Source organism: Staurois parvus, unplaced genomic scaffold, assembly GCF_062004578.1.
Source record: "Staurois parvus isolate SC_StPar_1 unplaced genomic scaffold, SC_StPar_1.0 ptg000426l, whole genome shotgun sequence".
Classification (NCBI taxonomy): domain Eukaryota; kingdom Metazoa; phylum Chordata; class Amphibia; order Anura; family Ranidae; genus Staurois; species Staurois parvus.
Window position 1 is genome coordinate 4,006,175 of NW_028318222.1, and position 144,179 is coordinate 4,150,353.

Genomic DNA, 144,179 nt, shown 5'->3' on the forward strand with positions numbered 1-144,179 from the left:
TTGCAAAGATTAGTTGCACTGTTGTTGGCCAGTTTAATTAGACATCAAATCTCCCATTTCACCAAAGGTATTCTATTGGATTGAGACCTGATGACTGTGGAGGCCATCGGAGTCCAGTGAGCTCATTGTCATGTTCAAGAAAACAATTTGAGATGAATTGAGCTTTGTGACATGGTGAATTATCCTGCTGGAATTAGCCATCAGAAGATGGGTACACTGGCACCCGATGTGGTCTGCTGCTGCTGTAGCCTATCTGCTTCAAGGTTCGACGTGTTGTGTATTCAGAGATGGCATTCTGCATACCTTAGTTGTAATGAGTGGTTATTTGAGTTACTGATGCCTTTCTATCATCTCGAACTAGTGTGCCCATTCTCCTCTGACATCAACAAGGCATTTTCATTCACACAACTGCCACTCACTGGATGTTCTTTCTTTTTTGGACCATTCTCTGTAAACCCTACAGGTGGTTGTGTGTGAAAATCCCAGTAGATCTGCATTTTTTGAAATACTCAGACCAGATCTGGCATCAACAACCATGCCACGTTCAAAGTCACTTAAATCCCCTTTCTTCCCGATTCTGATGCTCGGTTTAAACTTCAGCATGTCATCTTCACCGCATCTACATGCCTAAATGAATTGAGTTTCTGCCATGTGATTGGCTGATTAGCAATTTGTGTTACCAAGCAATTGAACAAGTAGTTCAGTTGTTAATTGGAGGCATGATAGGATATTCTGAAAAGATGAGTTTTCAGGGATTGCCTAAAGGTGGCCAGAGTGGGAGATAGCCAGATAGATTGAGGTAGAGCATTCCAGAGGATGGGAGAGGCTCTGGAGAAGTTTGGAGATGAGCATGGGAAAGCTTGAGAGCCAGAGGAGTGAAGAGGACTGTTTGGGTGATATTTAGAGACAAGGTTGATGATGCAGCTCAGGGCAGCTGGCTTTGTATGTTGTTGTACATATTTTAATTGTATATTTAAGCATTTGTATGGAATTTGACATTAATGAGCAACTAAACTTGAACTTTAAATAATAGTAAATAGGTGGAATTTTATGGTAAAAGAGGCTACATTGGTATATTCTGCCAAAAATATTTTTTTTTCTTCCTGCTAATAATCATTGTAAAATTTGTACGATGACTTCAGCATATGTGCAGTACACCGGTCAATCCCAGCCTATTCCTGGCTTTTGTGACACCTGGATGCCAGGATGATATTATTTTCATGCACATGCATGGGAGTTTTGTGATCCATGGCCAACCAACAATGGAAGACAAAAGACTTCAGTTCCTATAGGAAGACAGGGAGAATAAGACTGCGATGGGGAGGGTGGACTGTGAATCGCTGGAGATCATGCTAGGAGGTAAGTATGCCAAAATGTGAAAGCCTGCTGTGCAATTCCTGCCATTATAGCATATGCTCTGGGAGCCAGCATTGGACACAGTTATCATTTAAGTATTTGAATTGCAAATCTCTGCAATCTGTAATTGTGTATTTTGCAAAAAAAAAATAAATGGAAATTGCACTATTGCTCATGTGGTGATGCTGTGTGTTGCTGTAAGAAAACATTTACTGACAAAAATCTGTGCTCATGAAACTGTAGAACCCCTCATGCTCCTTCATCTTTTATTAATTTTAAGCCTGCTGTTGATCACTTTCTATTTTATCTTTCAGAATGAGACCTCTAGTTTTTACGCAACCATCTAAGAAGGCAGCAATGGAACAGGTAACTGTCAGATTGCATTTTACTACCAGAAAGGTCAATGTAACTTGCAGCTTCATGATAAAAGACAGTCATGACTCGTTTGTGAAATCTTCTCGGACGTCTGTTTACAGGTATCGGGGCACAGATTGTATCAAAATGCTATCTGTACAAATCAATCTACAACTTTTATTAAGGAATTAGGGCATTCTCTGAGGATGGCTGCATTTCCATATATATCCATACTGGTGGGAGACAGGCATATAACCCCCCGTGGTGGGGGATTTCACATATGGATACACAGATGCCAGTCTCAGGTCAGTTATGAAGAATACCTGCTGTTTGATTAGTCTGGCAGCACTGAAAGAACCCATAACTGCTTGTCCTAGTGACAGATGCTTACAGCAAGATATGACATTCAGGATTTAATTCATGCACAGCGCAGAATCATGCACCTTTGTTGGTTGTATAAAAAATGTTTGTATGTATGTATATATATATATGTGTATATATATATATATATGTGTATATATATATATGTGTGTGTGTGTGTGTGTGTATATATATATATATATATATATATGTGTGTATATACACACACATACATACATACATACATACGTATATATGTATGTATATGTAAAGCCGTCAAGGATCTCAGAATGCAACTGTACTTCTAGTTTTATTTAAATTGATGTTTCAGTGGAATGCAGCCCACGATCGGTGACACACTGAAATATTGGTCTAAGTAAAGCAGTAATCATTTCTTATGCAATTCCAATGAGTGCCTCTTACCTTCGCTTATATTTTCATTATGCAAGTGCTCTGAGGCCCCTACTCTTCAGCCTGAGTGTCCACATCCCCTTTAACATGACTGAGTCCTTTAATTGGGCTCTCATAATCTCGTTTAGGGTTGAATATATTTTTATTAAGATCTACAGGATTTACAAAAAGAAAACGGCACATACAGCCATGTGTTGTACCATAAACGTAAAAATATGTTCAAATGGCAAAAGACAATAGACATGATGAAAAAAAGCAAAAAAGTCAATGACTGGTCAACAACGAACAATAGTCAAATAAGACACATTAATAGGAAATAAATGCAATAATTGTTATCATACCTAGTGTAAGGCATAAGTATGATGGGTACTCATAATCTGGTTTTAGAACCTATGTGAAAAAAGATCATATTGGTCATATTTAGGCACAAATTCTGAAAATTCCAAAGGGTTAAAAGAAAAAAATTAAAGCACCCATGTATAACACCCAATCCTCTGCAGTCTCCAGAAATGATTGTTTTTCTAAAAAGTGCCTTCAAATTGTTTGCCATTTAAAAATTTATTTTTTTTAAATCAAGAGGACCAGAGGTAAAACTTGTACAGAAATGCAGATGGATTTAATTTGAATTTTTCTGCAGAGTGTTTAAGCAGTGGCACAGTTAAACTAATAGGAGGCATGGCCTTATTTCCTTCCATAGGACGGCATATACAGAATGTATAAAGTGAATGTGATGGGTATACATTTATGATCAAATATGTTTTCCTTCATTTTCTGTTCTCTGTGTACCTCACAGTAGCTATATTCTTCCCTTTTATAGCAATAATTCTATGAGAGCAGAATCTGAATACTTAGGGCAACTTAGACACCTTGGGCATCTATCATTTGTTCAGTGCTGACCCACAGTTACCAACTACAAACCTTCTCAAGAAAATGACAATGGAAGAACAAGAACTGGTGGCTGTGGGCAGCTCAGAACTAGCAATCATTTCAGTGCATTTTAGAAATTTATTGGAGATGGGAGTCACGGACTGCAGTTCCTAAAGTAGAAAATGCAGCGTCCGCTTCAGAGCACCAATGCCAAACATTGCATTAAAATATCGAAAAAATAACAAAGTAGAAAAAAAATTAGGAAATGTATTTGCCTTCTGCCTGCAGTAGCACAGCAGGGATGAGATCACAATCCTTCTGACCAGATCCTGGTCACATGGGAGATCCCCTGTGCCAAACAATCTTCTTACAAGATCTGGGATTTTCATACAGTTAGGTCCATATATATTTGGACACAGGCACAAGTTTAGTTTTTTTCAGGTATTTACCAAAACATATTCAAGCGATAGTTATATGATGGATATGGGACCAAAAGTAATTGGACAATTGAATATAATCATAAATAAAATGTTCATTTTAAATATTTTGTGGAGAATCCTTTACTGGCAATGACTGCCTGAAGTCTGGAACCCATGGACATTCCCAAAGACTGGGTTTCCTCCTTTCTGATGCTTTGCCAGGCTCTAACTGCAGCTGTCTTCAGTTTTTCTTTGTTTGTGGGGTTTTGCTTTCAGCAAGTGAAATGCATGCTCAATAGGGTTGAGATCAGGTGACTGACTCGGCCATTGCAGAATATTACATTTATTTTCCTTCAAAAGCTCCTGGGTTGCTTTTGCAGTGTGTTTTGGATCATTGTCCATCTGTACTATGAAGTGCTGTCCAATCAACTTTGCTGCATTTGGCTGAATCTGGGCTGACAATATATCTCTAAACACTGCAGAATTCATCCAGCTGCTTCTGTCTTTTGTCACATCATCAATAAATACCAATGACCCAGTGCCATTGGAAGCCATGCATGCCCATGCCATCTTACTGCCTCCATCATGTTTTACAGATGGCGTGTGTGCTTTGGATCATGAGCTGTTCCAAGCCTTCTCCACACTTTTTTCTTCCCATCATTCTGGTACAGATTAATCTTAGTTTCATCCATCCAAAGAATGCTTTTCCAGAACTGGTCTGGCGCTTTTAGATGTTTTTTGGCAAAGTATAATCTGACTTTTCTATTCTTCATTCTTATGAATGGTTTGCACCTTGTGGTGAACCCTTTCTATTTGCTCTCGTGAAGTCTTCTCTTGATTGTAGACGTTGACAATGATACGTCCACCTCCTGGAGAGTGTCCTTTACTTGTCTGGATGTTGTGAATGGGTTTTTCTTTACCATAGAGAGGATCCTGTGATCATCCACCACTGTTGCCTTCCGTGGACGTCCATGCCTTTTTATGTTTCTGAGCTCACAAGTGCATTCTTCTTTCCTCAGAATATACCAAACTGTTGATTTGGCCACTCTTAATGTAGCTGTGATCTCTCTGATGGATTTGTTTCGTTTTTGAAGGCTTTCACTTCCATGGACAGCTCCTTTGAACGCATGATGTAGGTTCACAGCAATAGGTTCCAAATGCAAATACCAAACTTAGAATCAACTCCAGACCTTTTACCTGTTTAATTGATGAAGAAATAACGAAGGAGTAGCCCACACCTGGCCATGAAACAGCTTTTTATTCAACTGTCCAATTACTTTTGGTCCCTTGAAAAGGGGGGATGGCTACTCTTAAGAGCTGTAATTCCTAAATCCTTCCTCCAATTTGGATGTACATACCCTCAACTTAGACCTGAGCATTTGCACTTTGAGCCCATATCCATTATAGAACTATAGCTTGAATATGTTTTGGTAAATACCTGAAAAAATCTAAAATTGTGCCTGTGTCCAAATATACAGTATATGGACCTAACTGTAGTTCTTAGGATCTCATTGGAAGGATCGTGACATGACACTGTGCAATCTGAAGGTATGATCAATATGTTTTTTTTCTAATTATTTATTATTATTATTACAGGTACTTATATAGCACTGTCAATTTTTATGGTGCTTTTACATATATATTGTACATTAACCTCAGTCCCTGTCCTCAAGGAGCTCTAACTCGCATTCATACATACACATACTATTATTATACAGTATTTATAAAGCGCCAACAGTTCGCTCTGCGCTGTACATTACAAAGGGAGACAGAACATGCAACAGTACAATAACAATACAATGTGATACACGAGGGGTTCGAGGGCCCTGCTCCTTGGATTTTACAATCTAGGAGGGAGGGGATAGTGGTACAGGAGGATATAGCTGTGGGGGATGGAGTGGTAGGAAGAGTGGAGGAGGTTGGCAATTAGCAGGGGGTGGGGTAGGCTTCCCTGAAGAGGTGGGTTTTCAGGGTGCGCCTAAAGGAGAGGAGAGTAGGTGATAGTCTGATGGGTTGGGGATAGGGAGTTCCAGAGGATGGGTGACACCCTGGAGAAATCCTGGAGGCGGGCATGGGAAGAGGAGACCAGGGAACTAGAGAGAAGGAGGTCTTGTGAGGAGCGGAATGTGCGTGTTGTGTGGCTTGGATATTGGGGCAGTATGGTGGACAGCTTTGTACATCAGTGTTAGGATTTTGAATTTGATAAAGCATAAAATATACTGTAATTTTAAGGTGAGGGTAGGATATCAGTTGGAGGATCATTGGTTAACAGTCTGTTTTGAAACCACTGAATATATTGAAAACATTGTACTATTGATTGTTGGGTATTTGTAGGCATTGCATTAATTTCAAGAATGGAATTCCGTCCCATCGAGAGTATGAATTTTTGAGCCAGGCAAGAAGGTCTTCCTTAACTGTACACAGCATGGACAGAAAGTTAACTGCAAAGATCTGATAGATTGTCAGTGTAATTTTTACTCCCAGGTACGTTAAGTGAGAGGATTCCCATGGAAATGACAACCAGAGAGATTGGGCTCTTTTGTTGGGTAGAGTAATGTTAAGCATCTCAGACTTGTGCAGATTGATCTTAGCGCTACACTCTATCTGTTTTTCTACTTTACATTGTTCATTTTGTCCGTCACTAACATCTGAGGCTTCTTCATGTGCTGTATAAACTGTATGTAGCGGAGGCAACATACAGTATACAGTACTGTGTTCTGGCTCGAGCCGAGACATTCCTGTCTCAGACCCGGAATACAATAGAGTCTGCCGGAGCGGCACTCAGCCATTCAGAGAAAGCGATGTCTTCTATCAATGAATAAAAAGCTTCCTTTGATTGGCTAAGTCAGAGAGGCAGGCTGATGTCACAACCTATGACTCACCCAATTAGAGGAAGCTTTGTACTCATTGATATAACACACCGCTTTCTTTGAAGGCGTGAGTGCCGCTCCAGCAGACTCTATTGTCTGCCGGGTCTGAGACAGGAAGTTCTCGGCTTGGACCAGAACACAGTGCTGTATACTGTATGTAGCCTCCTCTACATACAGTTTATACAGTATATGCAGTGGCCTCCGATGTTAGTGAGGGACATAGTTTGTAAAGTAGAATAAAAGATGGAGTTCAGCTTTAAAATATGACAAGGCACTATCATCTACAGGACTCACTAAGAAGGTTAGGAAGAGTAACCTCTGAGATCTGCTACAACTCTTCAATTAATTATTGACTCCTGAGAAATTTCGGGTAGATTTGTGAACTGAAGTTCCTTCCTACAGGAAGAAAAATGTATAGTCCATAGCAGCCAATCAGATGCCTCTGCTCATTCTACACTGTATTGTAAGATAGCCAATAATCTAACTGGGTGCTGTAAGCGGAATGTTTCCCTTTTGGACATGTTTTTATTCATGAGGTTCAATGTTAGCAGTTACAGCGAATGTGTACCACACCTTCTGTACAGATCTACTTTGGAATTTCCGTATATTCTGAGACAACAGACTCGAAAGTACACAATTTGAACTTGGTAACTAGTGCCGCTAGGAAACAAATCCTTTAAAATGTGAAATGAAGTAAAAAAATCCAAGTAATCATCATCTTCTGATCTCAGGAAGGACAGTGTTTGGCACCCATAGGGGTTAAGTATTCAAAGTCTTCCTACAGAACCAATCCAAAAAAATGGGATTAAGTGCCACTGATGGAAACTTTGTTCCTTGGGACGCTTCATGCTGAGAATTTCCATCCAGCATGTGAGTGGTGTGGAACCAAGTATAAGCTGCTCATTGACTCGTGCAGACTGCAGAAGTAAAGAAATCACCTAATTAAAATATGACCTCTTCCTAATTATCTTGCCCATCTCCATCCTGCTGCACATCTAAAACTGTGCCATTTTTGTAATGAGCAAGAATAAAAGTCATAATGCTTGTCCCTAGGCAGCGTATTGAGCAGTTTGACAAGTTTAATACTTTTCATATCATTGTCATTCTGTTCAAAATGCAAAATACTGGAGTTATATAATCATCCTCTAGCTCTGGCAGAAATAAGGCAATTTATCAATCTGCTGCAGAAGTGTGGAAAGGACAGTAAATTAAAGTTCCCTGGGGTGGATAAGCAAATGTGTTATCAGTGCTGGCTAAAGATTTGACACAAGATTGGTCTTTTATTGTTTGCACTTAAAAGCAAGGTCCACTTATTTAATTAGGACCTTCACTACTATGCAAAAAGAAACAGGCAACTAATGCAGGCCACAGACGGGTCGTTTATTGGCCGAATTTTCGTCCGACCGAAAAATTGGCCAATATTCACACCGTTAGTGGGGCAATGCCGTCGGCCGTTTTTTACAGATCTTCTCGTTTCTTTTTATCGGTCATGCTGGAAAATCTACAAAAAACGGACGTTTTTCGTAAGCATTGGTGGCAGCATCCATGGCGGCAACGACCGATTTTTTGTTTATCGGACGATAAACGGCCGTCTATGGCCTGCATTAGTGGCTAAATGTTTATCACTTCCGCCTAGCAGCACTAGGGTTGTCAGTTCAAATCCCAACCACGGTACACCCTGCACAGAGTTTGCATGTTCTCCCTGTGCCTGCGTGGGTTTCCTCCAAATACTACAGTTTCCTCCTACACTCCAAAGACATGCTGGTAGGTTAATTAGCATTGCCTAAACTGGCCTTCATCATATCACGACTCAATTACTGCAACTCCCTCCTTACTGGCCTGCCTCGGCACAGGCTATCCCCGCTTCAGTCGATCCTGAATACGGCAGCCAGACTCATTCACCTTACCAACCGCTCCATTTCCGCCACCCCCCTCTGCCAATCCCTTTACTGGCTTCCGATTGCACAAATTTTACTGGTATGTGACCAGCCTTTGTTGGGGATGCAAAAAGGAGAGGAGGGTACCATCCTTCATATCTTCTGGACTTGTAAAAAACTAGATATTTTCTGGTCCCAAGTCTAGGAAACCATTAAAAATCTGCCTGATTTCAACTCGGGTAGAAACCCAGCCAAATACCTATTGCATCTATTTCCCACAACACCAGTATAAATGCTCTACGTCAATCTACTAAACACCACAAAGGCCTGTATCCCATCCCTCTGGGAAGAAGAAAATTTCATAAGTGGTTTACTTGGAGGCTCTTCACATGTACACGTGAAAATGGCACAGTCCCTGATGCAGAGGGGTGAGAGAGAAACTTTATTACCTCTTTTCCCCAGACTCTGCCTAGTCCCCCCCCTTTCTTTTTTTTCCTTCTATTTCTTCTTTCTGGAACCTCTTACGTGGCCCCACAATTTGGGGAACACATTTTTTTTTTTGGTTTAGTATTTTTATACATTATGGGTTCAGATGGGTATCTTCCGTATATACCAGGTGAGGCCCAATATGGTCTCTTATATTGTTATCCTGCATTATCTGACAGATTTGTAATCCTATTGGGTGTATCTGCCATTCACAACACTGTATCCTTCCTGCATTCCTGTCTGTTTGAAAAAACTGTAAACATTGTTAAAAAAAGAAAGTAAAGTTGTGGCAGGGACTGGAACATGTTCATCTAAAATGTCTTTGGTCCTAGGGTGCAAATAGTTTCATACAAATATTCAGAGCTACATGTTGAGTTGAGCTGAGCTTGTTTGGTTGCTGTCTTGCATGTGACCTCATCCAGTATGGTGGCACATGACCTGTTTAGTTTTGACTTGGCAGTAAATCTTCATTAGCTGAATGTTCAGGTATGCCTGCAGAGGTTATAGTAACCCTGTATCTGTTGTGTTAACTGATTTTTTTTTCCAGCAACCTACCCGAATCACTGAGAGTCAGCCTAATGTGGTGGTGGAGACTGGACCTGTCTCATACAACCATGAGGATGAAGAGGAGGAGGAGGAAGAAGAGGAGGAGCACTGCGTAAGCGCACTTCAGTTATTGGGAGGGAACGGTAAGTACCGGTTTAGAAATTTCTTATCCAGCTTCATGATAACATTTTTTAGTGCCCATAAGTGGGCAGAGCGGTGGGACCTCTGTCCTTCCTCAGACATCTTGTGCTTTGGTAATACAGCAAATTTCTTCCTGATTTGACCCACTGATGAAAGCAAATCGTGCACAATGACTCTTAGCTTAGTTCTCTCAATGGAAAGGGTAATGATGGAATTATTTTGTTCTGTATCTGTTTATTGAGGGCTCACATAACCACTCAATCCCTACATGGCTTGTTTGGATCGGTCATACAGGTTGTTTTCACTAAATTGCATGTGGCTAGCCTCTTGGATTTATATGACCTTCACTTTTATTTTAGCATTTACACACTGTTTGTAACTTGCACAAAACATAGGGCCTGCTTTTTTGTTTTTATGAAGTGATCAACTGTAGTTGATCTCTGATCATGTTCAGTCTATGTGGGAATAACCACTGATCCTTGAGGTTGAGAGATATCGTATCTTAAAATATGGCTGTAAAGAAGTCCCTTTGCCAGGTTTATGCAGATCTTGTACAACTTCTTCAACTGATCCCAGATGATATGGACATTCAATGCCCATATCAAATATATATATATCTGTCTATATATATATATATATATATATATGTGGCCTTCTTAGATCAGACCCAAAATATAATAGAAATGTAAGTTGACCTGAGCCTTAGAAAAAACTTCCAAAAACACCAATAAGGATGGAGTGTATTCCTTAGGTACACCATATGGGTTAAAGTGGTACTGCAAGAACTCCTGACTGGTCATGGATAAACAACATGGATAAAGTAAGTTGCTAGCACACAGTTTGTTTCAAGTGCAATGCTTTTTAGTCTTATATGATCACATAGAAATCCCCAGGCGTGTACACACATGCCAGAAGAAGGGTCTCTGCATGGACCCGAAACACTGCTTTTTTATGTGATTATACAAGAATGAAGAGCTTTGCACTTTAAAACACGCTTATTGGTGTGCTGGTGACTAATAATACTCTACAACATAATGTTACATTCATGGAAGGAGTGTTTGAGCCAACGTCTTACTGTTTTGTGGCAGGCACCTTTTATTATGCATTGTTGGAAAAAACAATTGCTTTTATCTATTTTTCTCTTATAATTTCTTGAAGGCAATTTGTAATTTTTACACGTTTTTCCAAGGAGGGTTATATTATTTTGCAATAAACTACGGTACATCTTGTAAAGAGCTGGCTGGGTAATTCAATTTGTCTATTTGCTGTGGATGTACATGAAATAAAAAAAGCAACTTCGCTTAAAATTCACAGAAATCCAGCACGGCCTTGCAATAATTTCAATTTATTAAACTGAAGGGCACAGGCACACTTGGGATTGGACTGTGTTTTGGAAGTGTTTTGTTTACCTTGTCTGTGAAAGTTCTCATTTATCCAAGTCATGGCATATCAAGTAGCAGTTAGTCACAATCAACTGGACTTGTTCTAGAAATTTGAAGACATTTTGTATCTTCTCCAATTCACCTTTCACCCAGATGTTTTCCGACAATGACACTTGCAGTGCACCCTTCCACACGGCCGTATACATTTGTTTTCCTCCCTTATGGAACTAAAAGATAACTCAATGAAAACATAACCATCTATAAGTGTTATTACAACCTCACATACAGTGTTCAAAAACAACACCCGTTATGCAAAGACCCATTTATAGAAACCAAGCAACAGATCTCTTTCAGTATGTTATGTTTTAGCACCAGGAGCATGATGATGTCATTTTTGGCAATGAAAACAGGTTACAAAGCCAATATTTTCATATTTGATACAAACTTAGAAAATGTCCCCAACAAAATAAAGGAAAGTACATAAAGCCTAAAGCCAGTTATTTTTTTTAGTGGGGGGGGGGGATACTTATTGCCTGGCTGTCATGCTGCTCCAATTTATTTGGTTGAGTGACTGGCCTTGAGAAAGTTAAGAAAGTCTAACTTTCCTGATCTGTATGCTTGTTTTAGATCAGTGTCTTAAACTATCACAACCAAGCATTCTTGAATTTATGGTGGACAATATGCCTGTTTTAAGAAACCACTGCTGTACTTTTCTAACCTGCGCTACAAAAATAAAAAAGAGAATTTGGTTGCTCAAGTTGACATGGCTACTATCCTATTAGTCCCTTTTCATCAATGAGAAGCTGTGTCTCCCAGTTTATTAACAGCTAAATGTATTTTCCATCTCCTAATTTTGCTACTCAAAATGCAATAAGATAAAAAAAAATGCAGAAAATTTATGGCACTTCATAAACCATCGCTAGCTGCAGGTCTTAATATTGGCTGGTCGTTCTGACTGTGTCTGTTTACTGCATCGTAAGAATTAATCAGAGCATAAATTCTTGCATTAACATGGCAACACAATTATTTTTTTTTTCTTTCCCATCATCTTGGAATTGCAGTATATTAAACTCAACATTTTGATTCATTTCAGATTATGGCTGCGACCTGGATGACGATGACGGCTATTGACCGTTGCGACATGACAAATTACGGTGCTTGTTCCCCAATGATCTTGTAATATATGGACTTGTATCAATGCTGTTCTGTGATCAGCGTAATTATACATAGTAGCTGGCATTTTGTAATGAAATGGACATTACAAAATGTTACTTTTGGTCAGTTGTCAATGGCCTTTGACTCATAACTGCTATTTATTGGGTTTATAGTACTTGAAACTTTTGTTACTTTTTTTTCCTTTAATGTTATTATTCTGTAATGTTCTGTATGTTTTGATACATTTGTTCTTAGAATTAAACCCAGTGAGCATGGAGTAAAACAAAATTGTATTGTTACACTTCTGCTTCCCTCAAGTAGACGTCCAGTCAAAAGCAAAATATGCTCAAAACTGCTCCTAGCCCCATTCTAAGCCCTATGCTAACTACCCTGTAGAGGAAAGATGTGGAAACGTACCTAATCTAAGGGCTCAAAGTCAGTCATGTAAACAGCTCCCAGCACCAGCTTCAGTGTACAGGAGTGCACTTAGATCAAGAGCACGTTCGGTCAAAAGTGAAATATGCTTAAACCTGCTCCCACCCTATTCTCAACCCCGTGTGAACCACCCTGTAAAGGAAATATGTGTACACTTACCTAATCTAAGTACTCTTCAGTCCACTCTTGTGATCTCCCCAGCGGCTGGCTTAAAAATTGACGAGGGTACTTAGCATAGTGCTTAGAATGGAGTGGAAGCAGGTTTAGGCTTCGATAGCTTTTGACTGGACTTCTACATCTCATTACTAACACCCATAATACATACTTACTAGACTCTTCTACCTGGCAAACATATCACAATGCACAATGAAACGAGGAGCACGAGATTAGCACACCAAAAGGTATCTAAACCTAAACATAATTGTAATATACAGTTGCAAGAAAAAGTATGTGAACCCCTTGGGATTACGTGGAGTTTTGCAGGAATTGGGCATAAAATGTGCTCTGAACGTCATCTAAGTCACAACAATAGAAGAACACAGTCTGCTGAACATAATACTACACAAACATTAGATGTTGCCATGGTTTAATTGCACATAACATGTAAACATTCAAAGCGCAGGGAGGAAAAAGTATGTGAGGCCCTAGCTTAATGACTTCTCCCAGAGCTAATTGGAGCCAAGAGTGAGCCAACCTTGACTCCAATCAGTGTGATGATATTGGATGTGTTGTTGACAGCGGTCCTGCCCTTAAAAAACACACACCTGTTTTGGTTTACTGGTTTCAAGAAGCACTGTCTGATGTGAACCATGGCTCGCAGAAAAGAAAAGAGCTCTCAGAAGACCTACGATCAAGAATTGTTGACTTGCATGAAGCTGGAAAGGGTTACAAAAGTATCTCCAAAAGCCTTGATGTTCATGTGTCCACGGTAAGACAGACTGTCTACAAATGGAGAAAGTTTAGCACTGTTGCTACTCTCCCTAGGTCGTCCTGTAAAAATGACTGCAAGAGCACAGCGCAGAATGCTGCATGAGGTAAAGAAGAATCCCAGAGTGTCCGCTAAAGACCTACAGAAATCTCTAGCACATGCTAACATTTTTGTTGACACATCTACAATAAGGAAAACATTAAACAAGAATGGAGTACATGGGAGGACATCACGGAGGAAGCCATTGCTGTCCAAAAAGAATATTGCAGCACGTTTAAAGTTTGCAAAGAGCACCTGGATGTTCCACAACACTACTGGCAAAATATACTGTGGACAGATGAAACCAAGATTGAGTTGTTTGGGAAGAACACACAACACTATGTGTGGAGAAAAAAAGGCACAGCACACCAACATCAAAACCTCATCCCCACTGTAAAACATGGCGAAGGGAGCATCATGGTTTGGGGCTGTGTTGCTGCCTCAGGTCCTGGACGGATTGTTGTCATTGATGGGAAAATGAATTCCAGAGTTTATCAAGACATTTTGCAGGAAAACGTGCGACCATCTGTCCGCCAACTGAAGCTCCGCAGAGGATGGGTGATGCAACAGGACAATGAGCCAAAGCATACAAGTAATTCAACAAAACAATGGCTGCAACAGCACAGAATACGCCTTCTGGAGTGGCCCAGTCAGAGTCCTGACCTCAACCCGATTGAAATGCTGTGGCATGACCTTAAGAGAACGATTCACACCAGACATCCCAAGAATATTGCTACACTGAAACAGTTTTGTGAAGAGGAGTGGTCCAAAATTACTCCAGATCGTTGTGCAGGTCTGATCTGCAACTACAGGAAACGTTTGGTTGAGGTTATTGCTGCCAAAGGAGGGTCAACCAGTTATTAAGTCCAAAGGTTCACATACTTTTTCCTCCCTGCACTGTGAATGTTTACATGTTATGTGCCCAATTCATGCAAAACTCCACATAATCCCAAGGGGTTCACATACTTTTTCTTGCAACTGTATTTCAGCTTACCAGTCCTTAAATGCCTTCCTTTACAGTATTTTAGGCTTTTTTTCCCTTTTATTTTCACCTGGTGATCCTGCTTTTTACACATATGTCTTGTTCCTTTGTGTCTACACTCATTTTTCCATTGTATCTATGAAGAGAGCCATTCATGTCACCCAGTTACAGCAAACATTTGTGCCTTTGTTCATCTCTATTACAAGGGGGGTGGTGGCATTTGTGGTTTACACAAATAAGGTCGCATTGTTTTATGCTCACAGGATGCAACAAGGTTTCTGGCAAGATCAACAGGTATTTTCTGTATTTTGCTGAAATCCTCTTAGAAGTAGCACATCGCACCGTCTTTTGCGGACCGCTTTCGGGGGGTTGCTAACTTAACATACACACCCACAGCGGTTCGCATGAACGGGGTGTGATTCTGATGTGGTGCGGAATTCGCACAGAAAATGGTGCGAATTCCACACCGCATCAGTGTGAACCCAGCCTAAAAGTAACTAAAAATGTTTATGCCTGGAGTTCAGTTTTAAAATAAACACCATAGGAATAATGCAAAAAAAAAAATGCTCATAGAAAAATTTCTTGGTGCCCATATCAACCAATCAGCTTTCAAAATATTTGAAAATAAAATAAGAATTCTGATTGGTTGTTATGTGAAAGAAGAAATGTTCTTATTCCAGCATACTCTTCACACATTAGCCCCATTTGTGTATAGTGGTGTTTATTTGATTGATTGTGCTGGTTGAGCCAAAAAAAAAAGGGTTACAACCAGGAATTCAGCCTGCAACGGATTTCCCATGTGATGTACTAACCATTCAGTCTAGACAATTGCATATTCCTGATGACATTAATTCCCACACAGCTGCTGGAAGCTCACTGTTAACCTTTTGTATGTCATGTGAACAAAGTACCCATCACTTAACCAACATAACTATACAGGTGATTATTACCCTGCTTGGAGTTCTCCTTTAATATGGCTGCAGCAATGATGAACACAAGCAGAACAAACACTCTGGATCTGCAGAAGCCTTCACTTTAATTGCATTGTGTCATGCAAAGCTTTCTGTGACCTGTCACATTTAATAAACATCTTTCAATATAAATGTACTTTATAGGCATATTTTTAGCAGATCCTGCTTCTCACAGCAACAAAACGATAAAAAGATGAACGATATTGGTTCAAGGTGTACAAAAAAAGAGAAATCAAAAGTCAAATGACCGGAGAAGGGGTGCCAACAATAAAACATTTATGTAATAAGCTGAAACGCATTGTATAAAATGCAGTAACCTGTAGTAATTCATCTGATCTCCTTTATTACCAGGCCACAGAATCTAATTGGTTTACATATTATGTATGTAATTACATATGTAATTCAAAAGCATTGGCCTTTGCACTAATAAAGATAGCTAAGTCCCACTGATTATGCAATGGGGAATCATAGCTATTAAAACAAGCTCTCCAGCCTGTGCAGTTACTCATTCCCCCCCCCAACCTGCAGGGATTGGGGGCAATCCATAAACATGAGATAATCACCCGTCTGACCCAGATCAGATGACTGTCATCTCCTGTGTGCCCTGATCACACAGGTGGACTGCAATATGCTGTGTTTTATTAAACTTCTGCTTTTCACAGCTGGATGTGTTTTTCTGTGATAATACATAGCAGAACTTAGCTGTTTTGGACATATTGTTTCTGCTACATCACAAAAAAACTTTCTTAAAAACATACGAATCTGCTAAATTACAAGAAAACACATACCGTATTTGCCGGAGTATAAGACGACTTTTTATACTTAAAAATATACCCCAAAAATCAGGGGTCTTCTTATACGCGGGGCATATAATGTGAGCCTTCAGTTCGTTTGGGCCAAGCTGGCTCAAAACGAATGTCCCTAATCTGTCAGCCCTCTGGATGTGCGGTAATACTGTATGTAAGGTAGCTCCAGCTACATACAGTATACTTCGCGAGCCAATCATGGTGAGTGATGTATTCTGTTAATGAATACAAAGCCTGCTTGGATTGGCAGAGGTTGTGACATCATCAGCCCGCCTCTCTGACTCCAAATCATTAATAGAATACATCACTCGCAGTGATTGGCTCAGTGCGGTGTACTGTATGTAGCTGAAGCTACCTTACATACAGTATTACTGCACATCCAGCCGGCTGACAGATGAGTGGGTGCATTTAAACAAAATGGCTGGTAGACAAGACCCCATCATGGCTCCAGCAAGAAGAAGGAGATATGAAGCCAGGTTCAAACTGAAAGTTGTAAAGTTTGCCAAGGAACATAATAAATGGTGTTGCCTCGGAAAGGAGGTAGTCTTATATGGCGAGCATAGCCCAAATTCTTTGTTTTAACTGGAAAATTAGGGGGTCGTCTTATACACCCAGTCACCTTATACGCCGGCAAATCCAGGACTTACTTACAGTAAACAGAGCCAGGTACAGAAGCTGGAACAATAACAACCGCTTAACCACAACCCTCCTCAAAAAAGCCCAAAGCCACGTAACTCCTAAAAATGTTTATACCCAAGATAGAACTTTGATTCTATATGTAAGATGTTTGCCTAAAACCATTATATTTTACATTATCCTACATTCAAATCTGAAATTCCTAATACACAATCAACGTTTAAGATTTAAGAGTCAAAAACAAGGCCCGCGGGCCAAATCTGCCCCTCCAGGCCATTTCATCGCACCTCTCCTGCAGCTGTGGCACCGTTCTCATCTCCACCCCCACCTTGTCTCAGCACTTGAGGACGGAACTCCTCCACCAGATCCTGCACTTGTCTATGAAGCCACTGAGAGATTTGTCTCTGTCCTGTCATCTCAGCAGTCGACCACAGAACTCCTCCTACAGATCCTGTGCCTCTCTGTTCAACTGCAGAACCCCCTTGTCTCTGCCTCCCCTGGTCTCGTCATTCAGCAGACTCCAGCAGCTGACTCCAGCTTTCATCTGGTCCTCCTCCAGATCCTGCACTTTCTGCTTCCCAAATCTGCCCCAGCTTATTCCCAGCAGCAGTACAAAGTAAGGGGGTGCTCTGTGATGTAAGGGAGGATGGGGGGACTCTTTACTTCTGATGGCGGGAGGGGAGGCTCTTGACTTCTGATGGTGGGAGGGGGAGACTCTTGACTTCTGATGGTGGGAGGGTGGGGGGCTCTTGACTTCTGATGGTGGAAGGGGGAGACTCTTGACTTCTGATGGTGGAAGGGGGAGACTCTTGACTTCTGATGGTGGAAGGGGGAGACTCTTAACTTCTGATGGTGGAAGGGGGAGACTCTTGACTTCTGATGGTGGAAGGGGGAGACTCTTAACTTCTGATGGTGGAAGGGGGAGACTCTTGACTTCTGATGGTGGAAGGGGGAGACTCTTAACTTCTGGTGGTGGAAGGGGGAGACTCTTAACTTCTGATGGTGGAAGGGGGAGACTCTTGACTTCTGATGGTGGGAGGGGGGCTCTTGACATCTGATGTAAGCGGGAGTGGGATGCAATAGTTGTACACTTGAATATCTGCTTGTTATTTTTCCTAGACTTCCACTCTCAGAGCTAGTTTTCACTATAACCAGTAGTAATCGAATGCAGAGGCAATTATTTAATAGGATAAAGAGTAGATACATTTATATGTCTTACAGATACATCCCATGCTTTGAGGGCAACCATAATGCAGATGCGCCCCGCAATGAAATTGAGTTTGACACCCTGATCTAGAGGAATGCATTTGTAAAGTTGTTCACCTTCTTTTGAGAATACTTCCTTTCTTTTCTGGCTCCTTCTGGGGTCATAGATGTACAAAAACATAGCAGGTCCTGAATCCGTGTTCTGGCATTATTCCGTACCGGAGAGAATTGTAACCGTTGTTCTGAGCAAGCAGATGCAGGTGAGAAAAGTATTAAATACCGCACTGAGGACACAGCAGTAAGCCATTAGCTGAACAGCCAGCAAATAACAGACTTCACACCAAGACAAGAGAGCTGGTCTAAATGATTGTAAGGTCAATGCCAGGAGAGTACATTAGGAGCTGTCGAGTGTCACTGTGTGTGTTTCTCTTTTATTCAAGGAAATCTCATTGTTTCAATGGAAAACTTCAGGCTGGGTTCACACTTCTGCGGTGCGATATATCGCATGTGATTTGCACCGAACTGCACCACATTCTTGCACAAACCACATGCAATTTGTGTGCGGTGCAATTGGAGCCATACATTTTGTATGGCTCAAAACGCACCGCATCCACACCAAAAAGGTGCAGGACCCTTTTTTGGTCCGCACTAGAATCGGATCGCATGGTCATCCACAACCACGCGATGTAATTCTGCACGTAGCGCCGAGTTTTGCAGACCGATTTCAGGGTGTTGTTGTTTTGTTGTTAACCGCAGCGGTTCACATGAACGGGGTGCGATTGTGATGCGGTGTGGAATTTGCACAGAAAATGCAAATTCCGCACCGCATCAGTGTGAACCCAGGCTGATTGACCGATAATACTGACCAGGATAAACATCCCTAAAATCCTTACGTTTCAGGCGAACGAGTGGCCCACACCTTGCAGAAGAACAATATTGCTTGTGCCTGTCCAAGTTAACATTTAGTCTAGGCTCACACCTAATGTTTTGCAGAAACGCACAGCAGTCCATTTAACATGATTTCCTATGGGACACGTTCACATCTCCGCGTCTTGACCCGGGTGCATTTTTTGGAAAGGGTCAGGGACTCTTTTTAAATGCAAAATATTGCTTTTTGGGTCTGTAGACTTCAATGGAAACGCTGCAGAAAAGCATGTAGTGCATTTTTGACACGTTTTGCATTTTAATCTGCCTAGCAACAAGAATTAAAAAAAAAAAAACGCACTGCAGAAATGGATCAAACATAGGTATGAACCTCCCCTAAACAAGCTGTCTTGTGCTTTATAACCCCATCACACATTCTTATGTAATCCTAAAGGGATGAAACAATGAGGAATATTTTTTTTTTTTTATTTGAACAAGATGTAAAAAAAAAAACCTGAGCATGCGTTTGTGTTTGCTAGCCGAAAATTCACAGAGGAGCCCATAGGTCTGTTTACATGAAGTCTTTCTGGACTTGAGTTCTTGGTGTGCCAAGTCTGGGACGACCATCTCATTCTGGACACTATGATATTAAGCTTTGGAACAAAAACCAGCATATTTCTGCAGCTGTGTGTAGATCTAATGCAGGCCATAGATGGGGAGAAAACCGGCCAATTTTTCTTTAAAAAAAACGAAAAATCGGTCGTTCAAGCGGCCGACGTTACCAGGAATGGTAAAAAAAAAATCGGCCGATTTTCATCCCGTCTACAGCCAGCAAAAAGTGTCCCTGCAGAGAGCTCCGCTATTTCTTTGACAGTTCTTTGACATTTATAGCGGCTGCAACATTGTATCTATTTGTATCCATTTTGGATACAGATGTTTTTATTCAGAAACAAATAGATACATTGTTGTAACCGCTATAAATGTCAAGGAACTGTCAAAGAAATAGCGGAGCTCTCTGCAGGGACACTTTTTGCCGGACTGGAATTCTTCTTCATCCTCTTCTTCTTCTTCATCCTCTTCTTCTTCTTCATCCTCTTCTTCTTCCTCCTCTTCTTCTTCCTCCTCTTCCTCTTTTTCTCCTTTTTTTCTTCCTCTTGCAGGTCACTGCTCATGCGCAGATTTTTTTATTGGTAAAAAGTTCGGCCGATTTGCCCATAATTGCCGCAAAAATGGGCCGATTTTTTTCCAACTTTACCGATAAAAAAAAATCTGCCAAAATGCCGAACAATTAGCCCACTAACGATCCGAAAATCGGCCGATTTTATTTTTGGCCGAAAAATCGGCCGATTTTCGACCCATCTATGGCCTGCATAAGTCTATGGATGAGCCGCATGTGTAGTATTAAATGGGATCTGTGAGGTCATGGGAGCCACCATACCTGGCTTGGTTTTTAAAGGTGACAGTTCTGAAGCTTTCACTGTTTATCTATTTAGTCACTTGCTAGAACAAGCTTGCAGGATGAGATTCAGACTTAAACGGTAAGTTCACAAAAATGAAAAGATGAACAATACTCCTCACTCTCCCCGTCTACGCTGCACTTAGGTGCTGCAAAGGTCTGCACTAGCCAGTATAAAGTTCCGTACTCTACACGTTGCTGGAGGCTGTGCAGCGTCATTTATTTCTTTATTTCAGGTACTTCTATAGCACCATCCATTTATGCAGCGCTTTACATATATATTGTACATTCACATCAGTCCCTGCCCGTAAGGGGTGTACAATCATTCATACATACACATACTAGGGCCAATTTAGACAGGATCCAATTAACCTACCAGCATGTCTTTGAAGTGTGGGAGGAAACCAGAGAACACTCACGCAGGCACAGGGAGAACATGCAAACTCCAGGTAGGTGGTGCCATGGTTGGGATTTGAACCAACGACCCTACTACTGCCAGGCCAAACTGCTAACCATTTAGCTACTAATGTTTGCAATGCCTAGCAGTCATTGGTCAGCACTGTTATGTGACCTCACTAATTAATCTCTTCTGAGCCTTCTTTTTTCCATCTTTCTTTCCATCCCAGAAAAGGAAGAGATTATGATGAGCACGCACTGCCTTGTGACAACACTGACAAATGACTGCTAGCCATTCCAAGCATGGGCTGTGTAGTGTACGGGTCATTATTCCAGCTAGCACAGACCTACATGCAGCAGGAACAGGGGGCTGGGAAGGGTGTTGGTTCACCTTTTTAAATTTTTGTGAAATAACTTACTCTTTAACTATCCTTAAAGTGTTACTAAACCCACAACAGTAAAATCAGTCTGTATATGCAGTAAAACATGCTTGTTATACTCACTGTGGAACCTAAGGGGTTAATCCTCTGCATTGTATAAAAAAGAATGTTTGATCCTGTCTTCTCTGATCCTCCCCTTCTTTCACAGTCCCAAATCCATCTCCTGATAGAACAGAGCCTTGGGGGCAAGCTGCACATGCTCAGTTTAGTGTGTATTGCTAGAGAGGTTTTTTTTTTTTCTCTTGAGAGGGTGCATGTGAATAGCGCAAGCCCAATCAGTGCTGTCCATACAGAGGGTCAGGGGTTATGCAGCCTCATAGGACAATTGAGAGAAAGAAAACTCCTACAAGCTTTGACCACTGCCCAGTTGGATATTGCTAGAAGTCATGTGACTAGTATATACTGCTGATGAGGAAAAGTATTTAGCAGTTTATATTTACTAAAATAATTTCATTTCCATATTCTGCATAATGTGGGAGAACAGATATAGTGGTCCTGGGTTTAGGAACACTGCAAACAATGGACTTGAAACAAGTGGTGAACCAGTAATGTTAATGATTACATCAGAGGATCTAGGCCAATTTCAAATGAGAGAAAATAATACAAGGCATTCTGTGAATTGGGGGGTGGGCAAGGAAGCAGCAAATCCCTTCGGTCATTGCGCAGTAGGGCAGTTGTTTGGCACAGGACCTGGAAGATCACAGCTATCACTGTAGTAATGATGACTATTACAGCGATTGTCAATGTCTAAAGGAAGGGCTCTGGTTTAAGATATGTATCCTTACATTGTGCCAAGCTGGAGGTATGCAATTAAATTATACCTGGAGTTCAGCTTTAAGTAACTCAGAGGGGGAGGAAGATTTGTTAATGCTTCAGTTCAGCTTTCATTTATCCAAGGTAAATTGTGATAATGGCCTGGTACCCATCTTTGGCCTAAAATAGAGTGGGTAAGGGTTGGAACCTCTGAGTTACCAACAAGGACCCAGGCTGAAGTAAAACTGGCAGGACTTCTAACCCTTCCATAGTCTATATAGTACAAAAAAAGAAAATAAATGGAATAATGAAATTCACATATATTATTATTATTATTATTATACAGGATTTATATAGCGCCAACAGTTTGCTCAGCACTTTACAAAATAACGGGAGACAATACAGCAACAATACAGTTCAATACAAGAGGGTTAGGAGGGCCTGATCCTTGGAGCTTACAATCTAGGATATATATCAATTTAAGGTTCATGTTCAGTCTCAATGGTCACACTGAGATGGGGCATATTGTTGACACATATTGGTCTGGCTCCCAAAATGTCTGGTTTCAGTAAGTCTAAGGCTTGGTCATACGTGAAAAATATAAATAAACAGCGCAAAATTAGACTTCTAAATCCACTCATAAGAAATATTATTATATAAAGTGTAAAAATGAATAGTGCATATCCTTAATTATATTGTTATCAGACACCAAAAAGTCCATGTGTGATCAGAAAATTCCAAATAAACTTCCACCTTCCACCCATGCAGAAACCAACATCAAATGCACTCACCAGAACTTGGTGAGTGAAAAGCCTTTAAGGACTTTTACAGGGATCCTAAACCCTCTTTCGCATTTCACTCTATAGAGATCTTCAACATCCACGTGGGCTCCACCCTTTAACCAGGAAAAAAAATCTCACATAGTGTGATATTGCCACATAATATTAGAAATTTCAAAGTATAGATTAAGGCCACTCACATATCATTGACTTGTAAAAGGCACATTTATTTATATATAGTAGACTCCAGGTAAGACATGAACATTTCCACAGCCTTTCTTATTCCAGGGATCTCACATCAGCCATAGAACAGAGCAGAGACTCCAGACAGACCAAACAGGTTCCCAAAGATGGCCGCTGGAACGCACCGCTCAGCGTGCGCTCCACTCACCGGAAGTGACGTCAGACGTACGGGTTATGGACCGGAAATGCGTAAACGCGTTTCGCCCCTCCCATCAGGCATTCTCAAGACCTTGTCTGTGGAAATGTTCATGTCTTACCTGGAGTCTACTATATATAAATAAATGTGCCTTTTACAAGTCGATGAAATGTGAGTGGCCTTAACCACTTGCCTACCAGGCACTTATACCCCCTTCCTTACAGGCCAATTTTCAGCTTTCAGCGCTGCCGCATTTTGATTGACAATTGCGCGGTCATGCAACATTGTACCCATATGAAATTTTGATCATTTTTTTCTCACAAATAGAGCTTTCTTTTGGTGGTATTTAATCGCCACTGGGCGCTTTACTTTTTGCGCTATAAATAAAAAAGTGCAAAAAATATGAAAAAAAAAAAAAGTTTCTTTGTTTCTATTATAAAATTTTTCAAACAGGCATTTTTTCTCCTTCACTGATGTGCGTTGATGAGGCAGCACTGATGGGCACTGATTGGCGGCACTGATGGGCACTGATAGGCAGCACTAAAGGGCACTGATAGGCAGTACTAATGAGGTGGCACGGATAGGCGGCACTGATAGACAGCACTAATGAGGTGGCACGGATAGGCGGCACTAATATGCAGCACTGATAGGCGGCACTGATGATGGGTACTGATAGACGGCACTGACTGGCATCACTGCTGGGCACTGACTGGCGGCACTGACTGGCACAACCCCTGGGCACTGACTGGCACAACCCCTGGGCACTGACTGGCGGCACTGCTGGGCTGCACTGGTGGGTGGGCACAGGTGGGTGGCACTGGTGGGCACAGGTGGGTGGCACTGCTGGGCACATGTAGGTGGCACTTCTGGGCACAGGTAGGTGGCACTGCAGAGTGGCACAGGTGGGTGCACTGCTGGGCACAGGTGGGTTATCTGCTGGGCACAGGTGGGCGGAGCTAGTGGGCGCACTGCTGGGCACAGGTGGGCGGAACTTGCGGGTGGCACTGCTGGGCACCGATCATCAGGGCACTGATCATCAGTGCCCTGATGATCGGTGCCGATCCCCGCTCTGACAACTGCCGGTTCTCGGCAGTACTTTCCTCATGATCTGACAGCGTGAGGAAAGTGCAGCCGAGAACCGGCACTTGCATTTCCCTCTGATCAGCGTGTCATTGGACACCGCTGATCAGGTGGTAAAAGGCCGCTGTGATTGGCCTTTTACCACCTCACGTGATCAGCTGTGTCCGTAGGACACAGCGATCACGGAGATCGCCGGGTGTGCGCCATGACGTCCACCCAGAACTGGCCGGCCGCAGTGAAGCCGTCATTCGGCTATCTGCAGTCGGCAGGTAGTTAATCTATACTTTGAAATTTCTTATATTATGTGGATTTTTTTCCTGGTTAAACGGTGGAGCCCACGTGGATGTTGAAGATCTCTATAGAGTGAAATGCGAAAGAGGGTTTAGGATCCCTGTAAAAGTCCTTAAAGGCTTTTCACTCACCAAGTTCTGGTGAGTGCATTTGATGTTGGTTTCTGCATGGGTGGAAGGTGGAAGTTTATTTGGAATTTTCTGATCACACATGGACTTTTTGGTGTCTGATAACAATATAATTAAGGATATGCACTATTCATTTTTACACTTTATATAATAATATTTCTTATGAGTGGATTTAGAAGTCTAATTTTGTGCTGTTTATTTATATTTTTATGGTTTGTGTTTTCACAATGTGCACAGCAGCAGTTTAGATTTAGATTGAGATTGTGCAGTTTTTGGCGCAGGACTAAGTTTTATTATATTTATTGGTCATACATGGTTCAGGTTTTTCGTTCAGCCGGTGGGCTGAACAAAAAAAACAACCAATTTCTCCATTAACACATTTGAGATTAATGGGGGGAATCATCCCCGCTTTACCATTGTATTCTGAAAGTGGAGTGACTCCCTAAGCTGTCAGAATACAGAGATCAGCATTGCAGCCATTGGCTGCATGCACTGACTGAGTGGCTAAAAGCTGATCGATAGAACAACTTCTGTTCAACTGCAGTGGCCACACATGGGTCAGAATTTGTCCAGTCCCTACTGAACCGGCTAAATTTCAATCTATGGCCAGCTTAAAAGTTGGGTATACTTTAGTTTCAGAAAAAAAACGATCACTTTGTTTTACTCCTATGTACTTGCCTCCCTCCTTAACTGACAGGCCTTGTTTGCTTCTTTGATCTCTGCTCGGTACATGTCAGGCCTGAAACTATCCATTAACCAAAATCGCGTGTCGTGCATATTCAATCACGTTTGATTGTTCCTTTCCATTGCTCCGGGTTGTCAAGCCCGCTTGTCACAAAACCATTATACAGATCGCTATTTATAAAACAACTGTCAGGGATGGCCATGCAGGCAGTAAATGGCTGTTTACAAAATTGTTGAAACAGCAACATACAAAAAGAATCTGGATTCGGCTGCCAAGCTTTATGTTTTGAAGTTGGAGGTGAACAAAATTACTGTACTATTTCAAAGGGAGGGCAAAGGCTAAAATAAAAATCACAGAACAAAATGTACACATTGGTGGCAGGCTATTGGTACATACAGTGGTTGTAAGATATTGGCTATAGACTGTGAAGTAGCGCTTGTTTTTCATACATTAGAGATAAAAGTTCTTGTGAAAGTTCCTGATAAAGAAAGGTTGTTTGTTTGACCTAATGTATAGATTGATTAGGTACCTGGATTTTCCTACCTCATTATTACATGGTCAGATGTTGCTTTGGATGAGATGGTATAAAAGAGGAAAAATCACTGCTTTTCTCCCTTGAACAATCCAAAAGTTCACTGCAACTTACAGAATGTGGACAGAACTGGTATGGCTTAGCCATATCACTGTTCAAGACTTGGCCCCATCACAGACAGTCTAAGGCAGGGGTGGGCAAACTTTTTGACTTGAGTGCCGCAATGGGTTCATATATTGGACCCGGGGGCCGGACCAACAGTAGATGAATGATGTGTATGTGTCATCCATAGTAAGTATAGTAATATTCCCCCATAGTAAGCATAGTAATTCATCCCCCATATAGTAATTCATCCCCCATATAGTAATTCATCCCCCATATAGTAATTCATCCCCCATAGTAATTCATCCCCCATATAGTAATTCATCCCCCATAGTAATTCATCCCCCATATAGTAATTCATCCCCCATAGTAATTCATCCCCCCTATAGTAATTCATCCCCCATAGTAATTCATCCCCCATATAGTAATTAATTCCCCATATTAATTCATCCCCCATATTAAGTCCCCCCTGTGTCAAGTCACTTACCTTTGCTCCGCGCGTTCCTCTCGCCGTGTTCCCGCGCCGTTCCGGTGTAGCATGAAAATCTGTCTCCTATGAGGATCTGTCCCCCTCGACGTATCTGCGCATGTGCCAGTTTCAGGCATTAGCAGCCGATCGGCGATCTCCGGCACATGCGCAGATACGTCGAGGGGGACAGATCCTCATAGGAGACAGATTTTCATGCTACACCGGTCTTCAGGGCGGACTGTGAGAGGAGCCTAGCTCGTGGGCCGGATTAAAAGGTCCGCTGGGCCGTATACGGCCCGTGGGCCGTAGTTTGCCCATTGCTGGTCTAAGGTCTGTGTATGGCCAACTAAAGTGTACATTGGAACAGAAGAAGATTAAGTACATTTCTACAATATATGCACATTCCCCATGTTTGATCCCTTTAAATTGGAAGGCCAGCCTTGATCTAACTAAGCTGAAAACTGCTCATGCACTAACTACCCTGTAGAACAGCCTGTCTCAACTTTTTCAACATAGAGGAACCCTTGAAATAACTCTCCATTCTCAGGGAACCCTGCTAAAAATTACTATAGCTACGACTCATGATATATTTGATGGTCAGTGAGAAGAATGCTCCTTACACATGTGGTCATTGGGAAGAATTACCCCCTTTTAGATAGTTGAAAAGATTGATGGTGTTTCTGGGAACTTATCAGAGAGGCAGAAATTGCTCATTGCTCAAAGAATCCCTGGTAACCTCTGGAGGATCGCTAGGGTTCCATGGAACCCTGGTTGAGAAACCCTGCTGTAGAAGGAAGATTCTTATACTTACCTATTATGAGAGCGCTCTGGTCCGGTCCCATGCTCTACCCAGTGGTCAGCTTCAGGGAGAGGAAAAAGCACTGACAATGGATGGAATGCCTGGGCGGTGACATCACCTATAGGGGCATCCATTGTCATCTGTCCCTCCTCCTTCTGAAGCCAATCACTGGGAGCTGATCACGTGACCGGACAGGAGCAGAGAACAAGTATATGCATCTTCCTTCTACAGGGTAGTTAGAATAGGAGTTAGGAGGTGGTGGGAGCCGTTGTAAGCTTAGCTAGATCTAGTCTGGTCTTCCAGTTTAAAAATGCTGCAAGTACAAAACAAAATCCGGTGGTAATTGAGTGTGCTCCTAGTTTCTTGCCTGGACTAATAACACACTGCCTTTGCTGTACCAAAATTTCAACTCATTGCTAGCTCTACAGAACCCTACCTCCTTCTCAACTGCTTCCATCCCTCTTCATATGTATACATTGATTTTTCTCTTTGGAAAATAATTGTCAGGGACTCCGTTGCCGTGCAGCGGTGCGACGGCGACAGATCCCATTGAGCCACGGTGGTGCGAGGGCGCGGTAGCATGCCGCCGTGCATGCTCGGTAGCGCGGAAGGCTCACGCATGCACAGTAGCGTACATGTTACGTCTGGCGGGCTATTTAAACCTGCTGTAAATGGAAATCATTGCCTTCTGGTCTAAACACGTTCCTGCACATATTTCCTGATTTGATCCTGATACCTGCATTCTGTATACCTGCCTGTGAACGAACTCCACCTGCACCGACCCCGGTTGTCCCTGACCATTCTCCTGCCTGCTCCTTGTGTACTCTGCCTGCTTGTTACCGACCCGGCTTGCCTGACTCTGCTGTATTGCTCTGCCTGCACCTGCACCTGACCTGCATCTTGTCAGCCACCAGATCCACTTACCGCTGCACTCACGGCTCTGCATCTGGCCTGCATCCAGACCACCGCTATACCCGTCAGCCACCGCATCCACGCACTGGTGCTCGGTCCCGAGACCTGCACCCTGACTGCCGCTACTATTGCTTGCTGCTGCACCTACGCCCCTGCATCCGCACCTGGCTTGTGTCCGGGCCTCCTGGGTCCCCAGCTACCTTCTGACTGCCGCAAGATCCACACGGCACTCCTGCCCCTCCTGGCTCTGCGCCCATTTCCCCTTTCAGGAGCTCCAAGCGGGAGTTGTAAGAGGACGCTCTCCACTTCAGGCTCCCCAATCCGGTACGTGATAGTCACATTGTACCCTGTTTCCGCTAGCGGTCTCCTCTACCTCAGCTGGGTGTACCTAGGGGCTGTGACCTGGTCCCAGCCTGCTCCAAGTCCATCCCAACCATCAGGGGCTCTAGTGAACAAGCAGACTGGGGCTTAGACTCACCACCCTGGGGAGCCCCAAGCTGCGGATCTGTAGAGCTATCCGCCATAGTCGTGACAATAATGTTGTTGCTTTGACTCCCAAGAGACTTCCCACACACTTTATGTAGGGAAAGAGCTCTTAGAAGATGTAGTTCTGGGGACTTGTTTACATCAATAGGAACTGACCACCCAGCTGTTTCCCCTGCAAGAAGTTTAAATACGTGGTCATAATCTCTCTGAGAGTAAACAAAATAAAGAGCTGTTTCTTGCCATAGAAACAAGGTAAAAGAACATATTGCTGGGACATGCTCTAGATGGGGACAAGGGAGGTTTGTAGGGTATACTCTGGTAATGCCTGGACATAAACTTTATAGTAAACGTAGTCAATTTGGCCTTAATAAACTGGCATCAGATTGCAATAGCAAGGGCTTCAGAAATATGGCTTCAGGTGAAGTTTGGGAGGTACGTTTTGAAGGTAAGCCCCCTTGAATCCCCACTGGACAATTTCCGCTCACCCCCTGCTCAGTAGCATATTACATTTCCTTTTGCTTTCTGTCCTAGGGACTAGTCAGCAGGACCAACAGAAAGGGTGAATCTCTATAGTGGGGACATGGACAGCAATAAACACTTGACAGGAATGCTAACCATCCATACAAAACATGGGAGCTGGCTTCAAGGACTGATGTCAGTTAGCTTCTGGCTTTCCCATTGTGATGAAGGGAATTACCATTATTTTCTATGCCCAGACACTATCCTAAGGATGATTATATATATATGTAGGGAGGGAAAGAAAGAAGGAAGGAGGGAAAGAGAGAGAGAGAAATAAAGGGACGTATAGAAGGAGGGAAAGAAAGAAAAGGAGGGAGGGAAACAGGAGAGAGAAAGAGACGTATAGAAGAAGGGAAAGAAAGGAAGGAGAGAAAGAAGGAAGGAAGGAGGGAAACGGGAGAGAGAGAGGAGTAAAGAGACATATAGAAGGAGGGAAAGAAAGGAGAGAAACAGGAGACAGAGAGAGGAGGGAAAGAAAAAAGTAGGGAGGGAAATAGGAGACAGAGAGAGAAATAGAGAGACCTATAGAAGAAGGGAAAGAAAAAGGAAGGAGGGAAAAAAAAGAAGGAAGGAGGGAAACAGGAGAGAAAGAGAGAGAGAAATAGAGACGTATAGAAGGAGGGAAAGAAAGGAGAGAAACAGGAGACATAGAGAGAGAAAGAGACAGAGAAAGAAGGAAGGAGGGGAAAAAAAGAAAGGAAAGAGGCAAAAAAGGAAGGAGGGGAAGAAATGGGGAAGGAAAGAGAGAAGGAAAAGAGGAGAAAGAGAAAGAAAGGAGAGAAACGGGAGACAGAAAAAAAGGAGAGAAACAAGAGACAGAGAGAGAAAAAGAAAGAGAAGTATAAAAAAGAAAGCGCGAAAGAAAAAAAATGAGAGCAACGGGAGACAGAGAGAAGTAAAGAAAGAAAGGAGAGAAAGAAAGAAGGGGGAAAGAAGACACAAGGCTGGCGGGGAGTGTGGGCGGGGCAGACATAGGAGGAGGAGGGGCAGCTTTCTCTCTCCTCTCCCATCTGTAGTGCTCCTGGGGATGAGGGAGGGCTGGCCGCAGGGAGGCATACAGGAGCCCAGGGCATGCAGCCTGCTGGAGATGGATAGGAGAGGCGACCGGGCGGAACATAGAGGAACCAAGAAATGCATGGTCCTCTACGTTCCGCCCGGTCGCCTGTCCTGTCCAGGCGGCCCCGGCCCACCGGGCAAGTGCCGGGGGTGCCCTATGGCCAGCCCAGGCCTGTATGTATATTATATATGTGTGTGTGTGTGTATATATAGATATATAGATATACACATACACACTGTACTGTGCAAAAGTTTTAGGCAGGTGTGAAAAACATGCTATAAAAAAAAATACTTTCAGAAATAGAAGTGTTAATAGTTTATTTTTTACAAGATGGAAAGTAAAGGAACAGAAGAGAAATCCAAATCAAATCAAAACAATATTTTGCCTTCAAATCAGCATCAATTCTTCTAGGTACACACGGGGATTGTGCACACAGTTTTTGAAGGAACTCAGCAGGTAGCTTGTTCCAAACATCTTAAGAGAACTAAACAGATTTCTGTGGATGTAAGCAGCTTCAAATACTTCTGTCTCCATGTAATCCCAGGCAGACTCGATAAGGTTACAGGCAGATACTTATCCTTCATACCATCAGGGAGGTGTGTGACTGGCCCCAACTGTATTCTGCAGCAGGACAATGACCCCAAACATACAGCCAATGTCATTAAGAACTATCTTCATTGTAAAGAAGAACAAGGAATCCTGGAAGTGATGGTTTGGCCCCCACAGAGCCCTGACTTCAACATCATGGAGAACATCCACAGAATATCTGTGGTTAGTTCTCCAAGCTGTTTGGAACAACCTACCTGCGGCGTGCACAAGCTCTGTGTCTACCTAGAAGAATTGATACTGGTTTGAAGCCAAAGGGTAGTCACACCAAATACTGATTAGATTTAGATTTTCTTCTGTTCGCTCACTATGCATTTTGTAAATTGAAAAACAAACAATAAAAATATATATTTTTTGAAAGCATTTTTATTTTGCAGCATTTCTTCACACCTTCCTAAAATTTTTGCACAGTACTGTGAAAATATGTGCAAGGGCTAACGACACCGTTGGCAAAAGTCAGGTACGCAACCAATTGAGTCCACGGAGACCACCAAAAAAAAAGTGGGATTGCAGCACATAAGAGCGCAGTTTGTTGCTCAAACAAAAATAAAATCACCTTTCTCAAGCCTTTCTCTTCCTTTAAACATGTGAATAGCCCCCTGGATTTTTTACATGTGGCACTGATGTAACAAACAGTGCAGTGTTTTCATATAGAGCTCAGCAATGATCGATGAGCAGCTCGGGTACCAATAAACATGGGGGCTTCACATTACTGGGCTAGGAAGTCGTCATACAATCTGTCCTCTCTGGTGGTGAAGCATTGTCTCTTGGGCTGGAACTTGCTATCTTTGACAAGCTAAACACTTACAGCTGTTACGTAGTTCTGAACTGCCAAGATGCCTTCTCACATCCTCCGCATCCCTGCAAGTAAGACATGAGGGATGATATGTCAAAAAAGGAGGAGAAAGAAAGAAAAAAAAAAGCTGTGTTCACCGTGATCAATGGCTTCTGGAGATGCAAACTGCATCTCAGGATAAAATTCTGCATTGCCTTTATTGCTCAGTTAGTTCAGTAAGCATACCGGTGGGCATCGTAACGTAATGGCTATTCCTTCACCAGGCGGTATGAGAAGTCTCTGATCTGTTGGTGAACATCCTACACAGGTACAGTAATGGCCAGTCCATGTCTGAGACAGTTTATGAGAAGGCGCAGGATAATAAGGCATGGAAGCCATGGACTTTTTTTAGCCATTAACCACTTACCCTCCAGAGGATTTACCCCCCTTCCTGACCAGGCCATTTTTTGTGTTACAGCGCTGTGTTACTTTACCTGACATCTGACTGGCGGTCATGCAATGCTGAACCCAAATTAAATGTACGTCCTTTTATTTCCGCACAAATAGATCTTTCTTTTGGTGGTATTTGATTGCTGGTGCGGTTTTTATGTTTTGCGCTATAAAAAAAAAAAAGAAAATTTTGAGAAAAAAAAAACTATGTTTTTGACTTTCTGCTATTAAACATGTCCAATAAAAAAAAATCAAATTTAGGCCAAAATGTATTCTGCTACATGTCTTTGCTTAAAAAAATCCCAATACGTGTAAATTAATTGGTTTACATGAAAGTTTTAGCGTATACATATGGCGGTGTAGTTCCTTAGCTTTTTTTTTTTACTAGTAATGGTGGAGATCAACGACTTATAGTGGGACTGCGGTGGGCATTCTGACACTGGGGGGAAATGACTTTGTGTCACTGACATCTCCAGTGACACCAATACATTGAATAGTGCTATAAAAAGTACTAACACTGTACTAATAGCACTGGGCATGAAGGGGTTAACATCGGGGGCAATCAAAGGGTTAACTGTGTGCCGTTTTACAGTATGTTCTGTGTGTGCTTCACTGTAAGCACGATGTTTGGGATGGCTGTGCTGTGCACAGCCATCCAAAACAATGTGCAGAAGCTGACAGGGAGGATAACTGTTTTGTTTCCCCCCCCCCCCCATCGGAGATCCTTGGCAATCACTGGGCACCAGCGAGTAATCACTGGCCGGGCCCAGTGATTGACAGCCGTGAACAGTGGCGCGGGTAGGGCGTGCGTGCCTATTTTTTGCACTTACAATATAAGGAAATGATACAGCACCAGTGAATATTACAAGAAAAAAAAATACCAAAAACAAGTAAATGGTGTTCAATGTGCCAAAGGTAAAGTCACTCTTAAATCATATATATTCAGTGAGGAACAGAAGTATTTGAACACCCTGCAATTTTGCAAGTTCTCCCACTTAGAAATCATGGAGGGGTCTGAAATTCACATTGTAGGTGCATTCCCACTCTGAGAGACAGAATTAAAAAAAAAATTCAGGAAATCACATTGTATGATTTTTAAAGAATTTATTTGTCTTGCACTGCTGAACATAAGTATTTGAACACCTGAGAAAATCAGTGTTAATATTTGGTACAGAAGCCTTTGTTTGCAATTACAGAAGTCAAATGTTTCCTGTAGTTCTTGACCAGGTTTGCACACACTGCAACAGGGATTTTGGCCCACTCCTCCACACAGATCTTCTCTAGATCTGTCAGGTTTCGGGGCTGTCGCTGAGCAACACGGAGTTTCAGCTCCCTTCTAAGATGTTCTATTGTATTTAGGTCTGTAGACTGGCTAGGCCACTCCAGAACCTTGATATGCTTCTTACGGAGACACTCCTTGGTTATCCTGGCTGTGTGCTTTGGGTCGTTGTCATGTTGGAAGACCCAGCCACGACCCATCTTCAATGCTCTGACTGAGGGACGTAGGTTGTTGCTCAAAATCTCACAATAAATGGCCTCATTCATCCTCTCCTTAATACAGTGCAGTCATCCTGTCCCCTTCGCAGAAAAGAACCCCCACAGCATGATGTTACCACCCCCATGCTTCACAGTAGGGATGGTGTTCTTGGGATGCAACTCATCCTTCTTTTTCCTCCAAACACGACGAGTGAAGTTTAGACCAAAAAGTTCTACTTTGGTCTCATCTGACCACATGACTTTCTCCCATGCCTCCTCTGGATCATCCAGATGGTCATTGGCAAACTTCAGATGGGCCTGGACATGTGATGACTTGAGCAGAGGAACCTTCCGTGCAATACATGATTTGAAACCATGACGGCGTAGTGTTCTACCGACAGTGACCTTTGAAACTGTGGTCCCAGCTCTCTTCATGTCATTGACCAGCTCCTACCTTGTAGTTCTCGGCTGATTCCTCACCTTTCTTATCATCAGTGATACCCCGAGGTGAGATCTTGCATGAAGCCCCAGTCTGAGGGAGACTGACTGTCGTCTTTAGCCTCTTCCATTTTCTCACAATTGCTCCAACAGTTGATCTAGTTTCACCAAGCTGCTTGGCAATTGCCCCGTAGCCCTTTCCAGCCTTGTGGAGGTCCACAATTTTGTCTCTGGTGTCTTTTGACATCTCTTTGGTCTTGCCCATGGTAGTAGTTAACGTCTAACTGACTGTGGGGTGGACAGGTGTCTTTAAAGAGCTCAGACAGGTGCTACTAAGTTAGATTAATGAGTGGAGTAGAGGTGGACTTTTTAAAGGCACAGTAACGGGTCTTTGAGAGCCACAATTCTTGCTGTCTCTTAGGTGTTCAAATACTTATGTTCAGCAGTGCAAGACAAATAAATTCTTTAAAAATCATACAATGTGATTTCCTGAATTTTTTTTTTTAATTCCTGTCTCTCAGAGTGGGAATGCACCTACAACGTGAATTTCAGACCCCTCCATGATTTCTAAGTGGGAGAACTTGCAAAATCGAAGGGCGTTCAAATACTTCTGTTCCTCACTGTATATACACACACACATCCATATACAGTATATATTCAGATATTTTTATCTTTTTTTTTCGTATGTTTTTGTTATATTCACCAGTGCTGCATCATTTCACAATATTGTACAGGGGATATAAAAAGTCTACATACCCCTGTTAAAATGTCAAGTTTCTGTGATGTGCAAAAATGAGACAAAGATAAATCATTTGATAACTTTTTCCACCTTTAAAGTGACCTATAAACTGTACAACTCAATTGAAAAACAAACTGAAATCTTTTTTTTTGGGGGGGGGGGAGTAAACATAAAAAAATAAAATAATGTGGTTGCCTAAGTGTACACACCCTCTTATAACTGGAGATGTAGCTGTGTTCAGAGTGAAGCAATCACATTCACAATCATGTTAAATAGGAGTCAGTACACACCTGCCATCATTTAACGCGCCTCTGATTAACCCCAAATAAAGTTCAGCTGTTCTAGTAGGTCTTTCCTGACATTTTCTTAGTCATATCCTACAGCAAAAGCCATGGTCCACAGAGAGCTTCCAAAGCATCAGAGGGATCTCATTGTTAAAAGGTATCAGTAAGGAGAAGGGTACAAATGAATTTCCATTAGATATACCATGGAACAAAATGAAGACAGTCATCATCAAGTGGAGAAAATATGGCGCAACAGTGACATTACTAAGAACTGGACGTCACTCCAAAATTGATGAAAAGGCGAGAAGAAAACTGGTCTGGGAGGCTGCCAAGAGGCCTACAGCAGGAATATCTGGCAAGTACAAGCTGTGTGGTACATGTGACAACAATCTGGGCTATGGGGTAGAGTATCAAGATGGAAGCCTTTTCTTACAAAGAAAATATCCAAGCCTGGCTACATTTTGCAAAATCACAACTAAAGTCTTCCAAAAGCATGTGGGAAAGTGTGTTCTGGTCTGATTAAACCAAGGTTGAACTTTGGCGCAAAAACAACACTGCACATCACTAAAAGAACACCATACCCACAGTGAAGCATGGTGGTGGCAGCATCATGCTTTGGAGCTGTTTTTCTTCAGCTGGAAATGGGGCCTTAGTCAAGGTAGAGGGAATTATGAACAGTTCCAAATACCAGTCAATATTGGCACAAAACCTTCAGGCTTCTTCTAGAAAGCTGAACATGAAGAGGAACTTCATCTTTCAGCATGACAACAATCCAAAGCATACATCCAAATCAACAAAGCAATGGCTTCACCAGAAGAAGATTACAGTTTTGGAATATCCCAGACAGAGCCCAGACCTGAATATGATCAAAAATCTGTGGGGTGATCTGCAGAGGGTTATGCACAGGAGATGTCCTCGCAATCTGACAGATTTGAAGTGTTTTTGCAAGGAAGAGTGGGCAAATATTGCCAAGTCAAGATGTGCCATGCTGATAGACTCCTACCCAAAAAGACTGAGTGCTGAAATAAAATCAAAAAGGTGCTTCAACAAAGTGTTAGTTGCCACTGGATTCCTCTTCCACTCCTCCATGATGACATCATGGAGCTGGTGGATGTTAGAGACCTTGCGCTCTTCCACCTTCCATTGGAGGATGCCCCACAGATACTCAGTAGGGTTTAGGTCTGGAGACATGTTTGGCCAGCCCATCACCTTTACCCGCAGCATCTTTCGCAAGGCAGTGGTTGTCTTGGAGCTGTGTTTGGGGTTGTTATCATGTTGGAATATTGCCTTGCAGCCCAGTCTCCGAAGGGAGGGGATTGTGCCCTGCTTCAGTATGTCACAGTACATGTTGGCATTAATGGTTCCCTCAATGAACTGTAGCTCCCCAGTGCCGGCACCCATTCACACCCAAGAAACACCATTTACACCATTCACACTAACGAGTCACATGACATCGGGGAGGGAAAATGTCTAATTGGGCCCAATTTGGACATTTTCACTTAGAGGTGTACTCACTTGTATGGCAATCGGTTTAGACATTAAATGGCTGTATGTTGAGTTATTTTGAGAGGACAGAAAATTTATACAAGCTGTACACTTACTACTTTACATTGTAGCAAAGTGTAATTTCTTCAGTATTGTCACATGAAAAGATAGAATCAAATATTTACAAAAATGTGAGGGGTATACTCACTTCTGTTCGCAAACTGAAGCATAGTAAACACAGTTTGCTATGAGTGATCTTTCTCCATGAATGATCGATTCACTGTGTTTATTCAGGAAAGGGAGGGGCAAGTAAATTACATATTTACCTGCCCCTTCTGCTGTTCTCAATTCTGAAGCATTCCCCACAGCAGCTGGCGGGAGAGGAGAGGAGGGGAAGCCGGTAGTGCTGTTGGGGATGCAGCAGGATGGAGAACGGTGGAAGAGGACCAGGGAGCAGAAAAAAAGAGGAAGAGGGACAGGAGGGGCAATGGGGGTGGCATATACTGCTACCAATCCCATGTATTTTCTTCTTGTGGCAGCTGAATGCCTGTGAGAGGGATAGGAGAAGCAGGCTTTCAGCTACTGCATGAGGAAAATACAGATTGGTTCCCCCAGATTAGGGTGTGTCCAAGCACACCCCATGTACATGCCTATGGTTTACATAAATTTAAATATGAATCAGCCAAGCTTGATAGGTAGGCAGGAATGCCAATGCACCAGTTCTGCATCCGGGTCTGTGCACCCATCCCTGCAAATCTGTCAAACACAACTGTATGAGCGAATTTATATAGCCAATGTATAACGTTAACATTGTATCTCTCTCCTTGCAGTGAGGAAAAAAAAACAACTGTGGAAAAAATAAGATAAATATTAAGAAATAAAATAAGAAGAAAAATACCTAGATCAAGGTTTGATCTAGTTCAGTGCCAGGGTAAGCGTTTAAGTCAAGGTAAGGGTCAAAGGCCAAGGTCAAATGTCAGGTGTTTGGGTTTTTTTTTATTGGTATCAGTGTCAGTATCAGTGTGTTTTAGGTAAAAATACAATTTGCACTGTCGTTTCTGGGCTTTACTACAGCTACAAACAAGAAATAACATTATTATTATTATACAGGATTTATATAGCGCCAACAGTTTGCTCAGCACTTTACAATATAAAGGGAGACAATACAGCAACAATACAGTTCAATACAAGAGGGTTAGGAGGGCCCTGCTCCTTGGGGCTTACACATACTGTATATGGTATCGCTGCGATCGACAAGCATTGTTCTTTGGTGATAGGTTATAGTAGTAATAAGAAAAACACAGCTAAATTTTAAAAAATATATTGTTTTACTATTTTAGGGCAATTTTCCTTGGATAATAACAAAAAAATCAAGGGATATACATTACCATTTACCACCAAATAAAAGCACAGTTTGTCCTAAAAAAAAAACAAGGTATAATTCACATGGATGTACAAAGTAGGTATGATGATATGTACGGTTTTACTAACACATGTCAAAGTTGTAAAATTTTACTTAGGCTTTAAGTTTTGTTTTACCCTTAGGTGTGAAAGGGTTAAGTAAAAAAAAAAGCAGCAATTATAGTTTCCCTTTAACTGCCGAACCACCTTTCACATGATGCTATGGGGAAGTTGTAGGCCCAAAACCCATATCAAGTGCTACTGGTGACACCATGAGCCAGGCAAAATGTTTCTGCAGAATAATGACGTCACCCAGAAAATGGACTCTTTTGGCCAATAATGTACATAAGAATATTCCACAACCTGTCTTAGACTGAAGAACGAGATGTCTCCAAAGTGACAGATCCTTGTCAACTCAATGTTTCTAAAATGAAATGTAACTTTTTTTTTTTTTAATTGAGCTATAGGAATTCTTTAAGGTGTCATTTTGTAAAATCTGCTCCCACACACTTAAACGTTTGTGAAATTTACACTGGAGACTTGCCAGGAACAATGTATATTACAACACTCTACTTTGTAGCATTGTAATACTGCATTTCTCCAGAAATGAATAATAAAACTTTTTTCTTCATCAGAGAATTTGCTGGAAATATTCTAAGCTAAATGAAATTCCTGTGACCAATTTTCTCTCGTCTGTGAGCTGCGCATCACGCTGGAACCCATATAGGCTCCGTTCTGGCCATGTACTGGCTGCTAAAAGGTTTGCGGAATAACTGCTGGCAATGAACAGTTTAATGCGGCATGACAGACTTGATAGAAGGGAAGCTTTACTTTCTCACCCACAAGCAACAACTTCTTATCAGTGTTAGTCACAGTTTAAATGACCTACATTCTGAAAGTGGGTTTACCAGAACATCTAGAGGGAACAAAAACAGTTACTTTTTTGCGCTCCATTAACCATTGTTTGTATCTAAAAAGGCCTTGTAACTATCCATTTAATTGTGGGAAACCCCAATCCCTTCCGGGAACACGGTAACATTTTTATGGCATCCTTACACTTGTAACTTTCTGACTCATGAGCACAAATGCAAAATGTAGCTTTTAGTTCAAACCTTTACTTTCCCAATATACAAATAAATAAATAAATAATAAAGAAAGTGCTTTTATTGCTTATTTTGTCCCCATTAGTGAGATTCTGCTCAGTTCTTGCCTTGGCAACCATGGGCATTGAGAGAATATCCTTGCACTGGTGGCCCAGACAGCAACAGTTGACAGAGGTTCTTACTTTATAAAACACGCACAAAAAAAAGAGAAAACAGTTCTGCCTGGTTTTAAAGGGCAACTTTACTTTTAGTGAAGTTGATCTTTGAATCTTCCCTTGCACCCCTTATAAAAGCCATTACAAAAATATTTAGCTTAGTCCTCACTCCCGAAACCTTCAATGACACCACAGCAAATGTAAATAAAAAGTCCCAACCACATTCACCTCTTACTGCACAAGGGCCCCACTCATTCAAATCACTATTCATATTATTATTATTATTATACAGTATTTATAAAGCGCCAATAGTTCGCTCAGCTCTGTACATTACAATGGGGGACAGAACAATAACAATACAATACAATGCAAAACATGAGGGAATCGAGGGCCCTGCTCTTTCAAGCTTACAATCTAGGAGGGAGGGGATAGTGGCACAGGAGGAGATAGCTGTGGGGGATGGAGTGGTAGGAAGAGTGGAGGAGGTCGGCAAGTTAGCAGGGGGTGGGGTAGGCTTCCCTGAAGAGATGGGTTTTCAGGGTGCGCCTAAAGGAGAGGAGAGTAGGTGATAATCTGATGGGTTGGGGCAGGGAGTTCCAGAGGATGGGTGACACCCTGGAGAAGTCCTGGAGGCGAGCATGGGAGGAGGAGACCAGGGAACTAGAGAGAAGGAGGTCTTGTGAGGAGCGGAGTGTGCGTGTTGGGTGGTACTTGGATATTAGGTCAGTGATGTAGTTCGGGGCAGTATGGTGGACGGCTTTGTACGTGAGTGTTAGGATTTTGAATTTGATCCATTGCGCAATCGGAAGCCAGTGGAGGGATTGGCAGAGGGGGGTGTCGTAAACGAAGCAATTGGAAAGGTGAATGAGTCTGGCAGCCGTATTCAGGATGGACTGAAGCGGGGATAGCCAGCGGCAAAGCAGGCCAGTAAGTAGGGAGTTGCAGTAATCGAGTCGTGATATGATGAGGGAGTGGATGAGCTGTTTAGTGGTTTCTGGGGTTAGGAACGTGCATATTTTGGCGATGTTGCAGAGGTGGAGTCTGCACGAGTTTGTTAAAGATTGGAGTTGGGGCTGGAAGGATAGGTTGGAGTCCAGAATGACACCAAGTAGCCGTGCACTTGGCACCCTTAACTATCTATAGAAGCACGGCCCCAGCTATAGGAATGACTGCAGCAAGTGGCGCTCATGTGCTGTGTAGCACACAGACCCCTTGCTGGGCCCGCTGTTTGTCCCAAAATCTATTCCCGAGTGGGAGCCAGCAGCCAGGCATTTCACAACTTCCCAGTTTTTTTAAGCCAAAGCCAGACAAGAAGTGTCTTTTTAGGATATATTGCTTGGAGAATGGAATGGGGTATAGGGTGAGCCTTGGGGTACTCCAAATCTAGTGCAAGCTTTAAGAGAGGACACTCTCTGATAGTAGATAACCTCTTCTGGGTAGGACTCTTGTACAAGAGAACATGGACATACAGCTCAAGGGACTCCCACCCTGGAAGCAGCCCTGTGCCAACAACTCTGGAACAGTTTCTCAAAAAGAGGTTAAGCAGCCTTTGTACATGGATGCCTCCTTCCAGCATCAGCCATACCCTGTACTGTGAGCCTCCAAGCCAGATTCTCAGCAGACCTTCTCCCAACTGTTCTCAGCAGCTTTAGCAATACCCCCCCCCCCCCCAGCTTTCCCTGAGTTTGGACCTCGATGAACCTCCTGCAGTTTTCAAATAATCTGCCCAGGTTGACAGACAGCCCCTCCAGGCTGGGTTTCTTTCCACCAGGACAAAGACCCTGCTGTTCTAGGCCCCAGACTATTTATGAACACCTCACCCCCCTGCTGGTCAGCCTCTTCACCAGGGATTGGCTGAGGCTATATGAATATTAAGCCCAAGGTCTGCCTCTTCCAACCCACTATAAACTAGAATGTACCAGAATACAGGGGGAAGTATTTGAGCCCACAGCTAGCACAACCCAGAACAGCCAATAATTAAATCCTGCTCCACTGGCTACAGTGGAGCCCAAAACTAAAATTTGCCTAATCCTATTAGCAGCCTAACTAGGAGGGTGCTACAGACAGAAGAGTCGAACATGGCCAGGACTTTTTTGTGCACAAGCTGTGTTGCAGCAGGCAGGGCCACACCATGAAGATCTCAGAAGTGAAGCTGATGGCATTTAATTTTGTGGCTTCCACACAGGAATGTAGGGGGCTCTAAAGGACACCTTTAAAAACTTTACAAGATAAACTTTACTACAAGTCAAGTTGCCCTTTAAGAAATGGGACTCTCTTACCCTAGGTTCACACCTAAGTGTTTTCTGCAGCATTTTTCAGAAACGCAGTACAGTCCATTTAACATGATTTCCTATGGGACAGGTTCACATCTCAACATTTTCACCCGGTGCATTTTTTGGAAGGGGTCAGGAACTTTTTTGAATGCAAAACGTTGTGTTTCTGGTTCTATAGACTTCGATGGGAACGCTGCAGAAAAGCATGTATTGCGTTTTTCATGTGTTTTACGTTTAAAATCTGCCTAGCAACAAGAAACATTTTAAAAATGAAAAATGAAAAAAAAAGTCCAAGAAAGCAAAATACAATGCAAAAATGCATCAAACTCAACCTGCTTAGGTGTGAACCTAGGGATAATCCTTTTTCTCAATAAGCTGTCACCATTAAATAATAGGAGATGAGAACTGGGGAGTTGCACGTCTGCATATTAGCTGATTTCCCTCAGCTAAGAAAGAAAATATAATTATTAACCTGGACGTTTCAAAAGTTTGCCTTTAAATGCAATTACTTACATATTAGTCAGACTCAATTTCTATACAGGGCCCTCCTAACCAGGGGCGGACTGACAACTCATGGGGCCCCCGGACAATAGGGGATCATGGGGCCCCTATGTCCTTGCCCACACTCAAACCATACCCAAAAAAGCCTTTGAAAGGTACCAGGAGCATCTCAGGGGGCCCCCTACTGACCCTGGGCCCTCGGGCAGTGCCCAAGTGCCTGAATGGTCGGTTCGCCCCTGCTCCTAACCCTCTTGTATTGAACTGTATTGTTGCTGTATTGTCTCCCTTTATATTGTAAAGCGCTGAGCAAACTGTTGGCGCTATATAAGTCCTGTATAATAATAATATAATACATGGATGGAAACAAAATTGAAAAAAAAAGCAAGAAAAAGTAAAAGAAAATATTGCCAAGTGATTTCCTGCAAAAAAAGCTGCCATTGCTGATCGGCTTCTGAAAATGCCAGTTTCCTAGTTATTATTCTGATCCTCTTCTTGACTCACAGACGCATAATAAGCATGCAGATCAGGAACTGTCAAATATGAACTGTTCAGCTTCTAAACAAGTCACTGGTGCATATTCAGTGAACAAAACCTCTGCTGCAGCCTGACCCTCGAATCCCTGTTATTCTATGACTGAGTGCATCCATCTTGCACAGTATAGAGAAGGTGAAGTCTGGCTGTCAATCACAACCCTCATGTCGGAGACATCTCTGTTCATCCTGTCCAAGTCATGTATCACTGCTCTCTATGTATGTCATCAGCAGCCAGGGTTGTGGTTAGAGATGGAAGGAAAAGCTTTGTGCTAAGAGTACTGATCAACCCACTTAGAGAATAAAATGACTGCATTTATTCACTTTAATGTGCAATATGCCTCCATGGCTTATGGATGGCGAATACATTTTTAAAGAGCAACTTCACCCAAAACTGAAATTGGAAGCATCATGCTGCATCATTCACCTTTTAAATCTCTAGGGATGAAATTGCTACTATACATTTCTAAGGCCCACCTAGCTGCCATAACTATTAGAAGTGGGATGACGCCCACTGCTTGACTCACCGTATTGCTTTCTCCACCTTATAAAATGAATAGGGTAGTAGAGTCATGATCACTTATGGGGAGATCTCACGAATAGTAGACTGAACAAACTTACTGAAATGTCATACTGACCTTTGATAGCATAAGGCTGACAGTTGTGGGCAGCAAAGGGTAGCATGCTGCTTGATGCTCATAAACAATGCCAGGACATAGAGACGTGCAGGAAACACCTGACTCTCAGCCTTTGTCTGGAAATTGGCCAGCTAATGACTCTGAAGCACAACATCACGGGTTATTTACCAAACTGCAGCTTATATGATTTGTGCACAAATAGGATCCAGCCAGGAACTTCCTCCTCATGCAGCTGTTCTTTGTATTACAGCAGTGCAGTGTACTCTGCAATAATAATGTCTAGAGCTGACCACACACTTTAGATCAGGGTTTCTCAACTAGGGTTCCTCCAGCAACGATCAATATCCGCCTCTCAGGTTCTCGTTGACACCATTGATATTTTTAGCTATCTATAAGGGGGGTAATTCTTCTCAATGACCACAAGTGTAAGGAACATTCTTCCCACTGACCATCACACAAATGTATCATGAGCTGTAGATGCAGGGGTTCCCCAAGACCAAAAAGTCATTTCAAGGGTTCCTCTGTGTTGAAAAGGTTGAGTAAAGCTGCTTTAGATCAGTGTTTCTCGACCTTTTTTCAGTCAAGGCACCCTTTAAAATTTTGGACAGCCCTGAGGCACCCTTTAAAATTCTAAATTCTAAAATGAGGTGCCTCAAGACTGTCCATAATTTTAAAAGGGCACCCCATTCTAAAATGTAAAAAACTATTCTAACAGCAACATCCACACATGTAGGGTACTCAATATTAGAGGTGATTTATTCTTCTAAAGCAAATACACTTTTGCACACTGGTACTGACTATTATTCCAAATATTTCTCTTCCTCCTCTGTTTTTCTCCATCACTGAACTAATGTGACCCCATTACTGATGGATAGGGGCAGGGGAGGGTCAAACTAGGATACTGTGCAGGCAGCTGACATCCTTCTTATCAACTGATGACATCATTGGTTGTCAGGACGGTGGCTGCTAGAAGGACGTAATGGTGCACAATGAAAACCTTTGGCTTTGTGTAACTAAAAGGCAGGCTTGCTCCACCCGCTGGCTTGTATACATGTTTTGGGCAATTTTTAGACATTTTGCCAACACACCCCTGAAAAAACCTCAAGGCACCCTGGTTGAGAAAGGCTGCTTTAGATGGTGGGATTGTGTAGATAGGCAAATACAGTGTGCCTTCAGGTTTTTCCATTTTTGAGTCTTAAGATGCTTCAGAGTTCCTTCAGAGGTTCTCCAGATCTACAACTGACCTCTTTATATCCTGCACCTGACCCCCCCATAAGCTGTATCAAGCTTCTTCAAGTTGAATTCCTATTGACTGATAGAGAGAGAGAGAGAAGCGGTCATGAGTAGAAGAAAAGCCGTGTAGGTGGGTACTTAGACTTCATGAGCCTGATAAGCCGAAATGATAAAACATATCTGACTGCAATTTTTCCCAAGACTAGTTGGTCTACAGTAGGGTTTCTCAACTAGGGTTCCTCCAGAGGTTGTTGGGGTATTCTTTGTGCAAAAAGACACTTCTGTCTCTTAGATGAGTAAACACTGACATCATTGATCTTTTTAGCGATCTGTAAGAGGGGGATTCGTCCCAATAAATACAAATTTAAGGAGCATTCTTCCCACTGACCATTTCCCTAATGTACTGTGAGCTGTAAATATAATAAGTATCAGCAGGAGTTCCCTCAAACCAAATTGTAAAAAATTTCAAGGGTTCCTCCGTTAAAAAGGTTGAGAAAGGCTGGTCTACAGAGTTGGGTCGCAGACATGAATCATGAGTATTGCCACCTAACTATAGCAAGGTCTGCCCTGTTGGGTTACAAACATCAAATGTCTATGGCCACATTAATTGTAGGCCAAGATAAGGTAATTAAAGCCATACAGGAAGCTAAATTTAGAGTGCTCGCTATATTAGTTGATGGTTAAGCTACACCTTCCACTCCTTGACCTCAGCAAGTAATGGTTCACTAGGAAAAATGCTCAGAAATAAATTAAAATAAAGTTGTTATTGTTGGGACAACATTTTCCAGTACATTAAAGACTTCCTGTTCAAGAATCCTACTAACAGAGGAGTCAACCTCTCCCTGGCCTAAAATAGTTGATGATATAATACAAAATAATAAGTTCACAGTTGTAAAAGCCTTAAAGAAAATCCGAAAACAGAGATAGATTGGAGACTAGATAGATCAGGGTCCACACACTACTAAGGTTATTAAAAGTACTGCAAAAAGCAATATTGTGCAAAAAGTGCAAAAGGCAGTACCAAATACTAGTTTTCATTTGATATATGTAGCACTACCCTCTCGAGGGCCGCAAGGGTCCCCCCTAAGCTATGCACAGCCAGGCAACACACATTTTCTACACTTTCATTCAAAGTCAGTAAAACAGTTCTTGATCTTAGTTTTTATTGTTTTATGAGGGGATTTAACTTGGATGGGGTATACGGGATGCCCAATGGAACTGTACAATTTTGGAAGACAAACTTCTTAGCAAAAAGGACAAAAATCAGCACAGTCTTCACAAGGAGCACTTGGTCCCCTTAGTGAACCTCCTCAGACCCCAGATGAAAATCTCATCCACCTAGCTGTCTTGAGAGTGTTCCTTACTAAGGGATTCTGAGACACACAAATTAGGTAGTCCCAGGGAGAACTAGTTGGGTATTGCACTTGACCATCCTCTCCCTTCTTTGTCCCATGGGGTGTAGAAGTACTCACACTGTCCTGTTCCTGTAGCTTAATGGGTTGCAGCTGCTTTAGGACTTTTGCTGGGCTGGCTCCTTCCCTGCTGACAGGCTGTCTTTCCTAGGTAGACTATGGGACAATGGAGGTCCTTCTGTCCAGCTTCAGCCTTTAGGCAGGGCACCTTCCCAGGCTCCACACCAGCAGCACCTTCCTCACTCCATCTTCTACTTGACTCCAACTCTCATGCTGATTAGGCTCTCTCATATTTAAGGGTTGTCCAACCCACCATGCCAGGCCTCCTGTTTGGGGATTGGCCAGGTTCCCTCAAACATGCAAATCCAGGCATCCTCCCCTCCACCTCTTCTAGAAAGTGCCAGTAGTTCCTAGAAGGGTGGAAGAGCTCTAGAAGCCCTGACCTGTAGAGCCTGCCAGCCTTACCTGAAGTGACCTCACTAACTCACTCCCAGGCTGACCTATACCCAGGCTTCTAGCAAACCTCTACCTAATTACAAAAATCCTACCTAAACTAGAGGGTGCTACATCTAGATGTCAGGGAAATCCTGTAAGATGGTTGACACTTAGGTATGCACATGCGCGCGGCATTTCCTGCAGAATGACGACCAGGTGTGCGCATGTGCACAAGTGCGCCCACAGTGCCTTTTGGCACCAGACTGCCTCTTTAACCACTTCCAGTCCAGACACTTTTACCCCCTTCCTGACCAGGGCAATTTTCAGCTTGCAGTGCTATCACACTTTGCATGACAATTGCGCGGTCATGCAACACTGCACCCATATGAATTTTTTACCATTTTTTTGAGACAGATAAAACTTTATTTTGGTGGTATTTATTCACCGCTGGGATTTTTATTTGGTTTGCTATGTAAATGAAAATGTCCAAAAATTTTGAAAAAAAGTGTTTTTCTTATAAAATTTTGCAGATAAATAATATTTCATCATAAATCTTGGCCAAAATTTATTCCGTTACCTTTTTAGTGAAAAAAAAATAAAATAAGTTAAATTAGTTCATAACCAAAAATTATAATTTTTAAACATTTTTTTTACATTTTAATTTTTTTCTATATTATATTTTATTTTATTTTTTTTTACATACTGTCACCCTAGCAGTACAGTGTCACCATGGTGACACTGTACTACTTTTGGGGGGGTGATGAAGATTTTTTTTTTTTTACACACTGATTGCTTTTACACCCATATAGGATGTAAAAGCAATCATTTCTCTTTCTCTCTGTCTGCATTCTTGCAGCCATTGAGAAATACTGTGAGAGCTGTGATTGGTCACAGCTTGTCACATGGTACAAGGCCACTGACCCTGCAGTGCCACCGTCCGGCCGTGTATATACAACGGCCAGTCGGGAAGTGGTTAAGGATGCTACTGTCTGTGTTCAGGTGCTGACTGGTCTTTCAGCTGTGCCCTTTGCAGGGGCGGACTGACCATTTGGAAACTTGGGCACTGCCCGAGGGCCCGGGGTCAGTAGGGGGCCCCATGAGATGCAATAGATAAAGGCAGTTTTTTGGAGGTTGCAAAATAAATTACCGTATCACCCAATGGATGGCTTCCATTCAGTAGCCAAAAAACATGCAGAAAGAAAGAAGTTTGTGAAAAGAGATTCACAGAAAAGCGGCTACATTATGAACAGAATGTGATACTCAGAAAAATTTCCAAAAAATATGCTTTATTAAACATGAATATTTGACATATGGGCAATCGCCCTGGTTTACCATCACCTCAGTATGAGACAATACACACAGACCTAAAACCATATAAAATCACACCAAGACCGGTCTGGATAAATGTGCTACAAAGACTATGACTGCTATAGTCTAAAAGTCCTTGCAGCACTGGCACATAGGTAACACTTCCTAAAGGAGGTGTATACAAAAATTATACTATAGGTATACAATGTCACATGCTATATATATATAGACATATGTCATAACCATATAGGTTATACCCCATATAGGGGGGATTTCCAAATATTATACCGAGGGTATATCATATCACATGCATGCAGTACAGCGAGCACAGTAATCGTCAAAAGAGAGGCATGACCATAAGCCTATGATAGGCAATGGATGAGTATAACATAAATAATGCAGTACAACCCTATACCGGCACAAGTGGTTGGGGCCCATTAATCTGTGATAAACGTGACTGATTGAGAGGATTCTTATAATGAAAAGAGTCCCTGTTGTTGCCTTGATGGAAAGATAGATGCCAGTAGCAGAAATCTGCTTTAAATGGTCCCATGAGATGCCCCTGGTACCTTTTTCATAGGCTTTTTTGAGTTTGGGCAAGGACAGAGGGGCCCCATGATCCCCTATTGCCCGGGGGCAGCATGAGTTGTCAGTCTGCCCCTGGCCCTGTGCCTTGCTCTTATCCTGAAAGTTCACTTGTTGCTGACCTGGCTTTATTCTGACCTGAACTTGGATCCTGCTTCTGCCTTGTCGCCAGTTCCTGACCCCGGCTCTGTTCCTCACTACATCTCTGCCTACAACTGTACCTAGCTGCCTGTCCACTGCTGACCTCAGCTATTCCTGTGACCACCCTTCTGCTCCTGATTCTGTTCTCACGTCCTGTTCAAGTGCCTACCTGGCTGTCTTCCATACCAGCTCTGCTCACTGCAGTGTGTATCTGCCTCATGTCTGCTGGGAGCTCCTACAAGCCACACACCCAGGACCTGCAGCGTACATGGAGTGCCCCTTTAACCATGGCTATATCATTGTGTACGACTACCGTTCCTGAGCCAAAGTTCTGCCAGCCTGCCTGGGATTGCATCTCCCGCTGCAAGTTCTCCTATCAACACCTGCTGCCACTCATGTTCCTCTTGTCCATCAGTATCCTCTGTACCACCTTCTGTGGGGCCTGGGCTGGAGATACAAGAGAGGCCAGCCTTGTAATTTCAGTCTATTATCAGGTATGTTACAATAGATCAGTGAAATATGAATTCTGGTTGCTGTGTGCTGCTAAACTTCCCCATCCTAATGTGAACCTGTGTTTGAGAAACTGTACAAGACACAATACTGTACAATAGCAGCAGTGAAGAACTGGAAACCTTCGACCTGGGTTTAAACACAACCAACTAGCCATTTTCTGGTACAGAAAGACTTCTGTGAGCTAAGGAAAACATACCATGCAAAGTGCGTCATGGGGCCTTTTTGAATGATGAATATGTTGAAAGGCGGAGTGTTCATAAAGAACATGGTTTATCATGGTACACCTTTTCACACCTGCAAGCACCAACTTTCTTTGCAGCTCTCTTTACAGTTCCATGACATCCTAGTATCACATAGACATTCTATACTAGAAGGCCCCCCTTGGCTGTGAAGGCAAGTTTTAACAGGGAGTAGGTAGCCATATAAAACCCAGCATGTGTCACTCACTGTGGGTCTCACTCTGATCAATGCCTGAAAGATAAAGTATCTCAGGCCACCAACCTACCTGCCTAACACATAATAGCCTGGGAGCAAGGAGTAGATGGCCCCCAGTTCGGTCCTCAGTCATTAGGAGTCAGCTTGTCTAAAGTCAACTCCAGTGTACCCCAAGTGGTATGCAAATGATGACTTTGCTGTAAGTCATGACACCCTCCTTCTGCTTCCTGCATATAGACCCCTTTGATAAGTCTGTGAGCTGCTTGCCTTGTGTCGTGGGATGCAAAGACTGCTATACTGTTTCCTGCTTGCATCCTCCAGGTGTACGTTAGAGCTGAATTTAGACGGACTACGTATTGACACCTAAAATTTGCTATGAAGATCAGTTCATCATTTTCTCATGGCAGGTTTTACTTTAAATAAGCCCAATCATTTCTAATTATTTTTGTTATTACATTCTGAGCCACAAAAATGTTTTATTTCAGTATGTGTGTAAATGGTGTAATTGCAATACATTTACTTAGTGTTTAAGTGTAATTCTAAGTGGCAGGCCTGCATGCAAAGGCACTAAAAACAACATGGAAACAAAACATCATTTTAATTGTCTACTTAGAAAGACAGATCTACCTTAAAGCTACAATTTTTGTTAACTGGAGTCTGTGAAAATTACATCCACTTGTCTTTTAGATGCCAACTTAATACCATTATTCTTGTCGAATTTGTGCCATAAGGCACCCAAGTGACAGCATGAGCTCTGTAAACATTTATTCTTTAGAAACTGCGTATTTTATTATAACTCAGAGTAATCCCCCAATGGATTGTGTGTACGGGTTTTGTGCCTACAAAAGGCACTTTTGTCACCACTTGACAAGAGCCATTCCGATTTGTAAGCCTTAATACAAGCTAGTTACTAATTATAATTCAGGCTATGATCATCTCGGTCATGGAGAGATTAGCTGATAATTCATCTTGGAGTTTGTCAAACCAAGAACAGACCAGTGTAATTATTCTAATCAAGATATATTTTCCACTTCTGGGGCACTGCTCCCTCAAAGTTTCTAGGCCTGAAAGGATTTTAACATATTGCCCTCTTTCTATCTTAAAGACAAACAGCGTTGATGGCAAGAAAATTACATTATTGTAGAGCTGGCAGCTGAGTGCTGCCAAATAATGGTATTGAGAAGCGGCTTCCTACAAAAAAGAAAATGCTAATAAATAATGTTTTCTTGTAGCACTGGAGAAATGGCAAACAGCTTCTACTTGATTCTGCCTGTCTCTCGAGCTCCGCGCCTGTGTGGTTTTATCAAATGTTTCTGACAAAGAGAGATATATTAAGACTGGGGGTTGTGTATCAATGTAAAGTTTGCAGAGATCAAGGAGCGATGTGTTTAAAAGGGGTAAAAAGTTGAGCAGTTTGTGTCAGTATGCTTTTACATTTTGCTTTAATCCCCAATTACACAAGGATTCCATGTATGGATATTTTATACATAGTTACATTGGTCCAGCTTGGAACAATGTAACTATGTATATACCATACCTAGCCGATGTCCCTGGAAACTGGAAATCATTGAAGTAGACAGCAGTGATCTCCACTTGCTTCCAGGTCCGCTGCCGAGTGGCTGGCCTGTTGCATTCTGAACACAGGAGATAACTCGAATGCAAATGATCTCTGATTGGATGAGGTTGAGAGGTGGGGTGGTGACTGTATGGTATGGTATGGACCATATGAGCCTGGTATGGTATATAAACAGTTGCATTGGTCCATGCTGGACCAATGTAACGATGTATAAAAATTATCCATACCTGAAATTCTTCTTTAAAGTTTCAACTTAAATGGGCTAAATTATTATTATTATTATACAGGATTTATATAGCGCCAACAGTTTCCACAGCACTTTACAAAATGAAGGTAGTCATTACAGTTACAATACAATTTGATATAAGAGGAAACAGAGGGCCCTGCTCATTAGAGCTTACAATCTAGGAGGAAGGGTTGAGTGATACAAAAGGTAATAGCTGTGGGGGGGATGAGCTGATGGAGGAAATAAATGGTGGTTTACAAGGTAGAAGCAGGATAGGCTTATTTAAAAATAAAGGTTTTCAGGGATTGTCTAAAGGTGGATAGATTAGGAGACAGCCGGACAGATTGGGGTAGGGAGTTCCATAGGTTGGGAGAAGCTCAGGAGAAGTCCTGGAGGTGAGCATGGGAGGAGGTGACATAGGAACTAGAGAGCAGAAGGTCTTGGGAGGATCGAAGAGAGTGATTTGGTTGTTATTTTGAGATCAGGTTGGTGAATTAGCTGGGGTCAGAGTTGTGGATGGCTTTGTAAATTGTTAGTGTTTTGAATTTTATTCGTTGAGCAAGTGGAAGGATTGGCAGAGAGGGGTAACAGACACTGGTAAGGTGGATGAGCCTGGCAGCAGCATTCAAGTATTCATTCAAGATAAAAAAAAAAAATTTCCGGCATTGGCATGTAAAACAATAAACATATACAGTATGTATTTCAGCTATGTATTTGGTGGTTTTCCCGAAGTTCTTTTTTAAAGGGTAAGTGCATTTTCAAGCTCCTCCTTGCCCCCTAAGCAGAAAATGAAATAGCAATTCAGACTTTATATTTTGGGACTGGCTCCACCTACTTTCTTGCTGCCACTGTCTATCTGCTACCCAGCAGCGTATTCAGCCTCTCCTGAAGCAAGCTCCACGTGCTACTCTGATTGTACAACAACAACCCAATAGGAATCGGTGAAATTCTCAATTACAGTAAGTGAAGGGTTATCTGAATGTATTCAAACATTATCTAGGGAGCAGAGGAATCAACTTTGCAAAGTGAAGATTTTTCACGTAGTGGCAAAGGCCTCCAGCAACAAAACGGTATGCCTCCCAATTTTCTAGGATAAGAAAAGGGGTTCCGATAAGCACAAAGAAGGTAGGCACTCCCCCAGTTATGTGGATCACGAATCTTCAAAAAAGGGTTGCTTAAATGCACACTCGGTTTATTTCATTATTACTTTTTCTTAAAGCCCAACTCCAGAACAATAAAAATTGTCCCTTGTAGTGGGGCTGCACCTGCACTGCAATGGTCAACTGCTTTTTAGTCAAGGGAAGAGGAGAAACCATTTTACCTACCTGTTCCCCTTCACCTGGTAGATGGCCCTCTCCCATGCTCCAGTGGTGGACTGCCCCTTGGCATCATCACATCCAATGCAGGGCTTTGACATCTGGACATTGGACCACTGGAGCATGGGGCAGAAGATGCTGTGGGGAGCGGTCTAGTAAGGTGGTGGAGCAGGTAAGTAGATCTTCTTTTCTATGTACCCTAGACCTAAAAAGCAATGAAACCTTGTAGCGTAGCCCCATTGCATGGGATAATTTTTATGTTTCCCAGAGTTCAGCTCCAGTAGCAGTTTTTCAACAAACCAAATGCAGTAAAAGGAGGTTAGATGAACGTTTAGCATAGTATAGCACATTTAATGCATTCATTGAGATGTAGACATTGGTTTGAAGACAGTCTTTTCTAATGAAGGATAGCTGGGAGTTATGGCATAGCCTTACTTACACATCGATCGTTACATAGAAACATATATGCTGTACATATTAATACTGCGAAGGGGAATACACAATTACAGTGGGCTCTATGGTCAGAGTTCACTAAAAGCAATTTCATTGTCTCTCACAACATTGGCATGAAAGCAGTTCTTCGGAAAAAAAAGGTATTTCTAAAAATGGGGTTGTAGGTTTTATAATGGTGATAATTTTTTCATTACTATTTTTGTGTGCTCTGAATAACAGGCTAACAAATACTGCAAAGTAACAGCTGCTGTGTTATATTTAGGAGCAAGATACCTAGATCCTAAATATAACAGGGAACGGGAAATGTATTTCATTTCTTGCATGCAAAAATAAATCTGAGTGATCTGCATATTTTATTTATGAATCAGTATTTCTGAAAAATGACACAAGCACGTTTATTCTGAGCGCTTACAAAAGTGTAGCCATAAGTCATCACAAGGCCAGGATAGTGATAAGGAAGACAATGCTCCAAGCCAGGGTTGAGCTGACAGGTCTAAGCCATAGGAGCAGTTTATAGTAACAGTGCAATCTAAAAGAGCCATGAGTGATTATGGAAACTGATGATGAAAGAAGGTGTTATGGAAGAAGTTTAAGGCAGGCCATAGAATATGCGATATTCTTTCCTGGAATCACAGGTTGCAGGAAAGAAAATTGCTCAATTCCCCCATCAATACAGCCAGTGTTGATGGGAGAAGCCCTCCTGCAGAGCCATTGTGGTCTCCTGGATGGGAGCCATCCCTGGTGGGAGAACACAATGATTACTGCTAGTGGCTATAGCCTCAGGCAATATTCATATGCTAAAAATCCGACATGGAGGCTGTACCCAAGTGGATCGATGGGTCAACTTGGGTATAATCAGCCTGCCCATAGATTGATTGAATCTAGGCTGGTCCCTGCTGAACCAGCTGAAATTCGATTGATCTATGGGCGGATTTAGCCTAAGGGTTGGGGGGGGGGGTCACTTTATGTTTCTACTTGTTTTTATCACTGAAAGCACTGCGCCAAGATCCAAAGTGCCAAACCTTAAACTGGGCTTACATTTCCATTTGAGGGCCAATTCACACTTATGTGGTACAACACATGACAATACATATGTTGAGGCTCCCCAGTGATCCAAGTGATCCCCTCCAGCACTGCCCCATAAGAATATTTGCCGGTCGCAGCGCTGCCATCTTTTCCTTCCCATGCAATACACCACCACTCAAAAAACAGTATCAGGGAAAAGGTTCATTGCGCAGCTTCCTGAAGACATCCAATTACAGACGAAACTAGTTGGAGCATTGTTCCCCAACCGATACATCGCACCCCATTCCTGGAGCGCAAGACAGATTCTGGTCTCGGCGTGGCGGCAGCCATCTTAACCACAAGTGCTGTATGTACCTGGTGCCGGTCCTTCAGCACATATACACGTGAGTGCGATGTTATTGTTAGGTTTTATATGATTGAATAAGAACCTTTTCCCTGATACTGGGTTTTTGAGTGGCGGTGTATTGCATAGGAGGGAATCGCATTCCTGGTACATATGAATGGTCAAGTTGGTGACAAGACACATGGAGAGTCCAACAAAAAAAGTGCAGTGAGACCTATCTAGTAATAGAAGGTCTATCCATTGTGGTGAGTGTAAATCCGTGTGTGGTTACCTGGAGCACATGGAAGTGGTCACCTGATTGTTCTGTTACTAATGGCACCAGCACCTGTTCACCGATCTTTTGCTTTTCAAGCGGCTATCATTTGAATGGAACTTACTGATACATTGGACATTATTTGTATTTTCTGGTGTTGTTTATTTTATTTATTTTTTGCATTTTCACATGTAATTTCAATTCACAATTTTTGCCAGTGAAGTCTATATTCACTTTTATAGGACTCACTTTTATGTGGACGTTAGACACATTTTGAAGACTGCAGCAGCCATAATCACATTCATCTTGCATCCTTATTTTTATTTTTTCCTGTGGCGCAGCATTTTCATTGTTATTCATCTTTTCTCGGTTTTCCTTCCAGGTTCCGATTCTTTGGCCGCTTGGTTGGTCAGGCAGTGATAATGTCACTCCCGTGCATGTGTGCAGGAGTGACATCCATCATTGCAGCAAAGGGCAAAGCCAAACATGTACACTGAGCTGTGCATACATGGTTCAATCTACATAAGCACGGATAGGCAGGAAGGAGAGTTTTAGGGTCAGCAATTTTGTTGTTTTTTTTTTTTTAAAGTTTAATTCAACTTTAAAGAGACTCTGCAGAATTTGGAAAGCTAGAATGAATTAGCAAAATCACTCCAAAACAAATCATCTCAACATTTTTCACTTGGTGCATTGATGTCAGTGCTTCAAGTCATATGATCGATGATGAAAATTTCTTCACTCACCTTGATCTAAGCAAGACAGAAAGAATTACAACAGCTAATGGGCAGTATATGGGCTCAGAAGGTACAGGAGAGAGGTCAACTACATTGCCCTCTATCTCCACAGTCACCAGAAGATACTCATCAATGATGTACTGTATGTTCCTACTCATAAACGGAAACTTCAGTCAGTGAAGAAACTCACCAAGCAAAGAAATGTAGTAACATTCAGGGGTAACAATTGTATTTTTAGAAAAGGAAGTCACATATTTGTAACAAAGTGGTTAACACTGTCTAAGAGGAAAAATATTCCATCTTCATATTTCAATTGTCATCTTAGACACAGGAATCCTGGAACTATAAAGAAACTAGCAGAAGATCCGCATGCCAGTGGCATAACAATTGACCCATGCAGTCAAACAATGAAGTGTTCCAGTTGCACAAAGGAAAAATAACTAGGAACTATACTAAGAAAAGTAGAAACAGCAGAGACCAACAGCCCCTGAACTTCATTCACTCAGATCTATATGTTCCTATGAACAGTCAGACCTTGGGAAACAAAAACATACTTTCTGCCATTCATTCAAAACTTCTCAAGGTATATTATGTTCTACCGGTTACACAACAAAGATAAACTTGAACAATATCTGCCCCAAGTAAGCAACAAATTTGGAAATTCGGATTTATCTGCAACAGTAACAAATGTAATCAAATCCGAAATAAACAATAACAAAATAATGAAAATTATTAGTTTTGTTTGTATGTTGGAGGCATCTGAATGAAAAGAATGATTCCAATTCATTCAATAATAGCTGGTTGTTAAGGAGCAGGGTGGCCTGAACAGCCATGACACATCTGCTGTCAGCAGGATCCCCAGCTAACAGCAGAATATAAACAAACTAGTACCAACATTAAATTTAACCTCTTTCCTGCTGCCCTATAGCACAAAGACTGCTACAAGGTGTCAGGGCTGCACAAAGTCATATATATATATATATATATATATATATATATATATATTCGTGATTTGCATTTGCAGTTAGGGTCGTCAATCATCGGGTCCCAGCCAGGGGTGGACTGACACCTCATGGGGACCCTGGGCAATAGGGGATCATGGGGCCCCTCTGTCCATGCCCAAACTCAAAAAAGCCTATGAAAAAGGTACCAGGGGCATCTCAAGGGGCCCCCTACTGACCCCGGGCTCTCGGGCAGTGCCCGAGTTTCCAAATGGTCAGTCCGCCTCTGGTCCCAGCTGGAGATTCCCTGCTGGCACCCAGCAATCGTTGGGGAAAGCTGACAGGGGAGAGACCTGTGTGTAAACAATACAGGTCTCTTTCCTGCCAGCAAGAACATGCTGCTTTGTATTTCTCTGCACAGCAGAGAGATACAAAGCAGCATGTTGCCGTAGTAATCTTTCCCTGCTCTGAGACTTTTGGAGGAGGGCCTTGGAGGCAGTGGGTATATAAATATGCTTGATTTGCATTTGCGGCTAGGGTTGTCAATCATTGGGTCCCGGCTGGAGATTCCCTGCCGGCACCCGGCGATCGTCAGGGGAGAGACCTGTGTGTAAACAACACAGGTCTTTCTCCTGCCAGCAAGGACATGCTGATTTGTATTTCTTTGCACAGCAGAGAGATACAAAGTAGCATGTCTCCGTAGTAATTTCCCCCTGTTCTGAGGCTTTTGGACGAGGGCCTTGGAGACAGTGGGTGGATCTGAGTGGCTGGCTGCACTTTTGTGGTACCTCAGTCAATCTCCAACAGAAGGATTGGCAAGGGGCTGGGACACCCTTAAAAGTGTTGGAGCCTGCTCAGGTGGAAGAAGGAGTAGGAAGATGTGAGGCTGGAGGAGGAAGGCTGCCAGGAGGCCTAGTGGGATGGGGCCTGCCTGTAAGATTGGAGCTGGAGAGGCGGAAAACTTGGAGCTCACTGGCCCTCTGAGTGAGGACCACCTGTATGGCAGGGATGGAGCAGCCCAGCTGCTAGGCCTGGTAGCAGTAGCCAACCTGCAAGCGGTACAGAAGAGGATCTGAGTGAGCACATGCACCCCCTGGGTAAATAGGGGAAGGAGTACCCTGGAGGGAAACCAGATTAGCCCCCTACTAGTAACTGTTCACTTCATTTAAAGGGACAGGAGCAAGATCCCCTGTTCAGAAAAAGTCTCCAGATTGCTGGGTGAAGAGGAGTTCATCTAGGGCCTGGGGTGGTACAACAAGGAGATTCTGGCTGGCTTTCCAACAGAAGAGAGGCTTGTGATTAGTCGCTGAAGAGAGGCCTGTGATTAGTTCCAGGAAGTTGTCCTCAGTTATCGGTTCCCTTGGGCATCCTATACCCCCCTTACAGTAGCCCAGTTCCAAATACCCTCAATAAAATACAAACGCTCAAGGACTGATTCCTGACTTGGAATGCAAGCTTGTGTGGAAAATGCTGATTGCCTGGCTGTGCAGGACTATAAGGGGACCCAGATCAACTGCAACCCCTAAGGGGGTAGTACTACACTACAAAAAGTGTACAAAATGAGAACCTTGTGCTAAGCAATGTATATTTGTCAGATACAGCGAGTCTCAACACAGTTACAGAGATCATCATCTGGACACCAATAAGGTGATAATCAGCAAATGTGTAATTATTGATAAAACACCTATGTGTGGAAAGCCTCAGGAAATGATACAGTCAGCACTCTGAACATCCTGAGCAAGAAGCTGCACCAGTACTGCAGATGGAGGAATAGAAAATCACTGAAATTGAAATTGGCGTGAGTGATTTATCCTCTGAAAAGGAAGACGGTGAACCACCTGCAATCTTGGTCGGAAATGTGCAAAACCCAATAAAAGTATCCCCGCTAGACGCTTGTCATTGGAAGAAATGCCAAATCTACCTGTTCATGAGGAGCACATGTGGATTACAGCTGCAGATGAAGAGAAGTTCTCTCTCAAGAAGCTCCAAGCTTGGGAGTGTACATAACTACCTCAAGGCAGACATGAAATCAGAAGTCAATGAGTCTTTAAAGTAAAATATGGTTCTGACTGTAATGTCCATAAATAAAGAAAAGATCGGTTACAAAGAGATATTCACTAAAGCAGGGGTCTCCAAACTTTCCAAACAAAGGGCCAGTTTACTGTCCTTCAGACTTTAGGGGGCCAGACTGTGGATAGTGGAAGTAGAAATTGTCCTGGTATCTGTGGGAGTAAACAATGCTTCTTTGGTATTAGGGGGAGAAAAATCACCCCGTCATTGGTGTCAGTGGGAGGAACAGAGTCCTATGCTTGGGAATAGTGGAAGCAATAGTGCTCCATCGTTGGTGTCAGTGGAAACAATAGAGCCCCATCATTGGTAACAGTGGGAGGATTAGTGGCTCATCATTGATGTCAGTGGGAGGAATAGTGCCCCATCATTGGTGTCAGTGGGAGGAATAGTGCCCCATCATTGGTGTCAGTGGGAGGAATAGTGCCCCATCATTGGTGTCAATGGGAGGAATAGTGCCCCATCATTGGTAACAGTGGGAGGATTAGTGGCTCATCATTGATGTCAGTGGGAGGAATAGTGCCCCATCATTGGTGTCAGTGGGAGGAATAGTGCCCCATCATTGGTGTCAGTGGGAGGAATAGTGCCCCATCATTGGTGTCAATGGGAGGAATAGTGCCCCATTATTGGTGTCAGTGGGAGGAATAGTGCCCCATCATTGGTGTCAGTGGGAGAAATAGTGCCCCATCATTGGTGTCAGTGGGAGAAATAGTGCCCCATCATTGGTGTCAGTGGGAGAAATAGTGCCCCATCATTGGTGTCAGTGGGAGGAATAGTGCCTCATCATTGGTGTCAGTGGGAGGAATAGTGCCTCATCATTGGTGTCAGTGGGAGGAATAGTGCTCCATCATTGATGTCAGTGGGAGGAATAGTGTTCCATCATTAGTGTCAGTGCATATTTTCATGACAAACACGTTTGGGGTGCCAGTAGCAGTTACTCTGCATTTGAATCACTTTTCAGAGACTTTTGACAGGCAGTGCAGAGGTGATATGATGCCTCACTGCCTGTTTTAGCCTTGTAAATGCTGCACCGCATTCACTTGAATGGGTCACATTTGGTTGGTGGTGTTACTAACCAAACACGACAGGGGGGGCTTAATTTTTACCATAGATTTGAAGCCAAGCATTATGGTCTTGGCATGCGTACATCCCTTCCACTGCCTTTGCTGTTTAAAGGGGAGCTGTTGAGGGCAGTAAAAATGTGGCTAAACCAAGTTTTCTATCCAACGTCTAACCATGAATATAAACAAGCTCTAAAAGTGAACCTGTGATTTCAAAATGCACCTTCCTTCAATCAAAAGAAATGTTACTACTGTATATGCAATTGTAGTGGGCAGCAGTTAAAGTGTTACTGAACCCCAGACCCTGCATTCACTATATCTGGTCTCCCACAATACACAGAACATGGAAATGTAATTATTTTAGTAAATATAAACTGTTAAATACATTTTCTCAACATCAGAGCAGTCTTGTGACTTCTATCAATGTCCAGCTGAGCACTGGTTAAAGCTTGTAGGAGGAGTTTTCATTTTGCTCTAGGAGGATGCAGAACACCTGGCCTCTGTCTGGACAGCACTGATTGGCTCTGTGCTGATCACAAGAAAAAAAAACCTCTCTAGCAATAAACACCAAACTGAGCATGTACAGAGTGACTCCACGTGATATGGCTTACCAGGAGATAAGAGGGGGGCAATGGAAGAAGGGGAGGATCAGAGAAGACAGGATCAAACATCCTTTTTACACAATGCAGAGGATTAACCCCTTAGGTTCCACAGTGACCATAACAAGCATGCTTTACTGCACATACAGACTGATTTTACTGTTGTGGGTTTAGTAACACTTTAAGTAAAACCTTGCTTTGTTCTGCTTGGAAGCCATATGGTCACTATCTGTGGCCTTCCACCGTTGGGATGCCTAGTAGATGCCCACTCTGTAGGAGCAGATCCAGAACAGCCCAGCCAGGAGACTTCTGCAGCAGAAGGGCCCAGTGGGCCACACAGCAAACATCTGGCCGGGCAGGAGAGTATAAGCTCAAAAACCTCCACCTTCAGAAACAAGTCATCAATGGTGGCTTCCATATTTCAATCAGGAAATGTTCCTTTTTTGAAGATTTCAAAATTGCAGTCATAATGGGACCAAATAAATGAAAGCAGAACTACACTGCATCTGAGCTCCACAAACCAAAAATGCTATTTAATTCATTTTTTATAATAAAACAAAACTCCCCCATTCATCCATGTCTCCATGTTTTATTTTGCTGAGAAATCATTTTGAAAAACACCCTATGGGGTTTCTGGCCATGGCCATCATGAGTAAGGGCAGGTGATTCCTGTAGTATTTACTTCCTGTGATCCACCTATCCTTAGCTCAGGCAATTAGGCAGGAGCAGGGCTGCTGTTACAAACTACGGAGCCCCATACAACAACTCCTACAGAGTGACCCCCCCCCCCAAAAAAAAAAGAAAACATAGTTCTCTATTCTTCCGTTATGAATGAACACAGTAAGTGATCGGTACCAATGACTCATTGTGTTCATTGAGGAAAGGAAAGGGCTGGTAAATGTGACATTTAATGGATCCTTCCCCCACTCTCCATCCTGAAGGATCCTGCCAGTGGAAAGAAGAGGAGGGAAGCTGGCAGCACTGTGGAGGTGGGGGCACACTGGAGGTCCTGGGCAGCAGGGGGAATTTATTGGTTCAGGGAGGGTGATGGGTGCAGTGGGGGGCAAGTACTGGAACTGATCCCCTGTAAGGCTTTCTCTGCAGCAGCTGAAAGCCAGCAGGAGGCAAAGGAGAGGAAGCCAGCTTTCCAGCTGCTGCAGAGAAAGCCTCACAGGGCATCAGTTCCAGTACTTGCCCCATACCATGCCCATCAACCTCCCTGTCCACATGTGATTCACCCTGTACAGGAGGACTGGTGGTACCCCCTTATCCACGGCCCTGGGCAGGAGGGTGTCCTTAGCTAACCCCTCCTCCTCTCCTGAAGACTCCTGGGACATATGATATCATTTGCCTAGGCATGGAAACTGAAAAAATTAAAAAAAAAAAGTAAAACCAAAAAAAGTAAATCTGATATACTTTCCTATCTGTTTACTAAAACTAGCAGCATAGGGGTTACAAATAGCCAATGTTGACTGAGAGAGTGAAGTTCAGTTTTAAGATCTAAAATCCTTACCCTCTTATTCAGGACTTTTCTTTGAATACCTTGAATAATCTAGATCCCCTTTTCTCAGTAAACATGCGTCATATCAAATATTTCCAGTAAAGTGTATGTATTTAATTAGTGATCTGTGGGTATCTCAAGCGTTCGTGTTGGATCCCAGCAGGGGAGGCTCTGTGTGACAAGCCATATACACTTACACAGGCCTCCTGCGGGCTCCTCTACATTTCTTGGCATTTCTCTGCCTTTCTAAGGGAAATCAGCCATTTAATATGCCAGCTATATTTGTTGTCAGCCTCTGCAGCTCGTGGAGGAATAAGAAGAAGTAATTTCATTATAATTTAGAACTCAGAAGCAGCTCTGTAATGTTACTAAATATGGAGGATGCTGTATGTACACCCAGGATGAACGTTTGTATATTTGTACAGAAATCGAGGAAGAGCAAACAGGTCTTATATAGCTGGCCAGTAGACCTACAACAATGATTAAATTATTATTTTTTATATTAATTTACAAATTAACTTTTGATACAGGATGGCTTCATGACACTTTCTAATAAGGTCCAGCACTGCCTTCAGTGACTATAAACCGAGTAATCTTGATGGCAACTAAGCAGCTGCTAAGAGACAGGTTGACAATTTAGGAGAGCATTGGGGAGACAGCTGCCACCCCATAACAAGAAGTGCCTGAACATGAACCTTTATTGTAGGAGCACCAGTATTAATTCTACCCAAAGCTGCAATTTTAAAGATTGAAAGTAAGTAGTTAAATTCCATTAACATGTTATAGCCTATATGAGATTTTTAAGATTGAATACAATGGCCAAGTCCTTCTTCCATTTTGCCACTGATGCTGCCCCCAGTAGAGATTTCTCTTCTATCATCTTGTCTGTCTGGATTCTGACTCCAACTGTTATATAAGTGACTTATCTCTTGCTGAGTATCTTGTTTATGCTGAAGGCTGCGCTGGACTGACTGGATCAGTCACTAGTCATAGGTGGATGGTTGTATGGGTGGGTAGGGAGAAGTCCCTCCAGTCAGTTGTACCCAATGGTGGATATTGGCGGCAAACCCTCTTACTCTGGTTCACATATATGCAGCTGTGCGGGCCGCATTTTGCACGGGAACGAGAGCCCATTCATTTGAATGGACTCCTGTGCCCCGAACTACATCACCGACCTAATATCCAAGTACCACCCAGCACGCACACTCCGCTCCTCACAAGACCTCCTTCTCTCTAGTTCCCTGGTCTCCTCCTCCCATGCCCGCCTCCAGGACTTCTCCAGGGTGTCACCCATCCTCTGGCACTCCCTCACAACCCATCAGATTATCACCTACTCTCCTCTCCTTTAGGCGCACCCTGAAAACCCATCTCTTCAGGGAAGCCTACCCCACCCCCTGCTAACTTGCCGACCTCCTCCACTCTTCCTACCACTCCACCCCCCACAGCTTTCTCCTCCTGTGCCACCATCCCCTCCCTCCTAGATTGTAAGCTTGAAAGAGCAGGGCCCTCAATCCCCTCATGTTTTGCATTGTATTGTTATTGTGCTGTCACATGTTTTGTCCCCCTTTGTAATGTACAGCGCTGAGCGAACTATTGGCGCTTTATAAATACTGTATAATAATAATAATAATAATAATAATAATAATAATGACACGCTGAGAAGTCCCTGTACTTCTTCTGAAAACGAAGCCCGCACGGGAACCTCGGTTCCCAGTATGGTTGCGTTTTCCAGTGCGGGCGGCATGCCATTAGAACTAATGGCACCCCCCGTGGGTCCACATTCCTCTATGCGTGTAGTGTGGCTGCACGGATTTTCGAGCGGATCCGCAGCAGCACCACCCACACATATGTGAACCTAGGCTTAGGGTTTGGACTGCTGCCTTTCTGGTATGGCCTTGAGGTCGTTTCCACACGTATAGTTGCAATAGTATAAAAGAAGGAGCGCCCGACTATGAGGCATTTATGGAGAGTAACAACAAGTACATCAAGGCATCGCGTTTCGGGAAAAAAGACTCTCCCTTTTTCAGGGCTGTTCCTGCACACTATTAAATGGGAAAAATTCCCACGTCGGTTATATATTTTCCAGGTTTTGGAGGAAAAAAATGACAGTGACCGCTGTCATTTTAAGGGGCAGCAATGACAATTATTACAATTATCCCTTGCTGAGACCTCTATGCCTGGCCTGTATAAGCAAATACAATCACTGCGGACAGTCTTTATCAGATAGTTGAAATCACCAAACACCTGTTTTTTCTCTTCCATGGATCTTTATTGCAATGCAGAAGGTACAGCAGACAACAAGATGTAGCAGATGAATGAAAGGATTCGTAGGTCAAAACATGGTAATGTGTCCCCAAATGCAAGCAGATTATATGTGGCCTAGAGCAGTGTTTCTCAACCTTTTTTTCAATCAAGGCACCCTTTAAAATTATGGACAGCCCCAAGGCACCCTTTAAAATTATGAAAAGTCTTCAGCCATCCCATTTTAGAATGGGGTGCCTCAAGACTGTTCATAATTTTAAAGGGTGCCTCGGGACTATCCATAATTTCAAACTGGCACTCCATTCTAAAATGTGAAAAATTGTCCACACATGTAGGACACCCAATGTTAGGCGATTTGTTCTTCAAGAGCAAACATACATTTTCACACTGGTACTGTCTAGTATTCCAATGTTTCTTTTCCCCCTCAGTATATCTCCAACACTGAGCTAATGTGACCCCAGCACTGATGGAGAGGGGCAGGGAAGGGTCAAACTAGAATGCTGTGCAGGCAGCTGACCTCCTCCTTATCAACTGATGATGTCATTGGTTGTCAGGACACCGGTGGCTAGAAGGTCATAAATTGTGCGCAATGAAAACTTGCGACTTTGTGTAACTAAAAAACAGGCTTGTTCCACCCGCTGACCTGTATACATGTTTTGGGCAATTTTTAGACATTTTGCCAAGGCACCCCTGAAGAAACCTCAAGGCACCCCAGGGTGTCTGGGCATCCTGGTTGAGAAAGGCTGGCCTAGAGACAATTAGCCAAATTCATCCACAGAAGACAGTGAAGAAGGAAGAGGAAAGGCATCACTAGCTAGTGGGAGGGGATAGGATGAAAGACAGAAAAGGGAGGTGTAAAAACTAAAATGTCCACAAGATGGCAGTATATCAAGGTTAACCATAACTATGTATTGAATTATATTGTTACATAATAAATGTGACCGCACAGTCTGAGCCCTAAGTGATCTCACTTATTCCCATCTTGTCCAATCTCATATTATTAAGATGGTTCTAAAGGCAGAAGGGTTTTTTTTTACCTTAATGCATTCTCTTCATTAAAGCAGTTGTAAACTCTTTACAAACTGAAGTGACTGGCCCCAGATGATACACAGAGATTAAACAAATCCTCCTATATAAATTTTACATTTTTATCTGTAATCTTCTCTACATCTGTTCAAAGTCCAGAATTTATAAACCTTGTCTGAGCTGTCAGAAAAAGGAGGTAGAGAGCTGAAATTGCACAATGAGGAGAGATCTGAGAACTGATTGGAGGAAAGGGACACACCCCTCTTCACACAGCACACAGGAACAAAGCTGAGGCTGTGAATCTGCTGGAGGTCCCTCTTCTATCACATTTTTTTCTCTTGACATCAGGAAAACTTGTCAGAAGCGACGTGTGAAGATAGTAGAGAAATGGGGCAGCAGACAGAAATGACAGTCCTCTGGATTGAGACACGTACAGACTATAGAGGGATATGCTTTGTTCATATTTCATATCTGAGGTTTACAACCACTTTAAGGTAAAAAAAAAAACCTTACAATGTCTGTACTTCCCCACCCTAAATGCCTTCCTGACATCACTCTTAATCCATCGCTGTTTCCGCTGGCAGCCCCATTTTGCTCTCTTCCTGCATTCACAGGCTTTACTGAGAGCACGGGGATCCACTGAAGAGGGAGGAGGGGTGGGCAGGGCCAAGCCGTGCTGTGTATGTCTATGGATGCACACAGCCCAGCTCAGGACTGAACCCGCATGAGTGCCCCCATAGCAAGTGGCTTGGTATGGGGATGTTCAGAGTAGAGAGGGAGGGGACTGCACTGGTGCTGGAACCCCAGAAGAGAAGGTTCAGAGCCGCAATGTACAATACCATTGCACAGAGCAGGTAAGTATAACATGGTTGTTCTTTTAATTGAAAAAAAAAACCTTAGCTTTACAATCACTTTAACATATCCCCTCCCCATCCTCAGGCTACAGCCTCCTTTCCAGCACTTGCCTGCCAAGAGACAGAATTTGATTGATGAACCACTACTCTTGGGGTATTGGTTGTCCTCCTGACATCAGTCATGCCTCACTCTTGCTGACCCCACTTCTGTTACACAGCCACTGATTGCCGATTCCCTGCTCCTCCACACCCTGGTGCCAGGCAGTGGCAGCTTCTTCACCCCTGGTAATAATGGCTGGCCTGCTGCCAGGGTTATAGACTCAGACAGCCTAAAGGCTTTGAAAGGTTCACTGCCTGACCCCACACAGCGGTGCCTAAGGTGGTTGTCAGGACTGATGGAGATGGAAAGGAGACTGATGGAGTTAGCTGAGGGGTAGAAAGATAGATTTGGGTGTCATCAGTGTAGAAATGGTATTGAAAGCCATGGGAGGCTTTCATCCTGGATCAGCTGACCCAGAGAGGAGTAGATTGAGAATAGGAGACGTCCAAGAACAGAACCTTGGGGGACCCCTATGGAAAAAGGAAGAGGAGCGGAGGAGGCGGCAGAATTGTAGGTAACACTGAACATGCGGTGGTATAGGTAGAATGAAAACAATTCTTCTGGCAGTTGTGGCTGCAATCTTTCTTGGTCTACCTGTACTCAATCAAGTGATCCCTAAATTTTCCACTTCTTAAGAAGTGATTGAACAGTACAGACTGGCATATTCAAGACTTTGGACATCTTTGTACATCCTTTCCCATCTTGATACAGCTCCATTACCTTGTTATGCAGGTCTTTTGACATTTCTTTTCTGATCCTCGTGGTTCAGTATCTAGCCTGCTCAGTGCATCCATGTAAGAGATAACAAACTCTCTGACTATTTATACACAGTCACTAATTGCAATATAAAAAGCCACAGATGTATCAAGGCCAATCATTCCAGGGTATGTAAACTTTTGATCAGGGCCATTTGGGTGATTTCTGTTATTATTATGATTTAAAAAGGAGACAAACAACTATGTGATAATAAATGACTTAATATGGTCACTATTCATAAAGTGTTACTAAACACAGGACCCTGTATTCACTATATCTGGTCTCCCACTGTACACACAGCATGGAAATGTAATTATTTTAGTAAATATAAACTGCTAAATACCTTTTCTCCTCAGCAGTATATAACAGTCATGTGACCTCTATGGTTAAAGCTTGTAGGAGGAGTTTTCATTCTGCTCTGACTGTCCTATGAGGCTGCATAACCCCTGGCCCACTGGACAGTGCTGATTGGCCCTGTGCTGATCACATGCACCCTCCCAAAGAAAAAAAAAACTCTCTAGCAATACACACTAAACTGAGCATGTGCATAGTGACTCCTAGAGTTCTGTACTATCAGCAGATGGATTGGGGACAGTAGAAGAAGGGCGGGATCAGAAAAGACAGGCTCAAACAACCTTTTTACACAATATGGAGGATTAACCCCTTAGGTTCCACAGTGCATATAACAAACATGATTGACTGCATATACAGACTGATTTTACTCTTGTGGGTTTAGCAACACTTTAAATAAAATACAGGGGTTTTTTGCATGATCAGTCATATTTCAATAAAAATGCCAAAATTTCACGATTTCTGCTAGGGTATACAAACTTTTGGGCACAACTATACAGTGAAGATCTCATCACAAATTGTATCTTATTCTTTAAGTGATTTTGTACGATCTCCTGGGCAGTGAGTTTGTGGGTGGAGGCAATGAAGGATGAAGTAGAGAGAAAAGCCACACAGGACGTTAAAATAGAACTGCCCTAGAAGCTGACCTCCTGACAGCAGCGTTTTTGCAGAAAAAATGCATGAAGCTTGTAAAAGTATGTAACGCTTTTACAAGTGTATTAGGGTCCCTCTGGTGCCCCTCGAGATTGGAATTACTTTATATATAACAAGATACGACTAGGTTGTTATATACTTCATGTTTTACCTTGCAGATATTAAACATGCATCTACTCCTGAAGAAGTGAACTAAGAGGCACGAAACACGTCGAGTTTTTGGATGCAATTTTAATGTAATTATGTATTGACATCTGGATTGTATATCCAATTATGTATGAAATGCATTAATTATTTATTACAGATACTTATATAGTGCTGTCAATTTACGCAGTGGTTTACATTTATATTGTACATTCACATCAGTCCCTAACCCTCAAGGGGCGTACAATCTATGGTTCATACATACACATACTAGGGACAATTTAGACAGGATCCAATTAACCTACCAGCATGTCTTTGGAGTGTGTGAGGAAACCGGAGTAGCCCGGAGGAAACCCACGCAGGCACAGGGAGAACATGCAAACTCCAGGCAGGAGGTGCCGTGGCTGGGATTCGAACCAACGACCCTAGTACTGCCAGGCGGAAGTGCTAACCATTTAGCCACTGTGCTGCCCATTAATATGGATTTATTACAAATCCACTTGTTACCATTTTATCCTTTTTGTTAGCAATGAGAAGTTTATTCGTTTATTGAAAATTAATGCTGGAAACTACAGTAGTTATTCATTGTCGTGTGTGTTGTGCCTCATTTAAAGTCCCAGGACAAATGAATTGGTTGTATGGTTAAAAGCGTTTAGGTGCATTTACAAGCATCATGCATTTGGGTGCCAATTCATTTATTTGGCCAGAATGATAATTTGAAATGAATTCACGCTCAAGCACTAAACACTACTAGCATTTAGGCACATTTAGCAGCGTCAAGCATTTTTTCTGCCAAATTGCTGCTGCTCCTGGACTCACTGGCCTTGGGGTGTTTTTTCTGTTGGTAAACGCTACTGCTTCTAAACAGCACTCTATGTTATCCTATGTGTCCTTGCACACATAGACTTTTAGAGGCTTTTAGCAGCAGTAGCGTTTACCAGCAGAAAAAACACCCCAAGGCCAGTGAGTCCAGGAGCAGCAGCAATTTGGCAGAAAAAATGCTTGACGCTGCTAAATGTGCCTAAACGCTAGTAGTGTTTAGCGCTTGAGCGTGAATTCATTTCAAATTATCATTCTGGCCAAATAAATGAATTGGCGCCCAAGCGCAAAAATGCTGCAAAAATGTTCTGTGTGCATGAAACCTTAAAGGTAAAAAAGAGTTGACGGGGGCTGGATGAGAGGGTGTTAATGAGAGTGTTAGGTCTGCTAGTGCTAGGTGTAGATAGGGCAGATTTACATTGGTTGAAGTCTTCTGAGACTTACCCGTTTTCCGCAATGTTTTGCAGAAACGCAGTCGAGTCCATTTACCATGATTTCCTATAGGACAGCTTCACATCTCCCAGTGCATTTTTTGGAAAGGGTCAGAGACTTTTTTTTAACTCAAAACGTTGCATTTTTGGTTCTATAGACTTCAATGGGAGCGCTGCAGAAAAGCATGTATTGCGTTTTTTCCGTGTCTCTGGTGCATTTTAAATCTGCCTAGCAGCAAGAAAAAAAAACAAAATGCATACAAAAAACATAAAAACGGCAGCAAAAACGCAAGTACAATAATGCAAAACGCAATGCAAAACACTATGCAGAAACACCTCAAACGCAACCTGCATAGGTGTGAGCCTAGGGTAAGTCTTGTGCCACAGATGCTCAAGAGGGTGGCTACATTTTTTGAGACTGAGGATGACATCTATCAAGTTTGTAGTGGAAGCAAGTTTTGTGATTCTTAACCTTACTGAGTAAATGCGTTTGTATCTCTCATATATGCTGTGCTCAGAATTTGTGTATATTACTTATGTACTCTTAAAGAGTAACTCCACTTTTGTTGAGAAATAAACCCTCCCCTCTGAGTGATCTATGTACATTGCAGGGATTCTAATGCAGGCCATAGACGGGGAGAAAACCGGCCGAAAATTCGTCCAAAAAAGTAATCAGCCAATTTTCGGATCGTTAGTGGCTGAATTGGTCGGCTGGTTTTCTTGATTTTGCCACATTTTTTTAATCGTTCATGTTGGGAAAAAAAACGGTCGATTTTGTCCATTGGCCGATTTTCACGGCAGTGATGGGCAAATCAGATGATCTTTTTTCCCGATTAAAAAATGCGCATGAGCCGTGACCAAAGAAAAAGAACATCTGTATCTATTTGTATCCATACAAATAGATACAATGTTTGCAACCGCAATACTTAGAAATGTCAAATCTATTAGCGGTGTCCCTGCAGAGAGCTCCGCTATGATGTTTGACATTTAAAAGTATAAGGGGTGCAACATTGTATTTATTTGTATCCAAATAGAAACATCTGCATCCAAAATGGATACAAATAGATACAATGTTGCAACTTTTTCTTATTATTATTCACATTCTATTTCTTCTTCTTTTAAATGTCAAATATAGTGGAGCTCTCTGCAGGGACACCGCTATTATATTTATTGACGGCCGTAGACGGGACAGAAATCAGCCGACTTTTTTCTACCAATGGTGATAACGTCGGCTGATTGAATGACCGATTTTTTGTTTTTCTAAAAAAAAAACCAGCCGGTTTTCTCCCCGTCTATGGCCTGCATAACAAACTTTGTTGCAAATTCCTACCTTTTGTTATTCTGAAGAAAGAGCTGGTCTTTTATCCGTGTCCGTGTGAAAAATGAATTTAATGGGAGTGGTTCCATAATTATCAATCAGCTGCTGCACCTGCAGGGCTACAATGAGGAAAATTGCAGGGTCTGCATCCCTTTAGACGTGATTTCCTATTGGGTGTATCTCACCAGAAATTACATGTTTGTTGCAGGGGATGCCTGAAATTTGACTTGCATCTTAGTGCAGACTTCTGGGGAAATCAGTAAGCTGGAAATTACATTTCTGGGGGTTGTTCTGTATACCATTTGTGTACAAAACATCTCCAGGTAGTCATATTGCATTGCATTATACAGAAAATTACAGTGCTGCAGATTGAAAAGGAAAGGTAATTTTGACATTCAAGTACAATATGACTTGTGTCGCAATTGTATATGCTATATTGTTGTTTTTATTATTTGCTATTTTTTCCCCCACGAAAATGGAGTTACTGCTTTAACAATGGCTGCAAGAGAGGATGGGGATTCTGAGAGAGAAGGCAAATGGATACTGATTAAACATCCCTAGTGCTATCACCAATAGCAGCCCTCCTCTAAGATCCCAGATTTTTTGCCATTTGCCACTATGAACCTTTCGATCCTACTCACGCTCCTATTTACAGTTTTCTGTACTTGATTCCATAGTGGGCAGCACAGTGGCTAGCACTTCCGCCTGCCAATACTAGGATTGTTGGTTTGAATCCCAGCCACTGCACATCTTGCCATGTTCTCCCTGTGCCTGCGTGGGTTTCCTCCGGGTACTCCAGTTTGTTCCCACACTCCAAAAACATGCTGGTAGGTTAATTGGATCCTGTCTTAATTGGCCCTAGTATGTGTATGTAAGTTAGGAACCTTAGATTTTACACCCCTTGAGGGTGAGGTACTGATGTGAATGTACAATATATATACAGTGGGGATCGAAAGTTTGGGCACCCCAGCTAAAAATTTGTATTAATGTGCATAAAGAAGCCAAGGAAAGATGGAAAAATCTCCAAAAGGCATCAAATTACAGATTAGACATTCTTATAATATGTCAACAAAAGTTAGATTTTATTTCCATCATTTACACTTTCAAAATAACAGAAAACAAAAAAATGGCGTCTGCAAACGTTTGGGCACCCTGCAGAGTTAATATCTTGTACTGCCCCCTTTGGCAAGTATCACAGCTTGTAAATGCTTTTTGTAGCCAGCCAAGAGTCTTTCAATTCTTGTTTGAGGTATCTTTGCCCATTCTTCCTTACAAAAGTCTTCCAGTTCTTTGAGATTTCTGGGCTGTCTGTCCCGCACTGCTCTTTTAAGGCCTATCCATAGATTTTCAATTATGTTGAGGTCAGGAGATTGTGAAGGCCATGGCAAAACCTTCAGTTTACACCTCTTGATGTAATCCCCCGTGGATTTCGAGGTGTGTTTAGGATCATTATCCATTTGTAGAAGCCATCCTCTCTTTAACTTCAGCTTTTTCACAGATGGCATCCAGTTACCATCCACAATTTGCTGAAATTTTATTGAATCCATTTTTCCTTCTACTCGTGAGATGTTCCCTGTGCCACTGGCTGCAACACAACCTCAAAGCATGATTGATCCAACCCCATGCTTAACAGTTGGACAGAGGTTCTTTTCATTAAATTCTGTGCCCCTTCTTCTCCAAACGTACCTTTGCTCATTCCGGCCAAAAAGTTCAATTTTAACCTCATTGGTCCACAGAACTTGTTTCCAAAATGCATCAGGCTTGTCTATATGTTAATTTGCAAAGTTCAAACGATGATTTTTGTGGTGAGGACGTAGAAGAGGTTTTCTTCTGATGACTCTTCCATGAAGACCATATTTGTACACGTATCTCTTTATAGTGGAGTAGTGTACCACAACTCCAGTGTGTGCCAGATCTTTCTGGAGGGATCGTGCAGTCAAACGTGGGTTTTGAATTGTTTTTCTCACAATCCTGCGAGCTGTTCTGTCTGATATTTTTCTTGGTCTTCCAGATCTTGCTTTAACTTCCACTGTTCCTGATGACTGCCATTTCTTAATTACATTCCGAACAGAAGATATTGACATCTGAAAACGCTTGGCTATCTTCTTATAGCCTTCTCCAGTTTTGTGAGCGTCAACTATTTTCAGTTTCAGTTTTCTAGACAACTGCTGAGAAGAACCCATGGTGCTGATTGTTGGGGCAAGGTCAGATGAGTCTGGGCATTTAAAACCTTTGAGATTGACATCATCTGGTCTTCCCAGACGATGATTGAGAACAATCCATGACACTGGCAGGTCTCAGCTTTGCAAAGGGGGCAGTGCATGCTATAAATTCTGCAGGGTGCCCAAACTTTTGCAGACGCCATTTTTTTGTTTTCTGTTATTTTGAAAGTGTAACTGATGGAAATAAAATCTAACTTTTGTTGACATATTATAAGAATGTCTAATCTGTAATTTGATGCCTTTTGGAGATTTTTCTATCTTTCCTTGGCTTCTTAATGCACATTAATACAAATTTTTAGCTGGGGTGCCCAAACTTTCGATCCCCACTGTATGTAAAGCACTACGTAAATTGACGGTGCTGTATAAGTACCTGAAATAAATATATAAATAGGCCAGGGAGCAAAACCAACATCCTGTGAGACCTGTACTCCCCTCATCCCCATAAACTGAATGTTACATAAGCTAAAAATTCTACTCCATGTCCCTCCTCAGCATCAAAGCAATTAGACCCCACATGTACATATGGGTTGTACCCCTTGGCAACAGACAATGCCTGGAAGACACAGGTGCATTTGGGTGGGTGGGCTCTGGCTCCCAGTGATCCTGAACATCATATTTTCTTCATGACAATTTTTGCTGGTGAATAAATATCTCTGAGACCTGTCAGAGAACTACTGGGGAAAGCTGTAGCCATTGGTCTCCTTGGCCTCTACCCTGATGGACACCTCTGACCTTCGATACCACACAGTCCCCTGGCCCTTTGTCTGGCATTACCTTGGAGGACTCATTAACCCACGATGAACTCCTTGCAGCAATCACACAAGCTAATGCAAGAAAAAATCAAAGCCCTGACAGCTTTTCCCTCCAGTATCATAAAAGCTTGAGGCAAATCCTAGCACCTGAATACATAAAAGCTCTTAATAAGATGTAAAATGGAGAACAGCCCCAGCCATACTTGCTGGCAGCTTATTTAACAGTGATCCCAAAAGGGGGAAGACACACAATTTAAAAACTGTAGGCTGATCACACTGATGACTCTTGATATTAAATAGTATGCAAAAATTATTGTGAATTGCCTTCTGCCCTTACTGCCATCACGGGTCAACCTGGACCAAGTGGGTTTCACTTGGTATAATTTTTTTATTCAGAGTTTAGTGTCACTTTAATCTAATGGGCCACCAATACAATAACTAAGGGCTTCCTGCTACCCAATGATAATCATTATAATGAGATGGCATTCAACAGAGTGGCCTGGGACTACATGGAAGCAACATTCAGAAACCTCTGTCTGCTCTCTAAGATGCAGAATTAAATACTGGGCATACTGTATACATTAAAGTGTTTCTAAAGGCTCTACGTTTTTTTTTTGCCTTAATGCATTCTATGCATTAAGGTAACAAAAAACCTTCTGGGTGCAGCTCCCCCCAGCCCTCCCTTATACTTACCTGAGCTTCATCTTGATTCAGCAATGTGCACGAGAGTGGCAGCTCTCTGGAGTCTCTCTCTCCTCATTGGCTCACACAGTAGTGGCAGCCATTGGCTCAAGGGTGGGGCACGCAGAGAGTGGCTCGGGAGCGAGTCTGTTCAAGTACCCCCATAGCAAGAGGCTTGCTTTTGGGGGCACTAGGCAGGAGGGAGGAGCTAAGACTGCCAGTGGGGGACCCAAGAGAGGGGATTGGGCGGCTTTGTGCAAAACCACTGCACAGAGCAGGTAAGTGTAACATGTTTGTGATTTTTTTTATTTTTATTTTTTTAAACCTTTCATTTATAATTACTTTAACTTGCAAGCTAGAATGAAAGTGAACGGCTACCTATCCAATGCCTTCCACTTAAAAAATGGCATCAGGCAGGGATGCTCCATCTAATGTAATCTTTATACCAAGGTTGGAGCCTTTGTTGCAGAAATTCAAAAACATTCAGGGCCATACAGTACAAAATTGCACCATTTGCTGATGACATGCTCTTGTTTCTTACTGCACCACTGACTACTCCATTCAGTCTGATTGAAGCCATTAAAACCTTTGGTCTGCTCTCTAACCTTAAAATGATTCCAAATGTTCTGTCCCTAACAGGGGCAGACTGACAACTCATGGGGCCCCCGGGCAATAGGGGATCATGTGGCCCCTGTGTCTTTGCCCAAACTCAAAAAAGCCTACGAAAAGGTACCAGGGGCATCTCATGGGGCCCCCTACTGACCCCGGGCCCTCGGGCAGTGCCCGAGTTTTCAAATGGTCAGTCCGCCCCTGGTCCCTAATCTAGTGTAATCTGTTACACGATGCCATTAAGATTTTAATACTTCAATCCCATGGTGGATGTACCTCCGACTTAGACACTATACACACTGCAATACACCTTCTCCAAAGATCACACCAACTTTAGCATGCCTTTCACATCCTCTGAGAAATTTGCCTTAGTACTATGCCACCACAGTATCTTACTTCCATGATCTATAAACTCCGGTCTACCCACTGTCCTACTGATGTGGACATAGCAAGTAAATCATAGATCTTAGTTTGATGTTTACAAAGGATGACTGGGCACAGATACATTTCCTGACCCACCAAAGCTCTTTACAAATGTATGCCCAGGGAGTTGGCTACAAAATCCATACCATATGGTACCACCTCTGGTCAGATGTTCACCAAGTCACAACCTGCATTACTGCAACTTCACTTAACATCACCCCAACACACTTCCTTCTGTATCACACTTGTACCAACTTACAGTAGCTTGGTATTCAAAAAACACTCACAGTACACCTAATCAATGTTACATGGATGTGCATTCCCATACTTTGGTTGAGCAAACAACCCACCCCTCAGGGACCGGTTCTGCAGAATAAAGAGAACTTGAGAAGTGGAGAAAGTTATACACATGGCCATTGGTATGCGCAGCCTATTGCTTTAGGGTATGTACTCCAAAGCTCTAACACACATGCATGTAGGGCAGTGGACTTTGTCAGTATGGCAGAAGTTGGTGTCAGTAGGACAGTTGATGGTGTCAATCAATAGAGCAGTGGACAGTGTCAGTAGATCAGTGGATGATGCCAGTAGTTTTTTATTTATATTATTTTATTCTTTATTATTTTTAAATATCATTAGTATTTTTTTTTTACAACTGTTTAGGAGCCCTATTGGGGGGTTTTAGTGAAATATCTGATGTCTAAACAGGCCCTTGATGTTTCACTTTTGAGGCAGAGAAAGGCACTGAGGACAGAAATTCCCCTGTCCCTTTCTCTGCAGGCTCAGCTGCACTGGACAGTGAATGAATGGGAAATGCTTTGCGCTGAGCGGTGTCCTTTTCATTCACAAACTGAAGCATAATAAACACATTTTACTATGCTTTAATTTTGAATGAACACAGTGAGTGATTATACTATTCAAAAAAGGAAGGAGACAGTAAATGACATTGGGAGGTATTGGCATCAAGGGAATCTTCACTGCACAGGGTAATTAGGCACATCTGGCACACCCCGTGCACACGCTTATGCACATAGCCCAAGACAGAATCACTAAATATATCCATACTAGGGCTGGTTACCAGGGGTGGACTGACCATTTGGAAACTCGGGCACTGCCCGAGGGCCCAGGTTCAGTAAGGGGCCCCACGAGATGCCCCGGTACCTTTTTCATAGGCTTTTTTGAGTTTGGGCAAGGACACAAGGGCCCCATGATTCCCTATTGCCCGGGGGGACCCCATGAGTTGTCAGTCCGCCCCTGCTGGTTACATCGACTTTTGAACATTTTTAGGACTATAAAGGATTGTTTCTACTGATATCCCAAATTAGCACTGCTCCTCCTCTTGCCTACTTACTGTAGGTGATCTGATTTTAAACCCTGACAGAGGCTGGCCCACATGTCAGGGCCCTGTATCTCCTCCTGTGCCCCCCACCCCCCTCCACACTCCCCTCTTCAATTATGATCACTTTCCTGCCCTGAACATCCACCTCATATCCCTACAACCCCTTCACAATCCCTTTTCTTCTCTAGATTTTCAGAAAAGCTTTGGCTATACACACACTTTATTGAGTCCTCCAATCTCTTGGTAATGCAGTTCCATTATGCAGTTACTTAGCAGTGTCAGCTAACGCATATTCGGGGTATCCAGTCCCAGCTCCAGAAGTGAACCTGTCACCTGGGTTGCAGCATGACACAAAAATTTTAGTAATAGTTTCTGTAGCAGATTCTGTCCTCATTTTTTTTAAAGCTCCTACCAAAACCCTCGCCCCCCCCCTCCTTTTTTCTTGTATCGCTGGTCAGGATATTCAGATCTGAATTTAAGATTGGTCTTTTTTACTTCTCCGCTGCAGCAGACTGTGTGTACATATAAACAGATTCGTTTCTCTTCCATCTGTCAAAATAAATCCCATTCTACCTGCAGCACACACACAGACCTCTGTATAGAAAAGTGGGAGTTTTGTTTTTCTCTATCCAATCAGCCATACTGTCAGGGAAGGGATGTGTGTGTGTCTTGCGCTGATGAAAGTGCATTGGGGCGAATGATTCTCTTTGAATGATACAAATATTTGGAAATGGAGGTGTGATCATCCACTTCAATTCAGAACTGAGATAATGCGTGCAAATTAAACATGACACAGAGGAGGCCTGTGCTTCATTATACTCAGCGGATGAGCTGCTGCTGTATTCTATGACAGGCGACAAAGGTAAAAATGGTGCTGTTTATGAAGGAATTCTGCACACACTGACATGGAAGCGGTTGCTGCTGAATATGCTTGATGACTGGTTGCTTTTCTGATCCACAGGCTTCAATAATGTCTCAGTCACTGATCTGGAACAAGTATACACTCAAGAGTTCTGACTTTGCTTGCTACATGCTTGTTCTGTGTTAGGACCCCTTGCGGTTGGTTTACTAAAACTGGAGAGTGCAAATTCTGGTGAAGTTCTGCAAAGAAACCAATCAGCTTCCAGTTTTTATTGTCAAAGCTTAATTGAAGCTCTATTCCCCCACGAGTGGTTACATATATGTGAACTGCGGTGACATGGTCCATAGATTTATTCAGTGTACAAATCTGACAGCCGCTGCTGACAACTGCAGTTGTTTGCACATAGTGTATATAGATAGCATTTACAATTGCCGGCAAGAATCTACTGATTCTTGCTAGCAGTCGTTCCTGGCCGCTGCTATTCAGCCATCTAAATGTAGCGTTAGATGATATACAGGTATAACTCATGGCAGCCTCCAGTGGTCCTGTAGAGTACAGCTCTGCCTAATGTAATGAATGGTAGATGTTATTGCTCTTTAATTGTTGCCCCTCCTGTAGTGATGTAATGGGTGGCGATAGTGCCCCTTTATATGCCAGCTGAGTATGGGGCCCAATGCACTTGGGGTATGGGAGCAGGGCACCCCTAATCAGCAAAAAAGTGGTGCTGTGCTGGAACTACAATACAGAATCCTCTCCAGGACTGAATTACCAGGGTGGTGAGTGAGGACACTTGGGTACAGACAGAGAAACCTTGACCTCCTTGACCCTCACCTATTGGGTCCCAACGCTTGGTTTAGAGTGGCACCTGGGCTTGTGAAGTATCTACCTTGGGTGTGAGGAAGGAGCACCCTGTGTGCCTATGTGAAGAGACGTCAACATCTGGGGAAGATCGCTGTAATTATTTTGTGAGACGTTGAAGTGTTCTGCACTTGTGGGACCATTGCATGGGAAGTCATGAGAAGGAGAGAAGTGTTCTGCACTGTGGACTTCTGTCAGTGAGTCATGTACTGCTAAATGTATTGAAAAATGCATGTGGCCTTAAGAATTGTGCTGGAGTGACATCCTGTTGGAGGGATATGAGCCATAAAACGTTGAAAAGCCTTTTGAACTAGACATTCTTTTATTCTGTCTAATAGGCCTTAAGCTGAAAATGTGGTGAGGTGGGTTTCCGGCCAAGAAGTGCAGCACAATATGGCAGAGTATCTCCAAAGGACAGACAGTTGACTATCCCATTCAAGAAGAAGAGAGGCAGGTCCAGAGTCAGCATGGCAGGAACTTCCCACCAATGAGTGACCCTTACAACTGCAGCAGGCATGCACAGTTTGAAAAGGACCTGGTGAGGATATTTTGTGAAACAAGGTAATGTGGCTCTTAATGGGGCCACAGAGTGAGGATTGTTGGATTCAGAACAAAGGGGAATGTCAGACCAAGTGGGCTGCACTTGGTGGGACCATAGGTACAGCTGTTCTGTAAAACCAAATTAGTGAAGATTTGATGAGTTTTCAGAAGGCTTTTAGATGGCTTCATCTTTGCTTGCAGCAGTATTAAACCCAAAACCAACAATTTATTTTCCTTTATTGTTGCCTGGAGATCCAGCCAGTAACACACTTCCTGTCTTAGGGTGTCTCTACCCTGGATGGAGGACCATGGACCCCCCTCGGACAGCAGCATTGACTTTCTGGGGAGAGAATGGTTTTAAATTTGCACTGTGGGGGATATGGGTGCAGAGAGGGGATTTGTACTGGGAGGAGGTCATTTTTGGTTTTACTTTGTACATTAGCCTGTGCCTTACATATCTCTGACCTGGCACTTTCTGGGTTACATACTCCTAGGCCTTGCACTCTGACCCACACACTCCTGACCCCTGCACTCTTTATTATGCATTCTTGACCCCTGAAATCTGTATTATGCACTCTTGATCTCCGCACTCTATGCCTTACGCACTCCAAAGCCCTCAAGTCTGTACAATAAGCACTTCAAACCTTCAGGCTATGTGATGTACAACTTCTGAGCTCCTAACCCTTCTGTCAGGGAGGTCATGCCAGTATGCAGAATGGTGCACCTGGGTGAAAATCTGGGTACAGACTCCCGGCTAGTAGTAAGCATATGTGCATGTAGGTGCGTGTACGTGTGTGTGAGCAGGTGTGCAAGAATGTACACATGGGCCTGATGCTGGTGCCAAACTGGATTTTCAAACTGATAAGCTAAACATAGCCAGTACTGTCTTCTCTACAGCGTTACCCAGGAGTCTGTGATGTGTGACAGTGGGCCTGACTGTCCTTTATCAACCTGACTTTCCTTGACTTGTTCCTCATATCCACCTGTATGACTCCTGCTTGCACTCAGACTATGCTTCTGCCTGCTCATTCTGTTGTTTTTTTACCAACTCCGGCCTAAGCCCCGACCATGCTTCTGATTACATTTGTGTACTTGATCTGAATTCTAACTGCTGACCTGGCTTGCCTGACATTTCTGTGCCTGAAGTCTCTCAGACAACACACCTGCCCCAGGTCCGCTGATCCTTTGGTTGTCATTTGCTGCTGTGGAGTTCCTGCCTGATACTCCTCTGTCTCGTCTCCTGTCCCTTATCTCCTGTGGGGAAGCTATTCAGTGCTGACTGGTTCAGATACGCCTGTCTACCTCCATGCTCTTGCACCATTTATTCACTTCACCAGAGGCTCTGACTCGGAGGTGAAAGAGAAGCCATCCTCATTTCTTCAGGCCCCTCCACTAGGTACGTGACCACTCCTGAGCACTTCAGTCTGCGATACATTCCTGACCGTGCGCTCTGTGTGTTACGCATCCTGCACTGTGTGTTAAGCACTCTTGACCCCTGCACTCTGTGACTTATACACTCTTGACCCCTGCACTCTGTGACTTACACACTCTTGACCCCTGCACTCTGTGACTTACACACTCTTGACCCCTGCACTCTGTGACTTACACACTCTTGACCCCTGCACTCTGTGACTTACATACTCTTGACCTCTGCACTCTGTGACTTACACACTCTTGACCCCTGCACTCTGTGACTTACATACTCTTGACCTCTGCACTCTGTGACTTACACACTCTTGACCCCTGCACTCTGTGACTTACATACTCTTGACCTCTGCACTCTGTGACTTACACACTCTTGACCTCTGCACTCTGTGACTTACACACTCTTGACCTGTGCACTCTGTGACTTACACACTCCTGACCCCTGCACTCTGTGACTTACACACTCTTGACCTCTGCACTCTGTGACTTACATACTCTTGACCTCTGCACTCCTGAGGCCTGAAGGATTGACCCTGGGTTGTACAATAATATAACAAAATAAATGCAGCGCAATCCATGTCCCAGTGCATATAATCAATAAAAATTCATAACAGAGCTTACATGTAATGTGCCTGTATAATTATAACTTTTATATAACTTTTTTTTGGTTAATAGTATTTCAATTGTAAAAATGTATAAATTAAAAAATATATATATATATAATAATAATAATAATAAATCCAAGTCCATACACCTGCTTGTGACCAGTGTATTATTTGCTACTTCTTCTTGTGTCTTTCTATCCAAGTGAGTTCCACCACCATTCACTCAAAGTGCTCACCTGGATCGTTATAATAGGTCACCATGCACTTATCTCTATACCAAGGAACTGTCCAGATGATCTCTCCAGATGCATCATCCAACTTTCACTCTTCATTTAATTTCCAGCATATCAGTCAGAATCTCTAACCTGTTCCTCAGCTCAAAGAAAGAAAGAAAGACCATCATAGTGCTTTACCATTAAAAACCAGTTAAAAATCCACTGAAAAGTACACTATTCCTCAAGGGCACAGTGACAATATCACTTTAAATCACCAGAAATTTCCCCCTTAAAGATTTGAAAACAGCATCACTTTACTAGGCATGCTCAATCTGTTCACTTCTGGGTTACCGTGATGATGCTGGATGCAGTGGGCCAACGCATTTCATCACATCCGCCCATGGCTTTCTCAATAATTAGTGCTCCACCAAAATGAAAAAATTCTGGTGCTGAAACCGTAAATTCAGGATGTACTTGGCCGAAAACCAAAACCGAATCCGAGATGGAAAGTTTTTAAAAATGAATACATTTTTTAAATGCAATTTTTTTGGAAAAAATACAATTTAATGAATAAAAAAAAACCACAATATAGACCCAATTATTTGTAAATTATGAAAGAAGATGTTACGTCGAGTAGATAGATACTCAACATGTCATGCAGTAAAATTGTGCATGCTAGTGGAATGACGCCAAACTACGGTACTTAAAAATCTCCATGGGTGGCGCTTTAAAAATTTCTACAGGTTACCAGTTTAAAGTTTTAGAGGAGGTCTAGTGCGAGAATTATTGCTCTTGCTCTGATGTTCGCAGTGATAGCTCATGTGTGTGGTTTGAACACCGTTTACATATGTGGGAGTGGTCTACATATGCGGTCACCACTATACACGAGCACAGGGGGACAGGGGGACGGGGGCACTTTAAACATTTTTTAAATTATTTTTTTATTACTTTTTTTTACACTGTCCCTTTTAAAAAAAAAAAATAATCACTATTATTTATGCAAATATCCCTTGTGATAGAAATAAGCAGTGACAGGCCCTCTTTATGGAGAGATATGGGGTCAATAAGACCCCACATCTCCTCTACAATGTAAAGCATTGGATCAAAAAAGCACTGATCTAGTGATTTAAAAAGAAAAAAAAGTGATGTAATGGCGTCGCTCCAGTCCTCCAAGGGCATAGAGATTATTGGAGGCCATCTTTCCTTCACTAATCTCTATGCCCAGTGCCAGGATCGTTGGATGGGTTCTCAGGTAAGGCTGAGAACCACCGAGGGGCGGTGGGGGAGGGGTTATTTTTGGTATCTGTATCGGTGCTTATTTTTATATCGGCCAAAGGCAGATAGGGGTATTTTAGGCTGAAACGTTTCGGCCACCAAAATTTCAGTGCATCCCCAGTAATAATGCATGCACTTATTCCGTTATATCGATTTGCATTGAATGTGGGAATCACATATTGGAGATAGCAGCAATTATTTGTTGTTTTTAAGGTTTGCACAGAGAATCAAAACTTCGCATCACTGTGTTGTACATTGTATACTCCTGACCTCTGTATGTTGGGACATACTCATGACCACTAAATTCTAAGTACGTTCTATACTCCTGAAGTTCTTCTTTAAAGTATAACAAAAGACAAAGCCTTTTTCTTAGTCTTGAATAGAGTACAGAAGGATTAGACCATCTGTCAGGTTTTATTGTTGTCTGGGACCATGGTAAGGCCTGGTTCACACCTATGAAATTTTTTGTGCATTTTGCTTTTTTTTTTAGAATTGCACTACAGTCCATTTATGGTTTCCTATGGGACACATTCATTTATACATTTTTCAGCCACTGCATTTTTTGAAAGGGTCAGGGACTTTCCTCTGGATCAGCTGTGGGTATAAAATTATAAGTTTTTTTTTTTTGGTTGAACTAGATGGACGTTTGTCTTTTTTTTCAGCCAGACTAACTATGTAACTATATAACTTTTTTAAACAGAACATGGTACATTTTTGGCTCAATAGACACTTGGCAGAAATGCATGTAGTGCATTTTTAACCTGCATAGAAACAACAAAAAAAAGATAAATACAAAACACATAAACAAAACCCATGAAAAACGCCTGTTCAAAATGCAAAATGCACTGCAAAAAGCAGACCATGTGCAGAGTTTTATGGCGCCGCTCCAAGCCAGGAATCAGAAGGAAAACCACCCCGCCGACAAAGGAAGTGGGATCAGCATCCACAAGTAGTTCCAGACACTGTGTAAGATGAGGGAATGGACGCCGTTTAGACCTGTCCCTGGAGTTTGGAGTGGATGGGATGACCTCAGCCGCCGCTTTGGCTATGTCAACTGACGCGTTTTGCCTAGCCCACTGGGGCTTGATCACAGGGGTGGGCAGGACAAGAGAGGGCAAGGTTCATCGGCCATGATCAAGGAGAATATAATGATGTGAACAGGTGTGTGAGAGCTTATGAAAAGAAAAGAAAAAAAGAGGGTGGAGAAAGCAAATTTTTATAGAAAAAAGGAACAATGAAAAATAAAATAACAAAAACCAAATGATTAAGAAAGAAAAGGGAAAAGAAGGAAAAAAATTTTTTGTTATGAGAAAATCTGGAAAATACTAAGGAAATAGATGCAAAAGAAAAAAAATTTAATAAAAAGAAGAAAAAAGTATATTAAAAAAAATTATGAAAAAACAAACAGAAAATAAAAAAATTTAAAAAAAATAAAAAAGAACAAGAAATTATGGAAAATGAAAAAATAAAAAAATTAAATAGAAAAGGGGAAAACATATAAAATGAGAAAATATAATGATGAAAAAAACAAGAAAAAGAAGTTAATTTTTGTATAGAATTAAATTACTTTGTTCTTATCCTTAAAATAATGAAGAATAAAGAAAGGGAAAAAAAAGGAAGGAAAATTTTCACAATGGGACACAGATGGCAAAAAAAAGAAGAGAAAATTGACAGGGAATGTAACCCTCCATTGCTCTGTCCGAAATGGAAATAAGTTTTGCCTATAGTTCTACTTTAAGGTAGGATGTGAACAAAAAAGCATATGAAATGGCAGAATTCAATTTCTAAAAATTATTGTCCTGAGGTTTGTATGTGTCTGTTAGACTCTTGTTTGTGGCACAGTAATTTAAGTATACTTTGTGGGTAAAAGGACAATGGCATATGTGTCCTATGTATACCGTGAGTGGATTCAACAGGTGTACCCGGCAGAAAAGTCAGTGCCAAATACTATTTCATGGCAAATGTTTGGTAATGCATGCCACATTTTGCTCCTTTAAAAAAATTCTCCATATCCCTGGACTGCCCCGGATATCCGCAATGGTTGGTATTGATGCTACTACAGCATAATACTAAACCATTCCTGAGAAATATTCTAATAAATTAGCTACTATAGTGAGGCGTAGAATGTGTGCCTGGCCAATGCTCCTCACTGCTCACTGCTCACTTCAGATTGGGCGGAAGAGACAAGATAAACCTTCTAGAGCAACTACATGTGCATCTATGGAGGCAGCTGGTGCTGATAATGGAGATGACAGAACACCTAAACCTTTTCATAACATGACCAAACACTCTAAGGTTGTCTAGCAGTGTGGGTGTCTATGTTTTGTTCTATTGAGGGTATCAAGTCATTGGGCTTTTTCTGAGATGTTTTTGGGAGTGAGCCCCAGGATAAATGCCCATAGAAAAAGCGCAATTTAATAATTTGTGTAGTAAATTATGGAAATTTTCCCAAAATGTTCTTATTGCATCACCAATATATGTTTGGGTAAAAAGTGTTTATCTTAGGTGTTCAGGACCAGCAAAACAGAATTCTGTATTGGTTTTCCTTGTAGAAGAAACGTTTGGATGCCTGGGAGGATAAAGTTTGCCGCAAGGGAAATTGGAATTCTCCTCCAAGTACGTGTTCCCATTTTTTCATGTATGAGTGTTTGGGTTTTGGAAGGGTCCTGTTGGGAGTGTGTTTATGGCTTTTGTCAAATATGAATCCTTTTTCAGATGGACCAGCGTGGCACATTTGTGTTATTGGGGGGGTTATTGTTGAAAATGTGAGGCTATTAGAGAAGCTCTGGGCATTTCATATTATATATAAAGTCATATTTGTAGGTAGATATAGAAAGCCTGTTTTAAGAGATCATGTTTATGTTGTACGTCAGCAAAAATGCATTTTCCTTGTTCTGCCACCACCACACAGCCAAAATGGAATAGGGCCTAACTGCTCCAAGGGCAAGTCGTTCGAAAAGAAAAACTGTCCAGTACAAGGGAAGTGTATACAAATGATGTTAATGGTGAGGTAATTGCAATTAGTGGGTAGGATTGAACGGTTTCTCAGATCTACCTCATCATCAGCATTGGTGAAATGCTTCCTCCAAAGCATCTTGACTCTCACTTGGAGCAGGACTGATTGCGTGGCAGAGATACAAATTATGGGCAAAAGTTTGTGGACGCCTCACCATCACACCTTTATGTGCTTGATAGTCATTCTATTCCAAAACTATCCATCCCACCATCTGTGACTATGATAGCCTTTACTCTTCCTGGAAAGAAAGGGACAGGAACTGTATGTGCAGCAAGTGTAGGTCCTGCATGACTGAGTTTGCTGGAAAGGCTAGAGACAGATGTGCTAATTGGTAAATTTAAAAGGGGATTGTAAGATTTACCTTATTGGTGGTCGAGAGAGTGGGTCCAGGTGCGGTTGGGATTGGCAGATGTGGCTTAGTGGAAGGGAGGAGTTCCTTGAGGGTCAGTGGGAGCTTGGTCTGAGGAGAAGAAACTTGCCCTCCCGTTTTGCCATTGTCATTGGTTCAGAGGTTTCTGTCGTTTGGTATGGGAGATGTGGAGTCCTGGTGGGGTTAGGTTTTTTCCCCGAGAACTAGTTCATGGTGTTGTAGGTTGCGGGTTATTTAGGTGGGGTTGGTTTTTTTGTTGTCATAGCAGGGGCAGGGGTCTCAGGTTTGTGTAGGCCAGTATGGTACAAAATCAGTATGTGGGGTACAATGGCTAGGGCCCATCTCGGTATGGGTATACCTTACCTATTGAAGTGACAGCAGCTCGGGCTATCGGTCATTGGGCTTTATCGGGTGTCAGAAGGGTCAACAATTTGTCCCTGAGTCGGTGTAACTGTGGCTAGGGGGCAGAATAGGAATGTGGTGGATGATGCAGCCGATGAAGTAGTAAGAAGGGGCCTTCAGGAACCCGAGACAAAAAATTAGAGGGTCAGAACGTATTTTATTGCTAAAAAGTTTGTTGTAAGAATTTATGTTAATTTAAGGTTTTGTTAATAAAAGGGCTGCTATGGCCATTTGAAATCCAAGTTAAGTGTTTGGTGTCTTTTGTTATTAAGATAAAGGTTTATGGGTTATGATGAGCTTTGATGGCAGCCTCAAGTCAGCAATACTTCAGTCAAGCAATCTGCTTTCCAACTCAACTCAAGGTATTCAATGATGACAGAGCTCTGTGGAGGCCACTTCATGCTCTATGCCAGACTCATTGTACCATGTGTTTATGGATCTGGCTTTGAGCACAAAGGCACAGTCATGCTGGAACAGAAAAGGGTCTTCTCCAAACTGTTGCTACAAGGTGGGAAAAGCACAATTGTCTAAAACATCTTTATATGCTGTAGCATTAACAGTACCATTCAATAAAAACACCTGAACTTTGGATAGATGTCTGCATATTTTTGGCCATATAAAATAACACCCATGCGTTTTCACTCCACCAGTTTTGGGACTAAATGACAGGCGCAGTTGCTTTATCGCTGACATCCTCCTCATCTACACCCAAATACCCAAAATGACAAATCAAATGCATAATGCAGATCACCTGTGCAAGTGGTAACATTTGAGATGATGCTGGGACATTTGCATAATTGGGAACATTGGGTGTAAGGGTTGGGTTGGCATTAAAGTGGTTGTAAACCCTTACATATACCCAGTGAAGTAACTATCCTCAGGTGATTCACAGGGATGAAACAAATCCTCCTACACGAGTTGTACCTGTTTATCTGTAGTATTCTCTTCTCTACATCATTTTAAAGTGCTGAGTTTATACAGATTGTCTGAAAGTTTAGAAAAAAGGGAAGGTGAGCTGAAGTTACACTCTGCAGGGCTCAGTGAGGAGAGCTCTGAGAGATGATTGGAGGGAAGAGACACCCCCCCCCCCTCCACACAGTTCACAGGAACAGAGCTGAGGCTGTCAATCTGCTGGAGCTCCCTCCCCTGTCACCATTTTTCTCTTGGAGTGAGGAAAACTTGTCAGAAGTGACTCATTCTGATAACAGATGAATGAAGCAGCAGACAGAAATGACACTTAGGGGGAGATTCACTAAAACTGGAATCTGGTGCAGTTATATATGGTAGCCAATTGGCTTCTAACTTCACCTTGCTTAATTAAGCTTTAATAATAAAACCTGGAAGCTGATTGATTTGTATGCAGAGCTGCACTCTCCAGTTTTAGTAAATCTACCCCATAGTGCTCTTAACTGAGACAGGTACACACTATAGCGGGATATGCTTTGTTCATATTTCACGTCTGAGGTTTACAACCACTTTTAATATGCCGTGAAGTGCTGGACCTGTCTGCTTTCTTAACCCAGGTTGTTGTCAACCACAATCTGATTTAGCAGAAGCTAAACTTTCCTAAAGTTTTATTCTTGGTACCCACAATTTCTAGGCAGTGAACTATGTGTGTTTGAACTACAGACATGTATGTGTTGTGGTGGTATATGTTAGGATGTATAAACAATCTAATGTATAAATGTGTGCACATTATGTAGTCCTGTTTTCATGTTGGAAAGGGTTTTGTCTTTCTGTTTGCTGGTGCAATTGTAATGGCATCATTTTATCTCATTACATCTTCATTTTTCCTCATTTCAAATGTGTTTTGTCCATTTGCTTCAAGGTTATGTGTTTTCCTTCTGTAAAATGAATAAAAAGCAATTCAGCTTTGTACTAGAGTGATGAGTAATGTGTGGCCCCTGTAGTCTGGCAACATCATTATAAATGTGAAGTTTGGCGTGGGCTGATTTTATCTTGCAGTCCATACAAAAGAATACAATGTTATATAGAATTTATCAGAGCTTACAGGTCCTGTATTTTACAGCTTCTGAAAATCACTATCTGAGAATAAATCCATACTGTCCTCAATTTGGAAACAAGCAAGTCTTTAGTTATCTCCCCTGGTGGCTGCAGGGGAGATAACTAAAGACTTGCTTGTTTCCAAATTGAGGACAGTATGGATTTATTCTGGAGTTCAGCTGGTGCATTTTTAACAATATTGTTGGCCATACACGGCTCAAATTTGAGTTATGGGTGGCCCTGTTGGCACCACCCAGCTTAGCAAACTTCAAGAAAAGTCGAAGGAGTCAGCTGGAAAATTCTTGGCTGAAATTTGACTGCAGCCACGGAAGCAGCAGCTGCCTGAACACAATAACCAACTATGGATTTAGAGCAGTGATGGCGAACCTTTTGGAGCCCAAGTGCCCAAACTGTGACCCAAAACCCACTTATTGGCAACACTGCAATAAAATCTGAGTACTGAGGTTTTAGTTTAGAAAAAACAACTTGTACATTAACATCTTTTTCCTTAAAAGAAAAACACAATAACAGAGCTTTCAATGATACAAACAGCTGACCACCAGCACAGAGGGGCAATGTTCCACTGACCACAAGCACAGATGGAAAATGTACCACTGATTACCAGCACAGAAGGGCAATGTTCTACTGACCACAAGCACAGATGGGAAATGTACCACTAACCATGGGCACAGATGGGCAATGTTCCACTGACCACTAGTATAGAGGGGCAATGTTCCACTGACCACTAGTATAGAGGGGCAATGTTCCACTGACCACTAGTATAGAGGGGCAATGTTCCACTGACCACTAGTACAGATGGGCAATGTTCCACTGACCACTAGTATAGAGGGGCAATGTTCCATTGACCACCAGCACAGAGGGGCAATGTTCCACTGACTACCAGCACAGAGGGGCAATGTGCCACTGACCACCAGCACAGAGGGGCAATGTTACACTGACCGATAGCACAGTGGGGCAATGTTCCACTGACTACCAGAGCACAGACGGGCAATGTTCCACCAGCACAGAGGGGCAATGTCCCACTGACTACCAGCACCGGGGGGCAATGTTACACTGACCGCCAGCACAGAGGGGCAATGTTCCACTGACTACCAGCACAGAGGGGGAATGTTCGACTGACTACCAGAGCACAGACGGGCAATGTTCCACTGACTACCAGCACAGAGGGGCAATGTTCCACTGACCGCCAGCACAGAGGGGCAATGTTCCACTGACTACCAGCACAGAGGGGCAATGTTCCACTGACTACCAGAGCACAGACGGGCAATGTTCCACTGACTACCAGCACAGAGGGGCAATGTTCCACTGACCACCAGCACAGAGGGGCAATGTTCCACTGACCATGGGCACAGAGGTGCAATGTTCCACTGACCATGGGCACAGAGGGGCAATGTTCCACTGACCATGGGCACAGAGGTGCAATGTTCCACTGACCATGGGCACAGAGGGGCAATGTTCCACTGACCATGGGCACAGAGGTGCAATGTTCTACTGACCACGGGCACAGAGGGGCAATGTTCCACTGACCACGGGCACAGAGGGGCAATGTTCCACTGACCATAAGCACAGAGGGGCAATGTTCCACTGACCACCAGCACAGAGGGGCAATGTTCCACTGACCACCAGCACAGAGGGGCAATGTTCCTAATGCTGCAGATTTAAATTCCAGGGGGACAGCACAACATTAAAAGAATGTCAGTCTCAGTTACATATATATAAAAACTCATGAGTGGCTAGGAAGGTAGTCGCAGCTCATGTCGTCATCGGCCGATGCCACGACCGGACATGCACAGGACCCAAAGCTTGGCTGCAGGACAGTTGTGGGGCGACTTGGGTTTGGTGGGCGCTTTTAAGAGTAGCACTGTTCAACAAATTTTTATTTTTTGCCAGTTTTGGAAACAAAAGGATCCATTTCTTAATGAATTTCACATTCTGAGTTCAAATATAACAATGAAATTTGTCAATTGGCTCTAGTTTTTCTGTAAACGGAAAGTTTTCTACTATAGGCGTAATGACTACATAATGCACAATAATTATATAGATAGATGTCTTTCCACAAATATAAAGCAAGTGATATTGACTACATAACAAAGCCTAAATGGCATAATATATTGCATAGGATTACCAAGAAAAATTATAGCCATAAGCTAAGTTGAATCATTTTAATACTTAGGATTCTCACTAGTTTTGTCTTTAGTTTGTGTCGGTTTTGCTTCTCTTGGCTTTTCTCTTGTATTCAAGGAAAGGGCTATCTCTTACAACTGCACGTGACAACACGCTTCAGGTTCTTCCTCACTTGACTCAACCACGAAGGATTCTGGTGCTTTAGGAATTGGTAGCCCCTCTCCATGAGGAACTGGACGTATTGCCGATGGAATATTTGGATAGTGCACAGATAACTTTTTCTTCTTATTTAGCCCTTTTACAATTGGAGGCACCATACAAAAGTAACAATTACTAACATGATCTGTTGGCTCTCTCCAAATCATTGGCACAGTGAAAGGCATAGATGCCTTTTTTCCATTCAACCATTGCTCCAGTGCCGTCCCACAAGAATTGCAGCATATATGTGGTGCCCAGCTCTTGTCCTGGTCTCCTATCTTGCAGCCAAAATACAAGTTGTAGGCTTTCTTAATCATTCCTGTTATCCTCCTTTTTTGTGAGATAAAAGTTATTTCACCGCAGATATAGCAGAAATTATCTGCTTTATTCACACAAGTTCGAGGCATTACTGAGTAGCCTATATAAGCATAAAACGAAATGTAAAGACGCTGTCGAACTACAATCAGCTACAGATACTGCAGCTTTTATGCAGTGAAGTGATGCAATTAAAGGCTAATATTGCATCATCTCAGTATACATGCAATTTTCTATTGGTCACCAGTATCAATTGCGCAATATGCAGCTGAAAGTGCATCATAATTTTGAATGGCTTACGTCATTAGATGGGTGAATATATCATGGAAACTAGAGCCAATCAACATTTTTTAGGGTCATTTTCGTGTTCAGCACCCCAAAATTATGTAAGATTAGCTAATTTTATGCCCAAAACTTTTTACCTGTTGAACAGTGTAGTTAGAGTTTTCTGCCACTATAAATGAACCCAATCTAAACAAACCATATACGTATACAGACCCCTTGCATACGTCTGTCTGTGGGACAGGGATGGGGAATGCCTCCACCACCTATGATTGGCTGTCAGTTTTGACAGTGTTCCAGCAGAATAGCTCAGGCTCATCCCTTGCTGTCACAGTGGCAACCCAGACAGGAAGTGAAGGAAAATCTGCAACAGAGACATGACAGGAATATAAATCTCACCGGGGTTGTTGTCTTCTCCTACTCTGCTAAAGAAAAGATATTTCTCTCTATTTTGCTGTCGATTTTCCCTCACTACCTGTTTGATAAAACTGTTATCATAGGGTGGGAGGACATCTTTTAAATAGAGACCTGGATAACAGTGAAGGCACACAGAGAGCCATACACTGTACAAAAAAACCAAGCATATTTTTGTCTGTACAAATCAATGACAGGCTGTTGTGGTACACTGATAATCTCACATTTGAGTGTTTACTTGCATACAGGATCAAGTGTTTGCCCCTGGAGGCAGGCAGCTATGCACGTTAAAGCTTGGATGTGGAGTCACCACTGTACAGCCGCAACCAGCTCGGATGTGGAGTCACCACTGTACAGCCGCAACCAGCTCGTGACGTCAATGGGCAGCGCCTGCAACCGCTCATGCGTGGAACCCGATACTCAGCTACAGGGCAGTAGTGGGGTGACTTGGCTCGCATGCCGGCAACGAGGGCTCTGTGTGCCCGCTGCGGCACATGTGCCATAGGTTCGCCACCACGGATTTAGGGCAATATAGTGTATGGCTAGTCTTAGTGCCAGCTCACATACACTATATTGCCAAAAGTATTGGAACGCCTGCCTTTACACGCACATGAACTTTAATGGCATCCCAGTCTTAGTCCCTAGGGTTCAATATTGAGCTGGCCCAGATTGCCAGACAGACAAGAAAAAAGTTATGATCCTATACCCACAACTAATCCAGAGGAAGGCAAAAAAACAGCAAAGCATGATCCAATTTGTTCCTGCAGGGGAAAAAAAATCCTTCTTGATCCCCCGAGAGGCAATCGGATATTCCCTGGATCAATTTTACCTATAAATGTTAGTATCCAGTTATATTCTGTGTATCCAAGAAAGAATCCAGACCTTTTTTAAAGCAATCCACTGAGCTGGCCAGAACCAACTCTTGGGAGTCTATTCCACATTTTCACAGCTCTCACTGTGAAGAAACCTTTCCGTGTTTGGAGATTACATTTCTTTTCCTCCAGACATAAAGAGTGCCCCCTTGTCCTCTGTGATGACCTCAAGGTGAATAACTCTACACCGAGTTCACTATATGAACCACTGATGTATTTATACATGTTTATCATATCCCCCCTTAATCTCCACTTCTCAAGAGAATAAATTTAGTTCCTCTAATCTTTCCTCATAGCTGATCTCCTCCATGCCTCTGATCAGTTTGGTTGCCCTTCTCTGTACTTTCTCCAGTTCCCCAATGTTCTTTTTGTGAATTGGTGCCCAAAACTGAACTGCATATTCCAGATGAGGTCTTACTAATGATTTGTACCGGGGTAATATGATATCTCTCTCTCTCTGGAGTCTATACCACTTTTAATACAAGAGAGGATTTTGCTTGCTTTAGAACCCGCAGCTTGACATTGCATGCTATTATTATGCTTGTGATCTATCAGAACTCCCAGATCCTTCTCCACCATTGATTCCCCCAGTTGTACTCCCCCTAGTTCGTATGATGCATGCATATTCTTAGTCCCCAAGTGCAGAACCTTACATTTATCAACATTAAACCTCATTAGTAGCAATGAAATGTCACAGATGGACTTGTTGCACAGGTGGCAACCTGTGGGTACCACACTTGAACTCACCGATTTCCTGAGAGTGACCCATTCTTTCACAAATATTTGTAGAAGCAGTCTGCATGCCTAGATGCTTGATTTTATACACCTGTAGCCATGGAGGGGATTGGAACACCTGAATCCAATGATTTGAAGGGGTGTCCCATTACTTTTGGCAATATAGTGTATATGTGGATTGGATGCAGTTTGAACTGTATCCAATCTGCATGGCATGTGAAATATCATTGCTTCCTTTGGTGCCTGTTCACATACAGTCAGGTCCATAAATATTGGGACATCGACACAATTCTAACATTTTTGGCTCTATACACCACCACAATGGATTTGAAATGAAACAAACAAGATGTGCTTTAACTGCAGACTGTCAGCTTTAATTTGAGGGTATTTACATCCAAATCAGGTGAACGGTGTAGGAATTACAACAGTTTGCATATGTGCCTCCCACTTATTAAGGGACCAAAAGTAATGGGACAATTGGCTTCTCAGCCGTTCCATGGCCAGGTGTGTGTTATTTCCTCATTATCCCAATTACAATGAGCAGATACAAGGTCCAGAGTTCATTTCAAGTGTGCTATTTGCATTTGGAATCTGTTGCTGTCAACTCTCAAGATGAGATCCAAAGAGCTGTCACTATCAGTGAAGCAAGCCATCATTAGGCTGAAAAAACAAAACAAACCCATCAGAGAGATAGCAAAAACATTAGGCGTGGCCAAAACAACTGTTTGGAACATTCTCAAAAAGAAGGAACGCATCGGTGAGCTCAGCAACACCAAAAGACCCGGAAGACCACGGAAAACAACTGTGGTGGATGACCGAATTCTTTCCCTGGTGAAGAAAACACCCTTCACAACAGTTGGCCAGATCAAGAACACTCTCCAGGAGGTAGGTGTATGTGTGTCAAAGTCAATAATCAAGAGAAGACTTCACCAGAGTGAATACAGAAGGTTCACCACAAGATGTAAACCATTGGTGAGCCTCAAAAACAGGAAGGCCAGATTAGAGTTTGCCAAACGACATCTAAAAAAGCCTTCAAAGTTCTGGAACAACGTCCTATGGACAGATGAGACCAAGATCAACTTGTACCAGAGTGATGGGAAGAGAGAGTATGGAGAAGGAAAGGAACTGCTCATGATCCTAAGCATACCACCTCATCAGTGAAGCATGGTGGTGGTAGTGTCATGGCGTGGGCATGTATGGCTGCCAATGGAACTGGTTCTCTTGTATTTATTGATGATGTGACTGCTGACAAAAGCAGCAGGATGAATTCTGAAGTGTTTCGGGCAATATTATCTGCTCATATTCAGCCAAATGCTTCAGAACTCATTGGACGCCGCTTCACAGTGCAGATGGACAATGACCCAAAGCATACTGCAAAAGCAACCAAAGAGTTTTTTAAGGGAAAGAAGTGGAATGTTTTGCAATGGCCAAGTCAATCACCTGACCTGAATCCGATTGAGCATGCATTTCACTTGCTGAAGACAAAACTGAAGGGAAAAAGCCCCAAGAACAAGCAGGAACTGAAGACAGTTGCAGTAGAGGCCTGGCAGAGCATCACTAGGGATGAAACCCAGCATCTGGTGATGTCTATGCGTTCCAGACTTCAGGCTGTAATTGACTGCAAAGGATTTGCAACCAAGTATTAAAAAGTGAAAGTTTGATTTATGATTATTATTCTGTCCCATTACTTTTGGTTCCTTAATAAGTGGGAGGCACATATGCAAACTGTTGTACTTCCTACACCGTTCACCTGATTTGGATGTAAATACCCTCAAATTAAAGCTGACAGTCTGCAGTTAAAGCACATCTTGTTCATTTCATTTCAAATCCATTGTGGTGGTGTATAGAGCCAAAAATGTTAGAATTGTGTTGATGTCCCAATATTTATGGACCTGACTGTATGTCAAGTGCACTGGCAGTGCGGATTGAACAAGGGTCAAGTCCAAATTCTGAGCAGTGTGATCCGGTTCAGGTGCGGGTGAACTTGTACTTTAATGTTTACAACATGAGTGTTCAACCTGTGACCCTCCATTGTTGTAGAACTACAAGTCCCATTATGCCTCTGCCTTTGCTAGTTCCGCAAAAGCTGAAGGGCCGCAGGTTGGACACCCATGGTTTACAATATTATCCACAGAACAGTAACAGGCACTAATCTGCAATAAAGTGTGACACAAAAAAAAACAAAACAAAAAAAATGCAAGGTATACAGATAACCTGGGGGGACCCACCCCAAACAAAGCTGGCGATTTGAAGAATTCTCTCTTCTTTGATCTGGAATAAATATACAGACTAGGATTTCTGACTTTGTTTTAAATTATTAAAGCAAATAGATCAGTATGACGGCCAAGAAACTAGCATTTTCAGAAGAAAAAATCTTGCCCTTTTAAAATGACCCTGCCATCACAGAGGCCAAGGGAGAGCCAATGGTGCCTAGTAAAGGATGTGCGATCTGATGCATCCAGAAGTCTCAAGACTCGTACACACGATGAGACTATCGGGCGAATGATTTCCCTTTTTTTTTTTGCAATCTAGTCTCATAACGAAAATAAAGAGGTTACTAGAGTTATGCCAATTCTCATACGACAGAATACAACTTCGGAGGTGATGTAATTTGGTCACTCGATGTTTTATGGACGACTACTGTGCTGATTAAACAAAAATTATTCATTCTGTTATCATACGAGAGACATTTTCATGCTTCTCCCTTCTGATAGTTTCACATAAACTGTCCTGGTCGGCTCTTGAAAGCTGTGTACTAACAATCAGATTATCAGACGGTTGCTCAGAAAGCGGCATTTTCTCATCGTATGTGCTAGGCTTAAGGCTGGCCATAGATAATTCAATTTTCTTTCCTTCAACTGAAGGGAAGAAAATTGCTTGATTCCCCCATCAACACAGTCATTGTTCATGGGGTAATCCTTCTGCTGTGCTATTGTATTGGGACAGTGGGAGGTTTCCCACCATCAGAATACAATAGTCACTGCTGGTTGCTATAGCCGCCGGCAGTGATAATACGAAAAAGATCAGGAATGCTGATTGTACTGAAGTTGATGGAAAGATCAACTTCAGTACAATCAGCCTGCCCACAGATGGATCGAAATTTGGCCCATTCCTGCTGAACTGGCCCAATTTCGGTCTGTCTATGGCCGGCTTTAGATAACAATGGTACTTCGTTGAACTTCCCAAGTGAACATTTCACTTGCTGCCTGATGGAAAAGTAGGTATAAAATGGTTTCACTTGTTTGAAAACTGGCTATAGACAGAAGATTAAATATGTTCAATCTAGTCTTTTTTATTGGATCAAAAGAAGGTCAGGAATGGCAGCCTACCTATTTTTCTCATGACAGTGGTAGTAAACCCAAAATCAAACATTTATTATAGTGCAGCTTACCAATTCTTAGATTTGATTGCTGCATTAGTTTTCACTTTAGGCTTTCTTTCTTTTCACCTCATAATCTGGCAATTGCGTCTGTTTTGTTTGTTTTTTTAAACCAACAAGCTCTCTTGCACATATAGCAGTTACATGGATGAGGCAAGCAATTTACCACTGACAGGGGTGCTTACAAAGATCAGCTTTTATTTATGTACAACGTTTATCCCAAAACAAACCCAATGTTGCTGTTGTTGGTTATGTGTTAGAGAAGACACTGGTAGCTTGTGATGAGGCAGAACTCTGACTTTACTTGTGTGGCTTAAGTTGCAAACATACAGAACACATTTCATCAGACATCTTGGTTTTTGAAGAGAGGAAGAGAGGAATAGGAAGAGAGAGAACCAACAAGTTTTACACATATGCAAAACTGTTAACCTTAGTGTACAGTGCCATCTACTGGTCAAGTGATATTAACACACAATACTATATAGTACATGCTGTTGTATTCCCAACAGCTGTAACTGCTTAAAAAGTATTAACTGGCGTTTGGCTTCAATTTGTTAGTGTATCTAAATCTGCTAGTACATCTAACACTCCCATCAAACTGACAGTACTGCTGTCTTCTGTGCCCCCTGTGCTCCTTCATCCAGACTAATGTCTCTAATACAGGAGCTGTGTCACCAGGTGAAAACAGGGAAAAAAGGACTAAAAAAAGAAAACTAATGCAGCCACCACATCTATTGATTGCAATATATAGCATTTTTGGTTTTGGATTTAATACCGCTTTAAATAAGCCCAATTCTAGTTTTGAGAAGAGTCAAATCACAGTAATGTCTGGTATTAAATTTAGCACTTTATTGTTGGAATCAGCGGATTTATGGAGTATTGTGTCCCTGTTCATCTCTATCTCTATTATTTTCTCTTTCAACCAAATTATATTAGAGAGCCCAGAAGTAAATATTTTCCCATAAGGATAATTTGAAAAGACATTTAATGCTGTGAATGAGGCATTAAATTGCTTTTCTCTACCACGTTCATCCATTCCTAGATGTGGAAAAGAGCGGTTTCCTGTTTACTACTGACACCGATTAAGCACTTCAAAACAATTGACATGTTTATTTTACAGTAATTTGTGTCTGTTATCAGCGCGGTTCAAGACCACGTCTTTTTCCACATTTGTCGCGGAAGTTGTCATCGCCGGTTAGCTGAAAGAGATGGATTTGTTTCTATAACCAAGTGTTCCTCTTGTGTTTCACAATTTGTTCTTGTAGCTGTTACTATTGTGTTGTCTGTGTTATTTTTGAAGTTTTGCTTCTTTGACATGAAAATAAAGCAACTTATCTTTTTTCCTCTTTTATCTGTCCAGCGGTCCTTTTAATCAATGTTTCCTTCTTCCAGAGTTTGAAAGGCTTTCTTCCTTGATTCTTGTTTTGACAAATGTATTAAACACATCTGTGTGTTACAGACCCCTTCAAAGCACGTGTGTAACGTTTTTTCAGCTTTAAATCCGTTGAGATCATTCTTTTTTGTTATTTTCAGTACCAGAAGTATGGATATCCACTTTTTGTTTACATGTAAAAATCAGTCTTTTTTGCTAGAAAATGGCTTAGAACTCCCAAACTTTATATATATATATATACACATTCATATTAGCAGAAGCCGTAGAGAACAAAATTGTTTTTTACAATTTTTATGTAACACCGTATTTTTGTAAGAAATACATTTTTATGAATTTCAATGCACACAAACACAATATAATATTAGGTAAAATATAAAAGATGCTGTTATGCCAAGCAAATACATATGTAACATTACGCTTTAAAAATGCGTTTGGTTGCAGAATGATGCCAAACTATGGTATTTGAACATCTCCTTAGGCAACGCTCTAAAAGCCTTTACAGGTTACAAGTTTAGATTTACACAGGAGGTCTGGTGCTAGAATTATTGCTCTCGCTCTGACGATTGCGGCAATACCACACATATGTGGTGTGATCACCATTTATGCATGCATGTGGGACCTACATGTGAGTTCACGCAAGCATGGGGGCAAAGGTGCTTTTTATTATTTTTTTTTTATATAAAGTTTATATTTTTTTACACTGTTTCTTTACATTTTTTTAATCACTTTTATTACTGTCACAAGGACTGTAAACATCCCTTGTGACAGCAATAGGCAGTGACAGGCAGGGGCGGACTGACCATTGAAGCACTCGGGCACTGCCTGAGGGCCTGGGGTCAGTAGGGGGCCCCATGAGATGCCCCTGGTACCTTTCATTGGCTTTTTCATAGGCTTTTTTGGGTGTGGGCGAGGACACAGGGGCCCCATGATCCCCTATTGCCTGGGGGCCCCATGAGTTGTCAGTCCGCCCCTGGTGACAGGTACTCTTTATGGAGAGATCTGGAGTCTATTAGACCCCAGATGTCTCCTCTGCCCTTAACAGCATCTGATCACACTAAGATTGATGTGATTAGATGCTTGCCCAATTTAAAAATGTTTACAATTGGGGAAACCAGAAGTGACAAAATACTAGTCACTTCTGGTTTCCTATGCCACAGAGCTAATTGGGGACCTTCTGCTCCATGATAAACTCCATGCAAAGTTGCTGGAACCGTAGGGTGGGACAGTAGAGTCTGGAAAAGCACAAAGTTTGTTAAAATGCCTGCAATGCACATAGATCACCCAGAGGTGAATGTTTTTTTCTCAACAAAAGTGGAGTTACTCTTTAATCCCTTTGTGCCCCAGTAACCCATATGTGTGGCGGCAAAAAGTTGGGCTTTAACGCCCACAAACCACACATATGTGTTGCTGGGCGGGGAATGTTTATGTGCTTAGACACAAGTAGTTTTTTTTGTTGTTCAGTCAGCACATTGAATGAAAAACAAAGAGGTTCTTCCATCCACATAAATTAGGTTGATAGAGAAATCCCCATTGCAGAGACATCATATTATGACAGCAGGCTCTGGAGCTGTCAGAATATACTGATCAGCGTTTGCAAGTTTTCCAATTTGTCCGTTTGACAGATGTCGATCTAACATTCAGCTTCAGTTAAACAGGGATGGCCACACACTGATCGAAATTCGGCCAGCCCCTGCTGAACCACTGAATTTTGATCTGTCTGTGGCTAGCTTTAGCATAGCAGATCCTTAATTAAGTGGCATGTCATGCCAAGATTCCAGCTGCAGAATATCTTTGAGAGTTTACACTCTCAAAGCTGAGCACAGACTTTTTTTAATTTAGCCAATGGGATGGAGGAATCCCCCCTGCTGGGACAACAGGACCTGGCACTGCAGCTGCAGCCATTGATTGACAGACGTCGATCTAACAATCAACTTCTAATGAAAAGGGATGGCCATACACTGACCGAAATTCAGCCAGACCCTGCTAAAGCAGATGAATTTCGATCCATCTTAATCTCGTGTCCAGCTTATCTCCTTTAGCCACAATTGGGAAAGTTTTCCAGTTTAGTACATTCGTTTTTTGTAGTATTTATTGCATATATTGGAATGAAGGGCAGACTGAGCCCAGGCTCCTGCCTGACCTTGCCCCAATGCATTTCACTCCGCCCCTCAGAGCTTAATTATGGGGATCCCAATGATTAAGCTCTGAGGAAATGAGTGAAATGCATTGGCGCATGACCTGCAGGAGCCCAGGCTAAAACTGCCATTCATTCCAATACCAGTGGGTCTGCGTAGATGTGAGGCTTCATGGGATTCATCCTTTGCTTAACAGTTGCTTGGAGCTAAAATGAGCTCCTTCCCTGACCTGCACTCATAGTGGTGGACATTTTCTATTGCTGATTCATATTTATTGCACATAGGTTGGATATTAGCAAGCTACAGGTTTTGATAATAGCTACCATCTATGTGACTACTCACCTGTATGGGATGCTTGAATAGAGTCTCTTTTGTGGAAATAGCTCATCTAAGATGTTGCAAAAGACACAAAAAATAAATAAATATTATTATTATTATTATACAGGATTTATATAGCGCCAACATTTTGCTCAGTGCTTTACAATACAACGAGAGACAATACAACAACAAAACAGTTCAATACAAGAGGGATAGGAGGGCCCTGCTCCTCGGAGCTTACAATCTAAATATGATGCAAAGCTTTGCATTCTTTTTCCTGAAATGGAATGGACAATATCCACAATATCATCATTAATGGGTTATATGTAGAGACTTTCCAGAACTATTTCTATGATTATTTTACGGATTTCAGAGGGAGATTCTGTTGATACCAAAACCCTTATTTGGGTTTTGATGGATTTGCAGATTGCTTCAGCTTTTAATTCAGTACAAAGGATATAAATATTCTTCCTTCCCTGGTTTTACCAAACCCTTTGAGGACAGTTCAGTGCTGATATATTGTGTTTGTCCGCAGAGATTTGTCTGGGGTCAACGCTCGAACTCCAAGCACTTTACTACCATATGTCATCATATTTGTTATTGTCCTATTGTGTTTCCCATTTACCCATGGGAACGCTCTTCAGGCTGCTGTCTGTGTAGACCTAGAAACATAAATAACTGTTTATACAGTTTAATAAGAATTCCCAGGTCAATACATGAACAAAGTTGAACCTTGTTTATAGTGTTACACAGAAACCTTTATAAGGAAATCTTTTCTGAAAAATATGTAAGCCAATATTACTAACTTCCGTCTGAAATATATAAGCCAATATTACTGATCACCTTCTAAAATTACTAGTTGTCTGGCTTTTGCTGGCCTTTTTCTTTTCCCATTTACTGACCTAGGTTTCAGGTTGAATGAATGAACTTTACCTTAAACTGCTTGTTTGAAACTGCTCTACATCTACGGGAAGGCACTCACTGGAATTCATGAAGAGTTTGGTAGACACTCAGTAGAGTTCCATTGTGCCTCCTCAGCACAATTGTTTGTGCTTGGTACAGATTCAGTTACCTGTTGGAAACAGGTACATGCATTTATCGCAAGAGGCCAGTACTGGGGCTTAGCATTGCTGATCTATCTACAGTCATGGCCAAAATATTGGCATCCCTGCATTTCTGTCAGATAATGCACCACTTCGCCCAGAAAATTGTTGCAATTACAATGTTTAGGCATTCTCATATTTATTTCTTTTGTTTGTATTGGTATGACACAAAAATGGGAGAAACACAATGCTAAATCTGACACATCCCACCCAAAACCCCAAAAATGGACTGGACAAAGTTATTGGCACCCTCAATTTAATATTTGGTAGCACGCCCCTTGAAAAAGATAACTGAAATTAATCGCTTCCTGTAACCATCAATGAGTTTCAAACACATCTCTACTGGAATTTTGGCCAACTCTTCTTTTGCCAGCTGCTCTAGGTCTCTCAGATTGGAAGGATTCCTTTTCTCAATTTCTGTTTTGAGATCTTTCCACAAGTGCTCTATGGGATTGAGATCTGGACTCATTGCTGGCCAGTTCAGCACTCTCCAGCGCTTTGTCTGAATCCATTTTTGGGTGCTTTTTGACATGTGCTTTGGGTCTGTCAGCGCAGGAGTGGTGGAATGGACAGGCAGGCCTAATGGTAGGGTCACGCAGCGACTGACAACAACCGCTACTCACAGACCAGAGTCCCTCAGGGCGCGGAGTCTAAGCTCCAGGCTGCCCTTCACCAGGGCCCCTGATGGTGGGGATGGATTTGACGCAGCCTGAGACCAGGTCGCGGCCCCCCGAGTAATCCCAGCTGCGGTAACGACTGCCGCCAATGGCGTACAGCTGGTGGGAGCCAGATTGAAAACGTATAGCGTGGTCGGACAGGCCAGGTCGATAACAACGGAGCAAACAGTACAAGACGGTAGACAAGAATACTCAGGTCACGGGCCGGGTTCAGCAACGGGAGGTCAGGTAATGGGATAAAGCAGAGAATAGTCTTGTCCAAGCCGAGTCGGTTACCAGGAGAGCAACGAGAACAGAACAAGAGCTTGCTGCAAAGGAACTTACGGGACACGAATGCAAAGAGCAACTGCAGACAGCAGGCTTAAATGTGATCAGCCACACCCTTCTGGAAAAGGAGCCGCAGAGGCCTGAAAGCATAAAGGCTCCCACCATGCTTTGCAGGAACTTAAGATGGATGCCAGCACATGGAGCAACACAATCTCTGAGGAAAGGTAGGACCTTGACAGGGTCATTGTCCTGCTGTAAGACCCATGACCTCTGACGGAGATCCAACTTTCTGACACTGAGCCCTACATTGCACCCCAGAATTCTTTGGTAGTCTTCAGATTTTATATTGCAATGCACATGGTCAAGATATCCAGTGCCTGAAGCAGTACAGCAACCCAAAACATCAGTGCAACTCTACCGTGTTTGACTGTAGGGACTGTAGTCTTTACTTTAAAGGCCTCATTTCTTTTTCTAAAAACAACAGAATGGTGGGCTTTACCAAAAAGCTGTAATTTTGTTTTGTCTGTCCACAGCACATTCACTCAAAAGGATTTGGCTTCCTTCCTTATGTTTCTGTGTCAGCTGTGAGTCTCCTACCATAGCATCCCTTTTCATTCAGATGGCGACAAATAGCATGAGCTGACACAGTTGTACCCTGTGCCTAAAGGTCAGCTTGAATTTGTTTGGAAGTTGATTGAAGTTCTTTATCCACCATTCAAACAATTCTTTGTTGCACTCTTTGATCACTTTTTCTCTGTCTTCCATGGCCAGGGAGATTCTTGACAATGTTGCGTACAGTGGACACAGGAACATTAACATCTCTGGAGATGGACTTGTATCCTTGAGATTATTCAGGCTTTTCACAATTTTTGTTCTCGAATCCTCAGACAATTCTATGCTTCTGTTTCTCTGCTCCATGCTCCATGTGGTACACAGAGACACACAACAGAAAGTTCAAGTCAATTTTGCACCGTGAGATTAAATACAAATTACAGGAGCATCACAAACTTGTAATGCAATTATTTCTTACAATTCTGATAAGGTGCCATTAGTTTTGTCCAGTCCATTTTTGGGGTTTTGCGTTTTGAGTGGTCTTTCTCCACTTTTATGTGTCATACCCAGGGGCGGACTGACAACTCATGGGGCCCCCGGGCAATAGGGGATCATGGGGCCGCTGTGTCCTTGCCCAAACTCAAAAAAGCCTATGCCAAAGGTACCAGGGGCATCTCATGGGGCCCCCTACTGACCTGGGCCCTCGGGCAGTGCCCGAGTTTCCAAATGGTCAGTCCGCCCCTGGTCATACCAATACAAACTAAATAAACAAGAGAATGCCTAAACATTTGTAATTGCAACAATTTTCAACAAATTGGAGCAGATGGTGCATTATCTGACAGAAGTGCAGGGGTGCCAATATCTTCAGCCATGAATGCACTTGGTCAGTGTGCCTGTAACACAAACAAGTGCATCATCTGAGGAGCTTTTTTGTGGGGCAGGCAAAGCCTGATAGAGATACTAAGAAAGTTGCTCTTCATCTGGTCCAGATCTTATATGATTGACAATAGATGACAGTAGGCAGATTCCACAGCTGGTAGACAGCCCAAAAGCAGCTATGGAATCTTCCCACTGCCATCCACTGTCAATCACAAAGAGGGAGGACCTGATGGGGAACTGGTCTCCCAGCAGATGCATCAGGCTGTACCCATTGTCCAAGTTCAGCCTCCCATAATTTGTTGCTAGGGTGCTGGCAGCCTGCCTCTTTGAGGTCAGTGAAGCAAGCAAAAAACATAAAAATAAAGTTAATCCACAACAACCACCACTCCGAGCATTCTGTACACCATCGTAGAGTTGGCCTTAATTACTTCCTTAAATTAATTACTTTTGAATTCTTTTTGAATTAGTCACAGTTATGAAGACACAATGTGAAAGTGGTGCAAATAAGAACTGCCCAAATTTGTAGCACGTCTGTACTGTTAACAAGACTGTAATGAATTAGGTGCGGGACTTTCTAATTGGCCAATACCTCCAGTGCAAATGCTTTATTAAAGTGCCCCCATAGAGTTTTAAGAGCATAATTGGTCACCCTATAAGGTCCTGGTGCCCAAACTACAGCCTGGGCCTGCATGCAGCCTATTGGCACTTTGTGTGTGGCCTGCTTGGCCCCATCATGCACTAATCTGTGTTTCCCTATTGCCCTGTTATAATAGGAATTTTTATCAGCCTCATGTAATATGTCTAAAGTCTATGACTTACAGTATATATAGAAAAAAACAACCCTACGCTTGCAAATTCTAAAAAGGCAGCCAGCACTAAGAATTGTGATACCAAATCCTCAAAAATATTGTACAACAGTGCATCAATAAAAAACCTAAATGTGTGATATCAATGAGAAACAAAATAATTCATCAAATATTAAGTATCCAATAAAGCCCAAAATACAAAACAGAAAGTTCATATAGTTCCCAGTGTCTGTGTAAAAGCAAATAAGTCCAAATTAATTCTCCAACAAGTGCTTCCACCAAACTAAGAGAAATACTCCAAGCACCACATAATCACCTCAAGTGCACATGAAGTACCTTACCAGAAGGTATATGTATGAGGATGCGGTCATAAAGAGCTCAAGTATATGGACATCTGGTTTCTGAAATCCTCTAGCGACTAGCTCAAATCCAGTGCTCCAGTCCAGGCATACTGCTGGCATATAAAGTAAAGAGAACTCTCATAGTGTACTAAAAGCTGTTTTTAACATACATTAAGATGACAGATAGATGTACACTCACATAATTACAATGGCAAGGAAGCCATCTAAACATGTTAATAACAACGAGGCCTGGAGCGCATGTCTGCCATCTCTCACATGCTGCAGATACTGGTGCCGGTATACAGGCACCATTCCATGTGAGTGCAAAATCGTTTGTATGGTTTTAATGTTCATTTAATAAATACTGCACTTAGAAGGACATTAATTTGTCTGGTTTATCTGAGCAGTCTGGTACCAAAGCAATACAAGGATTAGCCCATATCGAACACCATAGAGGTATCGGAGGCATGTTGGGAGTTCCTATTCCTTAACTTATGGCCATAAATGGAGAACTGCTGGAGGGGAGTAATTTCCTGAGAGGATGGTCTCCTATATGACCAAAAAGTGCATCTGACCACCTTTATGGGGGTCAAAATGTCTGGTGAGTGAGCAATGTTTATATTTCTTGCCGAATGTGGTGAAGATATGTCTTTTTTTAGTTCGGGTCACAATTTAAAGAAATTGAAAGGACTGTCACATTTTTCAATTATAAATGTATTTGTGGACTTTATTGTTTTTTTGTTTTGGATGTTATTTGCAATGGTAGTGGAAATACAGCACTCACCCATAGGGTCAATATACTTATATTGTCCAATTTAGGGGCATGTAGTGATACTAGCCTCTTAAGCACTTGCACAGTTCATAAATGTATATGTAGCGCCTGCCTATTTATATTATACATGTTAATAACACCATCCAATCAACTTCTGTCTTGATTCGCGATACCTCTTCCTATGTCAGCATGCATGGTGATGGCACATTATTATTATTATTATTATTATACAGTATTTATAAAGCACCAATAGTTCACTCAGCGCTGTACATTACAAAGGGGGACAGAACATGTGACAGAACAATACCAGTACAATGCAAAACATGAGGGGATTGAGGCACATCCAATGATCCGAGCTTACGCGTTTCATCACAGACATCATCAGAGGGTTTTACCGACTTTTACTACACTGAGAGTTCTCTTTATATGTCATCTGCATGCCTGGTCTGGAGCATTGGATTTGAAGTAGTCAATAGAGGATTTCAGGAGCAGATGTCTATATACTTTGAATGCTTTATGACCATATCCTCATACGTGGTCATATACTGTAACTTCTGATAAGGTGGTACTGCATGTGTACTTGAGGTGATCACATGGTGTTTGGAGTATTCCTCTTAGTCAATTAGGTGGAGAATTTTTTCGAACATACTATTTTTTACATGGAAACTATATGAACTTTCTGTTTTGTGTTTTGGATTATTTTATGGATACTTAATATCTGATGAATTATTTTGTTTCTCATTGATATCACATATTTATGTTTTTTAGCACTGCACTGTTGTACAATAGTCCTACGTCTATGACTGTCTCCTGAAGCATGTCCCCAGTCTCCAGCAACTCCTATAGCATGTTCACAGCCTCTGACAGTTTTCTGAAACATGTCTGCACTCTCTGACTATCTCCGGTATCATGTGTGCAATCCATGACCATCTTTGGTATTATGTCCAGAAGCCTCTGATAATCCCCTGTATCATGACCTTAGTCTTTGACTATTTCGGAGGAACAGAGCAGTGGCCATCTTGGTATTTGATTTGATACTGATTTTCTCCACGTGAATGTTTTACTGTTCTTTGAGCATATTAATAAATGCTACACTATACAAGCACTTTCTGGCTCCTGTGGTTGAGCTGATTTTCCCCAGGATTAAAGGAGACCTGTCCCACTTGTGTACGGATGGAGCAGCATGATTAAACCCGGAGCTGTCATTATACCACGGCACCCCCAGATGTAACAGATTTAAACAGATGCGCAATTTTGTTTGCTTTCTGGTGAGTGTACATCCATTAAAGGCGGTGGACTCCCTTTGTGAATATTTGCACGTTTGCACTTCTTCACTTGGATATATTGCAATAATTTGAGGACTTTTGCTGTGTACTGCTCGCTATGTGATATATATTGTCATCAGGGACATTTATTGATTCACCCAGTTGCACAATTACACACACTTTTGCAGTTTATTCATTTTGCATGATTTGAGCTATTTTATGTTTCATGCGTTTATAGCGCTGCACTTTTTCCACCTACGTTTATATTGGGACTGTTGCCTATATCCTGAGTGCCAGCAGCTATTTTGATAATCATTTACCCATATATAATCAATTATTCTTGTCTATTCTTTAGCGCTCGCTTACATACTCTTTGATAGTTCCTGTTGTGCGTCTGCTGTCTTTTATAATGAATATTCACTGAATTTTATGTGCAGCTCTTTCGTGATGCACTTGAGCCCCCCATATCAAGAAAGTTGACTACCACTGTCATAAGAGATGAAAACTCAATTTCATTTTAACTCTGAAAATCTACTTCCCAGGTCTTTTAAAAATAATAAAAAACAGCTATTTCTGCAACACTCACCTCCCTAGGAGCTATCCCATGCAGTCTCACAGCCATGTGATCCAGCAGAATTGTTCTTCTTGGTTAACTAGCGACTTGAGAGTCAGACCTACAGCTCACACTCCATGTTGATTGGAGAGCTCTAGTTGTAACTCAAGCATGGGATGTTTCAGGCCTCTGCAGAGGTACCACTCTTCTATATAGACAGCAAGGGCTTTTCTCTGGATCATGCTGGCAGGGGCAAGCTTTTCTATTCAGGCTGTGGCTGCTTTCTAAAGAAAACAAAATGTAATACTTTGCACACTTTTTGTTTTTTACACACTTTGAATGTTTTTAGCTGCATTAAACAAAATACAATTGGGAAATAAATATCTGGTTGTGAAACAAAAACTAATTAAACTAAATCAATAATAATGATTTCGTTGGTAAACTCTTCCTTCATGAGCCTTATAAATGTTTTTTTGTTCTGCAGACAAAATCCTAGACGCATTAATATTATTTGTATCTTATTGAAATTTATTATCACAAGATAAATAATGTACACATACAGCAATTACTTTTAGAAGTTTTTTGGCAGTACTTTTACATCTGGAAATCAGGTTCTATCGTTGTGCCAAAAAATAAAATTAGTCCTCGGCTATACCGAGTAATCTCTAAAACAAAATCGCAGTGTCTAAAGGCGTAAAGAGCAGAAATTATATCCAGATGAATTGTCTGCCAAAGAGCTGTACATTTGATATGAATATCAGCACTGTCAGATCTGCTATTTGACTTTTTTCCCCCTAAAAGGTTTATCAAATCTTCCAACTGAAACCCCAGGAGGTTGTTCCGACTGAATACACAGTGGTAATTAATGCGTGTCTTCTAAGGAGCCCAAATCTCATTTTTAGAACTTCAAAGACGACATGATACCTTTGACTGCGAGGTGTCTACATCTGAATGTGTAATGTTTGATGAAAGCAGATTATCTTTCTGCCCTTGAACCCTCATACTGGGAAGCTTTCCCTGCTGGAAAATGTGCACTGAACTATCATCTCACTCCAGATTGCTGCAATGGAAGTCATGGCATGCAAACAGACATTCAGCAAATTATATAATATTTGACCATTTTTTTCTGCTTTACTTTTTTCCTCTGCATTCTTCATATTACGGTTATATTTACCACCCCCCCCCTTCAGTTTTCTGTTTTTCCATCCCCTCCTATCTTCTATAACAAATGGCAGCCATTTATATGCACTTTAGAGTCAGTGTAGTATAGACATATAACACTGATGAGATTATCCTATTTGTTTGCATCTGCACATTGCAGCTCTCAGTAGCCTCAGGGAAAAATTGCAAGCAAATCTGAAGATAATTACTGTTGCAGTGCTATTAATCCCAAAAGCAAACATTTATTATAATGCAGCTTACCAATTAGATGTGATGGCTGCATTAGTTTTCTTTTTTTAGGCTTCCTTTCTTTTATTTTCACCTAGTGATCCAGGCAGTAATGCAGGCCACAGATGGGGAGAAAACCGTCCGATTTTGCGGACGAAAAACAAAATCGGCCGATTTTCGGATCGTTAGTGGGATAATCGGTTGGCCGTTTTTCGTGATTTTGACACTTTTTTTCGTTGGTCATGTTGGAAAAAAAATCAGCCAATTTTGTCATTCAGCCGATTTTTGCAGCAATGATGGACAAATCGGCCAATCTTTTTACCGATATTAAAAAAGGCGCATGAGCAGTGACCAGCAAGAAGAAGGAAAAGAAGAAAAGGAAGAAATAGAATATGAATAATAATAAGAAAAAGACGAAATAGAATATGAATAATAAGAAGAAATAGAATATGAATAAGAAGAAGAAAAAAAAAATTTCAGTCCGATATTATATTTGACATTTAAAAGTATAGCAATATTGTATCTATTTGTATCCGAATAGAATCATCTGTATCCGAAATGGATACAAATAGATACAATGTTGCAACTTTTTGTTCTCCTTATTCATATTCTATTTCTTCTTTTTCTTTTTCTTATTCATATTCTATTTCTTCTTCTTATTCATATTCTATTTCTTCTTTTTCTTATTCATATTCTATTTCTTCTTATTCATATTCTATTTCTTCTTCTTATTCATATTCTTTTTCTTCTTCTTATTCATATTCTATTTCTTCTTTTCTTCTTCTTATTCATATTCTATTTCTTCTTATTATTCATATTCTATTTCTTCTTTTTCTTCTTCTTATTCATATTCTATTTCTTCTGTCAAATATAATAGCGGAGCTCTCTGTGGGACACCGCTATTATATTTGCCGCCGTAGACAGGACGAAAATCAGCCGACTTTTTTTCACCAATGGTGGTAACGGTTGGCCTAACTAAGTCTGCTGTTTTTCAAAAGAACAAGCTCTCTTTCAGATGTAGCAGTTTCAGGTATTAGTCAAACCATTTACCACTCACAGGGGTACTTGTAATGAACAGATTTTATTTTATTTATGTACAACCTATATCCCAAAAGGAAAGAAACTATTTTCTGTAATTGCTTACAAAGTATTAGCTGGAGTTTGGCTTCAATTTTGTTAGTGTATCTAAATCTTCTAGCACATATAAAAGAGAAGTTTATAAATTATACCTACCTAGATGGATGAAGCATCAATCCCCTGCCGGCCCTAACACTGAAAACTAAGAGTGCTGATCGCTCAGTTCTCACTTCTCCATGAGCAGATTGCTGGTGACTGTCAGTCAGTGAGACTGCTCGCCACTCTGCACCCCCCCGCACTCACTTGAGCGGCGGGCTGTGGAGGGGGAGGGAGTGGATCTCTGAGAGGCTGAGCCAGGTACCGGTCCATGGATCTGTGTGAATCCCAACATTTAAGTCAGGATCTTTCCTGAGTATGGATCAACTAAGCAATGTTAGCCGACAGCAGACTTCAGCCCGTTGTCGGCTGCAAATGGGCCACAGGAGTGCAGAACAAATGAAGCTTGTTTGGCTGTACTTCTCTTTTAACACTACCCTCCCCCCAGACTGACAATGCTGCAGACTGCTGTACCTCCTGTGCTCATCCAGCCAAAGATGTGTCTCATTAACAGAAGCGCTGTGTTACTAGCCAGATCACCAGGTGAAAACAGAGGAAAGAAAGACAAAAAAAAGAAAACGAATGCAGCCAACGCATCTAATGTTTGGTAATCTGCAATATAATACATTTTTGGTTTAATACCAAACATACAACATCAAAATAAGAGAAGATGTAGATATACAGTATATGTAGCTATGTTAACTGTTGTTATATACTATATTTATTCATTAAAATAAAAATTCATTTAAAATAAAAAATATATGTATGATCTAAATGATTAAAGAGTAACTCCACTTTTGTTAAAAAAAAAACAAATAAACACTCCCCTCTGGGTGATCAATGTACATTGCAGGGATTTTAATAAATGTTGCACCAGATTCCTACCTTTTGTAGGTCTGAAGAAATAGCTTCACAGTGTCTTTTGCAGACTGAATCTGAATGAGAGGGTCTGGTTTATCGCAAAGCGCCCAGTCCGGAGGCTTTTCTGGGCAAACCGTGGTCCACTTGGATCGACACCGCTAAAATACACTGCTCCGACAATGTAGATTTAGAAGAGACTGGAAAAGAGGGTGGAAATAGCAGGGAGGTTATGAGGCTAAATAAAGAGGACATGCACTTATTTGGACATTACCCAGCTCATGATGATTTCTACCTAGTGGTATGTAATGTCTGCAATCAGGTAGTGAAGCCCCAAGTATTCCAGTCACATTGTGGAAATTGTTTTTGTATCTCACTAACATGATCCTGAGTGGAGAAGGTGGATAGTGAGCTGCATTGCAGCACCATTATCTTAAGGAAGCTGAGAGGAGTTGCTGCATAAAGGAGTATATGTGACATCTTTTCCCTGTGGTGAGAAAGTACCCTTAAGGATTGTTTGGGGCAGGGGCGGACTGACCATTTGGAAACTCGGGCACTGCCCGAGGGCCCGGGCTCAGTAGGGGGCCCCATGAGATGCCCCTGGTACCTTTTTCAGAGGCTTGAGTTTGGGCAAGGACACAGGGACCCCATGATCCCCTATTGCCCGGGGGCCCCATGAGTTGTCAGTCCGCCCCTGGTTTGGGGTGATCCTAAAAGCGTGTTGGCCCTTAGGGTCAAGGTTTGGAGGTGAGCAGGCATTTCTGCTGTTTTGAGGATTTGACACTAGAGTGAAGATCACCAGTTCACTTCTTCACCTGCATGATTTTTTTGCTGTTTGGAAAATCACGCATATGTGTTTATTGGACTATTATTTGGGGTTATTTGTTTAATTAGGCATTGCTCAGAATTTTTTTGATTTATTTTATCAAAAAGGCACCGTATTCAATGTTTATGTTTATAAGGCACCAAAACACTTATATATATTTTCCCTTTATATTAAGGGACCACGATTGCCAAATCACTATATTTAACCCTTGAAGGGTTTATAAAAGGGGAATTTTTCTATCACGGAGTGTTACCACAAGTGTACTTTGTGGGCATCACAAGATTGCACTTTATTGGATCCATATGAGATCAGAGCACAGTGTGTTTGTATATTGATTGTCACTTAATAATTTTTATTATATTATTATTCATTATATAAGTAGAGCACTGTTCATTTATTATCATTTGTTTAATATCAGCGCTTCACTAATTTTATATATACTGGTTTATCGTGATCACCCAGTGCACTGCCTGTGTTCTGAGGAAAGATTTAGGTTCTGCATCCCTTTAGAAGTATTTAACTCGTATGGTGTAAACTAAGATTCCTGCTGCAGGAGGTGTAGAATTTGACTTATATGTATGTTAGTGCAGACATCTGGGAAAATGGGTGAGCCAATCACACAAGCAGGAAACAACGTTTCTGGGAGTGTTCTGTACACCAAATGTGTACATAATTGCCTCCTGGTTGCCATATTGCATTAAAATTTAATTCACAGAGGCTGCAGATTGAATATTTATAATAACTATAGCATGGCTTTTGTAGTGATTGTATAAACTATGATATTTCTTTTTTTGCTATATTTTTTTCCACTAAAATAGAGTTACCCTTTACGTTTCTCCCTCTTACCATGAATAAACATGTGTGCTTATGAGCTCTCAACCCACATCATACAGTCTCTGGGTACGGGTAATTACTGCAGAGAGACTATCATTTGCAATCAAAGGTGAAAGAAGATAAAAACAAGCTACATTGGGTACTAATATCAATCAAAATGTACAAAGAACCAAAGTTTTTCAGTATATTAACACTCATTAATTAGACTTCTTGGAAATCTTAGACAGACCATAGTACTCCTTTAAAGAGGAATTACAGGAAACAAGTGAAGCCAATCAATTAGAGAACCATTAGGACTAATTGGCAATTGTATTAAAAGTAAAAAAAAAAACAATTTTCAGGTTACCTCTAAAATGGGAAGAATAATGGTTTATGGCAATTGTTTTTTTTAGACTTTGTATTTTTTTGCAAATTTTTTGTTATTTTATTAATAACAAATCCTGATTATTTGATATACTGTACTATTGTATGAGGATGTAGGTGCCTTTGTAGTAAAGTTTTGGCAGATGGCAATAAACAATTTTCTTTATATTGTTTTTAAATAAACATTTATGTTCTCTTCTTTCAGAAAACATCTAATGCTTTTTAAGTGAAAGTCTACGTTTATTGAAACAAAAATCTTCTCTATGCCATTTTTAGGGGTAAAACTGTAGAAGTTCACTTTTTTAACCAATAACCCCATAACTAGTTATCTAAAAAAAAAAAACTCTCTTCAGAGTTTCACAGACTGGGAGTTTGATTACTTTCCCCTGCCTCTGGAAGATGTTTCCAGAAAATAGGGAGGGAGATTCAAATGATCAGCCTGAATAGTTATCACGGTCTGGCTATTCCCTGCAGAGGAGTGTCCAGCAGATAGTTGGGGAGGTGTATTTTGAAGTTCTGGAGAGATTGTTTCTTCTCCCCAGGAGGGTTCCACAGCCTGAGGGGCTGCTGCCCTTAGGCAGCCTATGGACTGTGTAGCTGTTCTTGGAGGCCCCGGTGATGTCAGAGCTGAGGACCTGGACAGATCTCCTTAAAAACTGGCTGTAGGACTTCACCACAAGAGATCAGGTCTGGAGAAGGATTGTCTGCCTCACTGGACCATGTCTGGAAGAAGCTGCAAGATGGCAGCTATCCAGGGGACTACGACCCAGAGGAGTAAAGACCCTGAATTGATTCCTGGTGACTGTACACTTTTGGAATATAAGTGACAGAGGTAGCTTGGACTGAGACAGCTCTCATAGGGTCTCAGAGTACTGTCCATTCCCCTGTCCTCAGCATAATCCTGGACCGTCAGCCTAGAGGAGAGTGTCTCCTGTTACTGTGCACTGTCCCGGAAATTGCATTGGGTACTAATAGTTGTGTAGTGGTGCAAGGTAACCAGATGCCAAGGAGAATTGCCTTGTGGTCTACAGCTGTGAGGCCTTAGACTATTTGTCACCCCCCATTTACCTTCAGTGAGAGAGAGACTAGGGCAAAGAATGCCCTCTTGCTGTTGTTTCTGATCATTTTGGTGTATCCCATGCCCTAACCGCTCTCCTAAAGTTCTTCAAGCAACAGATTTCAAAAAGACATCCCCTAGACTGGGTTATTGGAGCCAGAGTACATGGGCTGGTGCTTGTGGGAACGGGCAGCTTCTATACTGTTTGCGAAGAACCAACTATTCCCAGCAGTCTATATGGGGGTAGCACTACATGAAAGTGTGGTTGCCTTTGTAGGAAAGTTTTATCACTAGGCAATAAACAATTTTCTTTATAAATTGCATACATTTCTGTATTATATTCCTATGTACCATTTTAAGTAAGAATTTAAATCCTCTTCTTACAGAAAGCATCTAATGCTTTTTAGTGAAACTCCACTTTTGGTGAAACAGGCCTCTAGGCCATTTCTTGGAGGGAAACTTTAGCATTTTACTTGTGTAACCAATAAGCTCATAACTGGTTATCTAAAAATAAAATTAAAAAAAATGTATCAAATAGATGTTACCTTTACTTTTCTTACTGATTGATACATATACACAGTATATATATATATATATAAATAAATAGATCCTAATTATTTTATATACTATTGTGTGAGGATGTGGGTGCCTTTGTAGCAGAGGCGTAGCTGGGGGGGGCAGGGGGGTACATATGTACCCAGGCGCCAAGGTACAGGGGCACCAAAATGAGGCTTACAACCAGGGGCGTATTTGCCATGAGGCAAACAAGGCGTTTGCCTAGGGTGGCACTTTTTAGGGGGAGGCAGCACCAACGGAAAGGACACTTAGTACAGGGGCAGGCAGTGGGCTGCTGTGTCTTACCTGGCTCCGTGTCCCAGTCCCACAATGATCTAGTCCACGAGGCGCTGCTGGAGGAGGGGTAGAGAGGTCCGCAGGTCCAGTGTCTTCTTTTCCCTGGACGTGATGTGTGGGCGGGATGACATGCCGCCTCTCTCATCTGGTAACACCCTCGGGATCACTGGACAGCCTATGGCAGCTTGTACCTCCCTCTGCAAGCTCCGCCTTCTCACCGGTGATTGGGCGCCAGAACTGTAGCTCAGGAAAGGCACACAGGCGGCCAATCACCTGCGAGGAGGCAGAGCTTGGAGAGGAGGAGCCAAGCGTCAGCGTGAAGATTGAGTGAGGGAGCGGCCGGAGCAAGTGAAGAAGACAGCTGACCGGTAAGTGTGCCGTGCAGATGGTGCTGCTGCAACCAGGTATGCTGGCTGTGGATGGGAGAGGGAAGGAGCCTAGGCTGGAGCAGGGGTCAGCAAGGTAAGTGTCATTGGTGTCAGTGGAAGGAATAGTGCCCCATCATTGGTGTCACTAATGTAATTAAACGGGGAGGTAGGCTGGGGCGCCATTTTTATAGTTCGTAAAATATTCTAGCTACGCCTCTGCTTTGTAGGGACCAATTGTCAGCAGGTAACAGACATTTTTTTCTACACAGTTACAAAATGGATTTGCTAAAAATATACGTGTCTATAAGATGAGCTGAGAGTTCCTCTGTCAGACATTACCCAACTAATGTACTTTCTTTCAGGACTCATTATCCAGAAATGTCAGCTGGGGTCTGATGGCGCACAGACTGTCTGACAGTCACCCAGTGGTCTAAAGTGATCAGTATTAGGTGATGAACATATAATATCTAGGGGGTACATGAATTATTTACTTGATGCTCTTTCTGCTTGGAAAACCTCTAATCAGATAAGTGTCTTTAAGTTATTTTTTTTGCTTGTACACAGTAGGGCCCTAATGCACCATTTACACATCAAAATGGGGAGATCAATGAGTAACACGAATAGACCCTCAAGAGCTCCATGGTGCTTTGGGTAGAGGGGATGCATTGAACCATGGTAGAAGGGGTGCACTGACTTTGTATACACAAGTGCAAGGAATCATGTTGGCACTGTATAATAATAAATGTAGATTACAATGCTGGGGTGAACAAGGACTCCGAAAGCACTGTATATGCCTGCCTTGCTGGGCCTTAGGCTGCTAGAACCAATGCATGGAATACTATGACTACATTTACACCCCAGCCACGTCTTATTGAGAACACATACTCCTTTTCAGAGAAAACCGTTTTTGACAAACTTATACAAGGAAACAATTGCTGCCTTGCCGTTGGGAACACATGCTTTGATTACACATGACAACCCAGTTTTGCATCATGCAATTTACAAACAGTCATAGATCTGAAAATTGTAGGGTACAGTGAAATGTACTGCCCTGACATTCCAGAGAGATTGACTGCAGAAATCCAAAAACGAGATATCTTCTAATCACAGCAAGAGGTTTTGTGCAGCAGTCCAGGGATTCTAGAACTGAACAGAAATAATTTCTCAAAGAATGTTCTGAATTTCATCTATGTCTTTGGAGACCCCATCTAAACCCGCTATGAGGTTCAGGGGGGATATTGCTTCTGAGATTAGCCTAAAGCAGTGTTTCTCAACCTTTTTTTCAGTCAAGGCACCCTTTAAAACCATGGATAGTCCTGCGGCACCCTTTAGCATTATGGACGGTTTTAAAGGCACCCCATTCTAAAACGGGGTGCCTCAAGACTTTCCATGATTTTAAAAGGGCACTCCATTCTAAAATGTGAAAAACTATTCTAATAGTTGTATATAACGCAGCAACATCCACACATTTAGGATACCCAACAGTAGAGGGGATTTATTCATCCACAGCAAATACGCTGGTACTGACTAGTGTTCCAGTGTTTCTCTTCTCCCTCAGTTTTTCTCCATCACTGAACTAATGTGACCCCAGCACTGATAGAGAGGGACAGCGGAGGGTCAAACTAGGATGATGTGCTTGCAAATGACATCCTCCTTATAAGCTGATGATGTCATTGGATGTCAGGACGCCGGCGGCTAGAAGGTCATAATGGTGCACAATGAAAACCTGTGGCTTAGTGTAACTATAAGGCAGGCTTGTTCCACCCACTGCCTTGTATAGAAGTTTTGGGCAATTTGTAGACATTTTGCCAGGGCACCCCTGAAGAAACCTCAAGGCACCCTGGTTGAGAAAGGCTGCCTTAACCTCCCTAGCGGTATTCCCGAGTGTAGCTCGGGGTAAAATGTCTGTACCAAGAGCGGTAACCCCGAGCTACACTCGGGCTTACCATGCGGCATTGCTCAGGGAGTCCCTGCAGAGCTTACCTTGTCCTTCGCTCCCGCGATGTGTCCCCTGCATCGTCCCCGGCCATCTCCTCCGGCCGATGCCGGCATCCGGCTCCTGTGTTCCGGTCCCTGTGACGTCGGGACGTACGGGCGCCGCCGGTGGCGGGAAATTTGAAAATTTTTAAAAATTTCATTTTTTTCAAAACAAATTTTTTATAGTAAAACATTGCTGTTTCAACCCATTTCACATACATATTGTCCCTAGTGCTTTGTCCTGTGCCCTGCTGCATTTTGTCTGTTCTTTCTGCCTGGAAACTGAGAAACGTCCATGGCGTCCAAAAAGTGTCCCTTTAGGTCAAAAGCAGGTTTAGATCAGCTAGAGAACAGCGATAGTAAATTAGAACCACTTGCAGAACTGAGTGATAATGATTCGTGGGGAAATTCGTCATCAGACACTGAAAACGATTTTGCGACTTTGCTCAGCAATGTACGAACTTGGCGCTTTATTTCAAATTTCAGTGTTTTCGGTTTGATTATATTATTGAATTAAATGTATTATTATTATATTATAATTTTTTATGATTATTTATTAAATTATAATTTATGATTTCGTGTTTCAAATTTTATCATACCCGGGATGTTTACTACACTCTTGTTCGGACAGATTTCAGTGAGTTATTCCTAAAAATTACAGGCCTACAATAAAAAAACTACATATTTCCATGCAAAACAATGGTACCACTTTTATCACCAAAAATCTGAAATAATCAGACCGCTAAGGAGGTTAAAGTGACAGTGGACTACATTCACGAAGCGGTATTGACCACTTTAAGAAATGCGGTAAAATACCACTCAGTGTTTTTTGGCATTCACGAAAAAAGCTACTAAAATACTGAATACGTTCATTTTCTGACACATGCGGTACTTTATCTCATGTGCCATCCAGTGGAATGGATACAGTAGAGAAGAATTAGAACTCCTGTCAGTTTTTATTGCCTATAAGGTAGAGGTGAAATGGTTTAAACCGTACCAATTTGCCAACTCACTAAGTCAGTGCACTCCCGGCAGCAGATGTATTAATACAAAAGAAAAAAGGTGACTAGAATAGCAGTCAAAGGGGAGCTGCTTTCTGTTTCAATCGTTTTTATTAGAATTTTTCTTTTCAAAGAGAAGGAACAAAGCATAACAAGTGCATAGGTGTTCAGATAGTCACAATGGTACATACAAAAGGCACAAACCCTTGCCTCTTCCGGAAGCTGCTTTCACAGGACACACGTGGTGTATCTAAAACAACTAATATAAAGCGGAGTTCCAGTCCCCATACATTTTTTTTTTTAAAAGCTCCTTCGTAATTATTACAACCTGCACTGTAGGGCCCTCGAACCCCTCGTGTATCGCATTGTATTGTTATTGTACTATCTCATGTATTGTCTCCCATTGTAATGTACAGTGCTGAGCGAACTGTTGGCGCTATATAAATACTGTATTATAATAATAATAATAATAATAGACTACTGCTATGTCTGATATCATGCTCGTTAATTATTACATCTAAAATATCTTACATATCTTTCGGAAGCAGGCAGGTTCCATGAAGGATGTGGGCATCTGACGCCCGCTAGCGTATACTTCCTGGATTCGGTGCTGCTGGCTATCCCAGCATGCACCTTTCTATCTCGTTCCTGTGCTATAAGAACACTGCGCTGCGCAATTCGTTTACAACAAGTTGCCCTAACAATGGCGGCGACACTGGAAGTTCCCGCCCTGTTGTTATGGCAACCTGTCAATGAAAAGACAACCCGGAGAAGGCAAGTGCAGTTGGAAATATCGCGATGCTACAAGCGGGGGATGCCCATTGATTTCTGGTATTGATGACTCTTTGATCTCAGGAACCAACGGGTGGGCAGATATGAAGTACCTCGCTGTAGAGAGGTACAACGGAAGTTCAATTATTATGGCAACAAAAGGTATGAGAACTTTGCAACAAAAAAAAATTAACCTGCCAAACATTGTTGGACCACCTGTAATACAGACATAGGGAAAAAAATGTAAAAATCAGGTAGAACTCTGCTTTTAATTAAGTACCGGTAAATACAAAATGATTTTATAAATGTCAAATATTGAATGAAAATTTTATTTAGAAAAAATCACACACATATATAAATACCCTTCTTCCATTAACCACTCGCCCTCCAGAGAATTTACCCCCCTTCCTGACCAGGCCATTTGTTGCGTTACAGCGCTGCGTTACTTTAACTGACTATTGAGTGGTCATGCAATGCTGCACCCAGATTAAATTTACATCCTTTTTTTCCCACAAATTGAGCTTTCTTTTGGTGGTATTTAATGCTGTGCTGTGCACAGCCATGCAAAGCAGTGTGTGGGAGCTGACAGGGAGGAGAACTGTTTTGTTTACTAACAGTTCTGCACCCCCTTCGGAGATCCTCGGCAATCACCAGGCGCTGGGACACTGACAATACACATAAAAAGTAATTTACCTGGTTTTATACTTACTAAAGTCAACACAGCATGACAAACTATCAGCCCCTGATATTTACAGACAGTTGTAAAAGTCGCTGATTTTTGCAAACTGTCAGTAATTTTAATGACAGTTGGCAACCCTGGAATGTAGCCACCCCTAGCAGCAAGTCTAAACACAGCAGCATAAAAAAAAGTGATTTGGAGGAGGTGCAGAGCAATAGAAGGGACTCAATTCTGTTCCAAGGCCTGGTTCACGTCTATGTGTGTTGCAATCTGCTGCGGGGAAAAAAGGTTCCTGACCCTATCCAAAAATGCAGTGACTGAAAATGCATAGATGTGAACGTGTCCTATAAGAAACCATGTCAAACGCAAAAAGTACTAAAAAAATGCATAGGTGTGAACCAGGCCTAAGGGCTGGTTCACACCAGATGCAGTCCAGTACATTTTTATTCTGCATCAAAAATGCATGCACAGTGTTTAACACTGATTCCAATGGCCCTAGTTCACACTAGTGCAGTGACTTCCAGTGTAATCAGCAAAAGTAGAACATATTGCCTTTTTTTCTGTATGGAATGCAGCAAAATGCAGACAAAACACACGTCCTCAACTGAGATAAAGAAAAAAAGAGGAAAAAAACAAAAAAAACAGAGTGCATGCAAAATGCACCAGAACACATCAAAAACGCGCATGCAGAAATGCATCCAGAATGCATAAATTGTGTTGTGAGCCGGCCCCAAGTCAGTGTAGTAGTACCCCTAGCAGTTAGGTCCCTGAGGGGTTTTCCCTTAGTTTTGCCCCACAGCTAGGCCCATAAACACAGTCACTCTTTGGCTCAGCAAACGGTCCAGGGGTGTTCTTTATGGTGTTTTTATTTTTGGGGATAACATGAATAGGGATTGGGGATGAGAGGGATGATCCAAAAAGAACCATGTACAAGATGAGGACACTAACTTTCTTCTGCAGCACTTAAAACACAGCCTTTGTTGCGGCTGGTAATGGACTTGGCTCGGATGAAGCAGCGGAAAGGCACAAAAAGGGGCGGACTGACAACTCATGGGGCCCCTGGGCAATAGGGGATCATGGGGCCCCTGTGTCCTTGCCCAAACTCAAAAAAGCCTATGAAAAAGGTACCAGGGGCATCTCATGGGGCCCCCTACTGTCCCGGGCCCTCGGGCAGTGCCCGAGTTTCCAAATGGTCAGTCCGACCCTGAACTTCTTTCTTTGAGTAACTTTGAGTCCCTTTAGCACTGAATAGGATGGACAAGGCTCTTCAGGATACTAGCCAGTACCCCCTTTTTCTGCACTGACTCCAGCACTAGAGTGGTAACAGCAGTTCACAGTCTCTAGGATCTCTTACACAGTCTGTACTCAAAACACTACTAGCCTAAAATATTGTGCATGGATACATAACATGACATTATTTACCTTCTAGAAGAAAAAAATGCAGATAACAGCTTCTAGGAGCTTAAAAAAACGCTAGACGCCTGATAATGATATGTGTCCATGCACACTATTTTATGCTAGAAGCGTTTTTCAAGCTTCAGCGTTTAGGAGTAGAAAAAAAATATTTTTGTAGAATTTTGTGAGCTCATAAATGTTACGAAAATATTACTAACAGCTTTTTTCGAGTGTTTTTTTCCCTTCATATACTGTAAAATGCTAATAAAATGCAAAAGCCCCTAAACGCTTCTAAATGCTACTATAACGCTATAAAAAGCACAAAATGGCTATTATTAGAATTTTTCATCCAGCATTTTTTTTATAACGTTTTTTGAACGTGTGCATGGAGTCTAAGGGTTCATGCAAATAGCTGTAATGGAGCCTTACAGCATGCAATAGTGAACTGAACTTGTGTAAAATCTTCCCTGGGAGCCACAGTTGCTGCGTACAGCTACCCATAGAAAGCAATTTTAAGATGTGGATGTACATGGGTATGGGCTGGTACATGTGTAAATGTGAATAAACGTCTGCATCCCGAGTGGTCCGCCAGTGCGTGTGCTTCTGCAAATACTAGCGTACACCCACTTTGTGCTAGGGGGCTTATTCTACTACATTTGCAATTGCAGCCTATTAAACCAGGTAATGAGCACCAGTGCTGCTTGTCTGCACAGTATAGCTGTACACTATCTGCTACGGGTCATCACTGCTTTGTGTAATGTGCCTGCCCAGGAAACAGACTAACTTGCCAAAAAATTGTTAGTTTACTTTAATTTTAAATTAAATGTAATTTAAAATTTAAATTGTTACTTTACAGTGAGCAAAATAGTGTATTTATACATGTTGATCATATCCCCCCTAATCTCCTCTTCTCAAGAGAGAATAAATTCAGTTCCTCTAATCTTTCCTCATAGCTGATCTCCTCCATGCCTCTTATCAGTTTGGTTGTCCTTCTCTGTACTTTCTCCAGTTCCCCAATGTTCTTTTTGTGAATTGGAGCCCAAAACTGAACTGCATATTCCAGATGAGGTGTTACTAATGATTTGTACCGGGGTGATATGATATCTCTCTCTCTGGAGTCTATAGCTCTTTTAATACAAGAGAACATTTTGCTCGCTTTAGAAACCGCAGCTTGGCTCTGAACCTTGGGGTACACCACTTGTAAATTGGAGACATCCTGTAAGGACGTTATTCCACTGCACAGCTTGGTGTCATCTGCAAAGACTGAAATGGGATTTATAATCCCAGACCCTATATTGTTTATAAATATATTGAAAAGTAAGGGTCCCAGCACTGAACCTTGGGGTACACCACTGACAACCCCAGACCATGCAGAGTATGAATCATTAACCACTACTCTCTGAATATGATCTTTTAGCCAGTTTTCTATCCATTTGCATGCTGATTTTCCAAGTCTGTAGACTTTACCTTACATATTAGCCATGTTTGGGGAACTGTGTCAAACACTTTTGCAAAAGGTGCAAAAGATGTTGCAGAAGTGAATTGACAAGTGAGTTTCAGACAGTGGAGAGATGAGGGTGAGAGATGAAGTGCAGGGTTGAGTTGCGCACAGGGGATGCACAGGCAAGCTGTGGCCAGGAGGTGCAGAGCTGAGCTGTGGTCGGGGGGGGTGCAGAGGTGGGTTGCAACTTAGCTCACCTCTGAACCCCCCCCCTCCAGCCACAGCTCACCCTGTCTGACACTCACCTGTCAATATACCTCTGCAACACTTGACTGCAGCTCACCTTTGCACATCCCCCCTCCCCCTCCACTGCCCTCATATGGTTAGCTAGCTTTGCAAAACACAGCTGTCAGCAGCCTGCCCCTCTCTATAGTAACTCCCAGGCCTTTTTTTAAAGCAATCCACACAGCTCTTGAGGGAGTCTATTCCACATTTTCACAGCTCTCACTGTGAAGAAACCTTTCCATGTTTGGAGATTACATTTCTTTTCCTCCAGACATAAAGAGTGCCCCCTTGTCCTCTGTGATGACCTCAGGGTGAATAACTCTACACCGAGTTCACTATATGAACCACTGATGTATTTATACATGTTGATCATATCCCCCCTTAATCTCTTCTCAAGAGATAATAAATTCAGTTCCTCCAATCTTTCCTCATAGCTGATCTCCTCCATGCCTCGTATCAGTTTGGTTGCACTTCTCTGTACTTTCTCCAGTTCCCCAATGTTCTTTTTGTGAATTGGTGCCCAAAAGTGAACTGCATATTCCAGATGAGGTCTTACTAATGATTTGTACCGGGGTGATATGATACCTCTCTCTTATACTTTAGAAATTCCCAAAAATAGTACTAGATCTTATTTTTGGGGAAACAGGATATGTTGGATTTCCTAGTCCTATTTCCCCTACACATCAACATGCTACTTTGTTATTTACAAACTATTGAAAGTAGTCAAATAGTACAAAATAACAGGATCATAAAATGACCAAACAGTGCAAAAGGTACAAAGTAAGTTCAGCCAGAACAGTATCGTAATGACATATCTCCAACCGTACAGTTTTCATGCATAAGAGAAACATACAATTAGACGAGGTAAACCTCAAAAAAACAATCACAATATAGATTGAAGATAATAGTGTATCAGGACGATCGATAAAAGGGTATTGTAACCACATAATAACAAGAGTCAACCAATCAAGAAAGAAACAGCTGTCTGTTTGCATAGCAAATATCCCATCTAGAGGAAAATAGTGGTAGTTTATCTTGTGATGTATATACAATTCTTTCTATGAGCATAATAGAGTCAATTCTAGAAATAACAGTAGCAAGCGGAATGTTGTCAGTTATTTATGGGCAGCACAGTGGCTAAATGGTTAGCACCTCTGCCTGGCAGTACTAGGGTTGTTGGTTTGAATCCCAACCACAATCACCACCTGCCTGGAGTTTGTATGTTTTCCCTGTGCCTGCGTGGGTTTCCTCTGGGTACTCCGATTTCCTCTCACACTCCAAAGACATGCTGTTAGGTGAATTGGATCCTGTCCATATTGGCCCTAGTATGTGTATGTATGAATGTGAGTTAGGGACCTTAGATTGTACGCCCCTTGAGGGTTAGGGACTGATATGAATGTACAATATATATGTAAAACGCTGCGTAAATTGATGGCGTTATATAAGTGCCTGAAATAATAATAAATACATTCTGATGCAACAGTCTGGCCCAGAGAGTAGCCACACAAAAATTGTGGATATGTTGTTCCTTACGGCATGCCGTCCCAGGAATAGGGGCAAAAAGGAGGCACAACGGATGGGTTATCTATAGGCTGGAACCAGCAATTTCCGAGGCCATCTGAGAAATTTTATCAAGCAATTTTTAAAGCAGTTGAGTTTTATCACTGCATCAGTGAGCTATTGGAAGAACAACCTCAAAAACATATGTAGCAGGGTTGCCTGGGCCCCCCTTCTTTTTTTTCTCCTTGGCATGAAGAGCGGCATTTGCTAGGATAGCTGCACGCAGGGGCGGACTGACCATTTGGAAACTCGGGCACTGCCCAAGGGCCTGGGGTCAGTAGGGGGCCCCATGGGATGCCCCTGGTACCTTTTTCATAAGCTTTTTTGAGTTTGGACAAGGACACAGGGGCCCCATGATCCCCTATTGCCCGGGGGGCCCCATGAGTTGTCAGTCCGTTCCTGGCTGCACGCTCTGCCCTTTCCTACTGGCAACAGCAGGGGATCAATCAGTGGAGACTAAGGGAGCATCATGGGACATGTAGTCCCGAAGATAGATGGCTCCATGCTAGTTATTGGGAGGCAAACTACGGCTCTCAGGATGCTCGAGAGAAAAGCCCGGGATAGATCGGAGTGGAGAGATGCATTGGTGGGGAGAGACAGGCTGTCGGAGAGAGAGAAAGGGTCGCTGACCACTGACCGGGACATCTTGTTCAGTGAGACCATCTGCTAGCAGGTGGCCCAGAGCAAAGGGACCAGACGGAACGCTGTATGTGAGGCCGGAGAACCTGTGGGGATCCCCATCCACAGAGAGAGCCAGGACCTGTTGGGATCTACCGATTGGGTGAGCGGTTTCCAAGCATTACCGAGAGGATACTGACATTTGCTTCACATCTATTATTTTCCAGAACGCACTTGTGGATGTTGCACACAGTTATTAGTTCTTTCTGCTTTTATTGTTAGGTGACACTTGCAGCAGCCTTATCATCAGAGCTGATCGCAGGGCACTCAGTCTGCAGGCCAAACCACAGCTGTGTCACCAGAAATCGCTAGTTCATTCTTTCAGAGAAGACCCTTTCCCTGCTGTGCCAATAAACCTTGCAATCTAGAGGGGAGCTACCCCTCTCTCATCACTTTCTTCACCAGCTTTCATATCTTATTGCCTTGAATCTGCTAGTGACTAGTGTCTTGACCACTTGCCTATTGGGCACTTATACCCCCTTCGTGCCCAGGCCAATGTTCAGCTTTCAGTGCTGTCGCAATTTGAATGACAATTGTGCAGTCATGCAACACTGTACCCATATGAAATGTTTAGCATTTTTTTCACACAAATAGAGCTTTCTTTTGGTGGTATTTACTCACCACTGGGTGGTTTATTTTTTGCACTATAAACAAAAAAAGAACAAAAAAATTTGAAAAAAAAAAGTTTTTCTTTGTTTCTATTATAATATTTTGCAAACAGGTAATTTTTCTCCTTCACTGATGTGCGTTGATGAGGCTGCAATGATAGGCAGCACTGATGAGATGGCATAGATAGGCAACAATGATGGGCACTGATGGGCAGCATTGATAGACACTGATGGGTGGGATTGACTGATGGCACTGACTGGCAGCACTATTGGGCATTGATGGGTGGCACTGCTGGGTAGCACTGATGGGCACAGGTGGGTGGCACTACTAGGCACTGCTGGGCACAGGTGGGTTGCACTGATGGGCACAGGTGGGTTGCACTGATGGGCACTTGTAAGCAGCACTGCTGGGCACAGGTGGGCGGCACTAGTGGGTGGTACTGCTGGGCACTGATCATCAGGGTACTGCTGATCAGTGCCCTGATGATCGGTGCTGATCCATCCTCTGACAATTTCCAGTTATCGGCAGTACTTTCGTCACGCTGTGACAGAAAGTGCAGCCGATAACCAGCAACTGCGTTTACCCAGTGATCTGCTGTGTCGTTAAACACAGCTGATCACGTGGTAAAAGGCAGCTGTTATTGGCCTTTTACCTCATCACGTGATCAGCTGTGTCCGTAGGACACAGCGATCACAGAGATCGCCGGGTGGGTGCCCCCGGGGGCACGCGAGAGGGTGTGTTCTGGGAGGACGTCGTATGATGCCCTCCCAGAACTGGACGAGCACGCTGTCAGCTACAGCGCGGTTAGCAAGTGGTTAAAGGGGAAACGACTACGTCAACTGCTGCTTAAAGGGGGAATCCTGTTATTCAGTGCATTGTTCATCTTCCCCACTGACAGATGTGGTCAGGTACATTGCTTTGACCAACCACAATGCACTGTCAGGGCATAGTGCATTGTGGGGTGCAGCGGTCAAATAGCGTACCGTTCATGTGTTCAGCGAACACACTAACGGTCTATGTTCGAGCCGAACTTAGGTTCGACTCGAACCTAGAGCCCAACACTAATAACTAGTATTACAGTGTTTACTGCTAACCAGGTGTGCCTGAGGGGTTGAGGGTGTTCTTGGAGTCAAGGCGCTGAACAGTAAACCCAAAATCACCAAGCGGCTCCTTTGGGGGTAGCACTACACATAAATATGAAGTCCGTGGATACATTTTATGAAATATAGAGGGCGTGTAATACCATCTAGTGAAGAGTTTCAGCGTCGTCTCCCGAACAATAAATGATTTGGTACAACTACACATATTCTCTTACATCGAATCGCAATCCGATGCCCATTTACTTATATGAGGAAGGGGGTTTGAAAAATGGGTTCCAATACAAAAGCTATATAAATCAGATATGAGTCCCTTACCCCTGGGTGAGTCACGACACAATTGTTCATAAAAGGTGTTTGGTGAGGAGGGGGATAAGGAGTAATGCGCAGTGTAAAAGCGTCTAAAGCTAATTACAGTTTTAATTCTAACCTTTCCATTTTCTTTTCACACCTTATTTTAGACCCAATGACATCACTGGGTTTTCGCTATGAAATGCAGGCAGATCATGGCTGGTGGAAGCAGCTGTCTGCATGTTGTGTTGAGCTCTCATCTCGGATGCAGACAGTGAGCTGGATCTTGGGAGGACTTATGCAACTATAATAATGCCTTGATGAGTGGATGTCTGTCTGGGGAGTGTGTTCCTAGAGGATCTGCATGCAGACAGACCACCCTAGGTAACCCCCACACATAAAACTGAGCCTCCATGATTAAAATACAGGGCTGCGAAGAAAAGAGCTAGATGATGCAGGGCATCCTCCAAGCAGGATATGAGATGGGCACTGTCTGACATCTTGCAGCTTCTAATGCACACAGTGAGCTAAGACTAAGCAATTTCAGTGCAGAAAAGGAGCCTATACAACTGTGCTGTGCAACCCTGATGGTATGACTGGAGTTCAAATTTAAAGTGTTACTAAACTTATGACCCTGCAATCATTATATCTGGTCCCACAGTACACAGAACATGGAAATCCAATTATTTTAGTAAATGTAAACTGCTAAATACCTTTTCTTATCACAAGTATATAGCAGTCTTGTGACTTCTATTAGTGTCCAGCAGAGCATTGGTTAAAGCTTGTAGGAGGAGTTATAATTTTCCCCAGATTGTCCTATGAGGTTGCATAACCCCTGACCCTCTGTCTGGACAGTGCTGATTGGCCCTGTGCTGATCACATGCACCTTCCCAAAGAAAAAAAAACTCCATAGCAATACAATCTAAACTGAGCATGTGCAGAGTGACTCCTATAGCTCTGTACTATCAACAGAAGGATTGGGGACAATAGAAGAAGGAGAGGATCAGAAAAGACAGGATCAAACGGCCTTTTTACACAATGCAGATAATTAGTCCCTTTCATGGCTGGCTGATTGTAGAATATTGTAGAACATTCAACAAAACAATGGAAACAATGGAAGTTCATTAAAGTGTTACTAAACCCAAGACCCTGCATTCACTATATCTGGTCTCCCAAGACCCCGCATTCACTATATCTGGTCTTCCAAGACCCCACATTCACTATATCTGGTCTACCAGGACCCCGCATTCACTATATCTGGTCTCCCAGGACCCCGCATTCACTATATCTGGTCTCCCCGGACCCCGCATTCACTATATCTGGTCTCCCAGGACCCCGCATTCACTATATCTGGTCTCCCCCGGACCCTGCATTCACTATATCTGGTCTCCAAGGACCCTGCATTCACTATATCTGGTCTTCCACAGTACACACAACATGGAAATGAAATTATTTTAGTAAATATAAACTGCTAAATACCTTTTCTCATCAGCAGTTAGAGCAGTCTTGTGACTTCTATCAGTGTCCAGCCGAGCACTGGTTAAAGCCTGTGCTGATCACATCCAAGAAAATGAAACAAAAATCTCTCTAGCAATACACAGCAAACTGAGCATGTGCAGTGTCTCCACACAATATGCCTTATCAGGAGATAAGAGGGGGAAACCGAAAGAAGAGGAGGATCAGATATGTCAGAATCAAACATCCTTTTTACACAATGCAGAGGCTTAACCCCTTAGATTCCACAGTGAGTATAACAAGCATGCTTGACTGCATACAGGGCCAGTGCTTGACTATGTTGTGCAATGGGCAAGTCCAGCTGCTTGCAACCCCCCCCCCCCCTAAAAAAAAAATATTTCTCTTAATGTGCAAAAATAAGTGCCATTAGATGCCACCAGAACCAATATTAAAGACAAAAGTATATATTAACCAAATATAAATGAACTGTATTAACAGACAGACACTGTACTAAATGCAGCGCCCCTAGGTAGCAGTGTGCCCTAGGCGGCTGCCTATTTCCCTAGTGGAAGCAGCGGCCCTGACTGCATATACTGACTGATTTTACTGTTGTGGGTTTAGGAACACTTTTAAGTTGAACCCTCTGACCCACGGACTCTCTCCCCCTGCTTGCAATTGTACCAGCTATTACATCTTCGCAGCGCTCTTTGTTTCAATATCCAGCAGTCAAATCCTCGTTTGTAGAACTAGCTGTTCATCTTCTTATTCAACCAGACCTGTCTTGGCAAGACAATAGTATTTCCACACAATAGTTAGAAGAATTAAATTGATGGCGACGATTTAAAAAAGAAAGAGAGTGTAATTAAGTCTGGAAAGGTCAACTCGTCCTGCGATATGACAGCTAAAGAATTATTACCCCGGCAAATGATGTACAGACTCATTGCCTCGAAGGAGAACGACATATTCAAAAAGTATTGCAGAGCTTGAAACACGTCGTATAAAACAGTCCGGCTATAAAATAGTTGATTGCAGAGATTAATAACATTTTAGCGCCAAGATATCAAAGACTTTGATATATGTTTCAAGCAGACGGGAGCAATTTGTTCTTTGGTGTCTAAAAAGCCAGATTTTTTCTGCATGCCTCTTCTGTTAATACGGAAATGAAATTAATAGTGATGAGAGCGAGATTAGGAGGGCACTTGTAATTAACACCACTCAGGCAAGCCAAATTGGAGGGAGGTTGAAAACCAGACCAATTACTTCTGCCTCCAAAATGTGCATTCATTAAAAACGGAAGGAAAAAAAAAAAACCTGTATTTTTGCACCAAAGAAAGTGTGTTAATTTAAATAATTGCTTTGGTCTCACTGGCCAAAATGTGTGATGTTAAAGGGCAACTCTAGGCGAAATGTTAAAACAGTCAGCAACCTGCTAATGATTCACACTGAGGCTGCATTCACAATTCAGCGTTTTGTAGCTTGAGGCTGGAAACTTGAAGCTCCAAAAAAGCTCAAACTTAAAACATCAATGGTTCTGTATGGTGCCTGTTCACACCTGATCACGTGAACAAGCACAATTGATTTTTTAGGTTGGAGCCTTTTTGGAGCTTCAAGTGTGAATGAAGCCTTAACACTGGAAATGTGCTAAAGTCACACTGTCTTCCCAAAAATATACCTACTAATCAGGGGCGGACTGACAACTCATGGGGCCCCTGGGCAATAGGGGATCATGGGGCCCCTGTGTCCTTGAGCAAACTCAAAAAAGCCTATGAAAAAGGTACCAGGGGCATCTCATGGGACCCCCTACTGTGCCCGAGTTTCCGAATGGTCAGTCCGCCCCTGGTTTCCCGCACCGCATTGCATACATGCGATCTGGTACAAGAGTCAATGTTAAATTAATGACACCAAAAACAGAGTGCAAAATGCAGTGCGACCGCCAGAAATTGAATCACATAGGTGAGGACACTTATGTGATGCGATTCAGTGGGTGGTAAAAAAAAAAGAAGGGTCCTGCACCTTTTTTGGTGCGGATGTGATGTGATTTGAGCCACACAAAATGTGTGGCTCAAATCGCACTGCACAGACATCGTATGTAATTTGCACAGGAATGCAGTGTGATTCCTGTGCGAATTACATACGGTATCCCGCACGGCAGTAGTGTGAACCCAGTCTTAGCCCTGGTTCACACTATTGCAGACTGTGTGGTCTGCGTTTGCTCAGGCCTGGCAGCCTATTGATTTGAATGGGCTGCTGTGCTATGTTTCCCACAGGAAAAAGGTACATGCACCTTTACGAAAACATGGCCGCCGGGAAATCGCATGAGCCCTACTGCTAGTCCTAAGTTGTGCAGTCACTGCAGTTATGCTTCCTTGCACCTGATCTCAGCACTGCTGGCCTGCCACATCCCCTTAGATCATTGGAGCAATGGAGTTGGCCCTGATGGGGCCCCATGTGCATGTGGGGCCCCTGGGCAGTGCCCAGGGGTGCTCGCTCAGTAAGACGGCCCTGTTCCCTAGACACTTGGGACAGACTGAATCCCAAGACATTCTGCACTGCAGTACTAGAACCAGCTAATTCAGATCAGAATACTGACATGTTTACATGACCCTTGGGCCTCTTTCACACGGGCGTTCCGTATGTCCGTTTTTCATCTGTCTGTTTACGGATGAAAAACAGACACCCATGTATTTCTATGGACGTGCGGGTGTAAACGGATGAATATCTGTTTACATCCATTAATATCTACATCCATTAACATCTGTTTTTTGGAACGGAAGAAAACCCTATTTTTCTTCCGTTAAAAAACCGGAAAGGACGAAAATGGATGAAAACGAATGAAAAACAGATGTAAACGGACAAAAACAGTTGAAACCGGATGAAAACGAATGTAAACAGATGAAGAATGGATGTAAACAGATGTAAATGGATGAAAAACAGATGTAAACGGACAAAAATGGATGTAAACTGATCAGTTTTTTCTTGGAAAAAATGTGACAGAACTGATGAATAAAATGGAAGGCTCATGTGAAAGGGGCCTTGGAGATGTGCAAGTACAATACATTTAAGTGATTCGTAGGAATTCCCTGAAATGGTTGGGGCCCTAGTATGCAAACTGTTGAAAGTAGATCTAAGGTCCCTTTTACAAAGAGCCCTCCATTCCGTCCCAGCAGGGGCTCCTAGACCGGTCCCCTGCTGAGCCACATAAGTTCTTATATGCACCTTATTTCCGGCAGGATAAAGGTGTATGCACCTTTTTGAAAACGCGGCAGCAGGGAAACCGCATGGTTTTTTGACCATGCCGTGTTCATGTGGCTCCAGCACCTGCAATCGCGCTGCGGGATGCAATGTGTGGGGGTGCCATTCAGAATGAATGGCAGCGTCACCCATCTTGCAAGAGCAGTGCGATTCGGGTGCTGGAACAGGTGCAATTCCTGCACCCGGAACCAGTGGGCTAGTGTGAACCTAGTCTTACTCTATGAAAAAGTAAAAGAAAAACAAAGAAAACCAATAAAGAATATACTGTTACTGGCAGGATTTTCTCTACAAAGACTTTACAGTAGCAATAAAGTCATTTTTTAAAAAGAATGCTGACAGGCAGTGACCCTGGAGGTCTTTTCTGTCACAAACATCTCTCCTGGCCTGTCAGTAGTAATGTAGTCTGCGCTGAGCATGTGCAGCGCTCTGTGCCATGGTGAAGCGACTCCTGTGCACATGTGCAGGAGTGACGTCATAACAGCCCAGCCATTCAAGCATCTGGAGAGTGTGCACCTGGAAGGGAGACCAGGAGAAGATGGACGCACCCAGGACTTGCTGGAGCAGTGACAGCAGAGGACTCTGACAGGTGAGTCTGCCATAATGTGCTAATATGTGGTGCCTACCAGCATATTATAGTGTGAACCCCCTGGGGGCCCATAAAAGGAAGAAAATGTGGTGGAGGTTAATACTGTTTTAGGCTCCGTTCACATCTGTGCGGGTGGTGCCACTGCGGGGCCCTTACAAATACTGCTGCAACCACCCACAGAGAAAAATGCAGCACCCATGGACTGGTGTCATTAGTCCTAATGGCACGCTGCCCGCACTAGAAATCGCAACCATACTGAGAACCTTGGTTCCCGTGCAGGCTGCAATTTAAAAAATAGTGCAGGGACTACTTTCCTGCATATCCCGGACTACTTTCCTGCGTGTCCCGGACCACTTTCCTGCGTGTCCTGGACCATTTTCCTGTGTGTCTCGGACCACTTTCCTGAGTGTCCCGGATCACTTTCCTGCATGTCCCGGACCACTTTCCTGCGTGTCCTGGACCACTTTCCTGTGTGTACCGGACCACTTTTCTGCGTGTCCCGGACCATTTTCCTGTGTGTCTTGGACCACTTTCCTGCGTGTCCAGGACCACTTTCCTGCGTGTCCCGGACCACTTTCCTGCGTGTCCTGGACCACTTTCCTGTGTGTATCGGACCACTTTTCTGCGTGTCCCGGACCATTTTCCTGTGTGTCTTGGACCACTTTCCTGCGTGTCCAGGACCACTTTCCTGCGTGTCCCGGACCATTTTCCTGTGTGTCTTGGACCACTTTCCTGCGTGTCCAGGACCACTTTCCTGCGTGTCCCGGACCACTTTCCTGCGTATCCCGGACCACTTTCCTGCGTGTCCCGGACCATTTTCCTGCGTGTCTCAGACTACTTTCCTATGTGTCCCGAACCACTTTCCTGCGTGTCCCGAAACCACTTTCCTGCATGTCCCGGACCCCTTTCCTGCATGTCCCGAAACCACTTTCCTGCGTGTCCCGGACCCCTTTCCTGCATGTCCCGAAACCACTTTCCTGCGTGTCCCGGATCCCTTTCCTGCATGTCCCGAAACCACTTTCCTACGTGTCCCGAACCACTTTCCTGCGTCTCCCGGACCAATCTCCTGCCTGTACCGGACCACTCTCCTGCCTGTACAAATCAAGGGCTGCACAAGTGTGAACGTAGCCTAAGATAGATAACAACCCTAAACAAATGACATTAGGCACTGCACTGATAAAAAAAATTTTTTAAAATAAAATGCTTGTTTTTGTATTTTTTCACTCTTGCAATGCAGTACTATAGATTCCCCTTAGCCTGTTTGAAGTGACATTATCTCGGCCTGGCCAATGACCACAGCCAGTAATGTGCTCCGGGACACTGCACGGCTGGAGCCAAGGTGGAATATAGGCCTGCTTTAAAACACCTTGGATTAGGGCACTTACAAATAATTGGCTGCCAACACTTCAGAATGTTTTATAAGTCTGCAACTCAAAGGTGTAAATGGGCCCTAAAGGTAGAGTTTCCACCTCATTCCTTTAAAACCGACCACATATAATTTACAGAGGTTTCGTGGCGGATTTATTGCAGATAAGGCACTGAGTGAGCTTAATTACCACCTTAACCACTTCTAAACTGCCCTATTGCAGAATTACTGCTACAGGGCGGCAGGGCTGCACAAAATCACTTATATATACGTGATTTTGTACTTCCAGGTATGGGGTGACCACGCCATTGGTGGCTACAGCTGTTGATCACCGGGTTCCGGCCAGAGATTCCCCGCTGGCACCCAGCAATTGCCGAGGAACACTGACAGTACAGTTCTCTCCCCTGTCAGCACAAGCACGCTGCTTTGTATTGCTCTGCATAGCTTGCTTGCATACACAGTAAAACACACACAGACAAAATAGTAAAACAGCACACAGTTAACCCTTTGATCGCCCCAGGTGTTAACCCCTTCCTGCCCAGTGTCATTTGTACAGTGTCAGTGCTTTTTATTAGCACTGATCACTGTATTTGTGTCACTGGAGATGTCAGTGGCAGTTAGGCAGCCCCCCCCCCCCCAAGTGTCAGAATGCCCGCCGTAGTCCCGCTATAAGTCACTAATTGTCGCCATTACTAATATATGTATTTCCAGTATCTATACCTCCATTTGTAGAAGCTATAACTTTCACGTAAACCAATTAATTTGCACGTATTGGGATTTTTTTTTTAGCAGAATACATTTTGGCCTAAATTTATGACAAAATTTAATTTTTAAAGTTTTTTTACTCAACATGTTTTATAGCAAAAAGTCAAATATTGGTTTCTTTTTCAAAATTGTCGGTCTTTTTTTGTTTATAGTGCAAAAAATAAAAAACGCACAGGCAATCAAATACCACTGAAAGAAAGCTCAATTTGTGGGAAAAAAAAGAACATAAGTTTCATTTGGGTGCAGCGTTGCATGACCGTAAAATTGTGAGTTAAAGTAACGCAGCGCCGTATAACAAAAAATGGCCTGTTCAGGAAGGGGGTAAATCCTCTGGAGGGCGAGTGGTTAATCAGCCACAGAACCTGTGTAACTAATATGTGTTCGGTTTTAAAGGGATGAGGTGGCAACCCTACCTAAAAGTGACTTTTTGAAACTAAATTTTCTAGTTAAAACTTGTATGAGATTTTGGGGATTGTGCCGACTTTTACTTTAAGTGGTGGTTATGAAGGGGTTACGAGGAGTCAGCCAATTATGAATCCACCTGTGTCTCGCAGAAGATCTGAAAACCATCCGGGGCTGGGGATGTTGGTGAGTTAAGGCTTTGTGCTGGGTAGGATGTATATATAGTATGGCAGCAGGTGAAGGCAGACATTGAACGATCTCCAGAGGAAACCTGAACCCTCTAATTAGACAGGTGATGTCATTGGGGGGAGCGGGGGGCTCATTGCGCACCATTCCTCTGGTGTAATGGTGTCTGGCTGCTATGGTGACACACCTGGTTTAGGAAAACAGCCAGACTTCACTTTACCAACGGCAGACAGGATGCATCAGCAGGCTATAGTGTGCTGAGACTTGCAGTTCCTCAACAGGTGGACACTCTGTTTTTTTTTTTTTTTTTACACTTTGTGCAATTATTCCATCTTTTAGGGAAAAAAATCTGGAGGATTGTGCTGTGATCCTGTTTAGCATGTGTTTTATTCTCTATATCTGCACTTTTAGAAGATCCCTGCTCATTTTGTAAGAGCAGCTTTTTTTGCCTAATGAGTGCATCTTGTAGGATGAAGTACAAAAGACATCTGCGTTTTATAATTGACTAATACAGCAAAAACAAGCACATAAATACTCTTGTGTACGAGTTGTTACAGCTCATTCATACCCAAAACAGCATTTTAAAGTAAACTTGTACTGACATTAACCACTTCCAGTGCGGACACTTTTACCCCCTTCCTGTCCAGGGTAATTTTCAGCTTTCAGCACTATCACACTTTGAATGACAATTGCGCGGTCATGCAACACTGTACCCATATGAAATGTTTAGCATTTTTTTGAGACAGATAAAACTTTATTTTGGTGGTATTTATTCACCGCTGGGATTTTTATTTTATTTGCTATGTAAATGAAAATGTTTAAACATTTTGAAAAAAGTGTTTTTCTTATAAAATTTTGCAAATAAATAATATTTCATCATAAATCTTGGCCAAAATGTATTCCGTTATCTTTTTAGTAAAAAAAATAAATAAGCCAAATTAGTTTATAACCAAAAATTATAATTTTTAAAGGTTTTTTTTTTACATTTTTATTTTTTTTATATATTATTTTATTTTTTTTTTTTACATACTGTCACCCTAGCAGTACAGTGTCACCATGGTGACACTGTACTACTTTTGGGGGGGTGATGATTTTTTTTTTTTTTAACTACACTGATTGCTTTTACACCCATATAGGATGTAAAAGCAATCATTTCTCTTTCTCTCTGTCTGCATTCTTGCAGCCATTGAGAACTACTGAGTGAGCTATGATTGGTCACAGCTTGTCACATGGTACAAGGATGTTGTGAATAGCCTTGTACCATGTGACCTCTGTGATCATTCACAGATTTCACACGTAGTAAGCAATGATGTCACAAGTGACATCTTGCTTACTACTTTGCATGTGATCACTGATTGGCCAATCAGTGATCACATGATCGGGACCTTGTACAGAGGTCCCGTCCAACGATCGGTCCGGAGGACACAGCGGGCAGCGGATCGCGGTGCTGCGCGCTTCTGGGGAGCGCGCACGTGCAGGGAGGCCGTTTATAAACGGTCACCCGACCCTGCAGTGCCACCAACCGGCTGTTTATATACAAAGGCCGGTCAGGAACTGGTTAAAGAGAACGTGTCAGTACTGTGGTATTGACTTACCCCCGGTTCACATATATGCGGCTGTACGGGCCGCGATTTGCACAGGCACGAGAGCCCATTCATTTGAATGGACTCCCGTGCATTGTGACAAACAGGGAAGAAGTCCCTGCACTTGTACTGAAAAAGCAGCCCACACGGGAACCTCGGTTCCCAGTACGGTTGCGTTTTCCAGTATGGGCGGCGTGCCATTAGAACTAATGGCACCCGCCCATGGGTCCACATTCCTCTGTGTGGGTGGTGTGGCTGCATGGATTTCTGCACATATGTGAACCTAGCCTAAGATACAGCCTTGGAAGGCCAGGACTTGGGCTGTGTTCACACTTGAGCTTGAAGCTCCAAAAACACTCAAACTTAAAAAAAAAAAAATCAGTTGTTCTCTCTGGTGCCTGTTCACACCTGATTGTACAAACAGACATCATAGAAAACAATACATTTTTTAAGTTTGAGCGTTTTTGGGGCTTCAAGCTAGAAAATGCTCAATTGTGAACGCAGCTTTACCTTTGGAAATCCTCTCCAGCATCCTTGATGTCTCATTTCATCATATCTTTCTTAGACCTTACCTGCTGTCTCCTGCATGATTCTATTTGCCCATCACTATGACAGGCAACCATGCAGGCCAATAGGCACGCATAAGCACTCAACCCCATCAGGAAAAGTCATACATTGTATAGTACAATTCCCTAGCAGGGTAATCTCAATAGCATAATGGGTCTCTAGTCAAAGCAATACATGGGGCCCCTACAGGCCTGCCCCAATTTACAGACCTGCTCCCAAGAATTAAAGTATAAATAGATGATAGCACCGATCCCTGCTGAGCAGGAAGATGGCAGGTCTATGTCCACTCCGCTTATGCAGACAGACATGGACATAGCCCACTTTCCTCTATGGGTGGTCAGATGTAAACAAACTACCTGTCTGTTTACATCCAGCAGTCATCTGATCCGATCCACTAAACAGATGGGGAATGGATTCCCTCATCCGTCTGTTTTTAGAAGATTGGATTCAAGTGGTTGTAAACAGACTCAAGTCTGTTTACATCCGCCACTCCAGAGAGAGCAAAAGATAGTCTGACCATGTCCGCCTGTAAACAGACAGGTGGATTCAATCGGTCCGCCCGTGTGAAGAGTACTTTAGTTGACAAAGCAGCAGTTGGGGGAGTACACCCCACATGGAAGAAAAATGTATTTAAAAATATTCTTCTCAAATATATTGACATATATTTGAAATACTACAATTTTGGCCATATTCAATATATTTCAATAAATATATATATATATATATATATATATATATATATATATATATATATATACGTATATATTGAAATGCATTTTTATTATTATTATATTTTATTTAAAATTTATGAAAAACATTTTTAAAAATAACTTTCAAATACACTGTGTCTTTAAAAATACAAATCTACATTTTTGGAATGCATTTACAAATATATGTAAAAATATGTTAAAATTACTTTTTTATATGTTAAAAAAAATCTGAAGAATATATTTATAAAAAATATATTTTTCAAAATATATATTTTTTGGGAAGAATATTTTTAAAATATATTTCAAGTATATTTTTCTTCCATATGGGACATGCTGCAGTCACGATGCTTTGCTTCATGACAGAACCAAGAATTATATCCCCAGTTGCATTGGTGGGCACTACTGCTCTCCAAACGCAACCGATTCAAATAAAAGGGTCCGTGCTGCAACTTACCCACAACTGCATGCAATGCATGGGTGGGTAGAGGCAGAGCCACCGACATTAGGCACTGATCACACAGCCTGAGCCCTGCTGCTAGTCCTAAGTTGTGCAGTGACTGCAGTTACTATGGTTCCTTGCAATTTTACAATTTTGTAACTGGATTTATAGCAGAAAGTAAAAAATATTGTTTTTATTCAAAATTTTCAGTCTTTTTTTGTTTATATTGCAAAAATAAAGTGGTGATCAAATACAGCCAAAAGAAAGCTCTATTTCTGTGAAAAAAATTATATAAATTTAGTTTGGGTACAGTATTGCATGACTGCACAATTGTTAAAATAGCGCAGTGCGGTATATAAAAAAATGATAGAGGTGACTCTGTTATTCGTGAGGAGGTGGTGTTAAAATGCGCACTCACCGGACGCGCATTTTAAATGCGCATTGAATATAAGATCCTGCTGTCAGGTGGTGAGCGATACCTCCTCTCTCGGGTCCTAAATGGGTTGTTCTACTCCACTGGGGGTCCCTTTAGAGACCGTCCTTACTGATGGTCTGGATAATGGATGGCAATCCGTTCCTGGAGTGGGTCTGCGATGAGTCTGCGGACTAGAGCACTCCCCCAGGGGGCAGCAAGAACACTCCCATAGTGTAGTAGGTTTTAACCTCAAATTTATTAAAAATTGGTAATACAGAACGTTGCAGACAATAGTCTGTGAGTAACTGACCAGCTGGTAAGTGAGAGTATCCGCCGGAGCTCCACGTTGCTCCGGCGGGTGTGACGTCACGGCGTGGTGTGGCTCCTCACCACACCACGCCACGCCGTGACGTCACACCCGCCGGAGCAACGTGGAGCTCCGGCGGATACTCTCACTTACCAGCTGGTCAGTTACTCACAGACTATTGTCTGCAACGTTCTGTATTACCAATTTTTAATAAATTTGAGGTTAAAACCTACTACACTATGGGAGTGTTCTTGCTGCCCCCTGGGGGAGTGCTCTAGTCTGCAGACTCATCGCAGACCCACTCCAGGAACGGATTGCCATCCATTATCCAGACCATCAGTAAGGACGGTTTCTAAAGGGACCCCCAGTGGAGTAGAACAACCCATTTAGGACCCGAGAGAGGAGGTATCGCTCACCACCTGACAGCAGGATCTTATATTCAATGCGCATTTAAAATGCGCGTCCGGTGAGTGCGCATTTTAACACCACCTCCTCACGAATAACAGAGTCACCTCTATTATTTATGTGTATTCACGGGACTATCCATTTATCATATTAGTGACTTACCACTAATTTATGTATATTTGAACTCACTATTGCTCACTAGCGCTGCACTTCCTTTGTATTTATTGTCTATTATCATAGGTCCTTGGTACCTATTTTGTGCACAGCAGCTTGTTGGGTTTTTTCACTAAGGCGCTCTTTACTATTTTTTGTACATATAAAAAAATGGCCTGGGCATGAAGGGGTAAAATCTTCCGGAGCCCACATTGCAAGTCTTCTGTCTCCCAGTCATGCAGTAGTGCTCTATAAAAGTTTATGGAGGTTGATGTGCTTTATAAAAGTATATCTATTTTTTTTTTCATTAAAGTGGTAAAGAAATTGCAGATAGGCAGGCTTTTTATTACAGAAGAGACATGCAGTTTCAACATCTGCCAAGATGAGGTAAAGAAGAACTATGGGATAGGAAAAAAAATCACCCATTAGTACACCTCCCTACACTAAACAATTAATACATTTGTGAAATTCCTTACCATTGAAGAGAAAGGTCTAGCAATTTCCAGGAAGTCATTTCTGTAATTCAAAAAATAACAGCATCTGTTTTGCCAAGGAAGAGGTGCAACAGCAGAGATTACATCATATCCTGTTCTCTTTCTCTACATAAATGGAAACTACAGTTCCTATCAACCTCTGTTCTCACCCACTTCAACATAAATCATGCCCCCTCATTTTCCAGCCACACTGCTTAGCACCTCACAACAGGACAGTTAGGAGACAATCTTATAAATGTAAAGCATGCATGTGAAAAATGTTTAGTTCATTCTATGTAGTCTACTCTAAATAAAGAAGAATTCTGGGATAGGAAAAAAAAAATCATCCATTAGTACACTCCCTACACTAAACAGTTAATAAAATGTTGAACATTCTTACAATGTAGGAGAAAAGTCTAATTGAATTTTCATGACCTCATCTCTTTAATTTAAAAGATAACAGCATCTGCTCTGCCAAGGAAGATGTATAGCAAGGATTACATCATATTCTCTCCTCTCCTCTCTCTCTCTCTCTCTGCAGTAACAGGAAACTACAGTTCCCATCAACCACAGGGGATTGTAGTGAATGTGGGTGGGTACACTAGGTTTGTACATATTGAAAGTGTCTGAGAAAGTGGAACTGAATGACATCAGGGACCGCTGCGGCTCCGTCCCCGGCGCATGCGCACTAACGGCGGCTCACGCCGGGACACAAGCACCAGGTCCCGGCGGGCCGCGGCTGACAGGAGGCCGCGCATGTGCAGTAGGAGCCGTGGGCATGCCTCGGGCGGCCAATGACAGCCCGGGGGCGCGTCCTGGGCGGCCAATGACAGTGCAGGGCGCGATATTTAAAGATGCCCTGCACTGTCACAAATCGCCGCAAGGTCTGATCTGTTACCTGAAGTTACCTGTGCCCTGTGATTAAAGACCCGGATTGTTTGACCTTCTGCCTGCTCCAGCCCTGACCCAGATTACCTGACTACGCTGCCTTCTCCTGTGTTTGACCCGGATTGCCCCTGACTACGCTGCCTTCTCCTATCCCGACCCCCGGCTTGTTTGACCATTCTGCGGACTGACTCCGGTACTGACCCTGCGTGTGACCGGACCACTCTCTGCCTGCCGTCTCTGTACCTCGCCATTCCCCACGGTGACAACCGCCGGTTTATCCTGCCTGGTCCTGCCGGCCTCCTCACATCTGGCTCTATTCTGTCTTACTCACATCCCCGGAGGCTCCCTCTGCCACTGGTGGTATTGCTCGGAGATCGTGACCTGGTCCTGGTTCTGCTCCAAGTCCATCCCCACCATCAGGGGCCCTGGTGAAAATGCAGACCGGGACTTAGACTCCACGCTCCGGGTGATTCCGCCTAGTGGGCTGCCAGAGGTACCACCTGGCGGATCCGTAACAGGATGTGCCAAGACCAGTTGCTGGGGGAATAGTAGGCATCGCAGCCACTGGTCTTACAAACTGGAGACATGTAAAGAAGTTTTGCCCGGAGCCCTTCTTTAACTTCTGTGCATGCATGGGAGTGATATCGTCTCAGCTTGGCCAGTTAAAATGCTCGAAGATCAAAACCCAGAAGACCACCCGAATATGTCAGCGTCTGTCAGGGGAGCTCTGGGGAACTGCATCCCCAGATTGGAGGTGAGAATATTTTTGCTTTAAAGCAGAACTGAGGTTTCGCTGTACGAAACAGAAAACAGGCAGGCTTTTATTGCAGAAGAGACATGCACTGTCTATTCTGCAATGCAGTGCCCCTACCTGCCTGCTCACGGTCTTCTCTGGCACTGTAAACCGAGCTGCTCATGTACTGCTCATCTTACAGTCCCAGGCCGGTCTCCGAAAACCGGGAAGACTAGCTCTTGCCCATTTGCAGGAGTGACGTCATCCCCCGCTGGCCAATGCAGAGGCCTGAAGACTGTTGGACAGGAAAGTATCAACCCTTTAGTTCCACTTTAGGTAGCAAGGGCTGTGGAAGGATTATGGAAGTAAGCAATGACAATGGCAAGGAGAAGAGCTGTATAGATGAGTTAAAAGGGCAGAGATGCCTTCAGCAAATAAACCGTAGCACGTAAGGCAAATTGCTTTGTCTGTGCATTGGGCAATGCTACCAAACGCAGCTGGTGTAAGAGCCTTCAAAGCAATAAAGCAAGAGGATCATCATGACAGCCTCAAAGGGACAGGTCAGCAATGGCAGCCTAGATGTTTCGTTCATAACAGATTTATTTGACATAACAGGTTCCCTTTAAACCTCCAGCCTTCTCTCCTGGCCTGCCATCTGATCTGTCTGGATGGAGTGCACTTTGAGGAGGGCGATATTTTACTACCTATTGACAAGGTCCCAATGACATCATTCAGTGATCCGAAGTTTCTCATAAGATGAATCATTATTAGGAAGGAGGGCAGCCTCAGTCCATTAGATGCAGCTCTCAAACAAAAAGAACAGATTACGTCAAGGTGCCTGAATGCAGCTTTCCTTTTCTTTCTTAAGATAAAGGGGCCTATTGATGTAATGCTCTTCACAAAAGGGAGTCTTGTCAGCAGGGACAATGAAGGAAGACTTTAAACAGCCGAGCCTGGCTCTACAGTTCTTTGAAGTTGAGGTAGAAAAATTGTATCCATTCATGCAAATCTTCAGGATTTCATCTTTTTTTTTTTTTGTGAACTCACCCCCCCTCCTCCCTTACTAGTAGCAATTTTCCTTTTAGCCCCTAAATCACTCCCACTCAGACTGCTTGTCATGAAATTTAAGCTTCACTTAAGAATTAACCTCTGACCTTATCACTAACTCTTCCATATTGCCAGATCAGCAATGACAACATCACATAAAACGCCCTCTGTTATTATAGGGTGGATGAAAAACATAAACCCCATCTGAATATGGGAACTGAACTTCCCTTGAAAAAAATTGATAGCCACAAAGGTCAATAACATATATCAACCAATCAAAGTTTAGTGATGTGGCCCGGATCACGAGCCACTGGCAGGACAAGGTCAACCAAGACAAAAAGGATAAAGTGTGACCCCCCCCCCCAATGTGGGTGAACTACTTCAGCAGCACAGGTTGCAGGTTTTGACCCCCTCCCCCCCTCCCTAGGTTTAGCATCCAAGGTGACCACGTCTTTTGCCTACCCTTTTGACATGCCCTGCCATCTGCCATAAGCAATGCATGTTACCAATCAAATATCAATGTGTTGTGCGTGGACAACCACTCACAATTTGCCTTGTCTGGTTGCTCTGCTCAGAACTGAAATTAGTTAAAGTGGTTGTAAACTTCTGATACTTCTGATTCTGTCTGCTGCTTCATTCTTCTGCTGTCAGCTTGAATCACTGTTGATGAGTTTTCCTGACACCAAGAGAAAAATAGTGACGGGAGGGATCTCCAGCAGATTGACAGTCTTACTCTGTTCCTGTGTGCTGTGTAAAGGGGGGTGTGTCTCTTTCCTCCCATTCAGCTCTCAGAGCTCTCCTAACTGTGCTCTGCAGAATGTAATATCAGCTCTCCACCTCTTTTTTTCTGAACTCTCAGGCACGCTTTAAAATTTAGCAGATTAAATGGATGTAGAGAAGAGAAAACTTCAGATAGACAGGTACAACGTATGTAGGATACTTTCTACTTTCTCCACCTCCACCCCCACCCAGTACCTCACTCACTGCTCACAAGATTGCAAATCATTTCAAAAACAAGATTGACGCAATTCGTAGGGGCATCGCCACTGCACAGACATCCATCCCACTTAGCATACCTTATACTAAACCTCCCTCAACACTTTCCTCTTTTGACCTTGCCACTACCGAAGAGGTCACTAAGGTTTTCTCAGAAGCCCGTCTCACTACCTGCCCCCTGGATCCTGTCCCATAACAACTACTATGGTCACCCTCTTATTCCATCCTATGCTCCCTCACTCACATCTTCAATCTTTCCCTCTCTACTGGTGCCTTCCCCTCCCCTCTAAAACATGCACACATCACTCCCATACTTAAAAAGCCCTCCCTGGACCCCACCAACCTGAACAACTTAAGACCCATCTCCCTGCTGCCATTTACCTCTAAACTCCTAGAACGCTTAGTCTACAATCGCCTGAGCTCCCACCGCACCGACAACAACCTTCTTGACCCTTTACACCCCACTGAAACTGCCCTACTAAAACTCACTAATGATCTACTAACTGCTAAAACCAATGGCCACTACTCCGTACTCTTACTACTTGACCTCTCTGCGGCTTTTGATATGGTTGACCATCCCCTTCTCCTCAAAAAACTCCACACTCTTGACCTCAGAGTCTCTGCTCTCTCCTGGTTCTCCTCCTACCTATCGCAGCACTCCTTTAGTGTTACCTATAATGCTGCCTCCTCCTCTTCACTCAGTCTTTCTGTAGGGGTCCCTCAAGGTTCTGTCCTTGGACCTCTTCTCTTCTCCATCTACACCTCCTCCCTTGGTCACTTGATAAACTCCCATGGCTTTAAGTACCATCTCTATACTGATGACACACAAATCTTTCTACCCCTCACCTCACCCCTTCAGTCTCCTCTCGC

At 42.5% G+C, this 144,179-nt stretch overlaps 2 protein-coding genes across 3 annotated transcripts in view; both read left to right on the forward strand.

The window, feature by feature from the left end:
- BRF1 (BRF1 general transcription factor IIIB subunit) overlaps positions 1-15,711 on the forward strand; it is a 507,447-nt gene extending 491,736 nt beyond the window's left edge. For both annotated transcript variants that reach the window (XM_089687515.1, XM_089687516.1), the window contains 3 exons: positions 1,671-1,722; positions 9,548-9,689; positions 12,163-15,711. In XM_089687515.1, the coding sequence (XP_089543641.1) occupies positions 1,671-1,722; positions 9,548-9,689; positions 12,163-12,200 (232 nt within the window). In that variant the 3' untranslated portion in view covers positions 12,201-15,711. The remainder of the gene's footprint in view (positions 1-1,670; positions 1,723-9,547; positions 9,690-12,162) is intronic.
- A 32,898-nt stretch (positions 15,712-48,609) lies between these two features.
- LOC149454492 (ataxin-7-like protein 1) lies at positions 48,610-110,882 on the forward strand. The gene is made up of 2 exons (XM_089687519.1): positions 48,610-48,816; positions 110,586-110,882. The coding sequence occupies exons 1-2, from the start codon at positions 48,610-48,612 to the stop codon at positions 110,880-110,882; spliced, it is 504 nt and encodes a 167-aa protein (XP_089543645.1).
- The last annotated feature ends 33,297 nt before the right edge of the window (positions 110,883-144,179 follow it).

Excerpts from the sequence above, each read along its gene's own strand:
- LOC149454492 (XM_089687519.1), top strand. The coding sequence starts at position 48,610 with ATGGCTATATCATTGTGTACGACTACCGTTCCTGAGCCAAAGTTCTGC. Across the intron at positions 48,817-110,585 it reads TAATTTCAGTCTATTATCAG|GGTCTGGTTTATCGCAAAGC; the intron begins GTATGTTACAAT and ends TCTGAATGAGAG.